This window comes from Pithys albifrons, chromosome 6, assembly GCF_047495875.1.
Source record: "Pithys albifrons albifrons isolate INPA30051 chromosome 6, PitAlb_v1, whole genome shotgun sequence".
Classification (NCBI taxonomy): domain Eukaryota; kingdom Metazoa; phylum Chordata; class Aves; order Passeriformes; family Thamnophilidae; genus Pithys; species Pithys albifrons.
In genome coordinates this window covers 61,020,491-61,163,542 of record NC_092463.1, presented here as the reverse complement: position 1 = coordinate 61,163,542, position 143,052 = coordinate 61,020,491, and the positions used below count along the sequence as shown (strand labels likewise).

Here is a 143,052-nt window from a genome sequence, read left to right as displayed (position 1 = left end):
TCTGTGCTGCAGGTTCTGTGCATGTTGAGTGCCCCTGAGCCCTCTGCTGTGTCTGTGCTGCAGGTTCTGTGCATGCTGAGTGCCCCTGAGCCCTCTGCTGTGTCTGTGCTGCAGGTTCTGTGCATGCTGAGTGTCCCTGAGCCCTCTGCTGTGTCTGCTGCAGGTTCTGGGCATGCTGAGTCCGGCGCTCCGTCGCCACTGCGCGGGCGCCGAGTCTGTGCCTCTGTCTTTCCTGCACGAGAGCGACATCCCATGGTCGTACATGGTGCTGTTTTCCCGCACCTGCTGCAGCCGGTGCTGCGGGAGCGCGCGGAATGTTTCCCGCTGGTGCGGCTGCTGCAGAGGCGTTCCTGGAGCGGCGCCGGCACCATCGCCCGCAGCGCCGCCGACAAGATCGTGAATGCCGGGGCCGCATCCACGGACACATACTCTGCATGCAGCTTGGTGGGTGCTTTCCCGTCCTGGGGTGAGATGAATCCTGGGCTTCTGTGCCTTTGTCAGCTGAGATGGAAAATTCCAGCACTTGATTTTTGCAAGTGGATAAGTTTCCCAGAATTTTCTTGCCTTGTTTGCTTCCTGTGGAACATGTGGACCAGCAGAACTCTCAGGGCTTCTGTTCAGAGCAGTCCTGAGGAGAGTGAGTGAATGAGAAGGAGCCACAATGTGTCTTCCTTGTCCTGCACTGCAGGATCAGAATCCTGGTTTAGGTTAGGGATGCTTTTGCGTTGGTGCGTGTCTTAGATGGTAAGGACCCACTTTCTGCTGGCCACTTAGGAAGAACAGTTGTCTAGAGCTTGATGTTTGCTTTCCTTGCAGCCTGGATTGTTGTGGGGATTCCAGAAGCTGATTGCCTCGAAAGCCAACGATCCCCAAGGCTTCGGCCTGCTAAACAGCATCATCGAGCATATGCCCCCGGGAGTATGAGCTCAAGTTGCATTCAAAACTGACTTCTGTGGGCTTTGGTTATGCAGTGTGCAGTCATGCCAAATGTTAATGCTTCACAACCAAAAATGTCACATTTATCAGTTAAAGAGATGTGAACAACTTTATAAGTGTTTTCTGTAAAGTGACAGCACCAATCAAATCCTACTGTGAACTGTTCTTTTAAATTTCCCGTGAATTGGTTGACCAGTACAGGAAACAGGTCTTCATTCTACTATTTCAAAGACTTCCAAGTTCCAAAACAACAAAATTTATCAAAAGTAAGTTTCTTGCTCTGAAAAGCTCCACTGTGACACAAGCAGTTCAGAGTGTGCAGTTGCACAGATTGGGCATCCTGTGGGTACATGGGTGGGACTCTGGTGGCTCCAGGGACTTGCTCCAAATGGTCTGCAGTGAAGGGGGCATAAAGGGCAGTTGCCACAACATGTGACACTCTATTGAAAACTGAGGGAATGGAACTAAACTAAAGGACGAGACTTGTGTAGTTCTCTTCCTTTCCTGGTGTGTGTGATGTTGTTAACTATCTGAAAGTGTCTCCATTTAATCTCCAGCCCTTGCCCTGTCACACAGCACAGCCATTCTGACCACTGTTACCTGCAGTTTGTGTTAATGCTGGGAAACATTCCATGCTTTTGTGTCATTTTGGCCTTCGTGGGAATAAAGTTACCGAGGAAGGTTTTACGTTCCGCTGTCAAAGCTGTGACAAATTGTTGAAATTCATCCCCAGGAAGATGGCCATGCTGATGAAATTCATGATGTTATCTCTACACAGATTACACAATGTCTCTTACTTAATCCTATAAAATCTGTTTGATGCCTCCTGGTAGAAGGGCAAGAATTACAGGGTTCTTCCAATGGTGTTCCACAAACCAAATGGAAGTGGTACTTCCAGCATTCCATGTTTCAGTGTTGTGGTGCCTGAGAAGAGCAGCAGTTTTTAGGTAAACTTCAAAGCAGCAAGTTAATGTCCTTCACTAAAAGGGAACATTTATGAAGGCTGCCCTTTCTGTCTCCTTGTTAGAATGCATACCCTTCTCTGCCCTATATGTGGCTCTCCCCTATAGCCTTCTCTCCCCCATAGTCTTGTCTCTCCTATATCCCTTCTCTCTCTCATAGCCTTCTCTCTCCTACACCCTTCTCTCCCCTATACCATTCTCTGCCCTATATATCGCTCTCTTCCATAGCCTTCTCTCCCCTGTAGCTTTGTCTCCCCTCTGGCCTTCTCTACCCAGTTCTGCACACGCTGTGCCTCACCTAAAAAAAAAATCCACTGCGCAGGTTCGAAGGGCACATCCCCACCTGGGGAGAGCCCTTCCCAAATCTTCGGTCGCGAAGTTTGGCCATACATACCACTCTCTCTGTCCCACAGCCTTCTCTCTTTTATAGCCTTCTCTTCCTTACAGCGTTCTCTCCCCTATACCCTTCTCTCCCCCATACCATTCTCTTCGCTATTATACATCGCTTTCCCCTACACCCTTCTCTCCCCATCCCGTGTCCCCTGTCCCCCTCTCTGTGTCCCCGCAGCCACGGGTTGGGGGCGCCGGTTTAATAAAGCCCCGAGGGCCGGACCCGGCGCCCCCCCGGAGCCCCCCACGAGGTCGATCCCACTCGGCGGGTCCCCCCTTGCAGTTGCCAAGCACCGCCCGACACCGCCGGGGCCCCGGCCCGTTCCGACATCACAGGGGGGGCTCCGCGGGAGGGAGCGGGCCGGGGGTACAGCCTGCGTGTTTGGGCTCCCAAATGGACTGCTGGGTCTGTCTGGGATCCCAAACCCAGGGGCCGTTTGGGCTGCGTCGGGGTTTGGGGGAAGGCGGGTGGGCACAGGATGAGGGTCCCCTCCAGAGGAGGGGGCCCAGGAGGCTGGGAAGGAGGGAGGGCGGGTCCCCTTCGGAGGGGGGGAGTGGGGTCCTGGGGAGGGTTGGGGGCGGATGCGGTGGAGGGGGAACTTCCCCCTTCATCCCCGCCTGTCCCCGAGGTCCTCCTCCGAACGGAACCTGCCCTGGCCCCCTCCCCGGGACGCCCTCCTCCGAACGGGGGCCCAGGGGCGGGAGGGGATGTGGGTAAGGGGCAAGAAAGTAGGGGGCGTCACGTCACTCTGCAGCATGAAAAATGTCTAGCAATTAAACGCAGTGTCGACTCTCCTCCCCATTGCCCCCCGCCATTAACCTCTGCTTACCTCCCCTTTTCACCCCTTACCTTCACCCCTCTTTCCTCCCCCCAACCCCCCCTTTCCCCCACCTTTTTCCCACCATTCCCCTCCTCTTCCCCCCCATACCCCCCCCTCCCCCCACCGAGTAAAGTTTCGAATCTTACTCCCCTCCGATTCCTCGCCCTTCCCCCCCCCATAAACTCCCCCTTTCCCCACCCCAAACCCCCCTCCCCTTTCCCCTCCCCGAATAAAGTTTGGAACCTTACACCCTCCCTCCCCCTCCCCCCCATCCCCCTCCCTTTCCCCCCCCATACCCCCCCTTTCCTCCCCAAATTTAGTTTGGAACCTCCCCCTCCCCCCCCTTCCCAATTTAGTTTGGAACCCTCTCCGCCCCCCCCCTTCCCCCCCCTTCCCCCCTCCCACTTCCCCTCCCCCCTTCCCCCCCCACTTTCCCTCCCCCCTTCCCCCCCTTCCCCCCCCTTCCCCCCCCACTTTCCCTCCCCCCTTCCCCCCTCTTCCCCCCCCCTTCCCCCCCTCTTCCCCCCCCTTCCCCCCCTCTTCCCCCCCCCTTCCCCCCCCCTCTTCCCCCCCCCTTCCCCCCCCCTCTTCCCCCCCCTTCCCCCCCTCTTCCCCCCCCCTTCCCCCCCCTTCCCCCCCCTTCCCCCCCTCTTCCCCCCCCCTTCCCCCCCCCTCTTCCCCCCCCCTTCCCCCCCTCTTCCCCCCCCCCCTTCCCCCCCCTTCCCCCCCTCTTCCCCCCCCCTTCCCCCCCTCTTCCCCCCCCCTCTTCCCCCCCCTTCCCCCCCCCTTCCCCCCCCATATTTGGAACCTTTACCCCCCCCTTCCCCCCCCCCTTCCCCCCCCATATTTAGTTTGGAACCTTTACCCCCCCCTTCCCCCCCTCCCCCGGGCCGTGCCCCACTCCCACCACCGTGGGCTCCCCCTGGGCTGTGTCCCCCCTGCCCCGTGAGCTCTCCCAGGATTGCTGCATTCCCATTCTAAGGGGCTGCCTCGCTCTTCGGGGTAAGTGTATATTTGGAAAGAATGAACCCTGAACAGTCAAAAGCTGGGACAGCCCCCAGTACACAGGATGGTACCCCAGGAATGCCACCCAGGCCTGTCAGTCACATCCCGCACAAGGCCTCCCTGTCAGGGGGTTTATTCTGAGGCACAGGTGGCTTTGCCAGGAGGAATAGGAAGATCTGAGTGCCCAAGGGGGGCCTGGCACTGGCTGTTCAGCAGCACCACAGGGGTGGCTGGAGGCAGGGGAGAATTCACCCTGTGTTCCTGAGCACTATTGAGACACTGTCCGTAAACATTCAATACTCATTTTAGGTTTAAAAACCCCATACATTAACTGACACCAATAATCCCACACCAACTGACACCAATAATCCCACACCAACTGACACCAATAATCCCACACCAACTGACACCAATAATCCCACACCAACTGACACCAATATGCATGCTCCCAAATAGCCCCAATATCTGCAGGCTTCAAAGCAAGGATAAACGAGTTCTTTTCCTTGCTTTCTATGCAATTATATATAAGTAAGATAACAACGCCTGAGGACATTTTCTTCCTTAAATCTCTAGGTCACTGTTATGCTACTAACTAGATTTCAAAGCACAAAGAGGTGAAAGTGATAAATGAAACCCAGTGCCCCCTGTTTACATATTCAGCTTTCCATTCCAGAAATCCCTGTATTGATCCCCATGCTCTCCTGTTTCTGTTCTCTTCTATTCTGTCTCACTCTGATCTCATTCCAACACCCTCAGTCTAACCTGTTCTGCCCTTTGTACTGGAGACTTCTGTCCTCTCACCTGACACCAGCATGGGATACATTTTTACCAAATAGACAATGACAAACCAAACTGCATTTAGTTCTTTCTGCAATAAATAGGATAATCTGGGGAGCTGAGGCTGTGAAATGAGGTGACACAATTCATGAGTAGCTTTCAGTTTGCTGAACAAGAAATCAAAGGCAAGTTGTGGCTCCAAACTCCTGAGTTTGCAGAATTTATGGTCAGGAAATGGCTGTGTTCTCTAAGAAAATTTATCTTGCCAGTCCTTCTATTTTTGTGAGGCAAAACTATAGTTAGTGAGGGACAAAAAACCAGAGCACCTGTTTGGGTGCTCTCAGTGCTGCTCATTCTGTGTAGTCTGACTGCTCCGGCTAAGGGGAACGACTAACACAAAAACCATGTAAAAATCAATTGGTTATTGAAAATTTGTTCAATTTTTAGAGCTTCCTCCATGCATAAGTCTGACAACCATTGCATTAGATATCCTGAGTAACCCCAGCATGGCCACACTTAGCAATCAGATTGTCCCCACCTTTAGGCAGTTACTGCCATCCCAACCACTGCAGTTCTGGGGAATAAGGAACAGGAGAACAGGAACAGTTTCACCAGGCACTGCAATAGCCTGAGCTCACAAGAACAAACAGCTGGGGTTTAAGGAAGGGTTTCAGTGTGACAGAACAGGCTGTGAGTCACAGAGTGCTGTGGCCCCTCCACAGGGAGGGCTGTGACACTTCCCAACTTGAGCAGCTCATCTAACCCAGGATGCTGCTCCTGGTAGCTCAAACTGGGTTCTGATTAGGCCCCAAATTTTCCAAACATTGCAGGATGAGGACACATCAGCTCAGGGATAAACAAAGGTCTCTTGGAAGACAAAATATGTTGCATTACTACAGGGCAAATCAAATAATCTTTCTAACTTCCTGGTTTATGTTTTCCTTGCTTGAGTTTCTGCTCTTTGACTTTTGCCAGTCTTGGCACATGTAACTTCCACCATTTTCCCCCTCTGCCTTTTCCAGGCTGCCTCTGGTGCAGCTCACCTGACAGCAGTTAGTTTTATCCTGCTCTTTAACTTCAGACAGTGTCCCGTTCCACTGCCCCTCATTCCCAATCCTACAGGAAGGTGAATCCCACCTGTGACCAAGCAGGGGTTTCCTGCCCTGCCCTGGAGCAGCATCCCCTGTGCCTGCAGTGCAAGTGCCAGCTGGTGTTTTCTAACCCTTGGTGTTCCCAAAGCTCCCAGATCACTTGCAGGGCAGTTTTTGGGAGCTGGAAGCCTGTCCTGGTGATCTCTGCTCATGCACATGGTTAGTACAAAATCAGTCCTGAATTCTGAGCCCAGTGAGTGTGAACAGGAGCAACCAAGTGACCACAGTTCGTGCTCACCGAGATGTCACAAACACTAAATTGGAGAATGTTAATGCACAAATGTATCCTCTGCTACACAACAATAACTTCAGTTACATTCACAAGGCAAATAGAATGATCCTGAGTCTCAGTTTTGAGGTTGTGACCAAGATACATTTTCAGTAATTTTAAACAATTATTTCACCTCTTTGCTTGAGTGGGAATCCAGTAAGGGAGAAAGCACACACAGGTTATTGTAACTCCTTTCCTGCTAAAGCTGAGGCTGACTGAGGTGCCCTGAGAGAAAGCACAGACAGTGCTTTGCTGCCCCTGCCCTGCTGGGGTTGCACTTGGCATTCACCAGGGAAAGATGTCTTTAGGAAAACTGATCTAATTATTTTTATGCTTCACAGTTCCCACTGAAATTAGTTTGATCAGAAATACGACTGTTGAGCATCACTGAGGAGAAAAAGAAACACTCAGCAAACCTGATAACCCTGTAGAAATTGTTGTGGTTGCTGACCTGAGCCCTGGGGTGAAAGTTAAAATGGTAACAGCAGGAATAGCAACACTAATATTCTTCAGTAATATTAGAAAATGCCTCTTCCAGTTTTGGGGAAAGTGTCCATAGTGATTCTCCAAGTTACACCCTCAACACTCACTTGGTTTCTACAGACAGTTCCTTAAACATCACAAGGCATCCTCATCAGCTCCATCCCCTGCCTGCTGGGCTCTGTTCCCCCTCTTTCTTTCCCAAGTGATAGACAGGAACTTTGCAATTGGCCTTCACTGAGCTCCACTCACAGTATCTCTCATTTCTTTGCCAGGAAGGAGAAAGATTAAAGCAAAAACCAAAGTGTGTTCTGATCTGTGCAAGGCCAGAAAGTGGCCAAAGAACTCCAACAATTCAGCAATTCCTGCACTGGTTCTGGTGCTCAGGGAATGTTGTACCCCCAAAGGACACAAGCACTGCCCTTTCCCTGCTGTTGCCACTGCCCCAGAGCTGTGCCCAGACCAGGCCATGGGGCAGGGAGTTCTCTGGGCAGGAACAGCCCCTCAGGCACAGGAGGGCTCTGCAGCCTCATGTCCCACAGTGAGGAGTGAAGGGGATGATGCAGCAGCCTGGCATTGGTTTAGAGACAGGTAACTGTGCCCACCCAAACCGCTGCAGACACAGCACCGCTTGGCTTGGCTCCAAACCTGGCACCAGAGTGCCCAGGAGATGGAGGGGAACCTGCCCATTCCCTATTGCCCTGCACTCCTCCCCTCTTCACAAAAAATATTAATTATTCACTAATTCTAACCAGTGCTTTGGTGTTTCTTTTTCACAAGCCAAAGCATAACCTGCTCTGCTAAAATACAAGACCCAAAGTCATCTCACTTCATTACTCAGCCAAAGACAAACATTTCTAATTGCACCTTTCAAAGGGAGTTTCCTTCCTTAAGTTATTTCTTCAGATTTCCCACAAATGCCCTCATCATAATAAACAATTCTAATTAGCTCACTAGCAAAGGATTTGGCCTCTTCCTAATAAATCCAAATACTGTCAGGAGAACAAGTTCACAGTCCTTTTTCTTTTCTATCCCTTGCTTCAAGACTTGCCACTTCACTTTTCTATACTCAATTTTGTATTCCAGCTTCCCTGGGTCCCCCTTTGTGCAGCTCTGTGTGTGCCCACCAATCCCTTGGGATCTGGGCAGTCTGAACACAAAGTTTGCTCTGAGGAGTGACTCTCAGATTATCTGTGCCCTTTGGGAATTCTCTCCCCCACAGGCAGACTGTTGGTGCAATGTGTGTTCCTGCCCCTTTCTGACATGTCCACACAGAGCTGTGAGGGGGTTCAGTCACTAAACCACACTCAGGGCAAGAGACACTTCAATGCACTGCAATAATTCTGTGCAGAGCACAAGAACAAATGACTGTGCCAACTCCTCCCAGTCTCTGCAAGACCCAGGAGCACTGTCAGCTCTGCCCAACTCCTCCCAGTCCCTGCAGGCCCCAGGAGCACTGCCAGCTCGGCCCCATTGCCACAGGAAGGCTGTCCGACCCCACAGAGGGGTTGGCATCTCTGCAGGGGGCACTGCCTGAGGGCCCCAGGCTGCAAGGGAGCTGCCAACAGCAGGGTCCCTGCTCTGCCTCTCTCAGTGTCTCTGGTGGCCTTAAATCAGGGACACAGTGGCAAAAGCCCCCTGAGGTTGGCAAACACATGGGGGTGATGTGGGGCTGTTATTGTTGTCAGAGTGAGCTCACCAGCACCCACAAAGCACACCCTGGTTTCTCTCCAGAAGCCAAGCAGTTCTTCCTCATGGACAAAACAAACCAAAAACCAAATTGAAACATTCCACAATCTTTATCCCTCTCATAAGTCCCTTGATTTCTCACTTCTCCCCACAGTTTCTCCCTCTCATTTTCCAGCTCATACAGCCTGGATCCAAACCCTCTCCAGCAAACATGGCCAAACAAGTGACAGCTCTTTCAGAGCAAGCACTACCTGCCAGGTCTGTCCAGAGCCTGCTCTGCATTCCTGCCCCATCCTGCAGGCAGTGCCATCACTCCTGCCAGGTCTCTCCAGAGCCTTCAGGACAGAACTGTCAGCTTCTTTTTTCTGTTAAATATCAGGAGCTGTTTTAGTTCACTACATTTCCCATGCAGGTGGAAGTTGTTTTCTCAGCCACAAAAGGCAAACCCACAGATTTCCCTGAATTTCACAGTAAAATCTGTTTAAAATTCCTCAGCACCAAATATCACAAAGTGTACAACATGGGCAGGTAAGTTAGAGTGTGAGACTTGTTGAAGAGCTGCTCTGACCTTCCAGAGAAACTGCAAGCACATGGGCAATACCTTCCCCCTAACTTTGTTGGGCTTCCCCAAATGCTACACAAACACATCTTTAAAGACAAAAACCAGCAGCAGCACCTACCCCAGTGCCAGGAGCTGCTCCTTCCTCTGTTCTTCCTCCTTCCTGCTGCTGTTCCTCCTTCCTGGTGCTGTTTCTCCTTCCTCTGCAAACCTCAGGCTGTGCCACTGCTCCAGCTGGGGAAATGCCAAAGTGAAGGCAGCTGGGTCCTGGGGCTATCAGAGCTCACTTTCAGCTGCCCTGGGCAACCAGAGGGAAAAGCTGAGAGGAAAGAGAAATCCACTGCTATCAGAGCATGCAACAATAACCAAGGCCTTCCTTGTGCCTGGCTGTTTTACTGCAGTGAAATGTTTATAGCAAAAATAAATCCTTCAGTACAACCATCCACAACATATTTCAGAGCACGGTTGGCTTTATTTAAGCTTGCATAGTCCCAATTCTAACAAAAAAGGGGTTCATAGCAGGTACCCTGTGTGGAAACACATCTGCTGCAAATATTCCAACACTTGTAGGAGTGAAGGTTCAGACCAAGCAAAAGCACATCCTCACAGCATCATAATAGCAACAATAACAAGCAGTTCTCTGTGGATTACCTGTGCCAGTTCACATTTCCAAAGCTGTAAATGAGGTTTTTTTAATACAAAAGAGCTCAGTGGCTCCTCTGTGTGCTCGGTAGGAAGATTCCACTGGAACTTCCCACCAATTGCTGCAGGTGGATGGATGTGCAAAGATCTGCACCAGAGCTGCACACGTGGGGTGAAAGGGGAAATAACCAAATGTGCCTCAGGGACACGGAGTTTGCCTTGGGACCGTGAAGACTCTGACATTCCTGAGAGCAAAAATAATTTTTAAAAAGTAAGTTTTTAGTCACTCAAACTGCAGTTCCAGAGCTGTTTCTAGTCACTCAAGCTGCAGTTCCTGATTTTACTCGCCAGATGGCGCTGGTTTTAGTCACTCAAGCTGCAGTTCCTGGGTTTACTGGCCAGACGGCGCTGTTTTGGGGTGCTGTGTCTTCATTACTTTCGCCAGGCGGAGGTATTTGGAGCACTGTGCCTGTAATTCCAGGCTTAATTTGCCCTTGAGAATGTCTGGCGGCGCTGTGCCTGCAGTTCCTGTGGGATTTGGCAGGGATTTGCCCTCGGCACTCTCAGCCTGCAGTGCTGTGTGGCATCTTGGAGGGCGAGCCATCGGTCCTTGCACATCCTGCAGCACCACAGGGGCACCCTGAGTCCATCTGCTGCCGAATTCCATGCAGTCCTCCAGCCTGCAGGTGTCTGGAGAACTGATTTCCCTGGATCCCAGCCCCATTTGTACACTGCCCAGGAACTCAGCTGTGTGCCTGTGTCCCAGTGTCTGGCAGGTGGCAGTGGTGATGTGCGTTGGAAAATTCCTACTCCACAGCTTTTGGTCCTCTGCTGAGCCATGTCCTTGTATTCCCGGGCTCTCCTTGGGCTGTGCCTTTCCACAGCTGGCATTTTTTGCCATCTGGGTTAGTTTCTAATTGACTCCCTTCCCTTTTCCCTGCAGAGGCAGAGTTGAGAAGGAAATGTCAGAGCACACCTGCAGCTGGATCCAAACCTGCACCTGGACAGAGTGTTCTTGAACCACTTCAGAGCTGCCTAAAGAGGCGGGATAAGTGCCCTGGCTGCCTGGCCCTTGTGGCAGTGCCCCCCTGCCCTGGCTGCCTGGCCCTTGTGTCAGTGCCAGGCACAGCCAGTGCCCCCCTGCCCTGGCTGGCTGGCCCTTGTGTCAGTGCCAGGCACAGCCAGTGCCCCCCTGCCCTGGCTGCCTGGCCCTTGTGTCAGTGCCAGGCACAGCCAGTGCCCCCCCTGCCCTGGCTGCCTGGCCCTTGTGTCAGTACCAGGCACAGGCAGTGCCTCCCTCCATCTTCAATTCTGGGCTGAAAAGTGGCAATTTCCCAGACTCGCACGTGCCAAGGAACGCTTGAGCTTTGCGCCCAGATAAAAGGTGGCAGCCCTGGGCTCTCAGGCACCAATGATGCGGACCCATTAACACTATAAAAGCAGCAATCCCTTTGTGTCTGGCACTTTTTCGGTAATAGGAGTAATTACGGTAATGAGTAATTATGGTAATAGGGGCAATTACAGCAATAGTGAAATTACAGTAAGGAGATTAATTATGTAATAGAGTAATTATGGTAATTACAGTAGTAGGGGTATTTACCGTAATGTTGGTCATTACGGTAATAAGTAATTATGGTTAAAGTTATAATCTGGTAATATGGTAATTACGGTAATACCGGCAATTACAGTAATGGGGCAATTTCTGCAATTTTTGAGTGCTCCTACCCAAAATTTGAGTATCACTTTCCCTAATTTTTGAATGCGCCTTTCCCCAATTTTTGCCCCCAAATTTTGACTGCTCCTCTCCCCAATTTTTCGGTGCCTTTTTCCCCAATTTTCGAGTGCCCCTCCCCTCAAAAATTGGAGTACCCCTCCCCAAAATTTGAGTGCAGGCTGCCCTCTGGTGGACACGGCCGGTACTGCAGCCCCCGCACTTCACATGGGGCTTTTGGAGCCCCCAGCTCGGTCACCCCCGAGGCCACCACACCACCCCTCAAGGTGAGAACATCGCCTGCCTCTTCCCCTTCCCCGTGGTGCTCCTGCCTGGCAAGGTCCTTGGAAAGGAGGAGAGCTGGAGGAGGCAGCGCAGGAAAAGACACACTGGTCACACCAGGTGAGGTTTATGTTCCAGCTTTCTTCTCTGGCAGACAGGCCCTGCTGTTCCCCTGGGCTGGCACAGAGCCCATGCCAGATGTGGATGGTGTCCCCACCCTGCCTGCCCCAGGGTCCCCTCCCAGGGACGCAGTGGGAGGTGCTGGTGGCCCTTGGGCACCTTAAGGGCAGTGCAGAGCTGGAGCTGGAGCTGAAGCACCATGGATGGAGAAGGTCAGTGGTGCCATGTGGCGAGGCCATGGCCCAGGGAGCAGAGGGGAGTGACAGCCACTCCTCCTCCTCCTCCCCACAATACAAAAATGCCAGTGTGACTTTATTTGGCTTTTCAGTTTTGGGTTATGTTCATTTTACAGTTTATAAAAAGCTTATCCCAAAGCGTGTGCTCTGTTACACTTCCGTGCCGTTGTGCAAATTGCTGTGGACTTTGACCTCCAAGTTCACCTCCTTCCCCTTCCTGCCCTTGCCCTGGCACACGCTGCCGCTTTCCTGCCGTGGATGAACGTTCCTCACGGTGCAGCACTGGCTTCCCGTGGCCCATGGGATGCCCCTGGGCAGCTCCACCTTGGTGTTCAGGGGGTGCTCCTTGGGGGCAGCCCTGGCCGCCTGGCGCTTCCTGCGGAGCCTCCAGTACCTTCTGGCGAGGAGGCAAAGCCCGGCCAGCACCAGCAGCAGCAGCGTGAGGGCGACGCAGGCGCTGCCCAGTGAGGCGCCCGTCTGGGACAGGGAGGCTGCAACGGTGGCTTCCTCTCTCTCCAGGAGCAGCAACTTCATGTTGGTGCTGTTCTTGACCTGGTCGCCCTTGTTGTCGTAGACCAAGGAGTCGTCCAGTGCTGGCCTCGCGGTGCCCTCGGCCACGTCTTTGTGCCCCTGCGGGCAGCCACAAGCGAGGGAGTGCTGCACACGCGGCCCCGCCGCGCTCTCGGGGCCAATCATGTAGATTACTTGGAGGTATCACTGGTGTCCAGCTTCCACCTTGCCAAAGGGGGGGAGAAACACACAGGGTGTGTTAACAACGGCTTTTATATCACGTGATCAAGAACTGGTGCAATTTGTGTCCTGCTTCTGACAAAGCAGCTTGGTGGGTTTTTCTGAGCACCTGCAGTAATGCTGAGCACCAGGGAAGGTGTTCAGCAATAATTCATTTAGGGATGTAAATAATATGGTTTTAAAGAGCTTTTTCCTCAGTGCTTTAGGGAAAAAAAAAAGACCAGAATAATAACTTCATCTTCATTGTCTGTGTCAGAGTTGGCTTCTGAAGGCCCAGAGCCTATACTTCACAAAGCATTTGGGAGATCCTGGACAAAGAAGTTACTTTTGGGCTACCAGAAGTCCATACCTTGTAGAGAGCATCCACCTTGAGAGTAAATCCATCGACTCCAGGCATGCTTACCAAGTGGAACTCGGACAGTTTGGAAGCAAAGTGGGCATCAAAAGGCACATCATGGAAATACTTATTGTCACTTCTGGTTGGTTTCAGTCCTGCAAATCAGAGAGGTGTTCTGAAGAGGATGGCAAGCTCTCTGCTTTCCAGGCTCTACACACTCCTCATCCCTTCACATTCAGGATCTGGCTGTTGTCAGAGAAATTCCCGAAGAGGGAGCAGAAGCAGAGGACTCACCAAGAGGAGGAATTGGTGTTTCAGGTATTGTTGGGTGGGATGCAGCCACACTGGGGCCCCTCGTTGTACACAGTACCCATGGAGTCAAAGTAAGGCACGTAGCCATCCTTGCCCGTGCACAGGTAGACCTTTTTCAGCTGCAGCTTGGAAGCAGCATTGAGGTTTTGTTCTGGGTGCCAGAGCACGTGGCCGTACAGGACTTGCCCTGGGGAGGTGGGCAGAAAGATGGACAGGTGAGACAAACTGCTAGAGACAGACACACATCTTTGTGTTACAGGGCTGTAACACACTCAAAATGCCACTTGTTGCTGTAAAAGAGGTAAAGCCAACGCTGGGTTTTACACTTTTCTCTCTGAAAAATGGCAACTGTGAAGGCAGAAACGTTGAGTAAGAGCAGAACAAGTAAGAAGAAAATAAATCTTACCCTTGGAAAAAGCCCCTTTGTAAACCGTTTCTGCCAGGGACATTTCAGATTTGGTGGGGTCCATCAGAAACACCTTCTCATTGTTACAGAGCTGGAACTCTGAGTTTAGGGAGTAGACAACGGGAACTGGGCGGTTTGTCTGCTGGAAGGTGATGGGGATCAAAAATCTGCAGTTGGGACAAGCAAGGGAACAAAGGACAGCTGAGGTCTGGACACACGTGCACCCCAAGCCCAGCAATGTTCCAATGCCCTGACCACAGACACTTCTGGTTGCAGGGAGGCTCCTGAGCCAAAGAGGAGGTTCCAGCCCCCTCCTCTCCATTCCTGCTGCTGTTGTGTTTCCCACACACCTGCTGGGACCCCACAAACACCCCAAAAGGGCTGACACTGTCCTGCTGCCGTGGGGATGAGGCCTCCTTACCGCTCTGGAGTGTGAGCCTTGCAGGGCAGGGGCTTGTCTCCAGGCTCTGCCCATGGCTGTGTGGGCTGGACAGTGCAGGGGATCAAGAAGATGGTGTACTCTCCAGACTAGTCCTTCCTGGGAGCAGACAGGAGACCCTGCAGTCACCAAACAGAGCTCAGAGCGATTCATCCACAGCAGCACCTCTCCCTCATGCCAGAAATGACCACCCAGCAGATGCCCAAGGGACAAATGGGACCTGGGGTGTTCAGTGTGGCCTCTGGGACCTACCTACCCATGGCTTCGCTGCTGGAAAAATGCCTTTATAAGGAGATGAACTGATTTTTCCCTCAGCAGGATTTCCGGCTCTGAGCCCTGGACCAAGACTGGCTCCTGAGCATTCCACACTCTTCCTGTGGCTGCTGGAAGGGCACGTGGGAGAACTGTGGGAAGCTGCTGAAGGGGACTGACCCCATAGCCCTCACCTGTTGTAGGAGCTGGTTGGGCCAGTCAAAAGTCTGAGCACTCCACAGCAGCTGCAGGTCAAACTCGATCCCTCCCAGGTGCTCTGGATTCACTAAAGAAGACCTGACATCTGGCAGGCTGTGGTGCTCCATGACAAAAAGCCCTGGAGGGGAGGACAGGGAGGTGACAGGTAAGGCAGAACACGGAGAGACCCCATGCTGTGCACCTCAGCACAGAGGGGCTCCTGGTGGGAAGAGGGACTCATCATGTTGCCTGTGTTTCCATTGACTTCACTGCTTTCTGCCTCTGCCAGGGTCACTGCTCTCACCTCTGAACTTGGCCTGTGTCTTGAACTCGATGACCAGGAGGCCACTGTCACGGAGGTAGATCCGGATGATCTGCAGCCGGGCCGAGAGCACGCAGTCCGTCTGGATCCCTGCAGGGCACAGGCACTGGGGAGCACACACGGCACACCCCCTCCCTGGGTGGGCCCTGCCATCCCCAGGAGCACTGGGGAGAGCTCCAGAAGGCATGGTTAGATTGAGGTCATCCTCCAGTGAGCCAGAGAGACACTTCCTCCATTATCCATGTGCCTCCTAAGCCTCCCCCAAGCACAAAGCAAGTCAGTGTTCCGAGTTTCCCCCATCTGTGACAGCCGGGGGAACATGGCACAGCTGCCACACGGGAACCCTGAAAAGTGTCCAAGAAATCACTCCAAATATCCCACAGAATGCCAAGGAAGAGAGAGCTCTTTTCCTGCAGTGCCAACTGTGCCCATGAACAGAGGGGCTGGCTAAGCTGGCACATGCCTGGACTCCGCCTGGACCCTTCTCCTCACGGATCAGGGCTCTGGTGTCAGTGCAAAAACTAAGGACAAAACAAGGAGCTAATCCTCCTGCAGCCTTTGGAATGCCTCAGGCTTACCTGTCCTCCACAGAACAGTGTCATAGAAGAAGGAGAACTCCATCTCTGTGTGATGCTCCAGGGAAGGCCAGCCCCTCGGCGCCGTCACGTAGGACACGTAGAGAGGGATGTGGACCGTCAGGAAGGACTGAGCAGAGTCCTGCACCTGGTAACAAAACCCAAGAAAGGGGGTTATGCACCTTCCAAATGAAGTCAGAGGTGACTGAATGTTCTTTACTGTGGGTGCTTCAGACAAACCTGTGTTTAAATCAGGGTCAGGGCTAAGGCTTACTGGTGCCATGGGCCAAAGGAGCTGTGGGTACAATTTCACCTCTAAACCCCCAAGTTTCCAAGGCTGTGAATTAAAATTCAGCAATTCTGCTTGCTCAGGCCTCCCCCAGCTCTCCATTTAGTATCTGCAGAGTGTAGCTGTACTCTGAGAGCCCCAGAGAGTTCAGGGAGACATGCCAGCCTGGCTCCACAGGCTCCACTGGACAGTTGTTCAGGCCAAGTAGCTCCTCTGGATTTGTGCAAATAATTGGAGCTATAAAAGAAAAGTTAACAAAGTATTCCAGGCTGGCAGGAATTAAAAGGGATTATGTTGGCCATAACATTCTGACTGGGAATTTAATGCAAGAACCTAAGTATGATGAGGTACTCACTGGGGTGGGATGTACATGGCTAATTCAGCCATGAGAGAGCAGTGAGACACACTGAATACTGAAAGCTACTAATTTATAGAGCATTTCTGGCTTTTACTCTGCCAGTCTGTTAATTAAGAAATGAGTTAAAAAAATCCCATGACCCCGCTATGTTGTGGATCACACACTGATCTGCCTCTGCTCTGTCTTTTGCTTATTCCTTTAGGGTGAGAACATGGTCAGAATTGTAAAAGAATAGAGCCCAGCTGAGAAAGTTTTCTATTTTCAGCGTGGCTTGATATTTAAAAAACTACTTTGCTGATGCTTTGAAGATTAAGAGAATAAAATCTAAGTTTGTTAAGCAAAACAAATTAATTAAGTGCACACAGCACTTTTCTAGGTGGAAGGAGGGGGGAAATCCAGGATCCAGTTGCAGCACAGAGCAGCAACTACAGGTAAGTGAGAAAGATCTGGGTGATGTGGAATGGCTTTGGATGGGCCTCTCACCTGGAAGTCAGCAGTGACAGAGCCCCCACAGACATCAATCAGCTCAGTCATGTCCTAGTAGGCATCGAAGGGCCAAATGCTGCTCTTGAGGTTGAGGTGCTGGTAGAGCTGGATGGTCCTGGGCTCCCTCACCATGGGGTCCAGCTGGTAAGGGTGGTCATAGCCTGCGCCCAGCACGAGGCTGTCGGGGGTCACTCCGTCCAGGAACCCTTCCTCTGGATGGAGACACAGCAGCACACTGAGCCTCTGCATTTAAACAGCCTGAGGTCTACTCTTCACTCCTGAACCATGGGAGCTCCTCTCCCTTGGCTGTGCTGGAGGTCAAACTGAATATACACAGGTCTTCAAAGGGGAAAAATGTTGTAGGAGTGGGGTAAGAAGCCTAAAAATCCAACTTATGGACATATTCATCCAAGGCGGAAATAAACATTTAAGAAACAAGGAACAGCTACAGTATGGAATTATCAGAATGAAGCACAACCCACTGCCCACCATGGAACAAGCATGGATCTCGTTCCCTGGGGTGCCAGACACACAAACTGCCTGTTTTATTTCGGCAGTGAATGTATTTTGCTGCTTCTTGTTGCCTCATGTCCCATTCCCTCAGTGACCCAGACACAGCAATCCAACCCTGCAGCTCCCTCTTTAACCACATGGATATCACAAGAGATTTGAAAAGCAGAAAATCACAATCTCCTCAAACGGAGCAATGTTTAAACATTCCCATGCATGGAATTGTCTCTGGTTGCTGCTGTTAGTACAACAAGGTTAATTATCATTTACATCATGTCAAGAGAGCCCAGAGGAAGACAAAGCCACCTTCTCTGCATTTCTTTTCTGGTTTCCACATTCAGAAAGCAAAGTTCAAGGTTACCTGAGATGCCTCTGAGGTCTCTGACAGTGACCAGGTTGGAGCAGATGTGCTGGTGCCTGTAGATGGACTCAGAGAGGAGGAAATGCAGGTTGTGCAGCGGCAGGGTGGAGATGAGGGGCAGCATCCCATCCTGGTGGGGAATCTGCACCAAGATGTGGATCCTGCAACAAGCAGCACATGAGACAGCAGAAGACAGCAGCCCTGGCAGGGATGGGAGTCTCATGCATCCCCCCCCAGGCCCTAGAGCAGCAATGCCCAGCCCAGCCCAGCCCAGCCCAGCCAAGTTCGCCTGAGGTTTGAGTTTCACCTGGAATTCCCCAGCTACAGATCTGCTCCCTAAGCTGTCCCACCAACTCCCAGTTCCTGAGAGGAAGGGAGAGTGGGAGCTCTACCCTGAGGACCCCACAGCGCATGGAGGGATGTGGTTTCACACACATGTTGTCTTCATAATCCCAGGGGGCTGGTGAAGAGCTGCACTCCCCACTTCTCCAGGCTAATACCTGGTGGGATGCTACTTGTGCTTGACATCCAGGTACTTGAGCATGGCAATGGAAGACTGTACCTGGAACCCTCTGGCTGTCCCTGCAACCACAGGAGTGTGACAAATGGCACTGTCTGTGCCTATGGTCACCACGCTGCTCCTCAGGGGAGTCCCCACATGGCCAGCCTTGGCCACAGCCTTGGCCACACAGTGCACATGGAACCGCCGGTTGAAGTAAATGCTGTCCAGTACCTGGGGGAGCGAGGAGGGAGAAACAAGTGCTGCTTTCAGCAGGCTCGGGGAAGAAGAGTGCTAAAAAAAACCCCCCAAAAGTCCCCAAGGAAGCACCAGGCCAAGTCCCTCGTTCAAGGAAAGTTTAGCCTTTGATGCCTGTGCTCCTGCGGCTCCACTGTGCTGGTACCTGGTGGCTGACGCTCCTGAAAGGGGTGTTGTCGGTGATGGTCTCAAAGGCAACCTGGCTCCGTTCCCATCCATGGGAGCTGCCGCTTCCCGGCTGAACTGTATGGAGGACTGGGTGAGGTGATCCCAGCCTCGCTGCAGCATTCCCTCATGACAGTGTGCTTGGGGAAGCATGGGTCACAGGGGGTGACACAGATCAGGGGGTAGCCTGGGGAAGGGGATCTCTTAGCACCGTCTCCGGTCACTTCTTCCACCCGGTTGTAGTCAGCCAGGGTGACAACCTGCAGGGATGGCAGCATTCACCTGGGGCTGAGGGAAGGGGTGGAAAAAGCCATCCTTCCCTCCCTCCCAGTCATTGCAGCTCTTCACTCTATTTCATTTCAGTCTGTACTCGAAGGGCACTAAATCACATCGGCTGCAATGAGCGACTCACCACAGGAGGTGCTGGGAGAATCAGGCTCCCTGCTGCCTCCTGATCTGAAATAGTCACTGTTGCAGAGCTGGTGTCTCCAAGAACTGCTTCCCCTGGATCATCTGGGCCCAGCACCAGAGAAAAGGACTCGTGCCATTCCCAGTCTTCACTGGACATGATCTCCACCTTAATCACGATCTGGGTTACACCTGGGCGAGGCAATGCCAGATAAACAGAGAGAGCTCGATTCATCATCAGAGACTTGCCTTGAAGTTCTTGTGAAAACCCTGCAAGCTGCTGCTCCAGACTGTGACCACGGAGACATTCATGATAAAATACACATTATAAATTTTATTGCCACTCATCGCTGCTAATAATTTAGCCCTGTCCCCACAGGAGTCTGCTCTAGACATAAAACTCCAGCTATGACAACTGATCCAATTGTTCCAGTGACAGATTTACCAGCAGATGCCACCTGAGGATTAATAATGGCTGTCTTGTAACTGTCTGCACTAAAAATTTAGGAAGCAAAGCACATTCTCACCCCTGCTCTCTCTCACACTGGTGTGCAGAGCTGTTTGGTGAAGGCCTCTTGGTCCAGCAAGACGGTCTGAGCTGTTCCACTGGATCCAGACCACTCTGTTGAGGCTCACATCCTCTGAGGATGACTCCGCTCCTGCCTGCCAGGTGCCAGTGCTTCCTCCTCTGGTCTGATCACCCTTTGCTTAACACATCAGCTTTTTGGTATAACAAAATTACAGCAGTCAGAAGAGGAGGGGGAAAAGAACACGTTTAATGTGAAGAACAGGGAAAAGTCTTGCAACCCACCTGTAACACACTAAAGAGCTGGACAGGTCATACTTCCCACAAAGACTGTGCTAAGTCCAAGAGCAAACCCCAAATCAAAGCGAACCCCCGAGATCTAAGGGTATGTTCTGCCTTCTTACAGTCACTGGGAGCAGTTAGACCAGTGTTGTGTTGTAAACCTCATGCAACAAGTGGCTTTTTCCAAACCTCCTGAATGCTCAGACAGGCTATCTTGGGTTGAGCTGGCAAAACGCCAACTGCTTAACACAGAGTGTCAGTCTCCCTCCCACTCTCGCTGAGAAAAGGGAGAGAGGAAAAAAACCTGGAAACTCAAAACAAGTCGAAACTTAAACTAATTATATATATTCCTACAGAAAAAATTTAAAGAAAACTACAATATAACACACACAGACACAAGTTAGATATAACAATAATTTTCTACTTCCCATTGAAGACAGATCTCATCACTCTGCATCTATAAAGCACCCCAAAAGACATTTAGCAAGCAACCAAAAGAAAGAGCAAAAACAGAATTAAAACAAAATGGGATGTAGTGGCAGCAGCAGCAAGGCCCAGCACAGCAGGACAGTAGCAGTGTGTCCTGTCTCTACTGCAGACATGATGCTGAGAAACTCCTCTTACTCTACAGTATTTATATCTCAGTTTGGTATCATCTGGTATGAAATATCTCTTTGGTTGCTCCAGTCAGGCGATGCTTGTCCCCTCTAATCTATGTCAGATTATCAGGGTTTACCAAAACCGAGGCCTGGCTAAACCCACCACACCTGCACAGAGTGCCCCTGGTCACGGCCCCACTCCAGCCCTCCCTCCCAGGCCCCCTCACCCTGGGCTGAACTGGAGCACGTGGCTCTTGGGGTGCTAATCGAGCCCAGCCCGTGCAGAGCCGTCGCGGGTGTGCAGCGCACTCGGGACAGCCTGTCCTGCTCCCCTGCCACCACCCTGATGGGCAGCACCGCAACCCCCTCGGGGCCAGGCGGCTCCTGCAGCTGGGACGGCTTCCTCCAACTCCATGGTGGGGGTTGAAGGGAGAGCAGGGAACAAAGGACCCTGAGATCAGCTCAGTTGGTTAAAACTTGGGTGTAATAATGCAAAGGTCATGGGTTCAATCCCCTATGTGGGCCACTGACTTAAGAGTTGGACTCAATGATCCTTGTGAGTCCCTTCCAACTCAGAACAGTCTGTGATTCTGCGTAATGAAAGAATCCCAGGTTTGCACCCCTGGCTGATTTGGAACCGTGATATTTGGAGCTCCGCAAAGTAAGAAATGATACAGTTAATATGCTCTTCCCTTGGCTTGGCAGCAGCTTAACTGATGAGGGTAACTTCCCATTTTTCCAAAGAATGCCAGAAAGACAGGTAGCTCCATTCCTTTTAGGTCTCTTGGGTTGGATGTACTTAACTGCTTCCCTTAATTTCTTTGAAAACTTGTCTCATTTTAGTTGAGTCCATTTGTTGAGGTGTTTCTGGCGTCACTGAGGTGAGTGTGAGAGGCTTTGGAATGCAGCAAATGGATGCCTAGGATCCCTGGTGGTACATGTGGGATGTGTGAACAGAAGGATCACCTCATTCCCCACAGCTCAGTTTTGGTTGCTGATTTGGCACCTGAGAAATCCACATCTTAACTTTTAACCTGAATGCCTTACACAGGAAAAGAAAAGGTACCTAGAAAGTGGGAATATCCCCAATATCTGTTGGTGCTAAAAGGGAAAGCCTGGGCTAGACTCAATCCTTCTGTGAGATCCTAAGCTTGGTTTTTGTAGTAGGTACCGTTGGGCCTGGCTGGGATTCTGTGTGCTTGTGGTGACCATCCTAAGAGCTGACAGTTGTGACTTGGTGAACTGTCTTCTCTTCAGACATTTACAGATAATCCTGGCCAGATCTGCTACACTGGAAGGGATCAATTTTAAAAAGGAACACCTGTGGCATAGGGACAAAGTTATCTTAACTTAAAACATACAGCTCTGTTTTGGTAACATGGCTTATTTTTTGAGTGTTGCAGTGCCATAACCTCTAAGTCATTGAGAATAGTTCTGTAGAAAGTAGTGTCTAAAATGCACAATGGAAATTGGTAACACTGATTGCAAAGTTGGTGTGAATTTCCCCTGTCTTTGTTTAACAAAGTGGACGATAAACCTGTAACTGATGCTTTCAGGATCCTTCCTGAGGTGTCCTTGCAAAGCAGGAGTGACATACTGGTTTCCTTATTATTTAGTTATGCACACAGACATTGTCTAAAGCATTAAAGCACAAGCACAGTTTGAGGGTCCTCCTGAAAGTGTCCCTGCTGGAATGAGGCTGCTGCCTGCTGGGAGCCAACCCAAGCCTTGTGCCTTCTTCTGTTTGGGTTGTATTTTATAGGCAGTGGGGATCAGTAGCATGGCCTCTGAATGCAACCCAATAAAGCAGCTGTTCCATCAGACTGTGAAAACCTACAGCATCCTTAAAATACTGAGAGTTCAGAATCCATCCCTAGGGAAGGTGTTTCAGTGAGCAGTGTTTGTTTCCTCAGCCTTACGGGGAGGGAGTTTCCAAGAACAGGGTGTGCTCTATCTACTTTCCAATGTGTTTAAGCATGACAGGGGCTTTATTTTTTAGGAGCAGTTTCAGGAGTTAACTCAGTGTTTGAGGCCTCCCAGAGAATGCCCTGCTCCTGTGGGGAGGTTCTTTTTCCACAGGTCTTTTTGTTCCAGTCAGATCTATTTACTGTACTTTTGCTGAATAAAGTCAGTATTCACTGAGAAAGAATCTCTGTAGTTTAACCTCATGATCTCTGAGTTCTAGAGCTCCTTTCTGGTTTTCAACACCTGCACCAGTGATACTGAACTCCAGGTACTGAGGCCAAGCTGGATCCCAAGAGATTGCAACTGGGGCTCAACCATGGTCAAGTTAATTTGATAGATTAAGCTGTTGCACAGCACAGTTATCTAGTTTAAAACTAGAGTAAAAGAGAGTAACTATTAAAGAAGAGTAACTACTTAAACAAGAATAACTATGCAAGGGTTGTATGGAATGGGAACGGAGTATAAAAGTACTGCTCCACTAAGTGCGTTCACCTGCCAAGTGACCGACCCCAGGAAGTTCTCAGCTAATGATTGCATCAATCCTTTTCATCCAGCAAAACACAGGCGGCTTCAAAACATGGACCAGTGCCTCCTTTTTATCCTCCTCCAGTGAGATAATGAGGCTAAGCAGGCAAAATTTAACATTGCCAAGCCCACAGGATCATAGAGCAGTTTGGGTGGGAGGGCACCTCAAAGCCCCTTCAGTGCCACCCCCTGCCACAGGCAGAGACACCTTCCAGCAGCCCAGGGCCATCCAACACTCCCAGGGATGGGGCAGCCACAGCTTCTCTCAGCACCCTGTGCCTGGGCTGGCCCACCCTCACAGTAAGTTCTCAATGAAAAAGTTTCAGTCCATTGCTTTTAACTTTTCCCTTAATTTCCAAGTTGGAAGGATTGTTCCCTCCCCCTAGCCCTGCTTACTTTGGAGCTGATCACTTTCTGAAGAATATTCCTATCTTGGCCATTTCAAAGTTCCCAGTGCAGATGCTTCCAGGAAGGAGATGTTGTTTCCATGGAACAAGAGCTTTTCCTGCAGTTCCTCTCCTCCATTTTCCCTCTTCATCTTCTCCTTCTGCCTGATAAAAATGCAGGGGAGAGGAATGTGAGCCATGGAAGAAAAGAGATAAAGAGGTTGTTTAGAAAATCAAGCTACTGTATAATATCCTCGTAAATGTCAGCTGGCTGAGATTTCCAACCTGCCTTCTCCTCTCAGCTTGGAAGGTGGGACAGACCCTTGGCATGAGGAACAAGGACAAGGCAAGCACTGCACGGATACCACTGCTCAGCAATTTCAGAGAATTCTGACTTTACTCAGTGGATTGAAGCAAATACTGACACAGTTCCCACTGCCCCAGCCCTTTGCTCCTCTCTGGGGTCCTACTGATTCTGCTTTAAGGTCTCTTGGCCCTTTCCACCCCAGCTCTCAGTGGAGCAGAGGCAGCCATTCAGCAAAATGATATGGAGGATCAAGAGCAGATGACTTCTCTGAAAAGAATCTGACTCCTAAAAACCCGAAAGCTTCCCTAAAAACTACTATACTGTTAATTTGCCCTGTGTGAATCCTGACCTACTGACACTTTGCCATTTCTGTAATCTCAGCACTAGTGGGGACTCACAAAGGGCCACAGTGTGTGTTCCTTATGCCAGGCTATTTTGTCCTGCCTCTTTTTTTCAAAAGCTGCATGAATAATAACAACCCCTGAAATGAGGATTTCTTGTAATGTGCAAACCATGCATGGCTGGTAACATGTCTGCAGAAGGCACTGCATGCAGAGGACTTAAGAACCTGGTTGCAGAAGTTAAAGAAAACCTGGGAGGAGCTTTTTCAGAGATGCCACAAGAATGTTTACCTTCCCCTGGTTTCTGGTTCCTTCACCAAGCCTTTCTTCACATCTGCTTTCATTTCATTTCCCTGAGCTCTGCTATGGACAGACCCTGCACTGTCCGATTTACAGCCAGAGCCTGTAACTGAAAAACAGGAAAACATGATGAGCCTTCCAAACACCAACATTTCTCACTGCTTATCTACAAACAACAGACTCCTTTTCGCTTGCTGCCTGTCAAGTGCACCCCTCTACCGCTTCAACCAACCACAGCCTGCAAGTCTGAGTGTTCAGCCAACTCCTCTGCCTCGCTCCAACAACTCCCATCAGGCTCCAGGCATTTCACAGGGTTAGGCAGGAACCTGGTAAATGGGAAGTGTCACTCTCTGGTGACACTTTGGGCAATTTGATCTGACAGAAATTTGTCCAAAACATCCATTGGAGATTGTGCCTCAGACTCCCAGAGGACAGAGATAATCCTGGGAACTGGAGAAAGTCAAGGACAATTCCTCTCTTCATAAAAAGGACACAGCTGGCTAACCCTGATCCCCAGGAACATTGTACGATGAGTTGTTCAATAATCCAGGAAGAAGCATATGGGGAAAAAAAGGGAGGGGGAGCCCAAACAGGAGGGATTGTCAAGAGCAGATACATTGAGGCAAACCCTTTTTAACAGGAGCAAACAGCCCATCCCACCTGGGGGAAATGGCAGCTGGGCTGATCTGTGGATGCCAGAGGGGTGTTCTGCCCCCACCTGCCAAGGCAGGCTCAGAAGCAATTGAGGGAAATACAGGCCAGGCCAAACTGCCCTGGGGTGGCAGAGATGCCAGAGCAGTGATCAACAAGCCTCGGGAAGCTCTGGGAGCATTTCCGTGGTGAGCTTAATCTCCTTGCTGCTTGGACTGACTGGGATGGCAGAGCCAGTCAGCTTCTGGCATTGGCACAAACCACCCCCAGAGAGGGGCAGAGAACTCTCAAACCTTTGAGCACCCAGGACAGACAGTTCACTCACAGGCAACTCCTCAGCACGGGCACAAAAGTTTGTTTGCATGAGTCCAAAGGAGGAGTTGCCTTTCCCGTAGCTGACAAAAGGGGGAAAACCAGCCCGTCATCCAGTGATAACCAGATTGAATCCAGGCCCAAAAAAACATCCTGGAAAGAGCATTTAACTCTGGCCAGTCCTTACAGTGCAAGTGCCAACGAGGGCTCAAGTTTGCAGGACACAGAACTCAGCGAGTTCTCAGGGGAAATGAGTGGCCCAGAGACACCAGCACGAGAAACAGGAACAAGATGGACATCAGAATGGCCATTTCCATCTCTGGAGGAACCGGAATCAAGAGCTGCCCAAAACAAGCTGTTGATCTCCACAACAGCTGCAAGATGCAGAATCAGAAGCTGGAAGGGAGACAGGACGTCCCCAAAGTCAGCTGAGCAGCTCAAAGGCACCTGCTGCACTTTGGCCACTGCCCACAGAACTGTAAATAAAACAGATATACAAGTACAGAAGAGCACTTTGAGGTGAAGAGACCCTTTCAAAGCGTCAGTAAATCATCCCCACAGAGCCATAAAGGTACAATGCAAAGGAAAGTCAGGGATGTTGGATGCTCTTACACACATGCCTGACACAGCTGGGTTTAAGAAATACCCAATTGCTGCTCTATGTGCGGATTTCTGGATTGCAAAACACCAGAAGATGTTTTTGCTTCTCGAAATACCTGGTGGGGTTTTGGTTTAAAACACCTAAAGCAAAGGGACCACTAAAAAGTGTGGGGGATGTTGCACCTGATTTATTTCACGGATCAAGAGGAATACTGATTTTTTTTGTCAATGTATCGATCCCCCTGTAATTTGCTCTCCATGCCTGTCAGTTTGAGGATAAGCTGCACTTTTCAGGTTATTTTACTTCAGAAACGCCTGGCATAGGGGTGTTCTCTGGTGTTTTACAATGAAGTGGACAACAGCCTAAATTTTTGTAGCACTGTGCCTAGGAAAGTTTATGAAAATGCTGTCGAAAGTGCTAAGTTGTCTTCCTTCCCCGACAATGAAACCAGTACACTGTAGGTAAAAAGAACTGAGGTTTACATTTCTCTGAGTTGAGGGAACACAGCTGGGAAAATGAGACTCCTGCCACTCCCTCCTTGTGCCCCGAGGGCCCCTCAGATGCTTCCCTGCCATGTCAGCATCCAGTCTGTGCTCTCTGCACTGTTCCTGGAAGGAATTAAGGAGCCCAGACCGTGCTGGCTATGGAGGGAAAGCACACACTGCATAAAACATTCAGGAAGAACGTGGGTCACCTATTCATCTGTCTCTAAATGTTAAATGTATGTCTTAACTTACAATGGAACAGGAACATTTATAGAACATTAGAGTTTTTCAAATCATAAAACAGGTCTTAAAGATTATTTAAAAAAATATGCCAAGGTAGCTTTTATTAACTCTTCCCCTCTGGGCCTGGCAGAGGCCTGAGGCTCCCCAGGCCAGGCTCGGGGCTTCCTTTGCTTTCTTCCACTGCAACCGCCTTGCCGTGGCAAGGGTTAAATCACAGACCGCAGGGGGATACATGTTTACTGAAACAAATAAATTCCAGGTACACAACACCTCACTGCCCCATCCTGAAACCGCGCAGCAAAGACCCTGGCAAAGCCAAGGGGAGACCCTGCAGTCCCGGGGAGCCGGAGGGGACGGCGGGGAACAAGCACAGCCCGAGCAGCTTCAGCCGCTTCTCCCTCCAGTCAGCGCCGCCTGCCCGCAATGTCCCGGCCGCTGCGTCTCTGCCAGGCTCAACAGGCGATTCAGGATTTACTTCCTTGGGACCCGACTCTTCCCAGGAGCAGCAAAACTGTTTCTCGGGTCCCGCCCCTGCCGTCGCTGCCGGCCATGGCCGAAGCCGCAAAGCTGCCGGGACCTCCTCGAGGGCCCGCCCAGCCTCTGCCGCGATGTGCCGCTCTGGCGGGGGATCGGCTCTGTCGCGATGTGCCGCTCGCGGGGACATCGCGGCGATGCAGGGCCGACAGCGGGTGCACAGCGGGGCAGGCCGGACTGAACGGAAGCTGCGCAGGTGCCTGCCTGCCGCCCGCGATCCTCCTCCGCCGCCGAGCCCCCCCGGTCCCGGCCCAGGGCGGAAAGCCCTGCGGGGCGATGGCGCTGCGAGCGGGGGCAGGCTCGGGATCAGACAGGCGGGTAACCGCCTATCAGAGCCGAGGGGGCCTACGGATGCCAGCTTGAGTGCAGTGCGGGCGGCCCTCTTGAGTGCAGGCCGGAGGTGACGGCCCAGACCTCCAAGAGCATAGAGCGCAAAGCGGAACAACCGAGTTGCAGGCCCTGCCGCCATCTTGAGAGTGGCGTCTTCTAATTCCCGCGAGAGGCGGGGCACGCTGTTGGGGGTCGTGTCGCCATCCTGAGTGTAGCACAAACCGCGCCCCTCAGGACACGGAAATTACGGGAAATTTTAAGCCTCGCCCGAGTGCTGACAACACCCACACAGGCAGCGCGTCCCAGTCACAGTGACTCACCGCCAGATAAGCGCAGAAAAAGAAAACAATTGCGGGACATTGCTTTGCTTCCGAGCAAGACAGATAAGCCCTGCTAAGAAAAGGAAAAAAGAGGCAAGATTTGATCAAGCAAAGCACACCTTTCCAAGTTGCTCTCCGTGCTTCATTACCACGTGACACGGCGCTCTGGTCGAGGCGCTGCACATGCGTGAAGTTCCGGGTGCGGTACCGCCTCTCCGCCGGCAGGTGCCGCCCGCGAGCCACGACGCGCGCGCAGTACCGGCGGCCACCGCCAGGCGGCGGCAGCAGCGACTCCAGCGCAGCGCAGGGACCGGCCGGGCTGGACCCGGAGCGGGCACAGAGAGAGCTCCGGCCACACAAAGCTGGAGGTGCTGCTGGTGCCGGCACAGCGAGCGCATTGCATGGCACAGGGCACAGAGAGAACACCCGATACACAAAGCGGGAGCTGCTGGCACCGGCCCAGCGAGCGCAATTTATCGCATGGGCAAGCCCTAATTTGTTTCATTTGTAAATACAAAACTCCTGTTTTCAACGTCCTCCCTTTCTCTATCCTCAATTTCTCATATTCCCAAATCCTGTATGTAATACCTAGATACAGGGCTCTATTTTGAATTCCATTCCAGTGTAAATTGATATGGAAATTCAACATATAGGAAAATGAGAAACGTTATTTTTCTATTAGTTTTACACACACAACTCCCCCCTCTGTTTTCAGGCATTTGGGCTGTAGCCTGCCTTTTTTTGCTGGACCCCACAGGACCCCCCTTCATCCCCCATGCACCTGCACCCCACCCTCACATTCCAGAGACATTGGGACACTGCTCATGACACCCCCATAAAACTTTTTACTCAACCCCAAACATGGAAAAGAAGAGGGAGGGTGGGTACCAAGATGGAGTCATAAGACAGAGGGGAGAAGGGATAGATGAGGTGGACAAAGAAGGAGGGAAGCAAAGGGAATGGGGATTTTTTCTCAAGTGCCCAAGGTCCACAGCTCCATCCCAAATCCTCTCCCTTCTGCAATAGAATGTTACTCCCAAGACATGGTGTATCAGTTCCTTCTGGATACATGTCTTGAATCAAGGTTAGCACAGTTGGAGAAATACCAGAAATACCATTTATTGCAATACCAACAAACAAAAGAGAATAAACAGGATAAAATACCTAAACACTTAACACAACAGAGAACAAAAATAATAAAATAATTAAAACTTAATAAAAGCATACATAAGGATGCAAAACAGTTGATGGTTCAGGGCTTACTCACTATCCCTGATGCTCACTGGAGCAGACAGGCCAGGACTACCAGGATGGGAACCGGCTGGACAGCCCCCATGCTTAGCAGGCATCTCCACAGAACCAGCATGGGCTCAGTGGGAGGATGGGTGTTGCTCAGCTGTCCCTCTCCTGGTGTCCTTATTGATCAGCCATCCATTATACTACATAGGGCCAGGACACAGTATAAGGTGATGCCCGAGGGGCAGCCAAACACCACCTCTTAATTACATAAGTGGCAACAGTCTGCGCATGGTGCCTGTCAGGGAGTGGCCATATTACCCCTGCCTGCATTATCTTCCTCCCCTCATTACCTCTCTCACCCTCCTGTACAACCTTCACCCTTGTGTTTCCAGGGTATCTCTATCTATCTTGTGGCCTGCAGCCAAGTCAGAGAGGAACAGCCTCGATAATAGAGTACATCTAGTGCCAGACGGTTACTTTGTACTCTCTGTGGTTTCTCAGCATGCTATAACTACTTCCTCACCGTTCCCTGCTCTATTGATCATCTCAATTAAAAGTACTCTCTTTACTTTCATGTTTTTCCCATAATTTAGCATGCAGCAATGCCAGACAGACCAAAATCAGGTAGCTGGGGGCTGTGGCAGCTTGCTGCACTCTGCTGTACTTTCTGCATCTCCTTGGTTGACTCCACGTGTATTTGTGCATTCTATGAGGGTGGCAGTTCTCTACAAAGCAATTCAGAAAGTCCTTTCAGTTTGATTTGTTTCCAAACAGGAAATCAGAAAACCAGGGAAAAACCCCCAAAATTCCCAGCATGCCTCACATCCCCTCCGAACATGCTGCTCCCCACACATGGCCTTGGTTCTTCCTCAGCTGCCAATCTCACTTTAGGGTTACCCCCAGGGGAGCTGCAGCTCAGGGAGCACAGGCTGAAGGCACCCAGCTGGGGTACAACACCAGCTCTGCAGAGGAAACAGCATCTCCAGGGCTCCCAGGACACTCCAGGGTTGCTCCAACGCTGCTCCCACCACTCTGTGAGCTGAGGTTCCAGTGGCCCCCACCATGCTCTGTCTAAGCCACAGTTGAGACTGGATATCTCAAATCCTACATGAGGAGTCAGAAAGCAAATGGGAGAGAAAAAAAAAAAGATGACTTTGGGGTATTGGTCCACAGTGAGTAATTAGTGCCATTTTTAGCCTTGCTGACAACAAGCTCAGAGGCACCACACTGTAGTCCTGGGACAGAGAACTTGATACCCCTGTGTTATCCCCTCCTGCATCCTGGCAATCCACCCACCACCAGGCTCAGCCCAGTGCTGCTCTGCCTGCTCTAGGATTCCAAGTGCCAGAGAGGCCACTGGTTTGCACACAGGCCCCCCGATCCTGCTGATCCCACTCCCCCTCCCTGCTTGCTGCCAGCAGCCAGACCTCCCTGCATCCCCAAACACAGAGCCCCTTCCCCAGGACAGCCCACTGCCCTCAGCTCCCCAAAAGAGGGGCAGAAGAGCTCCCTTCTCTGTTCATTTTCCCAGCAGCTTTGTACCCTGTGTGCAACAAGACTAAAAGTCTCTAAACAGAATCAATTTTTAAATAAAATTCTTAGCACAGCTGGCTACATGATTAAAGAAATACTGTACTGTCAATCCAGATCAAATACTTTCAGAAGAGAAAATATCCCTTTCAGTAGCACAATTGGATACACCTTCAGAAAAAGCACAACTGCCACCAACTCCCAAGACCCCACGGGAGGAAGGAAGCCCTCCTTGTGACACCCAATACAGCAGACATGGAAAAAGGAGGGAAAAACCCCAAGGTTCTAGTGGAAAAAACCCCCAACAGGACAACAGAAATACATCATGACTTAATCTCTCTCCTTCCACTAGTAGCAAACAGTGCCACTTACTGTGCTGATCCACCCTCCTGATCTGCTGCTCCAGCTTCCTCTGAGTCTGCTGGATATCTTGGCCACCTGCCTCTGAGCAAAACCAGGATTAATATGGTCACCCAGATGCTCACTGGTGACTTCAACTTTGCAAAGTTCTCATGTCCCCTCAGGAACTCCAGAGTTCAACTACAGCCCACATTAGGACACCTAAGAACAACCACCCAAATTCAAGGCCCTGCTATGCAGCTCCCATCATCCTCACAAACCCTGCTCTCGGGACTGCACTCACACTGCCCACGGCTGCTCCAAGTGCATCTTAACCGCCTAAGGGTACCAAACATGTGTTAATGGGAGACTGTTCTGGCTACTCCACCTGCTCCCTCCAGCCTGCACAGCAGGGCAGAACAGCTCCAGGCCAAACAAACGCACACCAGAGAGTTTACACTACAAACATGCGGAGTGATGATGAGAGAAAGCTCTCAGGGAGAAGAGCAACTGCAAGAACCAAAACCTTGTTGAACAGTGTGACCTAGGTGTTAGTGAGCTGAGAATGCTCTGAGGAAACCTCCCAACAGGCTCAAAGGAAAGGACCTTGCACAAGAAGAGTCCATCAATGCCACTGTACCAGTTTGTTTTAGACAGATGTCCAGAATCAAGATAAGCACAGTCATAAAATACCACAAATAGCATTGTTTGCAAGACCAACTAGCAAAAGACAATAAACAGGATAAAATACCTAACACCTAATACAAAAGAGAATAAAAAGAATAAAATACTTAAAACTTAAGAAAGGAATACATAAGGATACAAAACAGTTGATGTTTCAGGGCTTACTTCCTATCCCTCATGCTCACTGGAACAGACAGGTCAGGACTACCAGGATGGGCAGCAGCTGGACAGCCCCCATGCTTAGCAGGCGTCCCCGCGGAGCCAACATGGGTTCAGTGAAAGGATGGGTGTCGCTCAGCTGTCCCACTCCTGGTGTCCTTATTGATCAGCCATCCATTATACTACGTGGGGCCAGGACGCAGTATAAGGTGATGCCCAGGGGGGCAGCCAAACACCGCCTGTTAATTACATAAGTGGCAACAGTCTGCACATGCTCACCTGTTGCAGAGTGGTCATACGACCCCTGCCCACATTTTCTTCCTCCCATCATTAGCTCTCTCACCCTCCTGTACAACCCTAACCATTGGGTTTCCAGGGTATTTGTATCTACCTTGAGACCTGCAGCCAACTTGGAGAGGAACACAGCCTTGATAATACAGAACATCTTGTGCTATACAGTCACCTTGTACCATACTTTACCTGGTTTCTCAGCATGTTTTAACTACTTTCTCACCCTTCTATGCTCTATTGATCATCTAAATGAAAAGTACTTGATTTATATTTATGATTTTCTGTAACTTAGCAGGCAGCAAGGCCAGACATCCACCAAAATAACAGTATTTTACTACACTCTAATACAAGCTGAAAAAGGACTGCACAAGAATGCTACATTAGGGATGCAGGAAGAGAAGGGTGCAAAGAACAAGTTCTCCTCCTTTCAGACACATGGCACAAGTGCACAGCTGACGGAGGACACAGCCTAAAATTGGACTGTTAAAGACACCTGACTGCAAAATTCCAAGATGGAATTCTGATACATGTGCAAGCTTGCAAGGCAAGGAAATGACAAAATCTGCAACTCTGCTGAGGAGACCTTTGAGACGCCAGGCAGGACAGCGGGCACTTCCCATAAGCCCCTCCAGAGCAGAACGCAAAGGCATCTGATCCCAGAGACTCACAAAATATGGAAGTTGGACTAGAGAAACCATACAACACAGACTGGAACTGCTCTACCCTGCTGTTGTGGCCAAAAGTGAGCCACTCCCTTTACATGCAGTAAGGGACCAGTATCGGACATCCCTTTCCCCTACGCTAACTTCTAAATCAGTCCTGTATTCCACTCCCACCCCACTGTCCTGCTCTCCTCCCCTCTCCAGGTCACAGCCCTCAACTTATCTTTAACAGAGATGGCGATGCAAATCCTTCTTCAACACAAAGGAAGGTTGCCTTGGAGCCCTCAGATGTTCCTGCAGTCACCAGCTTATTCTCTTAGTCAGCTACAAGAAAGAAAACCACAATCTATGCCCGAGTTTAGCAGCACCTCACCCGAAGCCCAACAATTCCACTACTCGCCATCCCCTAAGTGCACCGAGGTCCTCGGCTCACCAGCTCCAGGGGGCAGCTGTCATCAAACTGGATACCTGGCTGAGTGACAGCCAAAGTTTCTCCAAGTTCAGTGCACCCCTGGTCCTCCTGTGTCCTCCCTCAGGCACCTGGAATGCTCCTCTCTTTCCACAGGCTTCCCACATGGCACCTGCAAATAGAAAGGCAAATGCTTAAATCTCTGAGCCCTGTGAGACTTTGGCATTACACACAAGGCTGGCGAAAGACCACCCAACCTTGTCAGTCCGCTAATCAGTGGCTGGCTTTGGTCCCCTGAGCTTGTGTGCATCCCCTACAGAAAAACAAAGGCCAAGCCCTGTACTGGCACACTGCCTTAAAGGATGCCTAAAGACCTTCCCACAGTAGTCGCCATCTGATGATGCTCCACTGTCACCTCTCACCTGTTCATTCTCTGTTGCTTTGGGCTGGCAGCTGCAAGTTTGCAGACCCCCTGGAAAACATAAAAAATAAGGGATCTGTGTAGGTTCACATCCACTCACCCATGAATTTTCAAGCGTGTTTGGGCTGTAACCTCCCTTTCTTGGGAGACTGCTGCCTGAGCCCCCTCACTCACCTCACCTGTCTGAAGATGGGACCCCATCTCCCAGTACAGACTCCACTCCGCGATGTTCCCCCTCCTTTCCTGCACTCCAGCCACTGCTAGAGGATGTCTCGTCTCTTCCTTGTGACACTGCCACAGGGAGATCACCCTGTGAGGCTGCAGGACACAGCTGTAGCACAAACAAGATTTGTGCTCACACCATCACCAGAACAGCTCCTCATCCCCAGCCTCCAAGCCCCATTCCCAGCCCAGCTTCCCAGGTCCTGCCAACCTTGACAGGAGACACCTTCAACTGGGAACAGACTTGCTGCAGCACCTAACACCACCCCCTGAGGATGCGTCCCTGCCTGCCTGCCTGCCGACCCCCTTAGGCCTTGGACTTGTCCTGGAACCTCAGTACCTTCTTCCTGCCAGACCCACCCACCTTGAACACAATCCACAGCACCTGCACCCCCCTAGCCACTGAGTGCCTCTGTCTGGAAAGACAACCTCCACCAAGTGAGCTGGCAAACGAGCACTGACTACAGGCTGCAGCTCCTGAGTGCTGAAAACAGGCAGCACCTTAATAATGATCTGAATGCCACACAGCAAAGGAAAACATTTGTATTTCAAAAGTAATTTTATGTTTTCTACAGAGTTCGCAACAAAAGTTTCCTGTTACCAAAAGGGAACAACAGAGATAAAAAAAATACCAGAGGCAAAAGGCACATACTGACCTATCATCTCAGAGCACATTATTCCCACAGAAGTCCCTATCTCAGGCTCCTTTACAGCAACATCACACCAGATGGACCTTTGTCACCCTGGCCTGATGGCTCTATGGCTGCCTGTGAAAAAAAGAAATTAGAAGGCAGGTGTGCAGATGCATCGATAATACAACACCCAGAACTACCATCTAAATCAACTCGGCAAGCAGAACACTCACCTTGCTCATTTCCCCTCTGGTGCCAGTCAGCCTATGCCACCCATCGCTCACCCACTTCACATGAAGAAAGGAAAGAAGCCAGAAATAAAAATACTTACGGACCCAAAAGCAACATCTTCCCTACCACACTAAGTGCTGACCCACCCTCTTGCCCTGCTGCTCCGGCTTCCACTGAGTCTGCTGGATATCTTGTACACTTGCCTCTGAGCAAAACCAGGATTAATATGCTCACCCAGATGCTCACTGATAACTTAACCTTTTCAAGGTTCTCATTTCCCCTCAGGAAATCTAGAGGTCAACTACTGCCCACATTAAGACACCTAAGAACAACCACCCAAATTCAAGGCCCTGCTACGCAGCTCCCATCATCCCCACAAACCCCTGCTCTCGGGACAGCACTCACACTGCCCACAGCTGCTCCAAGTGCCCATCAAAGCCACTGTACCAGTTCGTTTTGGACATGTGCAGAATAAAGATAAGTGCAGACATAAAATGCCATAAAATAACATGGATTGCAAGACCAACTAGCAAAAGACAATAAAGAGGATAAAATACCTAACACAAAAGAGAATTAAAAGAATAAAATACTTAAAACTTAAGAAAGGAATACATAAGGATACAAAACAGTTGATGTTTCAGGGCTTACTTCCTATCCCTCATGCTCACTGGAACAGAGAGGCCAGGACTACCAGGATGGGCAGCAGCTGGACAGCCCCCATGCTTAGCGGGCGTCCCCGCAGAACCAACATGGGTTCGGTGAAAGGATGGGTGTCGCTCAGCTGTCCCACTCCTGGTGTCCTTATTGATCAGCCATCCATTATACTACGTGGGGCCAGGACGCAGTATAAGGTGATGCCTGGGGGGGCAGCCAAACACCGCCTGTTAATTACATAAGTGGCAACAGTCTGTGCATGGTGCCTGTCAGGCAGTGGTCATATGACCCCTGCCTGCATTATCTTTGTCCCATCATTAGCTCTCTCACCCTCCTGTACAACCCTAACCATTGTATTTCCATGGTATTTGTATCTACCTTGAGACCTGCAGCCAACTTGGAGAGGAACACAGCCTGGATAATACAGAACATCTTGTGCTATACAGTCACCTTGTACCATACTTTTCCTGGTTTCTCAGCATGTTTTAACTACTTTCTCACCCTTCTATGCTCTATTGATCATCTAAATGAAAAGTACTTCCTTTATATTCATGTTTTTCTGTAACTTAGCAGGCAGCAAGGCCAGACAACCACCAAAATAACAGTATTTTACCACACTCTAATACAACCACCAAAGAGGATGCACAAGAATGCTACATTAGGGATGCAGGAAGAGAAGGGTGCAAAGAACAAGTCCTCCTCCTTTCAGACACATGGCACAAGTGCACAGCTGATCACACAGCCTGAAATGAGGCTGTAAAAGACACCTGACTGCAAAATTCCAAGATGGAATTCTGACACACGTGCAAGCTTGCAAGGCAAGGAAAGGATGCCATCAGCAACTGTGCAGAGGAGACCTTTGAGATGCCAGGCAGGACAGGCGAGCACTTCCCATAAGCCCCTCTAGGGCAGAACACAACGGCATCTGATCCCAGAGACTCACAAGACATGGAAATTGGACCAGACAAACCATATAGCACAGACTGGAACTGCTATGCCCTGCACAGCCCTACTGTTGTGGCCAAAAGTGAGCCCCTCCCTTTACATGCAATAAGGGGCCTGGCATAAGACATCCCTTTCCCTTACACTAATTTCCATATCCATCCCATATTCCACTCCCACTCCAGTATCCTGCTCTCCTTCCCTCTCCGGGTCACAGCCCTCAACTTATCTTTCACAGAGACAGCGATGTGAATCCTTCTTCAACACAAAGGAAGGTTGCCTTGGTTCCCTCAGAGGTTCCTGCAGTCACCAGTTTATTCTCTTAGTCAGCTACAAAAAAGAAATCCACAGTTCATGCATGAGTTCAGCAGCATCTTGCCCCGAACCCAACAATTCCAGTACTCACCATCCCCTATGGGCACACTGGTCCCTACAGTTAACCTCAAATTTTAGACCCAAAATATTCATTCCACCTCTAGGTTACCTGGATTTTGCCACAAAAACCCAACCCTGATTACTGCTTTCTCATTTGCAAAACGTTTATCCAGAAGTCTCTAGTGAGGTTGTGAAATTTTCAGCCAGGGGGTAACTAAAAAGAATTTGCATCACTTTTGGTTCAGGTGTCAAGAGAGGCCAACAGAGCTTTTGCCTTTTTCAGACAAGTGTATGATTTTTTGGCTCACTGGCAGATCAATGTCACCACATCACCTTTCCTATGAAAGGGCAGATCTCACCCAGAGATTCCCAATTCAATGCCAACATTTTCTTAACCTCCCTAATTTCTTTCTGTACTACAGTAACTAGATAATTTGTTTGCCTGTCCTATAGACTTATAAAGCAAAGAGCAGGGTTTAAACAAGTCCCAGGATCTGAGGTGCCCTGTATGCCCAAAGAGCCTGACTTTACCCTCAGGAAAAGACAGCAGGTGGAAGGGTCCCCAGGAAACCCTCTCACAGCCACAGAAACCACACCAGTGACCAGGGCAGCACCAGAGGCACCTGTTCCAGGGGAGCAGGGCTGGAAATGGAAGAAACAAAAAGGAAAAGAATTATGAACTCCTTTAGAGATGGCCAAACCACAACAACAATAAATTAGTTACAATTTTCCTCTCTCAAAGACAATAAAACAGAAGCCTAGCCTTAAGTCTCTTCACTTCAGACCTCAAAGAAACACATGGACATTCCTTTCACAAGAAACAGATGGCACGTTGTGCTTCTGTCTGTCTCAGAGTCTGCAGCTCACTGGTTTTTATCATCTCATTTGATTGTTGTTCCCCCAAAGAAGCTTCAAACAAACTACCTGACGGTGGGTGCCTCCCAGTGTTTTGGCGGGGGAGCACTAAGTTTTTAAAATAAGTACTCTGGCTTGTATTTATTTTCCCCATCAACCTTGACTTCAGACAGGATGCTAAAACCATAAAAGTTTCAGCCTGCTTCCCCCGGAGTTCCAAGGGAGAAATAAAAGCAGTGCCTCCAGCCCTGCCAAAGGGAGGATGCAAAGGAACCCACACGACCAGGGGAGAGAAAATATCAGCCTTGGGGTCCAACCCAAATGAAACTGAGTCCTTGAGCAGACCCTGGTCCATTTAAGCCACAATCCCAAAACCAAAGAAGCATCCTAAGAACTACCCCCATCTTTGTACTCATCACTCGAACCCTGCCTTGCTGGTCGTCAGTTCCGGCCACAGCAACCCATTGGGATGGTTATCAGCGCCAGACAAGCATTGACAAGCCATTAAACACAAGTCTGTTTCCAAAGAGAACAAAAGACAGCACTTACCAGCTAAGTCATGTCCGTAGGAGCCAAGCCCTGCCCCGACGGTCCTCCTCGGAACAGGTAAGCAGAAATCCCGAGGGCACCTGCCCAAAGGAGTTTTCTCTCTGCTGCAGAAACCGCCCCGGCAGTGGCAGGGAAGCGGGACCCGCGCAGCCCAGTGCCAACCGGGAAGGCTTTTCGTGCCCACGGAAAGCGCCAAACCCTCTCTGGGCAAGCACCGCCCTCAGCAGAGTAACCACCAGCACAGCTCGAGATAACCGCGTCTAGCGAAAGGGCGCAGAAAGCCAAGGAGCTTTTAAGACTGCGAGCTGAGGGGCTCAATTGGGACCAGTTGGGGGGTTCAGGTGAAGCGAGTTAAACCCACGGGGCCGGGCCGGGGCGGAGTGAGAGGCGGAGAAAGGGGCGGAGCAAAGGCGAGGCAACAGGCGGGGTCGATAAATGGGCGGGGCCAGAAAATAGGGGCGGGGCTGAGGCGGAGCCATGAGCAGAGCCGAGCGAGGGGAACGGAGGGGACAGGGCAGGACCGGGCGGGCATGAGTTGGGCGGAGAGAGGGGCGGGGGCGAAGCAAATGGCGGCCTGTCAGTCTACGGCGGCTCCCGCCCGCTGCCAGCCACGATAGCTGCGCCGCCGCTCCCGGCCGTATCCGCCAGATGTGTGTTCTACTTGCTGAGCTGATTTAGACGGTAGTTCTGGGTGTTGTATCGTCAGTGCATCTGCACACCTGCCTTCTAATTTGTTTTTTTCACAGGCAACCGTAGAGCCATCAGGCCAGGGTGACAAAGGTCTGTCCAGTGAGATGTCTCAGTAAAGGAACCTGAGGTAGGGACTTCTGTGGGAATGATGTGCTCTGAGATGATAGGTCAGTATCTGCCCTTTGCCTCTGGATGTTTTTTTTTTTGTCTTATCTTTGTAATTTCCTTTTGGTAACAGGACACTTTTGCTGGGAACTCTGTAGAAAACATAAAATTACTTTGGAAATAGAAATGCTTTCCTTTGCTGAGTGGCATTCAGATCTTTCCAAGGTCATTATTAAGGTGCTGCCTGTTTTCAGCACTCAGGAGCTGCAGTCTGTAGTCAGTGCTCGCCAGCTCATGTGGTGGAGGTTGTCCCTCCGGACAGAGGCGTGCGGTGACTGGGGGGACGCAGTTGCTGTGGATTGGGTTCAAGGTGGGCAGGTATGGCAGGAAGAAGGTATTGAGGTGGCAGGAAGAAGGTACTGAGGATCCAGGACAAGTCCAAGGCCCAAGGCAGCCATCAGGCAGGGATGTATCCTTAGAGTGCTGTGTTACCCAGTGTGTCCGATCTCACTAAAACGTGTCTCCTGTGGAGGTGGGCAGGAGCTAGGGAACCGGGCTGGGAATGGGGCTTGGGGGCAAGGGATGAGGAGCTGCTGTGGTGATTCTGTGAGGACAAATCCTGATTGTGGAACAGCCCTGTCCTCAGCCTCACAGCGCAAATCTCGACGGTGCTTGCCACGTGCGGGTCCAGGAAAGTGCCGTTTTTCAGCCCAGAATTCCAGAGAGATGAAGATTTCTCCCAGGGAAAAGGTGATGGACAGAAAGCGATTGTTCCTTTTCTAGGGGTAGTGGGGCCCCATCATTGGCACCTGAGAGCCCAAGGCTGCCACCTTTTCCCTGGGCGCAAAGCTCGACGGTGCGTGCCACATGCGGGTCCGGGAAAGTGCCGATTTTCAGCCCAGCATTCAAGACCGAGGGAGATTCCTTCCAGGGAAAAGGTGCGAGGACAGAAAGCGATTGTTCCTTTTCTAGGGTTAATGGGGCCCCATCATTGGCACCTGAGAGCCAAAGGCTACCACCTTTTCCCTGGGCGCAAAGCTCGACGGCGCGTGCCATGTGCAGGTCCGGGAAAGTGCCATTTTTCAGCCCAGAATTCCAGATGGACGAAGATTCCTGCCAGGAATAAAGTGCCAGGACAGAAAGCGATTGCTCCTTTTCTAGGGTCAAGAGGGCCCTATCATTGGCACCTGAGAGCCAAAGGCTACCACCTTTTCCCTGGGCGGAAAGCTCGACGGCGCGTGCCACGTGCAGGTCTGGGAAAGTGCCGTTTTTCAGCCCAGAATTCCACATGGACGAAGATTCCTTCCAGGGAAAAGGTGCGAGGACAGAAAGCGATTGTTCCTTTTCTAGGGTTAATGGGGCCCCATCATTGGCACCTGAGAGCCAAAGGCTACCACCTTTTCCCTGGGCGCAAAGCTCGACGGCGCGTGCCATGTGCAGGTCCGGGAAAGTGCCATTTTTCAGCCCAGAATTCCAGATGGACGAAGATTCCTGCCAGGAATAAAGTGCCAGGACAGAAAGCGATTGCTCCTTTTCTAGGGTCAAGAGGGCCCTATCATTGGCACCTGAGAGCCAAAGGCTACCACCTTTTCCCTGGGCGGAAAGCTCGACGGCGCGTGCCACGTGCAGGTCTGGGAAAGTGCCGTTTTTCAGCCCAGAATTCCACATGGACGAAGATTCCTACCAGGAAAAAAGTGCCAGGACAGAAAGCGATTGTTCCTTTTCTAGGGTTAATGGGGCCCCATCATTGGCACCTGGGAGCCCAAGGCTACCACCTTTTCCCTGGGCGCAAAGCTCGACGGCGCGTGCCACGTGCAGGTCCGGGAAAGTGCCATTTTTCAGCCCAGAATTCCAGATGGACGAAGATTCCTGCCAGGAAAAAAGTGCCAGGACAGAAAGCGATTGCTCCTTTTCTAGGGTCAATAGGGCCCTATCATTGGCACCTGAGAGCCAAAGGCTACCACCTTTTCCCTGGGCGCAAAGCTCGACGGCGCGTGCCACGTGCAGGTCCGGGAAAGTGCCATTTTTCAGCCCAGAATTCCAGATGGACAAAGAGTCCTGCCAGGAAAAAAGTGCCAGGACAGAAAGCGATTGCTCCTTTTTTGGGGTCAATAGGGCCCTATCATTGGCACCTGAGAGCCCAAGGCTTCCGCCTTTTCCCTGGGCGCAAAGCTCGACGGCGCGTGCCATGTGCAGGTCCGGGAAAGTGCCATTTTTCAGCCCAGAATTCCAGATGGACGAAGATTCCTGCCAGGCAAAAGGTGCCAGGACAGAAAGCGATTGCTCCTTTTCTAGGGTCAATGGGGCCCTATCATTGGCACCTGAGAGCCAAAGGCTGCCGCCTTTTCCCTGGGCGCAAAGCTCGACGGCGCGTGCCACGTGCAGGTCCGGGAAAGTGCGATATTTTAGCCCAGAATTCCAGATGGACGAAGATTCCTGCCAGGGAAAAAGTGCCAGGACAGAAAGCGAATGTTCCTTTTCTAGGGTTAATGGGGCCCTATCATTGGCACCTGAGAGCCAAAGGCTGCCGCCTTTTCCCTGGGCGCAAAGCTCGACGGCGCGTGCTACGTGCAGGTCCGGGAAAGTGCCATTTTTCAGCCCAGAATTCCAGATGGACGAAGATTCCTGCCAGGGAAAAGGTGCCAGGACAGAAAGCGATTGTTCCTTTTCTAGGGTCAATAGGGCCCTATCATTGGCACCTGAGAGCCCAAGGGTGCTGCCTTTTCCCTGGGCGCAAAGCTCGATGGCGCGTGCCACGTGCAGGTCTGGGAAAGTGCCATTTTTCAGCCCAGAATTCCAGATGGACGAAGATTCCTGCCAGGGAAAAGGTGCCAGGACAGAAAGCGATTGTTCCTTTTCTAGGGTTAATGGGGCCCCATCATTGGCACCCGAGAGCCAAAGGCTACCACCTTTTCCTTGGGCGGAAAGCTCGACGGCGTGTGCCACATGCAGGTCCGGGAAAGTGCCATTTTTCAGCCCAGAATTCCAGATGGACGAAGATTCCTGCCAGGCAAAAGGTGCAAGGACAGAAAGCGATTGCTCCTTTTTTGGGGTCAATAGGGCCCTATCATTGGCACCTGAGAGCCAAAGGGTGCTGCCTTTTCCCTGGGCGCAAAGCTCGACGGCGCGGGCCACGTGCAGGTCCGGGAAAGTGCGATATTTTAGCCCAGAATTACAGATGGACGAAGAGTCCTGCCAGGAATAAAGTGCCAGGACAGAAAGCGATTGTTCCTTTTCTAGGGTTAATAGGGCCCCATCATTGGCACCTGAGAGCCCAAGGCTACCACCTTTTCCCTGGAAGCAAAGTTCGACGGCGCGTGCCACGTGCAGGTCCGGGAAAGTGCCATTTTTCAGCCCAGAATTCCAGATGGACGAGGATTCCCTTGTTTTTGTCCCTCCTTATTATCCATACGTGGTTGTGGATGTAAGAAAATATAATTTCTGTTTTAATTCAGTTCAGTTTCCTATGAGTTTCTTGCTTTCTTTTCAGTTTTTTTCCTTTGCTGGGAAGACTTTGGGAAGGAGGTAGGGGGTCAGTCTGGGCTTGGCAGAAGAAGCTGGGCTAAACCTAGACACCCCTCAAAAAAATTCCTGTCTTTTTGATCCCTAGGTCCAATCCTCCATCAAAGAAACAGCAAACTCAAAAACTTAAACTGCATGAGTGTATTCCTCCAGAACCAAGGCAGGGCCCAGATACATCATGGTCCTTCCCAATACAATTCCTTGACTGATTCCAGAGAATCACAGAATTGCAGAATATCCTGGGTTGGAAGGGACCCACAAAGATCATAATCTCCTGGCCCTAAGCAAGACAACCCCAAGAATCGAATCATGAATGACCATCAACATGAGATTCCATAAAGAAAAGACTTGCAACCTCCCAGGTCTGACACTTTCCTCCCTTTTTTGGCAGTGGCAGAATAAGCCTGAAGTGCAGCCTGTGCAGTCTCCAACATTAATGAACACTCACAGGCAGCCCTTTGGGAAATGTCTTTTTGCAGCCCTGATTTCATGAAGGAAGTTTCTCCCTGGTGCAAAGCTGGCTGGTTTCAGAGAATGCTGCAGAAACTCATCTGCCCTTTGACTGACTGTCAAAGGGGCTAAAACATTTAATTTGAAACCTGCCAATACTTCACAGCCTTTGGAAGAGACAAGCTGTCAGATTTCCTTTGGGAGGAAGAAAGGAGGGGTTGTATATCCACTGAATGAAAATAACTAATACGGAGCTGAGTCCAGCCTCAAATAAGCAAATCTTGCTGCAGGTCTTGCCTTACTGATTCTGGCTGAAAAACAATTCTAGGATTTAGCCTTTACATATAAGCAAAAGACAATTTTATAGGATCGACTTGCCTAAATCCAGTAAGAGACTGAATATTTGCATGAGCACAAGCTGCATACAGAACAGCCTGTAGACCAGAACAGGCACACAGCTGGTGCACAGCCCAGCAATGACTGCAAGCTCCCATTGTTCAATGCAACAGCAGCATTCAAAAAACTCACGTGCAGTGAAGCAAAACATCCCAGAGCTTTGTGGTTATTCTAGCCCTGACTTTTGATTGCAAAACCTATTTCTGTTACATGTAACTTTGTCAAGCTGAAGTTTGTCAGCATGAGGCAGCGCCCTGACATAGCTGGTTTAGGGTTTTTGACAGAATTAAATGAACTATTACACTGGATTCCCAGAAGAGGTGGGCTGTATCTACACCATACATAGGCATAGAAAAATAATTTCAGCAGGTGTTTGAGTGTAATGTTTTGAAAAGCAATGCTCCACACTGATTGCAAAGGTCACCTTCTTGTCCAGGAATTGTCTTGTGGGAAATATTTAAGTAGGAAAAAAAGTCCACAAAGATAACCAAGAAATGACCTGCTGAATGAAATAATCACACCAAGGCTTATCACAGTCTCTCAAAACCCATATGCTAATGCACAATTGCTCCACCATTATAAAACCACATCAGCACCAAACTTTTAAACTAACTATGCCCCAGCACAGCCTGGCAAGAGTCCAGCAGCTGCCAGGCAGAGTTTCACAGGAAAGAGACTATTCTAAGGCCTTCTGCTAGACGTAGGAAGAGAAACCATTTTTTTCTCATCACATAAAACTAAAGATGGTAATAGTGGAGGCTTAAATAAAGCAGTAACAGTGCCAGAAGAAACTGATGAATCAGGAGACAAACCTGCCACCAAGGCTGTAGATTTAGAAAATCTGCACGGGGCAAAAATTTGCTCCAGTGGAACATCAGTTGCACGTGGATACAACAAATGCAATCGGCCAGCCATGTGTGAGGGGCAGGGCTCATGTGCACCATCCAGAGAGCTCCCACAGACACCAGGAGGAAGGAGCCTTTTTATCTAGTCTGGGCAAAAGAAGATCAGAGGAGAAGGCCAAAATATTCTATCTGAAATACTAAATCCTATGCAAATATGTTGCCTTTGGTAGCCACAGGTGATTTTCATTAAAATGAAGAGGAATTATTCAGTTATAAAGCAATGTAGCCCACTTGGTTGACTGCCCCGACATAGATTGGAGTATGAAATGGTAAATACTCTGAAAAGGATTAATTCTTGGCCTAAGGAAGCCTGGAGTGCTTGGAATTATTCAAATTCCTGGTGAAATGACTCTCATCTCTGTAGATGTGTTCACCCAGTCTCAGAGCTGCATGGAACCTTCAGTGAACCACTCCAGAGCCTTCGCTCAAACCCTGGGGACTTGCACAAAGGACTCAGCCCTCCCTTCCATAGTGGCACAATTGCCAAAATCATCACAGGTCAGAGGTGAGTCCAAGAGCAGGAGAGCACCTTCCCCCTGTCTGCAGCCCCAGGGCTTGAAAGGATGCAGCTGCTACAGAGCCACGTAAGGAAGGTATTAAGCACTCCCACACTGTAGATACAGTGCTAAGAAAGAGAAAAGAGATAAATGTCATTCCATTTGTTCTAAATCAATGCAAAATTTCAAGAGGATTCACATTTGTGTCTGAGTACAATATTTGCCAGTAGGAGTATTTTCTCCACAGAGGGGTTATTGTAAGCCCTGATCTGATTCAGCCTACAGCCACTGGGGCTATTCACATTCTAAAACACTGCGAAGGAAGGTGCATCAGAAAGAGGAATTGAAATAAGACATAAAATACTTACTTTTGAGTCAGAAAGGCTACATTTCACTTTCAAGAAGTACTGGGACTGAAGAGGAAGTGTTATGGATGAAAAGATTCCATGTAGCTTTCCCTGACCTGTGCCTTACACCGAACCACTGCAGCTTTTCTGGGAGGGGGGAAACAGTATAGCATCCAGTCTGAGAAATACCTCTAATTGTAAATAATAAACATCTGAGAAATAAATCAGTATTAGATTAGCTACAAGGTCAGTGCAAATCTGTGAAGTATGTAAAACAACCCCACAGAGCTGGTTACAGAAGACAAAGTCAGAAGATCATATTACAGGCACATTGTTCAAAACAAAAAATGAAATCTTTTATTAAAGTTTAATACATATCTGGTTTGCAAAATGAACTCCAAAAATATTGTTCACAGGGTACAAAGTATTCTGCATTGAGAACACTCAAAACAACCAACAGAAATTAGATTGAGAAGAAAGGTAGTAGTGAAATCAATCTGAAAATTTCTAACTTTGGTTTATTTTAATTTTTTAGTCATTTGATGGGATTGGTAAGTCTTTTTAGTTAACTAGTCAAAATTAAATAACATACTGATCACTTCTCAGGTCTCCTTAAAAAGAATAATATCAAAGGACAACAGGATGCCCTTTTTTCCTAACTTGATCTTCAAAAACATCTGCTCACTATTCTGTGTGCTAAATCAGAGCACCTCAGGTAGAAAAGACACTTACAAATATCCTAAAACAAGACCAAATTTACTCAGGATAAAAGAAAACAACTTCTAACCTGAAAGTTTTCTCAGTTCCAGAGGCCACTTGCAGTGGTGATAAAGCAACCGGAGGATGTGTTAACGAAAGGCTACAAGAGTTTAATGTGCAGAATTCCCTGTGGGATGCCCTCTCATTCTCTCACCACACACCTCACTGGCTGACAATAAACACAGGCTTGTCTGGCTGGAATATATTATTGTGTAATTTCCCACACATGTCAACTCTCTAAGAAATTTTTCTCCAACAGCATTGATTGTTTGGGTCCATGCACTAAACTTCAATAACATACTAATAAACAGAACCTTCTTTCCACAGAAAAATCCTCTGTATTAACAGATAAGTCAAATTCCCCCTAAGACCACGTGCTTAATTTGGCTTCCAGCCCTCCCATTTTCATGGACATTCAGTTCAGCTTCTCCATAAGGCTCAGGGTGCTGCTGGAGTCCTGTCGCTTTATTGCGCAATAAACAAATGAGAGGGCGTAACATTAGATATTGATCCAGGACTGTGGGTATCGACAGGTACCTGTACAAGCGCTGCTCTCCCCAGCTGCTGCCACCACCTGCTTCCTCCCAGTGATCCTTCCCCCTTCCCCTGCACTCTGCGCTGATGAGGCCACACCTCAAGTGTTGTGTTCAGTTCTGGGCCCCTCAGTGCAGGAAAGACATTGAGGGGCTGGAGCGGGGCCAGAGAAGAGAAACGAGGCTGGAGAAGGGACTGGAGCACAAGTGCTGTGGGGAGAGGCTGAGGGAGCTGGGGGTGTTTAGCCTGGAGAAGAGGAGGCTCAGAGGTGACCTCAGCACTGTCTAGAACTACCTGAAGGGAAGTTCTAGCCAGGTGGGGGTTGGTCTCTTCTCCCAGGCACTCAGCAATAGGACAAGGGGGCACGATGGGCTCAAGCTCTGCCAGGGGAAATTTAAGTTGGAGATCAGAAAAAAATTCTTTCCAGAGAGAGTAATCAGGCATTGGAATGGGCTGCCCAGAGAGAGGGTGGATTCCCCATCCCTGGAGGTTTTTAAACTGAGCTTGGCCGTGGCACTGAGTGCCATGATCTGCTGAAGGGACTGGAGTTGGACCAAGGGTTGGATTTGATGATGTCGGAGGTCTTTTCCAACCCAATAGATTCTATAATTCTATAATTCTATGATTCTATACTTCTATAATTCCTGCACAAGGCCATTTTGATCAGTGACAAACTGAATGCCATAAACCCTTCCCTCCTCATTCCAAGACTGACACTCCCCAGGGTTCAAAACTACTTCATTTACCTTGGAATGTTCCCAAAGATGTTCCAGAGAACAGTGAGCTGTTACTCAAGGACTCCTTTTGTCTGTTGGATCTTTGCTCTCTGCCAAGGGAAGAGCAGCCTGGCAGCACCCAGGGCACATCCTGCCACTCTGACACAATTATGCTGCAGTTCCTCACAAGCTGAATATTCAACCCTTACTGCTACAGGCTTTTTAATAATAGGCAACTTTCAGAAAACCATTGTTATCTCCAGTTTAACACCTCATACTTGGTGACAAGAAAGAACTGGGAGGAATTTGTTTTGAAATGACTCATAGGAATAAAAATCATTCAATGGAAGCCCATAGCTGCTGTCATTCCATACTCATCATGACTCTGAACACTGTATTCAACTGTAATCAGTCTTTATACAGCATAAGGACTATAATTATAAAGTGATTTGTACATCAGAAATGGCATTGCAATACCTCACTTAAAAAGACCCACCCTGAAAATAGGATGCTAAGTCTTGTGTTTAGCAGAGGGACAGTAAGTTAGGCATTAAAACCATGGCAAGGAGAGAGCCAGTCACTTACCCGGCAATAGAATTAGCTGGTAAAAATAAGGATTAAATGTCTGTTGAATTCTGCTCTCTGGCATTTCGGCACCTTGCCCTTGGCTTTTCCTTGGACCAAAGACCTGGAACTCTTTCCTAAAAGTTTTGAATGATGCCTTTTCTCTTAAAGGGAGTAAAGGAAGACAGAGTGGAGGCACAGTGGATTGTGATCCAGAGTGATCAGACAAAGTAGTCCTTTTCTGTCCACAATTCAGCTGAGTTACTGTCAAAGCAGAGCCAAAGCTCTCCCCTTTCTTGTTACACACACCAGGCATCAGGTATTTTTATTAATCCCCACAAGTTACATATTTTCTCCTGAAGAGGCCAAAATGGTAGCTAATCTTAAACCTGTAAGTACATATGTAATGATCAAAAACATTTTAAGGCCGCTCAGCCTCACACAAACAGCTGTGACACCAACAGACAAGACAATAAACCTATTTTCACAAGGTGATGGTGCATGGTAAAGCACAATACAGTCGTGGACAGGAGTTCCTCTCTTAGGAATAAAAATATTAACTTATTTTGATTTCAGTATACATATGCATCTTGTGTAATCAAATAAAAACTCCAAAAGATCTGCCATTGTGCAAGGAGATATGTAACAAGACCCCACATTGAGGCAGACACAGTGGCCAGGCACCATTTTGTGGCTGTGGCGAGGCAGGGCTGCAATGGCGGGAACCGCCATTTTGTGGGGTCTCTGAGGGGGAACCTCCATTTTGTGGGGTCCCTGAGGGCGATCCGCCATTTTGTGGTGTCTCTGAAAGGGGTCCCTGAGGGGGAATAACCATTTTTTTGGGGTCCCTTATGGGCGTCCCTGAGGGGGAGCTGCCATTTTGTGGTGCACTTGAGAGGGATCTGCCATTTTGTGGGGTCCCTGAGGGGGAACAGACATTTGGGGGGGGTCTCTGAGGAGGAACCCCCATTTAGTGGGGTCCCTGAGAGGGATCCACCATTTTGTGGGTCTTGGGACGGGGGCAAGAAGGGGGGAGTCCTGGAGGTGGAACCACCATTTTGTGGGGTCCCTGAGGGGGAACTACAATTTTTTAGGGCCCCTGAGGCCAAACCACCATTTAGTGGGGTTCCTGAGAGGGATCCACCATTTTGTGGGGTCTCTGAGGGGGTCCCTGAGGTGGAACTGCCATTTTGTGGGGTCCCTGAGGGGGAACCGCCATTTTGTGGGGTCCCTGAGAGGAGTCCCTGAGGGGGAACCGCCATTTTGTGGGGTCTCTGAGAGGAGTCCCTGAGAGGGATCCGCCATTTTGTGGGGTCACTGAGAGGGATCCGCCATTTTGTGGGGTCTCTGAGAGGCGTCCCTGAGGGGGAACCGCCATTTTGTGGGGTCCCTGAGAGGGGTCCCTGAGGGGGAACTGCAATTTTGGATGGAATTAACATGGGCCTGAAAAACTTGATCTCTCCCTTCTACTTACCCCATCACCATTCACACACTTTGACCGCTTTCCTTTTCTTTCCCTGCCTCACTGCTGTCCCGCTCTTTGAGTTTTTGTGATGGCCCAAGAATGATTAGACTTAACCACCATGCTACTGTCACCTGTGATGCTGCAGGTCATTATTCTGGGCCCCTTGCCAAAGCCAAAGCCCTAATTTGTCCCAGTCTTTAAAATTAAGAGGTCGGGGCATGTCATGATGGCTCTTTCTAATCCATTTCACCAATGCTTTCAGGGACGATTGATTGACTGGGCGTACATTTGAATGAATAAAGGTCTTAAAGAGAGAGTATTCCTGACACTCAGCTTTAGTTAAATGAGATCCCATTGGTAGGGGCAGGGGAAACTAAAATCTGGGGAAAACAGGGCACAAGTTCACGGCTGCAGAGCTACCTCGTCCAGCGGGTAGGCCAAGAACGATGACACTCAGCCATGCGCAGCTGTCTGGTGGGGAGTCTTGCACTCCATCACCCAATCCCAACTGACAATGAAGAGTTCCCTACACAGCAGAGCCCGTCTATCCTTGCCCCACACTGAGTGCCAATTTGATGAGCTGCTGACTGAAACATGGCCTTTCAGCACACTCTGCACATGGTGGGGGAGAGGCACATAAAGCCTTCATTGGAGGAAAACAGGGACTCTTATAGGGTAATTTGACCAATAGGGTTGCAGGGAAGATTCTAGAACTGGGACACAATAGGGTTAGAGAGGCGGGTGGAGCCTGTAACATGGCAACAGAGCAACCAATCTGAATCAACTCATCAACAGACCAATAGGGACTCGGGATTCAGGGCTAAGACAGGAAACCGTGTGGGTAGGAGACAACATGGAGGATGAGTCTGCCTGAAACAACACAGGGAGCACCACAATGGGAAAACTGAGGGGGGAAAACTGGGAATAACAGCAACCTTAAGTTTAAAGCCCATACAATTGTGAACCACAGAACAGTAAAACATCAAATTGCCATAGAGAATGTCCTCTGCTCCTTGGTCTCCACATTGTCCTCCGCTCCATCGTCCTCATAAGTCCATTGGTAGAAGTTCCTCTTCCAGATGTTACACATTTCTTGTTCTCCCACAGTCAGCCAAGGCAATGCACTTTTTTAAACATCCAAAAGCTAAGAGTAACTTCTTCCCTTCCCATCTCTATTATGGTTCTACTAAAATAAACTACACATTTCACCTCATGTTTAAATTCATATAAGAACAACTGACTCACCTGAAAGATAACACCACAACTTATACTATACAGAATATCTTATGATGGAAACCCTTGTGAAAGGTTATATTAAAATATCACAAAGAAATAGTCAGCCTAAAGTATCTCCTGGCGTTGAAGAAAAAATTCTATATTCTGGGGAAGGGTTCAAAGACCTTCTTTAAAAAACACATCATTCCTTTAAAATATGTACATTTCTAATGTAATTTATGTAGAAAATCTTATTGGTTTCTTTCTTATTAAATGCCACAGGAATCTTCATAATGGAATTAATTTCAGAAAAAAAAAATTATTTAAACCCATGAATTAATAAAAGTTTTTTCTGACCTACATTTTAAAAGGACAGGACTAGCCTAAAATGAAAACACAGCTCCTCTGAGATGTTTTCACTCCTTCTTAAGTTTCACAGCCTGCTTAATTAGACCTACAACATCAGCCATGAAGTTCAACTCAGACCCACATCTTCTCATTCACACAAACACTGGAGTGTCCAATATACTGAAACAGTGCTAAATTCAATTTTTCATCTGGAAGAGTGAGTATGAAATAAAAGTATTCAAAAACTATGTGCATTTACAAGTAAATGAAAATGCAGCAGTGGTTCTGCTACCATTTTGCAGAAAGTCTCCAAAACAATGGTTTCTACATTGGAAAGAATTTAATCTATGCAGTGATCCTAAAAATCACTATTTATTCAAGTATGGGGAAAGAAGTAATACTTAATAGCTCTGAAAACAAGCTCTGTAAATCAGTTTAACAACTCCTATTAATCCAGAGACTAACAAATTCAGTAAATGAGGCCTGCAATACATTTACTTCTTCAGTGAAAAGAAATATAACAGGAGCTCCAAAAAGAAAAGCCCCAGATATCTTAAATGAATTATGTAAATCTGCAGGGTGAACAGCCCTAAGAAAGCAGTTACACTGCATTCTGGAAAAATCTCAAGACAATAAACAATATTTCTGAAGAACAATATCACTCATTTCTATTCCAATTAAAATTTCCAACTGCTTCATTATATTATTTTATAAATACAGGACATCTAAAACCACATATTTTATAAATATAGGATATATATTTTTTACACAAACCATTAATATGCAAGTCCTATGAAAGGGATACATATCATACCATCACACCTGCCAAGAGATGTGGGAGATTTTTGTCTATGCAGGAATTTGTAGCTGTGTTAAGGAGTCAGTCCTGAGGTGACAGCATAACTTAAATCCCACTAAAAGTTTTATCCTTAAGGTCTAGTCTGATACTCTACACAAAAAAAAGAAAGAAAAAATGGTAGACAGGACAAATATGTTGTCAGACATTACAACTTCTGCTGACTGCAAACATCAACTTGTGATGCTTTGCTTTGGTACAGAAAACCTGTATTACTTTTGTCTTAAGGTAAAGGTTTAATTTTTAAGTCACATTTCCAGGATGAAAGACAAAGAGATGCATGTCTGTGTCTTTCATCTTTTGGGTTTTCCTCCATCCCTGCAATATTGATTTAAAATGTGAGTGAGTCCCACTGAGCAAATCACAGAATCAGTTGGGTTGGAAGAGACCTCTGAGATCATCAAGTCCAAACCTTGATCCAACACCACAGTGGGTACGAGACCATGGCACTGAGTGAATCCACCACCTCTCTGGGCTGCCCATTCCAATGCCTGATTACTCTCTCTGGAAAGAACTTCTTCCTGATATCCATTCTAAACCTCCCCTGGCAGAGCTTGAGCCCGTGCCCTCTTGTCCTATTGCTGAGTGCCTGGGAGAAAAGAACAACACCCACCTGGCTAGAACTTCCCTTCAGGTAGTTCTAGACAGTGCTGAGGTCACCTCTGAGCCTCCTCTTCTCCAGGCTAAACACCCCCAGCTCCCTCAGCCTCTCCCCACAGCACTTGTGCTCCAGTCCCTTCTCCAGCCTTGTTGGTCTCCTCTGGACTCGCTCCAGCCCCTCAATATGCTTTCTGAACTGAGGGGCCCAGAACTGAACACAACACTCAAGGTGTGGCCTCAGCAATGCAGAGTACAGGGGAAGGGTCACTGCCCTGGGCCTGTTGGCCATGCTATTTTTGATCCAGGCCAGGATCCCATTGGCCTTCTTGGCCACCTGGGCACACTGTTGGCTCATGTTGAGCTTCCTGTCACTCAGTCCCCCCAGGTCCCTTTCTGCCTGGCTGCTCTCCAGCCACTCTGTGCCCAGCCTGGAGCGCTGCATGGGGTTGTTGTGGCCAAAGTGCAGGACCTGCACTTGGCCTTATTGAACTTCATCCCATTGGAATTAGCCCATCTCTCAAGTCTATCCAGATCCCTCTGCAGAGCTCTCCTGCCTTCCAACAGGTTGACACTCCCTCCCAACTTGGTGTCATCACCAAATTTGCTAATGTATCAGGTTTAAAAACAAACAACTTTAAAAAACCTCACAAAAAACCAAATCCCAACACAAACACTCACAAACAGTACAAATACACTTATGTATGAAAATACCAGAGCCTTGTAGAAGGCTCTGTAGAATGTCCCTACTCTCACAGCCCTCCTCACAAGCCACTCTCTTCGGCAAGTGCCCAAGCATTTCTCAAGTCTGAAGATGCAACTCTACAGTATGATTAACATTAGTGAGTGGTCGACCAGTGAAAAAAGAATCAGAAGGAAAGTGTTAGGGCAGCTGCATCAAGCCAATTTTGGGCAGGACAAAATATCAGCCAGAATACATGGGTGTTTTATAGCTGTACCAGTCTCTTGGAAGCCAGACGCTATAGCAGGGAACAGACCGCAAACCTCTGTGCCAAACTGGGGAGGGTGATTTGACACACAGCAAGATGTGCCAGAGCTTAATTCTTTTCCATACACAAGACATGTAACTGGTGCCCCAGGTAGGGCTGGAGAGTACCAGGTGCCTGCAGAAACCAAGCAGGATGTACAAAGGCCAAGAAGCATCTGCTCCCATTCTCATCCAGTTGTGGGAAAACTCTCTGCAATTTACTTGTTTTAGAAGGCATTTTATGCCAAATAATCCAAGTCTATCTCTGCTAACATGCCAGAGGGAGGAAGCACATACATTGCTGTCTGGCTTGGAAAGGAGTCTGTTGCAGGGTTATATTTCAGACTATGGAGCTGCACAAAGGCAAGCAGAGTGCAAACTGACCTTAAAAAGCAGTGAACTCTTCCTTTTCGGTTTGAATTGTCCCTGTACTCAGAAGCTATTTCATGAAGTGAATTTATCCCTAGAAGGGGTGACTAAACAGATGCTCTTTTGGCACTCTCTAATTACTGTCTAACTAAGGTATTCTGGACTGACAAATGCTCACCACATTAACTAAAGCCTTCTTTGCTGGAGCCAGAAATTGGAAGGAGCCTCACCAGGATTCAGAGTTGATCATTACAAGCTGGACAGTCACCCTGAGCAGGACTTCCACAGGCTATTACAGATTTTAGTCAAGGAGATGATGCTACTGAGTTGTACTCTCAATTATCCCAGAAATTTCAGTGCTTCATAGATATGGGGTTTTCCACATGAGAAGGCTTGTATGTAATGTGCACACTTTTAGTCACCAGCTAGCAACATCCTTACACCTCTATAGCTGTCTTGATTCTGGAGGAGATCATGGCAATCCATGAAGAAAGATGTGAAACTTATGGAAAGAGATGCAATGCTAATGAAGAAAAATCATGAAAATTATCTGAAAAACCACGAAGCAAGTAAAGGGACAGCTTAAAAACCCCACAGTTTTCATGGACCTCAATACAAGCTGTACTCTCAGAGATCTTATAGAGCTTGGATTGCAGTCTGAAATTCACAGTAATCCCCAAGCTAAAATCTAAAATTAAATTTGAGGAAACTCATCAAGTGAATGCTGAATATCTGCATCTGTATTCTAGAATTAAGCACTTCACCATATTTGCTCACCTCTGATTGGAAAGAGTTAGAATAATAAATAAATAATAAACCCCTAAGCCTTGCTACCCTATTTTTAAAAAAATCTCAAATACTTTCAATGATGTTGAGGATTAATACATTTAATCTGTCATGCCATTAACTGCACATTTTCATCTCACTGTTCCTTACAGATTCCATGTCCTTCTCTATATTTTCTGCAGAATCCCATCTAAGTAAAGGGAAAAACTAATGTGCTGGTTTAAAGGTGAACTCAACGCGAGAGAGATTATAAGTCAGAGCTAAAATTTAATAATAATATTACAATAACAACACTGACACACAAGGGAAGTTGCTTTCAACTCACAAAACCCCAGCAGTATAACCCAGTGTCCTGGGGCACAAACCCAAGGGGGTTTGTTTGCCCTTGTGCTGAGACCCCTGTGGTTCCCCCAAGTCCAGAGCAAAAGGAAAAGAAAAACCTGTTGGTGCAGGCGAGGGCTGTGGTCTGGGCGAGAGCGGTGATCTCCTCCTGTCGAGGTCCTGCTGCTGCTCTGGATCCAACGAGAAGTTTCCGAGGTCTTCTTACCCACCACTTATGTACCCTCAGGGAGCACTCAGTCCCTCCCCCTGGGCGGGGACTCACACAATGGGTGATTAACTCTGGGAGCCAAGGGGTGTTGAACTGTTGATGGCCCATTAGCAGCTCCGCCCCCTCAGGCTGGGTGTGAAGTGATAATGGCTCCCTGGGCAGCTGCTGCTAATGGCCCATTGACCTTGGGGAATGAATAGAGGGGGTAGAATACGCAGCTTTGATCATCCCCACACAGGGTTAGCTGGTCCCTCCTGCTGAACTAGGACAACTAAAGTTCATTATTTCACTGCTAATATTCTACTATGGACATACATAGTATCTTCTGTCTAAAGTCAGTGATTTAAGAGTTAGTTTTCCAAATCATCCAAAACCAGTCACTGCCTAAAAGTCTTTCTCATGTGTTTCAGGTAGGAAAATCTAAGGGTCTTGTCAGAAGGAACTCCTGAGAGTTCCTCTAGGAGAGCACAAAACACTAAGTCACTAAAATTGTGCTTATCCTCTGCAACTATCACTTTTCTCTGGGCCCACAATCCATTATAATAATAAAGACCCTGATTTGGAACCAATAAGAAAAGATCCTTGTATGATTCTACCACAAATGCTGGTGGAAGTTTGTGGTTTCCTTAACTAACTGTATATTTGGTGATCTATTCCTGCACTTACCATTATATATAACCATTATATAGTTATCATCACACATATCTTTTAAGGACTATACATGACTATTCTTTCATCATTACTATTTGTTATGTGCCAAAGTTCTTCTCTTGAGTTCATAACTTACCCTGTCAGTGTGGGCAGGTCCTTAAGCAGTTCAAGGTCCTTTCTGGATCTCAAATCTTCCCCTGTCAGCAGGGCAGGTCCCTATTTTGCCAGCCTTTCCATTTTGCAGTCATACTTATGCTAAATGCAGTTATGGTGGGCCCTAAGCCTCAGTCCTCGTTTCAATACAAACCCTTTTACAGCCAGAAATGGATTGTTCCCTTTAATTTACTACTGCCACAAGGATGGTGGCATGCAAGGAGGAATAGCCTAAGTGGGACTGACTGACTGGAACTGCTGGGGAGTGTCAGCCCTGGAGCTTTGCTGCCCCACCCTGCCACACAGCAGGGCTGCCTCTGCTCCCAGGGAGAGCAAGCACAGCATTGAGTGCCTTGAGTCGCTTCTATTGGTATTTAAACTGGTGGCTGATGACTGTGGGGAACATCAGGGCCACAAAGAAGTACATAAACACTTAAAGGTGCTGCAGCTGTGTTTCCTGCAAGCAGCTGTTCCATGCTTTTTCTGGTCTGTGTCTTCTTTGCTTTAAGACCTGCCTATAGCAAAAGCAAGAACTTTTGATTCCCAAACCGCAGTTAAAACTGAGTCACAGCCACTCTTACAGACACTTGTCTTCTCTTAAAGAAATATTCTTAAAGTTTAAAATTAAAATGACTGCAAGAGAGGTATAAGTAACTGAACAGTCCCGAGTTAAAATCCAACTATAATTTCATCACAAATGAGTTTTACTTTTTAAATAATTAAATGAGCATGATAACTTTGAAGACTTCAGATATATGTCATATAAGTTATATAAACATATAAGCACGATAACTTCATAAACTATCAGCCAGAAATGGTTTTCCTCACTAGGTTTACATGCAATAGAAATAATACAACTGCCTGTAATATCAAACCAAACCAGTAAACTGAAGGTGAGGTGATGGATTTGGGAAATTTTTGTGTCAATAGTACCACCTGCTGGACATCAAAAAGATAAGAGTTAGAGACTAATCAACATTCATAAAAGTCAGCTTATGGCATAATTCAATGCTTGCAAAAATGTCACCATAACTAAACTGTTACAAAGAGAAAACAAATTGCCAGATGTTCTAATGCGTTGCCAAAACCCTATGGAAAGGTCACTGGTATTTTCAGCATGTATTTCTTGCTAAATCAGATATTCAAAACTCACTGCTTAAAATTCACATGAATAAAACAAACAAACCAACTAACCCCAAACAAGAACCCTAGCCTCCCCATTTAAAAGCAACGTGCTACTACTGTTAATTGCAGTGTTAAGTATGGGGTTTGCTGGGGTTTTGCAAGTTAATTACATAATTAATGTGTTACTCCACTACAATTTTTTGACAGCGTGGGAGAAGTGGACAAACATGCCCTCAAATCACTGAAAAAAACACCATCACCACCCCCATCATCTGTTACTATGGAGCTACCAGGCATTGATATTCCAGGAATATCCCAAAAGAAGCAGCTCTTAAAGGACCTCAATCTAAGTAACTTCTCTGAAAGTTTAATCCTTAAAGCTTCAGAAACAACATTATCAGCCTTGAAAAGCATCAGTGACAACCTAAAAGCCCTTTGATACGGAACACAAAGTTTTTACTATGTCTCCTGCCAGGTCGCAATGAACAACTTTCAGACTATGTTATGTTGGCACATTGTAATGGTTTGACCCATGGCTTCCTCAGTAACCATTGCATCTAAGGAAGTTACAAGTATTCCACACGTGTCTTCCACGTAGCAGCGGGGGAGTGGTTTTGTTGCTTCTTCCCTTCCTTGGCTGAGGAGTTGGAGGGAGGTGGTTGAAGTCTGGTCCCTCTGGTCCCTGGTGTTTCTCCTGTCCTGGGTGAGATTGTTTCATTCTTGTTCCCTTTCCTTGAGGTTTTTGATTGTGTTTGTTTTGATTCATTTGGTTTCTTTAGGTTGGGTTGGTGTCTTCCCTATTTTCTGGCTAATCAATCCCCTTTTCTCCCTTCCCCTCTCCCCTGGGGGGTGGGATCCTATGTATTGTGTATACAGTGTGGTTTGTAAATGTTAGTAAATATAATTTATTGTTTTTATTCAGTTCAGTTTCTTTAGAGTGCGTGGGGGTCTTTTTTGTTTGTTTTTTTTCCTTTTCCCTTTCCTTTGCTGGGAAGGTTCCGGGAGGGGGAAGGGGGGCCAGTCCAGGGTTGGCAACAGCTAGGCCAAACCTGTGACACACATTAAAAGGACTGAAGCTTTTCCTGAACCACTCCAGTTTTCAGTTATGTATCTTAGCAAGTCACCCATCCTTCAGAAAGCTGTGCTCTCTTTCTCCATGCAGAGTTGTGTCCAAGGAACACTTCAATTTTCTTCTAAATCTTAACAGATCCAGCATCCAACTGAGAACAGTTCTGATCTGAAGCTTGACAAATACTGAGCACTTAATCCACAAAATAATTGAACCCTGATACTCTAAAAATAAATAAACAAAAATGCTTTCATTACAAAGTAGGAAATTAATTCCTAACACACTACACTGTGCAGCAGGAAAGTTGCAGTGCCTCCAGTACAGCTGCCAGGACAACACAACACAGCCCAGCTGCTCTCCTGGCAACAATCTCAGCCTCACTAGCAAGGCACAGGCAGCAGGTGAACCTCCTTCTACTGCCCCTCCAACACACCCCATCAGCCTCCTGCCCTGACAGTGAGACTTTGGCTGGCCAGGTCAGAAAGCCCAGGACTATACTGTGATTTGTGTGAAGTTCAGCAAAGCAGTAACCCCCTCTGCTGACCTGACAGGCTTGAGAGGTGGGCCTGTGTGAACCCCAGGAAGTTTGAGGCCAGGTGTGAGAGCTGCACGTGGATAGAGGCAACCCCAAGCACGATATACGAGCTTGGCAAGGAATGGATTGAGAGCAGTCCTCAAGAGAGGGACTCGGCAGTGAGATGGCCAACATGGCCTGGCAATGTGCACCTACAACCCAGAAAGCCAACTGGGCTGCCAGAAAAGCAGCGTGACCAGCAGGTCAAGGGTGGTGATTCTGTTCCTCTCCTCTGCTCTCGCCAGTCCCCACCTGCAGTGCTGCATCCAGCTCTGGGACCCCAAGATATGAAGCACCTCTTGGAATGAGTCCAGAGCAGGCCAGGAAGACCTTCAGAGTGCTGGAGAGAGTTAGTGTTGTTCAGGCTGGAGAAGAGAAGCTTCAGGGAGACCTCAGAGCCCCTTCCAGTACCTAAAGAGGGAATTACAAGGGAGTTGGAGAGGTTTACAAGGACATGCAATGATAAGACTGACTTTAAAGAGGCAATGGCTTTAAACTGAAAGAGGGTAGATCTAGATCAGATATTAAGAGGAATTTCTTCCCTCTGAGAGTGGTGAGGCAATGACAGAGGTTGCCCAGAGAAGCTGTGGGTGCTTCATCCTTAGAAATGTCCAAGCCCAGATTGGATGGGGCTTTGAACCACCTGGTCTCGAGGAAGGTGTCCCTGTCCGTGGCAGGTGATTTGGAAACTAGATGGTCTTTAAGATCCCTTCCAATCCAAACCACCCTATGATTCTACACAAACTATGATTCCATGACTAATTACAGCTGCAGAGAACAAACACAAAAACTTAAATTCATACTTTAGACTATTGTATGACATCATAAGCTCATAGAATAAATGGCAGGACAAGGACATAGGTACAAAAAGATACACCTTGTTCAAATTCATAGAATAAATAGCGGGACAAGAACACAAGTACAAAAAGATACACCTTGTTCAAATTCACTGAGGCAGACAAGAAGCTGGGTAGATATGCACGATAGTTCATGAAGAATACATGTTATACACTTCACACAATCCTTGGGGACAGATGCATGCTCCAGCACCCAAATTCAGGAAATCTTGTCGAACAAGGTAATGCTGGAGCCTACTGTAAATAACGGGAAGAGAAGGTTTGTTCCTTTGCTTGAACAAAAAGAGGGAGAAATAGCAGAAGAGCCAGAAAGAGACACCAGTAAGCATCCGAGTTGGGTTACAGCTGCTCTGCCTCTGCCCCGCCCTTCCCCTGCCCTGCCTACCCTGCCCTGCCCTGTGCTACCCCTGCCCTGCGCTTCCCCTGTCCTGTCCTGTCCCCTGCCCCTGCCCTTGCCCTGTCCTGTCCTGTCCTGTTCCGTCCCCTGTCCCTGCCCTCCGTTCCCTCCCCGCGGCCCTGCCCCGCTGCAGGCCCACGCCGGGGCGGGCGCTGCCGCAGCTGCCGCCGCACTCGGGCCGGGGGTGTGGCCGGCGCTGCCGCCGCGGGGCCTGCGGGCGGGCGGGCGGTCCGTCCCGCCATGGGGCAGTGTCTGCCCTGCCTGGGGGACCCCGCCAAGGACGTGGTGGAGACGCCAGACCCCGTGAGTGTGGGCGGCGGGTCGGGGTGTGCTGGGGTTCCCTTAGCGCTGCGGAGCAGGAGGGCCGTGCGGGGGCAGGAGGGCCGTGCGGGGGCAGGAGGGCCGTGCGGGGGCAGGAGGGCCGAGCGGGCCGTACGGGGGCAGGAGAGCCGGGCGGACCCTGCGGCTCGGCCTGCCCCGGCCAGCGCTGCTGGGGGGACGGGGCTGTGCGGCACCCGTGCTTGTGCCCAGTCCTGGCCGGTGTGACACACATTTTGATAAGAAATTAAAAAACATTGTGGCTTTTCAGCGCACAGCGGCGCTCGGTTCTACCTGCGCTGCGCCGCACGGCGCTTCTCGCGGGTGGGTGGGTGGGTGGGTGGGGACACATCTCTGAGCTTTGCGGGAGGAAAAGGCCGTGGCAAAGCGAGCTTTGCCATCCCGGTCTCCGTGGAGTGCCCTGCTCGCCCTTCTTGCCCAGGTGGGGCTGGAAGGCAGGACAAACACACCTGAGCACCATTTCTGGAGGGGTTTGGCTGGGCCTCCGGCCTGTTGGTCACTCCAAACACCTGGTTCCTGCACTGGCAGCGGAGGAAAGGACGATGCTCGTGGACTCAGGGCTGGCATTTAGTGGCAGCTCGCATTACAGATTTGAATCATACTTAAAAATGAAGGCTTTAAAGAGGATGCTCAGACTTTGTTGGGACACAATTTCACTGTCTCTAATGTTTTATTTAGGAAATAAAAAGAAGACAGCTAGCAGAAGCTGCTGAAAAGAGGCAGATGGAGGTAACATTTGATAAAATGCCATTTATTCCAATTATTTTCAGATTATGTTTTATGGAGAAAATGTCTGGGGCTTCTGTGGGGAACACTGAGTATCATGTTTGAATTGTGGGAATTGGTATTAAATACTTTCCTAGTATTATTGTTTTATTTTTATTGTGTTTGGATTGTGGGAATTGTCATTAAATACTTTCTTAGTATTATTAATGTTTTACTTTTATCCCTTTTTGTATATTAAGAGTTTCACAGCTACATAGGTGCTCAAAGACCATTGCAAGTTTCTTTAGATGGAGGAAGTTTATAGTAGTTAAAAAAATAACCTAAGAATTAGAAGTTCAAGTTCAACATTATTTTTCCTTTGTTCTAAGATTTGAAAACAAGAGATTGAGAAATACTTCAAACCAGAGCAGTCGAACAGTTGTCACAGTGACAATTTTAAGTGGTGCTGCAGTTGTACTTTGTAAAAGAGTGCAGTTTATAAGCACTGGCAAGTTCAGTTTATCAACATGGCAACAGTTTAAGCACATTTATCATCCCAAATTCCAGCAAAGATGTAGTAGTAACTTAGCCCTCTATCCCTTTAAGGTTGCTAAGCTTTAACTACTTCAGTAACTTTAAAGTTAGAAGAGGTAGGATGCAAATGTTCCAGCAGACTGTAAAACTCGCCAGTCTGGGTTTTTTCCTTCCATACCTCTTTAAAAGGCTCAAAAATGCATTATTTACTTACTGTAAATGAAGCAGCCTGGGTTATGGATGGCCTTGAAGTTTTGTGGGACCTGTTAGCCTGCTAAACAAAACTGGCAGCATCACTCTCTTGCTTTTTGTTTTCCTGAAAGACAAAGAGATAAAACATCTACCAGGATTTTTATGTCTGTCTTTGAGAGCATTTTAACCTCTGACTGTTGGGTAATGCAGGTGTCTTGCAAGCAGCATATTCAGTTTCCCTCCTGTGAGATGAGCTCTGCTCAGTGTTTTCCTGTCCATGCTCCTGAACTGTTTGCTGTCCACTCTGAAGCTGTGTGAGCTGTTCTTCCTTTGGGGTGCTGTGAAGGGTCTGGGTCCCTCTGACTCTCCTGGAGGACCAGTTTCCTGAAAGGCCACCACAGGATGTGAAGCAGGCAATTAACAGGTTTTGTTGAAGGGTAGACTATCACACAGGTTATTTGTCACAGATCACAATTTAAAACTTCTTAACAGTCTAGGCCAGCACTACTGACACAGCCTTTTTTCTGCCCTGTTTGTGAGGGCAAGAGTAGATGCTGACACTGGAAAAACCACAGACTGAAAATCTGTGAACCTTTGGGAACAGAGGTTCTGGTTCTCCATCTGAGAATGCCAAGCAGGTACATGCATTAAATTTGTTCACCTGAAGGTAATGACAATATGAACCAAAAACACCCTCACTTACCTGTGGGACCAAGAGCTCACAGGAGGAGGAAGTATCCTGAAAGGGCTGCCTTGATATAAGAGTATCATTACTAAATGTTTCAGTCTTTTCACACAAACCACAGTTCACAAAATGGTGTTGCCAAGACAGAATTTCTCCAGAAAAATTGCAGACTCGGTCTGACCCAAATGTGTTTTCTCCCAGGCCTCCTCTCGAGGTGTTAAGAATGCTTACTCTGTGGAGCAGAAGAAAAAGAAACAGGAAGAAATGGAAAAAAGAATGGCAGCTTCACGTCATGGAGGAGAAGGTGGACTGAGGGTAAGTTTAAAGAAGAAACAATGTGATTCAAATGTGATATATTCACAGAGAAAATCCTGTTTTGTCACATACAAGACTGAATAACTTGAGGAAAAACCAAGAGGAAGGGACATGAAATAGAAATGGAAGCATTTCTCATGTCATTATCATGCAGTGTTGGCAAAAATATGGATGAACTTCACTATTACTGCTGTTTTAATGTAAACTTTGCCTCAGAAGGCAGAATTATAATTTCTCCAAAGCAATAGATGTATCTGATAAATGAAAGTCAGGGTTCCTAAGCCTTCATCTTTTACCCTCATTGCTGTTTGTGACTCAGGAGGCAGGAGTCTGTGTAAGATGTTCCTCACCTCCTGGGTATAAAAGGTGTTAGAATGGAGAATTTATTGTATTTAGACAACCTTGTGTTGGTCAGTTGGTTGTTTTTGTTTTCTTTTCCCTATCTTCATGCAAACCTCTGGTGTTTTGTTGTTTGTGTCTTTAGTGGCAGGTCGGATAACATGGGACTCCTGAAGAGGTGATTGACTTTATTGCCGATAACTCGCCAGTCTCTGCAGCCAATGGCACTCACTCATAATGTGGCTTTTGCTGTTTACATAGGAAGATTCTGCAGGGTTTTGCCAGTGTGGGACAACACGTGGAAATATTCACTAAGAATCTTAAGAACTAACTCTGAACACTAAGGTTTTGCAAATTTTGTTTGTTTGCACGTTTTATTGCGTCCCTGTCAAAGGAGTCAGAGGGGTTTTCTCACCTGAAGTGGCCTCCTTACTTGCAGTCAGTCAGTCTGTGTGTGCTGTCTGGTCAGCTGATGTCTGTCTGTCTGTGTGTCTGTGTATGACTGGCCTAGGCACAGCTCAGGTTCCCATGTGTTGGTTTTGATGCTTGTTTCAAGCTCTACAATAAACTTTTAAGTCCTCATGTAGAAAGTTTTTCATATATATATATAAATATATCTGTATTTGAATATGGGGGTGACAGCATCTCTCTTCTGTTTCCTAATGGCTTCTAAACTGCTTAGGAATGTAGTGCCTTTTTAAAAAAAAAAAGAAAAGCAGATTCATGGTGAGTCCTTGCAAATTGATTCATTTTGTGACTAGTTAAAAAAAGAGAAACCTTTATCCTGTATACTTAGACAAGATCTCTGTTTTATTACTAGTCTAATAATTGTTCTCCTCATTTTCTGATGTGAATTTCTTTGGAGTCTGTAAGTATTTATAAAGAATTCTGGAAGTTAAACATTAAATTGAAAATCCTGTTATTAATTGTTCTCCTTTATTACAAGAGGGCAGTGCTGCCCTTCTCAGAAGTTTGAAAAACAAACAGGAAAACAGCGTGTAACCTCTTGGAGGATTTATTTCCTAAAGTTTCTGTGCTGTGTGGGTGGACTTGTCACAGTGCAGGAAGTTTTCTAAATAGCCTGCATTTAGCAGTGTCTGTAATCCTTTCCCAAACATGAAGCTTCCATTGATTATTTAGAGCTGCCTGAGCAACTATTACAGCTACACTTTCACTTGCTGTGATAGAGGAGGGAAGTTTGTTGCAGCATGATAAGATACTAAGGATCTGGCTCTTCTTTTCCCAGAGAGCTTTAGGCATGGGCTCAATACAGCACTGGCCCTATTTCTGAACTAGTTCAGACTGTAGAGGCTTTTTTCACCCTTCCTTAAACTATGTATTTTGTCTTTTTATCTCTCTCAGTAGTGCCTAATGCTGTCCTAGGAGCGCAGTCCTGACACAATAAGTTTCCAGGCTTAGCCTTCAGAATTGAGTTGAGAAGGGAGACTTTTCAATATTAATATAATGATGTTTGGGCTGAAAAAAACTGTGTCCTTGGCAGAAGAATACCTTCAGTTTCCTATGCTGGCATTTGCTCTCTTTGGTATATTAACTGGTCATAGTCATTTATTTTTTTTAAGTCTAGTGAAAATGCATTGAATTAGAATAAAATATACTAAACATGAATTTGAAAGTGAATTTCAGTCTTAACAGTAGGTGTCCTGTGAAGACACCTAAGCAGCACTTGTGTTGAGTTGGTCACTTGGTGTATTTCAAACAATACATTTTTCTCCTCATTCTCTGTCAGTTCATTCTCCCTCAGAACTGCAAGGGGAGCAAATGACCATCCTGACATCCAAGCCCCTGCTGTGTGAAACAGCCGAGCACTGACTGAGCACAGGTCTCTGCTTGCATTAGTGCCACAAACACTTTCATGGACAGCCATTGAAATAACCTAGTGCAGCAATCACAGTTCCTGCTCTTCTTGCTCTCCATCATGTAAGTAAAAGCCAGAGATGTTTGTGCTTCTTGAGAGTCCTTGTTGTGAATGTCAGATTCATTCCTGGAGCTGAGAAACACATCAGAGCATTTGGGAGTGTGTAGTCTAGATTACAAATGGCCTATAAAGCTATTTTAAAGGAGGTTCCTATACCATATACACCTAACTTCTTGTTGGTTTCAGTTATTGGGTAACATGAATTTCAGCTGAGAATGAAAGCAGGAAATGCTGCAGTTCAGAAGTGTATGTTGGACAGTGAGGCTGAGAGCTGTGTGGATGAGAGCTGCTCTCTCCATTTATATTTCCTCTTTCTTCTTGCTTAGTGCTGCACTAATATGAAACACGAGTCCTCCAGTCCAAGATGTTTACTTCACCTCAGAGACTGTTAAAATACACCTTTTCATGTAGGTAATCTAGACTGTTGACAGTACAACTATGCCTTTTTTCCTTCTTCTGAAAGCATCATCTTACAGATCACTTCCAAATCTCCTGACAGGCAAAGCCCAGTGCTGGGAGGCTGGAATAAAGACTGATTGACTGTGATAGCTTTGTCTTTTTACAGTAACAGAAAGGGAAACCATCTGCCACTGCGTGTTGTTAAAATACACTGATTGCGTCAGAGACGGAGTGTTGGGAGCAGAACACGCTGAAGTTTGGGAAGACAGAAGTGATGTCTCCACGAGGGTGGGCAGCATCAGAGTGGGCCCTGAGGAGCACTGGTGGCTTCAGCGTGTGCGTTTGGCACAGTGACAGACTCAGTTCTTGGGACACAGCTCATCAGGCAGAAGTGGTGCCAGCAGTTTTCCCAGAGTCTGGGGAAACCTGTCCAGCCTGTTTGTTCCACCTTGTTTTAGATAACATAGCACTGGCTAAGAAAGCAGGAGTCAGAGCAAAGCAGCAGCACTGGGCCTTGTGCCCTGTCAGGTACTGCAGGGCAGCAGCTGACAAAGCAGTATGAGGTGTCAGCCCAAAAAGAACCAACCCCTTGTCAGCATTTCCAGCAGATGCTTCTGTAACACTGTAGTGTGGCAAACAGCTCATCTTCCAGACCTCAAATGAACATGTGTAATGAATTCAGTGTTGAAACTTAAGTTGCAAGAAGCTTGACATAGCTTCCCACATCCATCCTGCTTCTGCATTTATCATCCCTGCCAACAGCCCTTGGACCAGCTGCCATGGATTTTACATATCTTCTCTAATTTACTGTAGAAATAAAGGTGGTAAAGCAAAGGAAGGAGCAATTATTACTGTAATAAAGATGTAAAAAAAGCCTGTCCTCAATCAGGGATGTAAATAATCCTGCTTGGAAGAAAAACTCCAGGTAATACACGAGAACAGCAAGGTGACAAAGGTACTCCCTACAACGAGCAATAACAGATGTTACATTTCCAAACCAATACTGAATGGCTTCCAGCATGGTGAGGCACATTTGACATTATACAATAATAATGTTTTTTGTAAGTTATCTTACATAATTTACCCCTCTGGAGGTTTAGCACAGTTTATTCACAGCCAGCTGGAGTTCCCATGAGGTTTGGTCTTTGAGGACTTTGAAAACAGGCTTTGTTGCAGCTCTTATCAGTTAAACTTTTTAGGCCTTCCACCCCCGGAACACTCCCATTCAGCCATGTGACACAGCAACAGGGAGCTACAATCAGTGCACAGCACTCACCAGGGAAAGTGATCTCAGGGGCTCTACCTCCATCACTGCAACAACAGTCATGGGTAGGATCTCAGCAAGATGTTGCTGCTCAGCTGCAGCTTCATAAACAGCCTGAGGCTCCGAACAAACTTCCCTATTCCTACATTGCTGCAGGACCCAAGAAAATACCATTTATCAGATCAGCAACACTTAACTCTAACTCCTTCTCCCAGTGCTAACCAGCTCACTGCATTTTTTTTGTTTGCTTTATTGATGCTCCTGTTTTAATTTCCTCCTGTTATCCACGCCCACACCAATGCAGTCAAATGCAGGAAGTCCTACCTGCAATTTTTTACACAGCTTTGGTGGTAGTGGCACTTCTTTAAAAATACCCTTTACAAGTCCATATAAAGTTCCATTCTGGAACTGGCAAAGTTGAAGTTTTAAGTAAATGAATTGTCTTAATGTGATTTTTTTTTTAAATGTTTGAGTACCCTGAATCAAAAAAGGCTATTTTCATAGCTACAGTCCAAGTACGTAAGGCAGTTCATGTTCAATTTAAACTTTGGTTTGTATTTACCAGGAATGTTGGAAGTTTATTATTAAAATAAACCTAAGAGTAGCACTCAATTTATTAATATGTAAACCCCTTCAAAGATTTAAAAAACCTCAATGTAATAGCAACAGAAACATAGTCTTGGACACATGAAAATAAAGGTTAGACTTAATCCTGGAGGTCTTTTTAACCTTAATGATTCTATGAAATCCAACTAATTATGTTTAAAAAACTAACCATTATTTCAAAATAAGCATCTCACCCTTTCCCAAGTGATTTTTGTTTTCTTCTCTGTTCATTTGGAAACACCTCTCAGTGCTTAAATGAAGATCCTGATGTTTTTCAGCTCTGCTGCATTCCTTAAAAGGTAACATTGCTTGTGGTCCGTTTTCTGCTGCCATAAGGGAGGGGAACAAGGGTCATGCTTTGGTTCCATGACAACTGAGTCTTCCTATGGCTTTTCAAAGGATTCAGTGCTTCAATATATGTTTAATCTTCATAGAAAACATTTCCAAATAAGAATAAAAGGCTGTGCCGTTTCTTTCTGAGAACCTTTTTGGAATGATGTCCTGCTGCTTTGGCAGGTGCACCGAGCCACTGTGTGTTTGTATTTAGCAGGTGTTTCTAGATAGTGAGCTGGGCCTGTTCCACACAAATGGGATACAACATGCTTATTTAGTAAGGCACGGAACATGAAAGATAGTCTTGATCCTGTCTAGCCCACAGACATTTTGCTGTTGAAGACCACAGGAGCAGATCATGAGACCATCTTTTAAAATTAAACATCAGAAAAGAGAGAAAAATACTAGTCAGTAGTAAAAATATTTCAAGGATGGTTTTTAATTTTTCCTTTTCCCTGCAAAAGAAAATTAATTTTCAGTAAAATTTGGGTATTTCTGTGCTATCTGCTTGCCCCTTTCTTTGTGTAGCTCAGTATTAGGGCAGCAAGCAGTGCTGTGTATTGTAGGCAATAGCACCAAAGTGGGGATGGTAGATAGACTTCCAAACCGTATGAGTATTTAAAAAAAATTTATTTCATTTGTAAATTTATACAGTCAGTGAAATACTCCTACAAAATTACTTTTTAGGACATTAAAAGGCACATAAATTACCAAATATAAACATAAAAAAGTAGCCAAAATAACAAACTAAGCCCACATATGCCTTTAGCTATTTCAGAGGTGTGTGAATGATATATGAGAATGTGAATCACTCTACTGACAAATATTTCACATTTGGCATGACTAAAAAAATGAAAAAGAAAGGGAAGGCAAAGCTCATCTCCAGGAACAGTGTGGGTTTTGTGGCTCTGGAGGGACTCCCATCTTCTGAAGCTCCTCCTTGGTCCAAGGGCTGTCCATGTGTCCCCACTCCCTCCAGGGGCTGCAGAACATCCCCCTGAGCAGCTCCATTGTCAACCTCTCCCCTTCCCCAGGCTTTACATTGGCCCCCTTTGTGAAGAACAGGAAGGCTCTGCACACACATCTCACACTCAGTGTTGTCTTCAGCTTTGAAGCATGGAGGGTTTCTTGGGCTTTTTTTTTTTTTAAGTAATGGCTTTGGCATGCAATAACCCATTTATATTTTACTGATTAAGAAAAGGTTGCAAACCATAAAAATAGTCAATTTTTATTTCTTTAGAGGCATTACCAAATACTTCCCACAAATAATCATTTTCCACTTGCATATATATTTTTCAACTAGCCTAACAGTCAAAGATTCAAACTAATAAGATGTTCGTACAAGTGTATTGTGTATTTTCTTCCATTAACAGGATCCACTCCTTTATGTAGCTCTAAGTATACATTCCCGTATTAAAGAGTAATAATTTGGCTAAAAATATATGTCTATTTGTTATCTGATTGCAGTAATTAACCTATCAAGGGTAATTTGCTATAAAAGATACAGTACTAGAAATAAATAGTTCTACAATTCAAAGATCTTCAAAATGGGTTGCCATTTCCAGTCTGTCTGAAATTTTCTGCAGTCCTTTTACAGCATAAACTAAAATCCACTACACTTGAGAAAATAATTCGGACCTACATACAGAGTCCCACTCAGGTGAGAAGTTTATTTCACTTAATCTCCTTCTTGGCTTTGTAGTGGGCCGAAACCACCAGGTAGTTGTCTGGGTTCATGTCCCTGAGCATGGGCGACTTGCTGTGGACCGGGGAGGTTTTGCCGTCGGCGCGGGAGATCTGCAGCATCCGGCACGGGTCGTGCTTCAGCAGGTACCCCGCGAAGGTCTCCCAGCCGCCCCCCACACGCACCATCACGTGCTTGTTGTGCAGCATCTGCAACCAGGGAACAAACACCCGTGAGAGGCAGCCACTGAAATCAGGGAACAAACACCCGTGAGAGGCACCACGCACGGGGAAACCACACCGCTGCTGGAAAAAGCTGGGCTGGCTGCAACTGGAAGGCAAAGACAGAGGTTAGGAGTCTGCTGTACAAGAAAAGAAATAGTCGTGGGTTTTATTTGCATTCTGAAAGTAAATAAAAAAAAACTGTAAGAAAGTGAGCTGGTATTTTAAGCAACAAGGCTGGAGAAGGGCCTGGAGCACAAGTCCCATGGGGAGAGGCTGAGGGAGCTGGGGGTGTTTAGCCTGGAGAAGAGGAGGCTCAGAGGTGACCTCAGCACTGTCTAGAACTACCTGAAGGGAAGTTCTAGCCAGGTGGGGGTTGGTCTCTTCTGCCAGGCACTCAGCAATAGGACAAGGGGGCTCAACCTCTGCCAGGGGAAATTTAAGTTGGAGATCAGAAAAAAATTCTTTCCAGAGAGAGTAGTCAGGCATTGGAATGGCCTGCCCAGAGAGGGAGTGGATTCACCATCCCTGGAGGTTTTGAACCTGAGATTGGCTGCGGCACTGAGTGCCATGATCTGGTAAAGGGACTGGAGTTGGACCAAGGGTTGGATTTGATGATCTCGGAGGTCTTTTCCAACCCAATTGATTCTATGATTCTAAGAATTAGTTTTTCCCACTTTGAATTATCCAAAAGGATATCAAGCATGGCAGTGCAAACAGTGCAACTGAGAATGCATTTCTTTGAGCAGTGTGACATTTGTACCCCCAGCACAACTCTTTGTTTTAAGAGAGCTGTGCATCACATATGTGTAGCAACAAATAAATCTGCTGTGGACTCACACATACTGCCCCTACATATGCAGGTTCCTGTAGACTGATGCATATTAAAGCCATGAAAATATGTGTTTCTAGTCCTGTAACATGGTATGATCCTGTTCTTCATGGGTTTAGTAGAAAGATGTCAGACAACATGAATATTTTCAGATTAATTTTGTTTTAAATACATTAGTAAAGACACCATTTTATATGTCTTTGAACTTCTTTATATGATTGGGATCAATCTAAAAGGTCCAGTGAAGGGCAAGCAACCAAAATAATCTCCTCTATCTATAAAAATAAAAAAAAACCCAAGAGAATGAAGTACCATTAATTTTAACAATTTAGTTTGGGTGACAATACTTTCTAATAAAATAGTTTAATTTAGTAATTAAAATAATCTAACAAGAGACATCAGAAGGAATTTATCTGGAACTGTTTGAAGACACCTGAATTTCTGCCTAAGCTCCAATAAAATTTTTCACCACATGCCAATGGAACTTCTCCCACATCTACCCGTGAGTTCTACTAGTGATTTTACCCTTTTCTCTCCTCTGTTTGTCCATGCAGAACATTCAATATCAGTGAGGTGTCATAAAGCAGCACATTCTATAGAAGCCACATCATAAATCCCACAATGAAAAATGCTTTGATTAGGGTGTTTCATTTAGTCATAGCACCAAAGGTCTGCCAGTATTTGAAGCTGGGACTTACCTGGCACATGTAACAGGAAAACTCAGATTAGTACACATGGCATGGACAACAAAACAAGAAACATTCTCAATCAAACAAAACCATAGATAACAAAAGGCAAAAATGTAATTCTTAAAAAAACCCCAAAACCAACAACAATCATAGGATCTCAGCCTAAAGATACATTCTTTGAATTCTGTGACATAAGGAGACAGAATCACCTGGAGTGAAGAAGGCATGGCCAGCTGGACAGTAACATTTGAAAATCAGAATAAGTTTATAAGGAATAGAGCTCTTGATTTTAATAAGCAGCTGCAGGTGAAATCTCATTTGACAGTTTTCTTTTGAAACACTTGTATGCAAGGCAATCCTTGCCTCTGCATTTTTGTTTTGATGTGAAGCACAGTTTTATAAGTCACTGCTGATCCATCCCAAGGAGTTTTGAACTGAGCAAGGATATGAGATTTGAATCCTGCTTTAGTCTGGACAGTGAAAGAAGCAAATGGTTTTTACACCAAGTTTGAAAAATGCAGTTCAAATGGTGACAGAGCCTTGAGAAAATAGTCTACAAATTTAATTTAGTGACTTCATTCACTCTGAATGCCTAAAAAGACATTTGAGAACTGTCCCAAAATACTTTGCACATTAAAACAATTTAAGCCCAATCAGGGCACTACAACATGGGATGCTGCTGGTGGGAAGGGGTTGAAGGTGCCTGAATTTCACCTCCCATATATTGTCACAGGGGGGTCACCTTCCAAGCACAGTTAATCCCTGGACTTTTGATTAAGATGGAAAGTTAGCAAAAAGTATATTTGGTTCAATTTCCCTTAGGGACTACTGTGCAGAAAAAATATGCTGTTTCCTGGTGCTCATGTTAAATGTACTTCTTTTATCTTCCCCCTCTTTGGTCCTTCTCCTTTGTATTGTTATACTGTTATAGAATTCATTGAGTGCTTTCTCTCTGCAGAGCAGGTTTTCCTACATCCTAAATATAGCAATTGTTCCTGCTGTGCTGTGCCACAAATGCACCATTTTACTCCTACAGTCATATTTTGATGTTAGTAGCATCAGCATGAATCAAAAATAACTCTGCTGGCTTCATAACTGTTCCAGGTTCACAGAGTGTAAAGGATTTCTTATCAAGAAAACAAAACCAAAACCCAGAATGTCCCCACCCCCAAAAATCTTGCTCTACTTTCTAACTGGAAAAGCAGTTTCCTCCCCAACATACTTCAGCTGAAGATTTTATGATCCACCCAGTTCACCTTTTCAATTGCATGAGATCTCTGAGAAAGAATTGGATTCTACAATAATAAAGTTTATTAGCGAGTACCAATGTAAATACATTCATGACACACATGTTTTTTCACACCATTATCCAGGCAGCTGAAACCACGAAAATCCTTTCTGAAAATAAAATCCAGCATATGCTTCTGATTGCCTTAAATGTCATTACTTCCATTGTGTCTGAAGCTCTTCTTTCTAGAATCTTCCTTTAAGCTGAGCAAACACAGGGGAAACCAGATGAGCAGACAGGAGCATTGCAGAGGGAGGGAATTGTTTTGGAAGGCATCAAGGCTGTATCCAGAGATAACAGGGAAAACAGCTGACAAAAGCTAAGTGACACTAAGATGTCATTGCATAGGACTTTGGCATCAAAGTAAAATTTGGTCTAACCAGTTATGGTTTTCATATAAATAAGTTTAGAGAGCTTGATGGCTTCTTGAACTGCTATTAAGCTGTATGTAAGATATTAAGCTCACCCAAACGAGTGGAGTTTTACTGACTTTAAAAAACCCCTATTTTGTTTTATAGGAACTGAAAATGTGGCCCAATGTTGTTATTCTTTGGATTCTAACTTTCTTACAGAGTATTTCAGGAGGGAGGGGAACCAAGAGGAGCAATTACACACCGAATCTCATCTAAGTACTGCAAAAGCCAACACAAAAAATCCTTCTGACTCCACAGGAACTTGGGCTGGGCTCTGGAGGCCAAACGCAGCAATCTGAGGCAAGTGTAGTTTTCAGGCCAGCTTCAGAAACAGAGTAGGATACTTATTGAGAGAATATCCACTATAAAATCCAAAGGTGTTTGGCAAAAACAAATTTCACAGTCCAAAAGTGAAATATTAATGAGACTGGGAAATAGAAGGACTGAACACATTGAAATTAAATTTTACTGAATATAAGCCACTTAGACTCTTTGTTATCAGTAGATACAGCCCTCATTTCTCATATCTTAGCCTCCAGGGGTCCTTCTTTGAGAGGTGTTCAGAACAACATCACAAAATGGGCTTTTAGAGCAGTGTATATTACACTGACACCAAAATCATTGTGCACCAAACACTAAGGAAATGCCAGTGTTGTTAGAACTTACCCACATTGCTGTCTCAGACCACCACCCCAGCAAGCTGGAAGGCTTTGCTGCTGTCACTGAGCCCTGTGCTGTCCCTCACACACACACAAGGGGTAACTCTGACTGATGCTGCTGTCACTGAGCCCTGTGCTGTCACACACAAACACACAAGGGGTAACTCTGACTGATGCTGCTGTCACTGAGCCCTGTGCTGTCACACACAAACACACATGGGGTACCTCTGACTGATGCTGCTGTCACTGCAGAAGTTCATGAAAACGTTCTTACCAGCCTTAAAGTGCCATCTGCTCTCTAGCTACTTTCTCAAGAGTTGTTCTGCCTCTCCTAATTTCCTGAATAACAGCCCCAAAAGAGCTAAATAAAAGAAAATCTCTTCTGCAACCAAATAAAGAAGTCCCCATCTTCATCTCCAGAACTCTCCTCACTGCCCGTCTCTGGAAGGGATGTACATGATGTTTTAAGCTCAGCACAGATTAATTTTGCTTACCACATACTGCACAAACTGTGTGGTTCCCTAACTCTTCCCGCATTACTTTTCTTTTACTCTTCCAAAGGCCTTCAAACAGCTGCTTTCAAGTGAATGCAAGATTAATGCAGCAGCTGGAGCTAAAATGCTTGATTGTTTCCTTTATTGTGCCTCCCCTGCTCAGGGAAACCAGCACAGCAGAGCCAGCAACACCTTCTCTGCAGTTGAGATCTTTCTAATGTTTGTCACAAACTGACTGTGGGCCATTTCCCCCAAATCATCATCTTTTACCCCCACTGAAATAAAGGTGCTGCCAGCTCTCTTCGTGCTGAAAATCATGAGCCAGAAGTTTTAAAATTATGCTTAACATAGTTTGATTTACCCAGCACTCAAAATTAATTTCAGTTGAGACAGGCATGGTCACACCCTCAAGATGACTGTTAGCATTTCAGTTTAATGTGCTGAGGCCAAATAAATAATAAATAGATAAACAAATAAATAAAGCATGCCTGGAGTCATCACGATTCAATTCAATTGCTTAGCACAGCCTATACAAAAAAAAAAAAAAACAAACCAAAAAACAAAACACCGAAAAACCAACACCAAAAAACCCCAACCAACAAAGCACCACCAGAAAAAACCCCACTAAAACCCATCGAACACAACAGGATTGCAGTTATAAAGACAATCACAAGGAGGCAGAAAAGCACCACAATCAATTAAAGGCACGTGAAAAAGGAATTAAGAAAGTATGTCCAGGACAAGTGAAGATCTCATAAATGATTGTACTTTGTTGTGCAAGGAAAAAAATAATAAAAACTAAAAGACTCCAGACACCTTAACAAGGAACTGAATGTCACGTGCTTTGTGTTTGCAGATTTATCTTTGAGAAGAACTAAAAAATATTTGTACACTGGACGTTCTCAGAATAGTCTTTACAGTTTCAGATGCAGAAAGCGCCTACTTTTTTTTTTTTTTTTTATGAAAAGTTCAATAATGTCTTTTTTACCCAGATTTTTATCTCTTCATGCCATTACTTCCAGGACTGGCAAGTGCTGAGGTGTCTGATCCAACCCATATCAGAAAGTAATATGACCATTTTCACTTCCTCAAATTTATGAGAGAGATGTAAGTTTAATTATAAGCTCTAAGACATATTATTGCATGACCTTCAGCAAGTAAATACGCTGTAATTCTATACTTCAAACCTCCAGGCTGGGCATTAACAAGACTTATTTTTTCCATTTCTTTTGTGTATGGCTATTCAAAGGTAGGAACTGTGAATATGCAGAGGTAAAACATCAACAGTAAGAAGTGCAGTTTGCAATAACTGAGATAAACCAGTGAGAGGGTTCTATGGCTGCAATTCAGAGCAGATTTTAAGATTAACATGTGCACTCTCAGAACTGCTCACTGAATGGCTGCAGCCGAGATTGGCCTGTGCCCAACATAACCCAGAGGGCACCATTCCAATGGGCACCAGCCCCTACCTCAGTGTGGCTGCAGCTTATTAAATAAATCAATATATAGAAATAAACAAACCAACACAAACTAACACCACCATCATGATGCACTGCAGTGATGGCAGTCAGGAAGTTGAATTAAAGTGAGATGTGTGTCCCAGCCATACACGCACCAGCCTGTGGAGATCATGCACTAAAGCCCAGAAATTACCCAAGAGGAGCTGTAATATGCTCACAATCAATTTATTCCTGTGCCAAAGAACTTATGTTCTTTTAAAAAGCTTTTAAAAGCAATACAATATACTTGCCAGACATAAAGCCATTTGTCCTTGGTTGCTTAGCAATCCTAGAATAGAGATGTAAATAAATTCTTCGGGCCTTTATCCTGACTAATTCAAAAGATTACATGGCTATTGTCTGGTCATCCTTAAATATATTTAACAATATGGTCTTTTAGAAGGAAACTATTGTTTTATACTATCCTATAAAAGTATATAAAAAGACTCATTAAAATGTGGCTACATTGAGGATATTGCTTACAAAAATCTGTTCTAATAGCATCAGGAATTGGTGATTAACATTGAGGTGCACTTATTGTGTTTAAGGATGGGTTATATTTCAGTGATTTGCTCCTTCTATTTTTCCTCCATCTTTCCTCTACAGGATATCTTCTCCTTCCCTTTCCACAACCCACATGCTTTATGCAAGTCTACAACCTGCATTGCAGGTGAGAGAAAACTCAAACCTGCCAGAGAACGGAAGCACAAAGGACTAAGCACAGAAATGGAGAGGAGTGGAACTTTCTGCAAATGCCTCATGGCACCCACAGCAGCAAGGAGGAGACAGAGGGAACTGTTCTGCATCCCATCCTCCCTCCTGGCTGCTTCTCTGAGGCCAGGACATTGCTCCAGGAGGTGCAGCACGGTTTTATTGCCAGCCCAGCAGGGGCTGTTGCTGAGCATTTGCCTGAAGGTGAAGGACTGCATTTCAACTTTTCCTGGGGAGTAGCTGACATGCTGCTAACTCACATCCTAAAAGCAATTAGGTTAATTTGCTCAGAAACCTAACTTGCACAATCTGCCTCTATGGAGATGTAAATTCCTATCCAATATCCTGAAACAGATCTTTGAGTCTGACTCTCTTCCAGGAGGTTCTGGGCCAGGGAGTGAAGACTTGGCCTCTGATGGTTTCCCCTCATGGTTTACTGCAGCAGGAGCTGTGTCCCACCTCCTCCCCTCAGGCTGTGGTCCCAGTTCCTCCACTCAGGCTGAGGTTCCACCTCCTGCCCTCAGGCTGGGGTCCCAGTTCCTGCATTCCCAGGATCCCACACTCCAACCCCTTCCCTGGATGAGTTGCACCTACACCCTCACCACTTATCTCAAGCAGTGGAGCTCTGGACTCCACACCAATGTCAGTCCTGCCTTATCCTGGGCTACATCATGGATATAAAGAAGGGTACATGGACAAAAGAACAGAGTAGTTAAAGACTTCTTTCCTCTCATATTTATACAGTTGCACTTCTACAGCTTCATTCAACCAGATGTCCTTTTCCTGTTCTAAAAAAGGCCCTCCCAGGTTCATCACCTTGTAGGTTCATGAGCCCTGTAGGCAGAGGTGAAAGGTGAAAAGCTTGAGCTGACCAGCATTTAACATTAAAAGTAATTCTGTGCACGTGTCTATATTTGCTCTATTATTTGTTGTATATCTGGTGAACAGAGAGTAATTAATAACTGATACTTAACATGACAACTATATTGAATATCAGTGTGCTATACACTCATGCTACCAGCTATTTTTCATTAATTCCAGGTTTTCCCTGCCCATAGCGGGAAGGTTGGAATTAGATCATCTTTAAAGTTCCTTCCAACCCAAGCCCATCTATGATTCTATCTGGGCTTTTCTACTTGTATGGCAGTTGTCATAGATTTTATTTCACTCTTTTTCACAATATCTCCTCATCATAGTCTGAAGTGCTGGCAAGCCTCTGGACTCTAATTATCCTATGGCCAAGTCACAAAAAAAATCTGACCCTTTGTCTTTTAGCAACACTGTGTTGCCAAATTGCATTATAAACACAAGCAATCTTCACGTAAATTGAAATTAAAGAGCACAATAAGGAAATAAACATTCTCTAAGAAGCCCAAGGTGCCAAGAAGTGAGGGCTCTGCCAGCTCCTGAAGGATCTCTGCTTACACTGACCTCTCCCTGGAAAAAGGGGCAGCTGTAGCTTTCATGGGAAACTACTGCAGACAAGAATATTTTTGCTATTAGCACCTCTACCAGAGATAAGGGGGTTACAATAGAAGATAAGTGGGCTGGCAATATTCAGGTAATATTCCTGCAGCCAATACTGACATTTTATTCACAAGAACTGTCAGGATTCTCCTAAGATACTTCAGAAAAGCTGTGCAGAGCACAGATAACCCATGGTACCTGTTGGCTGCCTGAGAGTGCTCCAGGTGCCTTCTGTTTTGAGATTCCTAGTTATGCTGGAAACCTTAGCCCATGTTCTCTTAGTTAAGATCTAATAGACAAAGCAAACAAAACTCTCCAGATTTGTTTTCCACAGTCTCATATATGAACAGTTCAGGGCAACACCAAAATGATGAAAACAGTCACAGATTTCCCAAGTAAGAGGCAGAGATTTGGAAGCTGCCTCCTACCTCTATCCCCTGGTTTTTAAATCAGCAGAATTACATGCATAACCAAGAAAATTACATTTGAAAAGTATCTAGAGACAGATTGTTTTATCAGATCTTGCTTGAATTAAGACTAGAGGTTAGTTTTTAAATGAACAGGCCTGATATAAATTTATTTAACGCCATGGGTTTCATTAAAATGACTTCTAATTTACACTGGGAACAAGAGTGCCATAATTTCAATAATGTTTATACTTAGGTTTAATTTCCTTTAAATAGTACAAAGCATCCTCTCAAAGTTTTCAAACTGATGTCAGTGTGAGCCTATGGGGCATGATGTTACAAAGCTGGAATGAAATGATGTCACTGCAAATCTATGAAAGCAGCATTGTCAGTAACCAACCAAAGCTATACCTGTGTGTTAAAAAAAAGCAAAAACAATCTGAATGGAATAAATAATTTTGAATGAAGCTGAGGTATTCCAGATCAGAAATTATTTATCCCAAACTGCAATCATCAGTCTTGACTATAGATCCAAATACACACAGATATTTGGCTACAGAGCCATATCTAGTCAAGTGCCATCTGTAGTACATTAGATATTTCAAATCTACTGTAGCTCAAGTGACTGCAGCTTGTATGGAAGTCTTTGGGCCAAATTTGGTCAGAGTATAAATAATACTGGAAATTACATACCAGGTACAACAACTGGACAGGAGTGCAAATGGCTGGAGAATTTAAACTAGCACTTTTATGGGCAAAATGTACTTCTGATGCAATGTGAAAGCAGGAAATCCACATCTGGCCCCTCTTCCAGCTTCTGGAAATAGTCATGCAAATGCAGGTCAGAGGTGAATTAATTGCAGCAGAAACACAAGTTGCCATCTGATGACAGGGCTCCAGGATATTTCACTGCAGCAACTTCTCTTGCTTGACCTGTTTCCTGTCTTTGTGTGATCCCACTGGCACTCACCATCATCCTAATTCGGAGTTCCAAGGTATTGGAACCTAAAATGGGGGTGCTCTGAAATTATAGAAATCAAGGATCTGCATTTCAGCCTACAAAAGGTATGAATTTTACATATCAAAGTGGAGTATTTAATTTCATACACGTCACTACTTTGTCCCAGTGATTGTCCCAATTTTGAACCTCATTACCAGCCTTACACTATTATTGCATCAAATTGAAGATGCAAATCTGAAGTATTTCATTTCTCAGCTACGTTAAAAGTTCTTTCTTATGTTCTAAACTGTACACATATGAACTATTTCAGATTTCTTTTTACTCAGGCTTTTCTTTTAAAACAGCTTAGCACAAAGTGACATTCAGCTGAAATCAGTGTCATCTACTATGATGTGTTAATTTGATTCTTTTATTGTTTTGATATATGAAAATATATTTTGCACAGACATGAAACTGCCAAGGTTTACCAGTTTGGTAAATCTGGGCACTAGAACAGAAAATACTGATGTTCTTGTTCTCCTCAGCCCTGCTTTGACTGCATATCTGATGTTAACTTTGTCCCTAATCCTCACTTTTCCATGAGACAGATCCAGGAAAAATCATGGTAAGACTATCACTTTTGTTATGTGGAATTCCAAGTTTATCTCTGGAATGCTTTCCAGGACAGTTTACTGTACTTTCAAGACACTTGTGAGAAGCTGACCAGGTGCCAAGCCCTGAAATCCATTTAAAGTGCCCTGAGTGCTACCAACCCCCCCACCACTTCCTTGGTATGGAAATTCAGATAAAGAAGGGATGGGGTTAAAAGGAGACACGGACTTAAAGACAGTGCAGATTTTTTCATATAGTGCTGCTTTTCTGAGGGATATTTAATAATTTCAGGACTCTGATAACTCTCTTGACACAGGAATGAATTATTTAAAGCGAGTATTAGTAATTCAGTTGAGTTTTGATGGCTGCCAGCTGTAACCTGACAGCACTTCCATTCAGTCACATGGAAATCCCCTGTTGTATATATTCCAGTGTGCTGGATCTCCTTGCAGCCATCAGTTTTATATCTTTCTGCAAATACCAGAAGAAAGATCTTTTTAGGTTCTGGCAAAGATGTTGGAACAGGAAAATGTGCTGGTTGCCAAAAAGGCACTGATTACTCTAACAGAGTAGCTGGAGTTTCTATCCTTTCCCTTTTAATATGTAAACTTGTTTCTGATTTAGAACTGCCTTCTGGAAAAGGTGTTTTCCTCAGTGCTCATTTGTGTCTAGCAAGGCTAGGTATTGACTCTGTTGTCTTAGAGAACACAAACCAGTTTTCAGTTACTCAGAGCATGAATGAATTTTCTACCACTTAGTCCTGCACTGCAGGAGACAGAGAGTGCACTCGGTAGGAACAGAAACAGCACTAGTGCATGTGGGCTCTTTAGTCGTGATTGCAACAGCGAGAATTAGGCAAAACTCCTTAACAAAGGAGTCTAACAAAAGGAAGAAGCAGCTTTAGACAAATCCAGTATGTAAGGATCAAGAATATCCTTGTATCCCTCAATGCTTCATCCCTAGATTTCCCTCCCATCAGAGAAGGACTTCTTGCTTGCTGTCAGCAGAGTAGAGTTTCCTTTGATAATGCTCCAGTAGAGCAACAGAGAACTTAACAAATGCTTACAAGATGACTCTGCACAATGATGATATCATTTTGAGGTGGTTTGGGGGATTAGGTTTGGGGGTTTTGTGGGGGTTTGTCTTTTGGGGGGTTGGATTTGTTGGTTGGTTGGTTGGTTTGTCATTTTGGGGTTTGGGGGGAGACTTAGGGGAGAGGTTTGGGGGTTTTTGTTTTTTTCTGCCAAGGTGGTCAGTAAAGACTGAAAAAGCTGTGGAAACATTGTTGGCTGAAATACTTTCATGCTGCTACCTCTGAATGTGGGGCAGACAGAGCTTCCTATATTCCACATCTGTGTGGTGTGCCCTGGGCACGCCTCCTTCAGACTGCAGAATTATTTAGTTTAAGCTTCCATTCAAAAAAGACTTTGCTTTTTAAACAGTTTTTGTTATTATGTTAATCCTGAACGTGAAAACTAAGTGCTAGGATAAGACTCTTAATTTTTTCCATGGCCATGGATAACCCCAAGCAGCAGCTCTGGACAGAGACAAAGCCACAGAGATCTTTCCCTTAGACAAGCCTTGCTAATGCTGAGCACCAGCTCTGAGAAATTCTTTCCATGTTATTTTCTTCTCAAAATATCTCCTAAGCAGGTATTACAAATTTTGAATGGGAATGAATGTGAAGATGACAGCGTAAAATGTAATTATTTCTCTTTTCATATCAAAGGAATCTTTCCCCATTAACACACTAATTTTTATGTATCGGACTCTTTACTTCAGTATTAGCAAAATGAGGTTATTACATACCAGTTCTTGAAGGATTTAATGTCAATGTGTTAATATTCACTAGAATCTGAAATAAGTTACAAACATGAATACTTCAATGATAATATATAATTTTAAAAAATCTGAAATAAATACACCCTCTCTTTGGTATTACTTTTCCTCAGTTGGGAAGTGTTCTAAAATTAGGCCAGTAAGACTAACCCTGAGTCAATTAGTCACATTATACCTGAATGTGTCACACAATGAAACACAGTTATCAATACCTGCAGACCAGGCTTTCATGGATTCCTTCAAAATTGGGGTTTATGCCCAGAGCTGACTTATGTAGGACTTTATACAACATCTTTTGCAAATACTACATTATATTTGAACAAAAACAAATCAGGAAAAAACAATCCCACCACTGTAGCAAAAAATACTAAAGAGAAGCAGAGAGACCTGAGAACAAAGGACACTTTCAGGACAAAGCTGCCATGGTATCACTCTTCAGCTTCCCAATTTGTGTATTTGGAGAGACTGGGTGGGGAGGAGAGGAGGAAAGAGAAACAGGGCTCTTTGTGCCCTCAGGGAATGCAAATGACTCCTCCCTCTCACCCCTCAGCAAATCAGGAGGAAATTATTAAGTAAAATGAACCAAAAAATTTGCATGAACACCATACATGAAGACCTGGGTTTGTTTTTTTCAGCCCATAATTTTGCTTGATTTCTGCCAGTTGGGTTTCAGACTTTTTGAATGCCTCTGTGGTTCTATACCTTAAACTGAATATTTAGAATAAATTTTTAAAAAACATTCTACCAAATATGTAAAATGCATACTTTCTGCAAAGAAGGATTTTTAGTCCATCCAGGATTATCCTCTTGTTCTTTGTAACAGATGCCTGTGTTTTACATGCATACAAAGAAGAAACCATAATAAAACCATAACAGAGAAAATGGACACTATTCTAATCATGCCAAAAGAGAGAAATCAACCTTATTTACAAGTGGAAATTATAACCTGTTGGCAGGTACCAGCCAGAAACACAGGAAGCCCAAAGTCAATGCATTACCCTTTTAATAATTTCTGTGATTTCTCACGTTCAGTAAAATGGGATCAGACAACTAAAGATGGTCCAGTCAATGCTTTGTTTGAAAAAATCCATTTACATGGAAGACAGTCCCAAAACCAAACCCAGGAAAGAGACTATGAAAATAAAGTTCAGTAGTTGGGTAAGTCTGTCTAAAAGGATAATGCTTTTGGAATCAGGCCCTTAGCAAATTGATCAGATTCCATAGAAATATGGCTGCTTTAGTTTGGTGTTTCAAAAAACCAAATGCTGTCCAATACAGAGAAGACAGATGAAGAAACAATACAGATCAGTGCCTTGATGACCAGATAATAAAAGTAAAGAGAAATGGGAGCAAGATAAACTTAGGAAATTTTTGACTGGGAGACTTTTTATGTTAGACATTTTTAACCCTATCATATAGTTGAAAGAATTCAATTTATTGTTCAAAGGAACACAAAAGTATTATCATCAACTCCAGTGTCTGAAACTAAGTGAGCTGGATTAGTTTAACTAATGGCAACATATTTCTCAGGTCCAATATTGAAAGAGAAACCTGAGCTGGATGAAGAATAACTACTATAATTTTTTTAATGTGTTCCCTTGATGGAAACCAGGAGATATTTTGGAATCTGAAGAGATACCAGTTTAGTTGAGCTCAAATGCCTTCCATAGAAAGCAACGTGTCAGAGCCAAATGGTATCAAGATATTAAATATTCCTGACAGTTGAAGAAAAATGAAACTAACAGACACTGATTTTGTGAGCAGTAGAAAGGGACAGGAAGCTCCCAGTTGGGTGCCAGGCCAAAAGCCCTGGGCACACCTCATGTCTCTGAGCATCCCTGCCACAGCAGAACCACCTGCAGCAGGCACAGGGTTTATATCCATTGCTGTCCCAATGGGAAGAGGCAAAAGTGTGGCTGGGCCAAGACTGTAAAGATCAAGTATTACACCTCCATCTCATTAAAAGGAAAAACTGAAAATTCAGGGAAGGGAAGGGGTTCAGTGTGGGGGTTGCTGGGGCAGAACACAGGGGGGGAGAAACCAGTTCCTTTACAAATACTCCAACATGTGCAAAACTTGGAGACAGAGGCACAAACCCACTTCCTTCATATTTGAAAGGTCTTGGAGATTATTTAATCATCCTTCAAATGAGACAGAAAATTATTATGGCTTTGAGATCATTAAATCTTCCTTCAAATTAGACAGGAAATTATTATGGCTATGTATTTGCCAAATATTTATAAAACATGTCTCCTTGTGAATAAATAATGACTCTTCTATATAATAAAGTTTCAGTGACATTAACAAGCAGTTTGAATCAACTGATCCTGATTTATGGCTTGATGCACAATCTATAGCTGGTCTTCAGTTTAACAGTTACTGTTTTCTGGAAAATACTTTTAAGATAAATAGTTGACTCTGGGATCTCCAGAGTTTATTGGTCTTTGCCAAAGAAATGTTTCCTGTATTTAAAACTTCCTTATAGCAACAGCTTCTTCTTTTTTTGCTCTGAGTTCCAAAAAATCAATGACAAAAAAAAAAAAAAAAAGAGAAGGGATGCTCCTAAAATAAACAATAGAAACTGCATATCCAGTTTTAACTCCAAAGTCCACACTGGGATAAGATACAAGATTTATCCCTGCCCTTTGTGGGCTGCCACTGGCTTCAGTGTTTGTCCAACAACTTCCATCTGTCCCTAAGGTGGTACTTACTCTGTAACATTCATGTGATAATTAATAAAACTTTTCATCAGGGCAAAAATGCAGAAATTAGGGGTTTTAATGTTATATTCCCATTAGAATAACATATGTAATCAAATTTGAGTGCGTTTAACCTTAAAATCTATTTCCTTAATTCTATTTTACTGTAGAGTAGAATTACTGGCAAGAGTATTTGCCAGTCATTTTTCTTTAACTATTTACATTAACAAATGGAATTTAAAATATGAAGTAAAATTAACTATTATTAATACTTTCCTAAATTATTTCAAGCAAATTACAAAAAATCATTACATTTTAGTTACATAAAAACGAAACATCTTCACTTAAAAAACATTGTTCAATATATCCTAAAAGTATTATTTCTGTTATTGCAATGTAAGACAGATTCACTGAGTTTACCATGACTATTTCATAGTCTTTGGCTCCTAGACAGATTATTAAATAATTAAAGGTACATAACTGTTGAGAGTCTCATTGTTTTAGTCATTATATACCATCAGAGTTTAATTAATTAATTCTCTTTAATTAATTCTCTTTAATTAATTCTCTTTGGGTTTTTTGAGAGATAAATCCATTCCTACTGACTTCCACAGGTGCAGCTGAACTCCTGCTTTGTTGTTTTTTTCCTTTAAAGTTGGAACCCAACACCTTGAGATAGAATCCTAAGAAATCAATGCAAAAATTCTCCATAATTTCTAACAAAGAATATCTCAAATTGATAGTTTACTTTGTAGATTTTTAATATAAAAGAGAAACAATACCAACCACAGTAATTCTGTAATTTGATTCACAATTCCATTTATCAACATCACAGAAATAGAAAGGAGTTGCTTGACCCTCTCCACTGAAAGAACCCTGTAGGTGAGATGAATGCAGCCTTTGGAGTCTAAAAAAACCCAAACAAACAAACAAAAACCAATCAAACCAAACCAAACAAACCCAAAACCCAAAGGTTTTTGGAAAGGAACAAAACCCAAAAATAAAAGCTCAACTTTTCCCCTGTCTCTCTGGGAAGAGTGAGCAACCCACAGCTTCAGTTAGCAAAAATCCCCCTTGTGCAACAGGGGGATAAATTCTCTGCCATGCAAATCATGAATATTCTTATTAAAATACAATGTTCTATATTTCAACATGATAAAGAGGATTTGGAAACGGAGCATTTGCTTCTTTTCTCCTGATCAGAACTAGATGGCAGCACAGAGGACAAAGCTATCAATAAACACATGGGATGAACTTCTGCTGTGTTTATTTATTGTTCAAAGTACTTTATACCTTTGCACACACCTTGCATGTTCCCTCAGAGGTGCAGTGGAGTTGGAAACAAAACTCAGCAGATAGAAATAGTTTTTAGTAAACAACATGAATGCTTACAAAGTGTGACTGGAAAAAGCCTTCACAGTGGTAAGAGAATGACAAAAAATAAAACACTTTTTAAAATGCACTTCAACTTTTTCCTGTTGTTTGAGGAATTGAAAGGTCAAACTACATCATATTAAATGTATTACATACCATTTCTGTTAAATCATGGCCAACTCAGTTCTATGTAGAACCACCATTCCTGATCCAAGACATAAAGCCCAGTTGGAAATTGCCATCTGAGATAAGAGTTCTTTAAGAATCACAGAACCATAGAATCAGTTGGGTTGGAAGAGACCTCTGAGATCATAAAGTCCAACCCTTCATCCAACCCCACTTTGATTACCAGATCATGGCACTCAGTGCCACGTCTTGTCTCATCTTAAAAACCTCCAGGGATGGAGAATCCACTCCCTCTCTGGGCAGCCCATTCCAATGCCTGATTACTCTCTCTGGAAAGAACTTCTTCCTGATATCCACCCTAAACCTCCCCTGTCAGAGTTTAAGCCCCCTTGTCGTATTTCTGAGTGCCTGGGAGAAGAGACCAACTCCCACCTGGCCACAACTTCCCTTCAGGTAGTTCTAGACAGTGATGAGGTCACCTCTGAGCCTCCTCTTCTCCAGGCTAAACACCCCCAGCTCCCTCAGCCTCTCCCCACAGCACTTGTGCTCCAGTCCCTTCACCAGCCTTGTTGCTCTTCTCTGGACCTGCTCCAGCCCCTCAATCTCTTTCCTGAACTGAGGGGCCCAGAACCAAACACAACATTCAAGGTGTGGCCTCACCAGCGCAGAGTACAGGGGGAAGGATCACTGCCCTGTTCCTGCTGGCCACACTGTGTTTGATCCAGGCCAGGATCCCATTGGCCTTCTTGGCCACCTGGGCACACTGTTGGCTCCTGTTGAGCTTCCTGTCCCTCAGTCCCCCCAGGTCCCTTTCTGCCTGGCTGCTCTCCAGCCACTCTGTGCCCAGCCTGGAGCACTGCAGGGGGTTGTTGTGGCCAAAGGGCAGGACCTGCACTTGGCCTTGTTAAACCTCATCCCATTGGAATCAGCCCATCTCTCAAGTCTATCCAGATCCCTCTGCAGAGCCCTCCTGCCTTCCAGCAGGTCGACACTCCCTCCCAACTTGGTGCCATCAGCAAATTTGCTGATGATGGACTCAATCCCCTCATCTAAATCATCAATAAAGATGTTAAACAGGACTGGACCCAACACAGACCCCTGGGGAACACCACTGGTGACCGGCCACCAGCTGGATGCAGCTCCATTCACCAGCACTCTATCACCAGCACAGTATCACCCTGAAGCTGAAGAACACTGCAAGAGATAATCAATGCACTTTTATGCCTGATCCTACATGTCCAGTGAGAATCCCTCATGAACAGTGCAGAGCTTTGGTTTACTCCTGTCACCAGATCCAGGTGAGCTGCATTTATGGTCTTTTCTCTGCATAGGACCAAGAGTTATGGTTACAGAACAAAAGTATATTATAGACAAAGTATATCACAACAAAGAATCAGGATGGTTTTTTCCTTTCTAATTAGCATTGTATAGTAATTATCTAAAACCACAGTGAAGAATATTAACTTAAATTCATCCCATAAATTGTTGTGCTGTTCCTCTGTAAATTATAGATGTGCTTACCTGAACTGTGTTAAATGATATTCACATTAGTGTCATCCAAGAGCTTTTCAGCTCATCAAAGAGGTTTAAATAAGGAATGTGAAGCACAGTGCTGTCCTTGTTAAAGAGCACCACCACAAACATTCTCCATTTCTAGTTTACTAGTTCTAAACTGTAAGCACAAATTGCTGTCTCATCATTAATGCAGAATGTATTATGGTCTAGTAAATGTTAAATGGATTCTTACAAAATTATTTATCTATTAAACAGAAACACAAGAAAGTAACAAAAAGGAAATAGTTTCCCCTATGAAGATTTTCATTCTGAACCTCCTTGTCTGTGGCCTCCTGGTGGATGGATTAGCAGTGTCTGTGCTCTTAGAAATGCAGGTGCTGGTCCAGCACCTTCCACATACAAGATGCTACAGAAGCAGAAAAAGGAGATGAGATGAGTGGAGTTACATAATTCAGTCTATTTTTGTGCTCTCAATATTTTAGGGAACAAAAAGTCTGAAATAACATGATCTATAATACATATTTATCTAGCTTTGTTACTCATCCCTACTTACCTTTAAAGCACTGACAATTTTTTTTTGCATAATTAATTACCTGAGAGAACAACCCCTCTGCTGACACTGGAGTGTGTTCTACAGGGTGATTTTTACTCCTGCAGAGCTCCTCCACAGCCTGTCAGTGCCACTGAATCTGACATTGCATCTGTGCACTCACACACACACATCTTGTCAAAAAATGTGCTGCCAAGTCTAACAAGAACTCCATTGGGGTGAAAGGAAAAAGGAATAACTCCAACACTTTTCCATTAAATTAGCAGCTAAGAATTTAACTTATGAAGGGTGTTTTGTAAAGAAGGTTACAATGAATCCTTTCAAAGTTCTAGACACTGAATTAATGTGAATGGCCACACAAATGCAGGATATTGATGAAAAAAACATAGAAAATTAAATTAAGGAGGCAAAATGCTATTTATTTAATTTCTGGCTATTTATTGTTTAGCTAACCCTCAGTGAAAGTCTGTCATCCATTTAACTAGAAATGCCAAGTGTTCATAGACTGCTCTTATGTTGAGGGCAAACACAGCATTTCCAGGTACAAATTGAACAGAGAGGTGTCCATGGGCTTCTGGCTCCACAGAAGCTTCTACACCTGAGTAAGAAAAGCTCAAGGCAGAAAGGGGAAAAAATAATTTATAAAAGGGGCAAGAACAAGCAAGCTGTACCTTCAACTGAGGGAGGGCAAGGTCTGGCCAATGTCAGCAATGTCAGAGTATAAAATAAAGAGATTTCATGAGTCTTCTACAGGAAGCACCAAACTCTGGTCACCCACTGACATGTTCAGTATCATTGATTGTCCAAGAGCTTTGGAGTCTGGTGGAGGGAATTTTGGAATTTTACTGGCCCTGTAAGGGCTCAGGGTTTGTGCGGTTTTGATTTTTTTTTTTTTTTGTTTTTTTAAACAATAAACAAAACTGAGAAGGCTGAAGAGAATTGCACTTCACATTTAAGACTAAAATGTGCCATTTACCCTGTTATTGCAAAGCTGTTGGTGAGGAACTGGCACACAGTAAAGACACATTTTCAGAACTCACAAGATCCCAGGCATCCCACCACATCTGCTTGGGAGTTGGGTTCATTAAAACTCCTGATCTGCCTGTGATTTTGACTTTTTAGACATCCTTGAAAGGTATTTGCTGTGGATAAAGCTTAAGGAAGGAATTTCACTGCTAAAAAGGTAAACTGTTTTGCAGACTGGAGGTGAATGGGTCTGGGAAAAGCAGAACAGCTGTTAAAATCTTTGGAATCAGGAAGAGAAAAAAATTCAGGAAAATGATGCTGAATAAAAACCAAAAGACAGAAGCACACCAAGCAAAAGCTTTGAGTACAACTTATGCATTTAGATGGGAAAGGCAGAACAAGATATCTGAGTCTTGAGAACTGTATAATCAAATCTGCTTTCCATTTCTCCTTATTTCCAGTTCTGCCTGGATTGTTTGGAGCAAAATGTGCTCCTCTGCTTATACACAAGTACATTCTTCTCACCAGAAAGAGGCAATAGCACACACCAGACTGTCTGCAGAGTGGGCTTATATGTATAAACATATATATTGCACACATATGTGTTAGTAAATCCCAACATAAAGTTTCTACACAGGTGCTGTAGCAGGTAAATAACACCTTTCATTTCCCGGGATTTAGAAGAAAAAAGTAGGAAATAAACATTTTATTATTACCATAGCAAAATGATGCTGGAGTGATATCAATTATCAGAAGCACATGCAAAAAAGAGCAATCACATACTTATTAACTGGTCTTATCAGACTCCATGACTCTCTTTCCCCAGTTACAAAACATATTTGTGCAAGTTTTCAGACCTTGTTATTCCTTATTTTTAAAAATAAGAATTAGACTGACACATGTTTTCTGTGATTTTTTTGCATGAAACCTAAGTTCTGTCAGACTTTCTTTTTCTTTGCTGTTCCTTTTTCATTTGTTTCATATACAGATATAAATTAATAAAAAGAGGTACTTGGGGGGCACTTTTTCTTCTGTTTTTGTTTGAGTGAGTGGTTGGGGTTTTTTTCACAGAACTTGTAGAGCCAGAGTAAATTTTTTACAGATAAAATATTACTAAATAATTTCTGAAGAGAATAACCTTAATAATCAATTAAGAGGTGTTAACTACTACCACATGGCACACTTGTGGAATCCCTGAGAAAATACAGGTTTGAAGTCCTACAGAGGTTCTTGGAGAGAGTTAATACAGTACTGGGTTTACTAAACCAGCTTAAACCAATGAAACTGCTGATTCCAATTCAACTGCGACACATTGGATTGCAAAGAAATGGCATATTTTGGCTGGGTAAAGAACATACAATGTGGGAGGAAATACCTCACTGGCATGAAATTGGGTGCCAAACAGAGACACAATTAAAAACCAGCTGCACATCTCAAGTGTGCTCTGTCACAAGTGCCCAAAGGAGCCCAAAGAAAGGCAATAAATTGACTTTTGTACATGATAAGAACATGTAAAATGAATAGCCAAAACTTCCTGTGATCCAGTGAACTATCCCAAAACGAGGTTCAAACCAACAAAAACCAAATGACAAATGACTTTTAAAACCAAGGAATAGAGACTTGCCTCCACCAAAATTCATGGCAGGTTTCCATTGATACCAGTATTGCAGCAATGAGCCCTAATACTTTAGTTTAATACCTAATCTATATCACTGTTATGGGGGTTTTGCACAATTCAGCTTGGAATGTGGCAGAATGATATGAAAAAGGTGTTTTGTTTGCAAACTTGGAAGGCAATCTGGCTGGGACTAGACTGCACAATAAAGAATCCAGCAAAATGGAATTCGACACTCAACATTCTGGCAGAACTCGAGTTTCTCAAAACTAGAAGATTGAAAATGCTTTTATACTGTTTTTTGAAATTAAAATTAAAAGGAAGAAAATGTAAGTGTTAAACTGTGCCAGATTGCTGAGGTCGTTGTTTAATGATCATTATCTTCTTCAGTCATTTGAAGGTAGTAATAAACCTAGTACCTAAATATACTGCAGAATTAAAAAAGTCTCACTGGCTATGAACCAGAAAATTTATTAGTCCTTTATATTAGCATGTTAAATCTCAAACTATCTATGAGATTTAGTAAATCCTTTATTTCTTCTTCTTTCTGACCTATTAGTGAATTAATGCGGAGTTCTTGATTCTTTTTCAGCACAGCACTTACACACGTTCCCAATTTCACACTCCTGAGAAAACCCAAAGCCGTATCTAGATTTGACTTCATTGTAAGTTATGTTAAGCATAAGTTTATGACTGAGCAAGCACTCTGGTGTTTTGTGGAACCAGGAACTTGACTTCTACAGATGGGAAGGAGTCCCTCTAACTTCTTTTGTTCTCACAAGTGCTAAATCCTCAGTTTTATTAGGTCATAGTTAGTGCATTCAGCAAAAGAAGGATAACAGTTTTTGGAGAGCAATAAATCATGACTCAAGAATAGTGCATGTGGAGAGGAAAATGAAAAGAGTATAGCATGAATCAGACTCTTAACATATTCCTACAGAACAGGAAGATTCGCATATTTTCAATTCCAATTACCATTGACATATAGAGAGAATATTAAGAGGATCAAAGTGAAGTTTGGAAAGTATAGCTGTGATATAGCTGTGATATAGCCAGATATTCAGCTAGCAAATATTTATAGTGATGATTAACTCTGTGCTATGGGAGTTAGTACTGTACATACAAAGTCTGGGTTTGGAAATATCTGTTAATCAAATGAAGTACTATGAACATTAATGTTTTGCTCCTCCTACCTGAGCAATGTATCTTAGCCATGACTTGGCAATTCAGTGATCAGGAAGTCTTTGATCTGTTTCCTGATGTGTCAAACAGTATCAGTCAAGTGGGAGAAAGACTGTTTTAATACAGATAAACTGAGAGAAAGCCATGACATCCATTTCTGAAGACTTTTCTTTTGGTTCCATTTATCAAAGAGAGAGCAAATGCAAAGGCCTAAAGTTAGAAGGATCTACACATACTAATAATTCCCTGGTCAGTAAACACGCTGTAGTTTATTTACTGCCCAACAGTGCCATGAAAATGAGTCAGTGCTGGTTAACAATAAAATATTTTCTCCTTCTAATCAGTGATGCAATTTTCCAAGTGGAAGGCAGCAGACGCCAGCAATTCAAGACAAAATAAAAATAAAAGCTTTACCCTAATGAAGAGGATCTTCTCTCCAACTCTGTACCTTCCCTGTGAGAGACGCTCCACGCAGAACTTAGTAGGGCATTTACAAGGTGGATCTTCAGAAATGTGTTTAACCTAGAAAGCATGGAAGTTATTAATACAAACTGATTAAAATGGCACATGTGGTATAACATTCATTGAAACATTTGTCATAATGTAACTCCAGCATAAGTCTTAATTGATGACATTTTTCTTAGCTTTTCTTAATATTTCTGTAATCCCAGAAACACCCTATGGTGCCTCCAATGTCAGCAATGGTGTAGGAGCAGTGATGAGTTAACAATAGAGATGAGTGTCACACAGTGCCACATTAAATCTGTGCTCTTTAACTGAAGTCAAACAGTTTGTTATGTTGAGTTCAGGATCCAACTTTTATAGTGTGTTCTCACTATTTTGTGGTGAATCAGCACCAAGGGCTGCTATAGCTGACAGGCAAAAAGATGTCATGAAGATGCATTCTGTCTTCTAAAGATATATAAGAAATACAGAAGCATCTTCCTTACCATTAAGAGGCCCTGCATCTTTCAAATTGTGCACTAACACCTTAAAAGAAATCATACAGAAAATAATGTAACATAATCATAAAACCATGCCAAGATGCTCCCCAGTATTTCCAACTACCCTTTAACATCTCCCCATTAGGGACTAGTGCATCCCAAGGTAATTTAAAAGGACCTTGAGCCCATTGCCAGACCCAACCCTGTAGCCCCAGACAGAAGGGCTGTGAAAAGACAGGCAAAACCACTTCCCTGCTCTTTATTACCTGCATCAGCCTGGCTTTGGCCTCCTGGGTCTGCATGTGCTACCAAAGGCACTAAAAAGTGTATCTTGTACTCTCCAGTGATGGGAAAGTAGCCAAGGCATCAATGCCAAAAGAACAGATCTGGTGGAGAAAATCTCACTTGACATTCAAACTGCACAGAACAGCAGGAACCAGGGCAGCGCTTCCGTACTCTGAGTGTGGCAGAACCAACCAATGCAAAGCACCAGAAGAACCTGCAGATGTTTTGTGCACTTCAAAAAATATCCCAGAGACATTTTCAAATCTAATTTGTAAACCAAGGCCTATAAAAACAGCCTGAGGTCCAGGAAAGACTATTGTCAGAACAGCTAAAACATGAAAGCCTTAAATTGTGTCAGTGAGAAAAAATATCTGGACAAAGCTGTGGCTCTCTGATAGGGGTTTTGATTTTGTGAATAGATGAACATGAAAGGCTTCTGAAGTACAAATGTTTTTCAGATATGCTTTAAGAATTAAGTTATATTATATTAAATAAGCCCGAAAGAACTTAAAAGGTAGATAACTACTGTTTCTATGCTTTTGAAACCAGTGCTGTTGAGTGATTTAAAGGCTTTCCAGTTATTTCTGCAATTGTTCAGTGCTGTTATGAAAACAATTTTATTTCTTTGTGGAGGTAATTTTTAATAAGTATTCTTAAGATTTTTTTTTAACACAGGGTTTAGTATATTTGTGGGGGAAAAAATAACAGCAGAGGAACTCTACATGTATTTTACACACAAAAAGTGTTTCTCAAGAACCACATGAGTTGTCCTCAGTTTGAATGAATCACAATTTGGATTTTAAGAATAGCTATTCAAGTGATTTGATCAACAGGAGTGAGAGTTAACCATTTCTGGTGAATCAAACTATTTAGATAGTCAATGTACAATAGGAATAACGTGCCTGAAGTCAGTGGGGGATGACTCAGATACAAGTGTAGTTTGCTGAGGATGAAAAAGGTGATTTCTGTCTTTCTTGGAATGTGGTACTAGGTGTGGGATTGTGCTTAGGGACCTATTTGGCAATGGCCCTCTGAACACTGTTTGATTATCAGGGATTTCTACATCTCATGGCATTTATCACCTCTGGAGACCCCGGAAATTCAAAGTTGAAAATCGATAGCCTCAATTCTGCATCTATCAGGGTTCATCTAAGCAAGGAAAAGCCCAGAGTAGCAGGGCCTAACAGGCTCACGGTTGTTTTGAACTGTGCAAGCAAAATAGAGCCATCCTTGACCTCTGGGGAATGACAGCCAACAGGTTTATACTGGTGTAAACCAGGGAATAATAAGATCTTCGCTGCTGATCCTGCTGTTGAGGCTTCCATTGCCTTACTGTCCCCGAGGACACAGAGGTATTACTGAGTGGAATTTGGAAATCAAGTAAGGAAGCAGAGGAAAGAATTCTATTCTATTTTATTTTGTGTCTGGACTACAGGAGCACTGCTGCTATTTTATAGTGTGAGCGTCTGGGGCAGTGTGGGTCAGGAATCTGGCTGGATGGATTCCATCCTGTCTATCCCCACTGCTTTCTAAATTAAAGGAGGTGCTTAGAGACAACCTTCATACTCTGCTCTGTTTCTGCAGGATATCCAGTCACCATGCTCCTTCTGCCCAGAAATCTCTCAGTTCTGCTGAAACATGAGTGCTTTTGCAGAGTTAAGGAAGAAACACAAACCCAAGAATTTTAACTGTAATTATATGCATCAAATACAAACGAGTGTTTCAATAAAACGAACGAACATTATATCCCATCTGCTCTTTGTAACAGAGAAGTGGCACATGGATTTTTCAAGAAGTGCTTTGTAACTCCCAGGTGGCACATCTACCTCGCAGTGGAGCAGTTGCCATGGAAACTGCTGCTTTTTACAGGCTGGAGTTGTACTTTTCAAGTTTAACCTCTTCGTGGTCTCAAAATGTGTCCTTTTCATCTGATTCCAGCTGTTTTAAATGAACCCCTGTGGGATTGCAGCCGAGGAATGAACACTCAGTGTGCTGCAAGGAGTTTAATGAAATTCAAACCAAGATACTTTCGTTCCAAAAAGGAGGAAAACAATGCTTGTTGTTTTGATGTTGTTTTGGTTTTGTTTTTTTTTACTATGTGAGAAACACGCAGAACAGCAGCATAAAAATCAGGCTGAAATATCACAGAAGTGTTTGTTCTAAGTACAAGCCATTGAGGTCAAGTCAGTAGGAGCCAGATCTCCTCATCCTGCCTCAGTCTGTCCTCAGACAAAGCACCCAGTGGGAGTTGGTGAGTGAGAAGCAAAGGAGCAGTAAGAAGGGAGCGTGGCCCTAAGCACAAAGCTAAGCTGTAGAGCTCCTACACAGTGTGAATTTTTGTGGGTTTTTTTTCAGGCTTCAGACATAAATAATTGTGGTCAAAAATTAATTAACTCCATCAGCCTGCAAATGTTTCAAATACAGTGAGATGTTAAAGTCAGGTTTGTGTGTGCTTTGCAGGAAAGTGCACATCAGAACAGAGCAGACAGAACTCACAGCATCATCCAAGAGCTTCCCTGTGCTCTTCTTCGCAGGAGACTTTGTTGGGGACGGTGAAGGAGATGGAAGGGGAGCTGAAAGTGTTTCCTCTTGTTCAATCTCTTTTTCCAGCTTTATTAATCCAGGAGGCTCCACCCCAAACCTTTTGCAAACATGCAAATAATATGTTATTAGTCCATATAAAGTACTACCTATTTTAAGACAGAATGGTGGAAAGAATTTCTGCTTTCTGAATTGCACTAGTGTGCATTCATTAATAAACATGTATAAAATATATCAATCACTGCTGCCATCCTTTCAAATTAACAGAAGAATTGAATTTAGGTGGAGTGTCAGTTAATCAACTTTACAGGAAATACAGGGTATTTTTCAGCTTCTCTGGTAACAAGTATGTTGGGGAATAATTAATTTATGAACAACATGAGGCCTCAAAAATAATATACCATACAGGACACAGTCAAACTCCACACATTTACTTTGATTTTATTTTTTATTTTCTTTCCGATCAACATCCTTTCAAATTACTTGACAACTTGTATTTTGTGTTAGTATTTTTCAAAGAAATCCAGATGAAAAGGGTTATCCTGGTCCCAGATATTGCACTAAATTTAGACATAAATAAACTGAGATATGGCCACTATTTTTCAGAATTGGCTATAGCTTTTTCTAACTGATTTTTGACAGCCAACCTTCAGATCTCTGTTTACAGCAGCAAGAGACTTGTAGATTCAGCTAAAACAAAATACAACTTCATGCAACTTCAGCACAGAGGAACTCAGAGCACTTGGAAAGAAGGCTCTATTTGAAAGAGCTTTTGGAAGCTTTATGGCAGGTGACTGAGTCAGTATCTCACAGCAAGCAGCAGAGCTTGTGCACATGTCAGAGGTCTGAAAGCCCATCCCATTTTCCTAATCACTGATAATTCCCTTATGTGTTTGGGGTTTTGGTTGTTGGGGTTTTTTTCTTTTATTTTGTTGAGGTTTTTTGCCAATAATGAACAAAACCCAGAAAAACAGAGATGGTTCCTTTTTTCAAAGTGGGACTTTAGCTTGGAAAAGTTACCATGCAAAGTAGACTTCTCATAGCAAACTACTTCAATAAATGAAACCATATTTTCTTCTGCAGTAGAAAAGCCCTTAGCTCAGATGCAGAACTGTAATGACTTATCTAGGTAAAGATCTGGACACTAAAATACTGAGCAGTAAGGAATACAGAGCAACAAAATGTAAGCTAAATACCATCATCATGTTAGAAATGTGCAGAGAAAGGCGTGAGCACATATATTGGCTTTTGTGTTCTTCTGATAACATTTCCTTCAGTCACACTGCCTAGTAGTGAACGTAAAGAAAACCAAGAACCAGCTCTGTGCCTGTCTGGGCCTCTGACTGGTGCAGTTCCCTAATGACCAGCCAGCCAACACTGAGGCAAGCACTTACACACAATCCATTGGCTTCCTGTCTGTCTGCAGATGCTGACAGGCTGTAAATCATTACATTCCTCCTGGGCTCTGAGCCTACTCCTGCAAACAGCCTTACACATCAAATAAAACTCTCACTCCAAGCAATGCTACTCCTTTGCTTCTACTGTTTTTCATGATTTCCACTTTTTGTCTTTGTGACAGAATTTTAAAGCTCCCTGTACTTCCAGTATTCTGAATTCCTCTGGTGAAAAGATGGAAAATCAAATCAAAGAATAAACACACACATGTTTTTTTCCACAGTGTATCAACCTGAAGTGCAGTTACTGGAAAGCTGAAATGGTAAAACCCACATCTTTTTTGTCAGGGTAGAGGTGCAAATTCTGCTCAGGAAGGTATGCAGAGAATTTCCTCTTCTGCTTCTTTCTAGCCTGGCCTCTCACAACCACAACTGAAGCAGCACTGGACTGTAACTTGATCTCCACTAGACTTCTTAGAGCATCATTTTCCATTTTTAGTACAGTAAAATTGAATACAATAGCAGAAAGATCTTGAAATTGCTCAACAGTAATTCCAAGAGACCTGTGGGGGTTTTTTAACTCCCCAGAGTTTAACAGTTACCCAAGAACTTAATTTTTTTTTGTGTGCAGAAAAGATAATTTAGCTGTTTTCCATTGTATAATCTCTGACTTCCAAACACTTTGGGAGAATGTTGGACCTGTGCAACCCACTGTAAGAGTCCTGTGTATTGTCAATGCCATCCTGCAGGACACTTCCCTCTTAAATCTTCCCCCTGTATCCACATGACAATGCCAGGGCATACAAGGGCCCATTTTAGCTATTGAAATTCTGGCAGATGACCTCAGAATTTTGTTTTCATAAACAACTGAAAACCATGATAATTTCTCAGGTAATTCTATTTTTATTAGGATCTGGGCTTTGAACTACCATTCTGTGAGCCAAGTGGTCCCACCAGTTTCCCTCTCTCTGTGCAGTCCATCCCTCAGGCCCATCTGTCTCTAGTTAGGCTGAAAGGACATTGGGAGATAACCTGCTAAAAGCACTGCTGAGGCAAAGATAAACCATCACCTGCCTGCCCTTCCACAGGGTGACTGCTGAACGGGTCCAAGTGCAGGAGAACAGAGCTCAGTGCTATCTCCTGCTCAAACAACCTTCATTCTGGCTCATTTCTGCCTCAAGCATCAGCCTGTTTGCATTAAATACAAAGGCTTAGGTCGCCTTATGGGAGTTACAGAGCCTGAAGAATAAGAGGAATCTGGCTGGGCAAAGTGTGCCAAAAGCTGCCTCCTTGCCATGGGTAACCCACTTTGAACACACCTTTCTGTTTCTGATACATCAAAGGAAGAGAAAAGTAAGGAATTATTCAGTCTCTTCCTCTCCATTCTTTAAGAACAGACTAAGGCACCTTTCCAAAGATCTCTGCCAGTGCTTCCCTGCACTCCAGTGGAGGCAGTGATAAATTCTCCCTTCCCACGGAGTTCTAGTTTACCACAGCTCAGGCAAAACTGGGATCCCACATTTGGTTTTCAATTACATTAACCTGATGTTCCACTTCCATAGTTTTTGTGCACCTTTGAAATGAACAGGATTTAAACAGTTTGTTTCTGAAGAGATACCAGAGCAGAAACAAGTAGACAGATGTTATTTGACCCCTAATCTGCAAACAAAATTAAAATGCAGAAACATAAATACGATATATAAAATACATTGATGATATGTGGCATTGATGACATGTAGCATAAATAAAACTAAAATATAAATATTTTAAAGGCAAAGGGATAGATATGCATAATAAACAAAAGCATGGTTTATTTATTTGTTCAGTATTTCTTTTCATGTCTGGAACAGAAAACATCTGAAACATAGAAGCTTAAGACAAATATAAAGGGTAAGATTCTATTTTAATTCCCTTGTAGATCTGTTGAGAAATCAAATCTCACTGCAAAATGAGATTAATTTAACTGAACCCAGTTGAGCAAAATCCACCACTGCCACTGACATGCATTCCCTGAGGAATTCCCTATCAAGTAATCAACCTGGAGCAGGCATTCCTGAGAGTTGGGTCTGTCCCCCGGATGGGGATCTGGAAAGCACAGTTAGTTTGCTCAAGTAAATTAAGATTCATTAAACTCCATTTCATTATGCACCTACTTTCTTATTTATGGGAAGGTCAAATAATTTTGTTTTTCTATGTTGGACTGAATCAAAGTTTTAGAGATAACAAAATTTCAGAAAACTGGAAATCCACTATTTTTCTGGTCACTGCTCTTCCTATGCAGCTTCCACTGACAGCAAGGGCTTTTCTGACACCTGACCAAGGAACAAATGTCCAACTAAGCAGCTTCCCAGGTGAGTTCATTCACAAATATGAATACACATTAGGCAATTATAACATGACCAATACTAGTCCTTAAGGCAGGAATAAACAGGGGTCTCCTCACGCTGATTGTCACCACAAGGGATTCTTCTGAAACTAGCGGAACTCTGAAGAGTGAGGCACTGCAGTTTGACACACATGGATGAACACAACTGCTATTGAAATGCATGGCTGGGCAGCAGCACTGCTGCTCATGTATTTTTTAGCAACTATGTGGGTTAAATTTGCATCTGCAAAAAGGGAAAATCATGTTCTAGTTACAGTCATTTTGATTGTCCATCAAACGTCACTGTTGCCTTGACATCAAAGATAACATGACAATGTAACGAAGGTCCAGCATGGCTGGAATTATCTAGGTCAGATTCAGGCCATGTGAAGATCAATTTAGTACCAGTAAAGTTAATTAAATCACAGTTGTTTATAGAGAGATCTGACTATGAAATGGAGAAACAGCTCAAAGCTTTCTTTAGAAAAAACCACAAAAAATCCAACTCTTTCCTGTCCTAATACAAAGACAGCCAACAAATATCTTCCCTGAAGTGATGGTACAGAGGTTTCCTATATTTGTTAACAACTGCCCTCAGGATACTCTTGAGTGACATCAAGGCAAACATTTTCCTTGAACATAATGAGCACAAAAGTTACCTTGAGATGTGCTGATTTATCAAGTCTCTCAATAGCCACTGCTGTCAAGCATGCAAATATTTCATCATTCTTTAAATATTTTCACCTACCTTGCAGCAATCCTCCCAAGTTCCAGCAAACAAAGACACACCTCTCTTGGCTGCTTGTGGAGTACTGGAAAAGCAAAATGAAGATGGAAAACATTGATAAATAAAAGCTATTTTAAAGATCTTACTGATGGAATGGGACCTAAGCATCAACATCTGTAACTCATGACTGATAAAACTTAAGTTTTCTTTGGCTTGCAGTGGAGTTTTACTGGTATAAAAGGGATGAAATTGAGTGGCTCTCAGGGTGCAGACAGTTAGGAAGTTCCATTTAGTTATCCAAATCACTGAGTAATTACTTGGGCTAATTGGTAATCTACAAGCAATTAATAATTTGAAAATAATCAAGAATTCTGGCAGGACACTTAAGTCAAATGTTAAAAATAACATTAGAATGATACTTTCTAGAAACTAAAAAAATTCTTGTCCTTTAGATCACTATTTTTCTTAGCCAATTTAAATCACAAAAATAACAAAATTGCATTAGCAAAGGTATATCTTACTATAAACTTGGTCCTGAATTTTTCATAATCTACTCTTAAAGCAAATATGAAACTAGAATGCTTTAGAAATTCAGTTTATTATAGTAAAGTATCCCAAACCAACAAATAATAGTTTCTTCTTTCTATATACATAGACATATGCAAGTTTTCATGCCTGGATTCCACACAGAACAGGTAGTTTTTAAGCTTAAGAAGGAGCTGTGACAGAGCATGAACTTCTCATGGTCAGAGACTGAATGTTGAGGGTTAATGACTCAAACAAGGGCCACCTGTAAGGGCAGCAGGTGTTTTGCATCCCTCAGGGAAGGGAGGAGGAGACTTCCTGGGTGTGTGGTGACCACAAGCACAGCCCAGGTGCAGAAGGGATCCCACCCACCAGAGGATGCCCAGGGCAAACCAACCTTTGTTTAGCAAAGGGCTGGGTTTGAGCCAGATAAGGAGAAGGCTGATAAGAAACAGAGGTGGGATTGTGTCTTGTATCATGCCAATGTTCTCCCTTACACAACTGGCTCAGGTGTAGAACTTCCCTCCAGGGGAGGCACTGGGACATTCTCAAACAGGCCTGAAGGTGTCCATCCCTTCTGATGGCCCCAGCTGACTCAGCTCTGCTGATGTGAGGGGCAGCCACCGTGTCTCAGGGGGGTCCCAAACCATCGCAGCCCCCCAAGGTGTCCCCAGCCTCATTTCTGGGCCTCCCACCAGAGACTGCACATGATGCACAGTGTCACATCAGGCTGTAACATCCCCTCCAGCCCAGGGGTACCTGGGCATTGCCACCTGAGCCTGGAGGGGTGTTAACCCACTGAGCTCTGTGTTTGGTGGCTTCCCCCACGCCTGATGGACAGAGATGACCATCACTGTGATCAAGGGACATCTGAACTGCAACAATCATGTCTCTGGACCCACAGAGGTGGTGATACCTTTCCTCTCCACGATCTACTTTTATCCTCTTTTCCTCTTCCTTTCTTTTCCTTACATATTTTCTCAAGTGACAGCTTGATAATTCATACTGTTGCATTTCTATAGATAATAACCAAAACAGCTGCATCCCTCCTTTCCACTGCAACCAAATTGTTCTCAGATAAACCTGCCATATACAAAGTAATCTATTACCAAGAACCTCTGTTAACCTCATCTTCAGGGGTGGGTCATAACAATTATGAAATACCACCATAAACCAATATAATTTTCCCCCCTGCCAATGATTCCAACAGCTAAAGGAGTAAAGGAGTTTAGGAGTAAAAAAATTCCTTCCTTCTGTAAAGGAGTTCAGCTAAACATATAAGCAAAATCCAAAATCAACAAAAGAAGAAAGATCTGTGGCTGTTTGGACAAGCAACTGTCCAAAACTCCAAAAGAGGAAAGTAAAAGTATAAAACAAAAAAGTAATTTATGTGTACAAGAACATCTATTCTCCAGATACACCTACTGCAGCAAAGCCATCTGTGGTGGATAAAAATAAGGTTTTAAAAATCTCTGCAATAATCAAAAGATTTGCACCTTACACTTCATATTAATTGACACCAAAAAGTGAGTATGTGTATAAATCAGAAAAAAAAGAAACAGCATCCAAATTCGTTTGTTTTTACTGAGTAAAGATCAAGACATCAGCTGTATAAACATTTGGTAATCTAAAGACTCACCTAACTCAAATGCATGAAGCAAAAATACCATACCTGAAAAAGATATTTCAATGTCTAGTTAAAGCTCTGAAAGTAATCACTTTGTTCTATTTATGTATGAGACCCAAAAGGGGAATCCACAGACTCAAACACCTCTAGATAAGCAGTGCCCTGGGGGCAGACCTTCAACTCCTGCAACTTCAACCTCTACTGATGTGAATAAATGTAGGTAAGTGGTGGGAGCTGAATGCTCCTCCCAACTCCTTCCTGGTGTCTCTGCAGCCCTTCAGGTGTGTGCATTCTTCCTCTTTAAGCTCATCCAAACACATTTCAGGAGTGAAAGTTCAGAGCATGAAAACAAATTGCATTGCACTAGGAAAAGTATTTTTCTCCTTCAGCCACCTGTTGCTAAGGATGCAAACATTGCAAACTTGAACATTCAGCTATTCTCAATATTCTTCCTTGCCACAACACAGTAATTTCATTAAATATTTACCTTTCATTTCAGTATTTTGAAGTGTTACATTCATTGCCCTAGAAGTGTATTCTTCTGGTTTTATACCAGTTGGGACTGTCCCAAAATAAAATTTGATTTTAAGACATGAGGGATCCCCCAAAATATGAATGGAATAAACTGGGTTTGGAATAGTCAAAGGGAGTCAGCTGTAATTCATACATATGTATATCTGATTAACTTGGGAATGGAGGAGAAAAAGAGACATTCAACTACTATTATTTGCAAAAGTATAACTAGAAAAGAATTTGATTAAAAAAGGTAGAGCATTTTTTTGTCAATGCTCTACCTAAACAAAATTCCAGTCCTTTAGCAAATCTGACTCAACACAATCCAGACACATTTCATGCATTTCACACTGAACAATGTGACACAGTGAAACCATTGTTAGAGGATGAAGAGCTGTGCAGGCCATAACCAACCACAGAAACAAACATCTGGTCATCTGATAAGAAGATGGTGACAGTGCCTCTAACCAGAAAATGTTAGCACTCCTGAGGACTATACAGCATATCTATTTGGAGACTTCAGAAGCAAATAAACGTTATTTTGGATTCTGCTATACCCACTGGATGGCATGAAAAGTTGAGAGATGTATCATAGCAAGTAAACTAACACAGCCAGCCCTAATTGTAGCCCAAGTACTTCACTTTGCATCACAAATACAATTTCTGTATGCATTTTCCCATAATTTTTCAAGAGAGAAAACAAAATTCCTGGAGAATCATTGTCCAGCCCTCCCCTACCAAATACTGGCAAGGTGAATTGTCCCAGTAGGTGGTCATAAGCAAGGAGCAATTTGTAAGCACAAAAGTCCCATGCACTAGGCATGCATAAGATGAATGGAAATATCCATCTTGCTTGAGAGTCTCATTGATGACATTTACTTGACAAGAACACAATGGGAAGGTTTAAAATTAGTGCATACCATTCCAGCCCATTTTAGGTGTCCTGACAGTTACAGCTCCTTTTGCTTTCCATCTCATCTCTTCAATGCTTTCCTGCTGTCCTCACTGCCTGCACCTTTTCAAGCTGCCTCCAGTGACTCCTTTTTCACAGTAATTCCTTTTCAGCTCCTAGCAAGCTTTTCCCTCTGCTCTTCTCTGCCAATAACTTTCCTCCACACTGCTTCCACCTTGGTGCTGCCCTGCTCTCCTTTTGCAGCTCTTCATTTTCTGTTCACTCACCCCTTGTGTTCCTCCCATGTACTTCCATGTCTATTATCTGCTGTTCCCACACTCTGCATCCTTCATCCCCTTCCCCAGGGGTCCCTTCCCAAGTGCTCGATGCTCCCAGAGGAGCAGAGAGAGCAAAGGAGAAGCAGCCTCTGCCTTCAGCACTGTCAGGCCCTGGGACTGTGAGGAGACAGAAAAATCACCGCACATGCAGTTCATGGATTTTCTGAGCATGTTTAAACTGAGAGTTCACAATAACAAATGTTCAGGTCTTCTGTTTTGTGGGTTTGTGCTTGGTTGTTTTAAATCAGTACAATGCCCAGCCACACCACAGGAACAAACTTCTCACACTTTCCTGCTGAGGTTCAAATCTTGGCTCCCACCACTTTTATAGATCAGTTTTAGTGAAGTCAGCCTCCCTTCATAAACTATGTTGGGGGTTTTTTTTGTTGTTTTTTATTTTTTTAAGGTATCAGGCATAGCTGAATCAAAAAAAGTGAACATGATTTCTGTTTCTAAAGCATTCTTTAGCTCACTAGAAGCAGCAAAAGAGTTTCTGAAGTGGCTTAGTATTTATTATTATGGGTGTGCAACTGCCATCAGAATTCACACAAGTTTAGGGAAAGTTTTCCAAAACGTTGGTCTTTGGATCCTTCTTTCTATTGTCTCTCACCTTCTCCTTTAATACTTTTTATTCTGATCCTATAGGAGTCTTTTTTTTCTTTGAACGTTACGTTGTCAACTCTGTCCAACTTATCCCAAATACATCCTTGCCTCTGAATCAGTTATGCTGGGACAAACCTGTGTTTCCCTCTCATCCCCTGCTCTTTCCAGTGCAATCACTTATGGAAGCCTAAAAACAATCAAGGTGTCAAACACAGTAGATCTAAGGATAGTAAGGAATTCATCTGGAAGGAATATAGAGATTATCTAAACACTAATAATTTACTGGAATTCGTTAATTAAAGATATAAATCCAGTGGTAATAACACAGTGTCCAGGATGCTTCTATAGTCCTCAAACAAGACATATTTGATAATATTATGAGTAGTTTAGTAAAGTGTTGTGAATGATGGGACAAAACCTTATTCTGATGCAACTTCATGTAAAATTCTACATACTGTTACAATATCTAAATATATCAGTGTAAAAGAACAGACAAAACAATTCCATCTTGTATGAAATCAGATAAACTAGAGTAGTATTTAAAAAATCATTTGCCCCATGTATAAAATATTTTGAAGCAATATTTTTTTAAAATAAAATTTAAACCCGCAGTGTTAGAAGAGAGATCAGAGGTGTTTAAATCTATTATTTCCACTAAAGCATGAGATGCTTGTGTTTAGGGAAGCTGTCCATTAAATTCAACCAATCAGTTGCATCAAAAGAAGTGCATGTCACATACTGTGTGTACACACAGGTAGTTACAGAATATACAAGCACAAAACATCAACACATCCACGGCATCCAGCAACTCCAAACCCAAAGGACACACATCAGCATGCTGGCACACTTGGTGGCAAACCCTTTTCTTGCTGAGTAGACTTTATCATGGAAGAGATGCAGAATATTCATTGGTTCCAAATCCTATAATCATCCAACAAGACTCTATTACCACACAGAGTTCAGAGCTCAGGCTTTAAGTTCACTTCACTAAAGCAAGCACAGAAAATCTTACCATTCTTACTAATTGTCCCAGCAGAGTTTCTTCAAGTATTACACTCTTCAGGCTTGAACACACAATTACAAACAGCTCCACCTGGAATGCTTTCATAAATAACATTACCAGAGCTGTGTGGATCTGCTGCCCTAAAGCTTGTACAGGGAACCTGCAAAGCCTACTGAGAGTGGGAACAGAGGAGTTACAGACAGGATTACTGTTCTCACACTGCAGAGAGTTGGTGCATTATGTTCACAGTCCTGATATGGCACAAATTTTGACCTCTGATACACCTAAGAACTCTACTAAATGACACCGTAACTCAAGAGCTGCCCAGATGACCAAAGTTTGGATTTTGAATCATATTTTTGTATTTGTATTAAAAAAGCTAATTCTTTCTTCTTTAAAAACATTAACTATAAAAATTAAAAAATACAATAAGCATGCTAAATTGGTCAGGGATACAGAGAGCATGCAGTCTCCCTCTATTCTGCAGCATTCAGGAGCATCACTTTGTCCTTTTTCTGTGATTTCACAGATCCTTTTGTCTTCTCTGAAGCTCATACAACAGCTACAACACTCTCCTTTCCTTTGCAAAGGCATTAACTCTGAGACTTTTCTGCCGTGTCTTAACAAAAAGCTGTATTTCTGATTTGTTTGCATTTTAACCCATGTCAAAGTGTGATAACATTCAGCAAAACAAAATACATCATTATAGACTACCAACAAGTTAGTAGTACAAGTGCATTGTCTTCAAAGTTTTGAGCTCAATAATGTTCTCTTTCAATGATCTTTAAAGTAACTCCTGATTAAAGACATAACCATATATACCAGCACCTATTTTTCATTCTATTTATTTTCCCTTCTATTTATTTTGAAGAAAGACTTCAATCCTGTTTCTATGTTTAGCTCAGCTGAATAGCCCAAATCCAACAAACCATTTGAAACCCATGCTTAATTTTAAATAATGACATAAATGACTAAATTAGCCTGCAAGTGAAGGCCGAGCAGAGTGCCATGAGCAGGTCTACTCTCCTGCTGGTTGGATCAGTCCCAGAAGGAGCAAAGCCTCTGGGAATGCTCCAGGTTCCCACCAGCATCACTCCTGTGCATCTCCTGAGGCATGGACTGTCCCTGTCCCTGCAGGGTCTGGGGGACACAGTTTCCTCCCCGGGAGGAACACCTTACTCCCTTCTCAGTGCTAAAATACAGGAGTGTGGGATCCATTTGTGGGCAGTTACACTTGCATGACTTCAAAGACTTCAGAACTCATTTTGATGAGAATGGATTTCTAAGTAATGAGAAATAATAGCAATTAATATTTTCTTAGCTAATAGAGATCTCATTTTACTGGTCTCTAATAGATTTGGGTTTTTTTTAAAAATCAGTAGTGTCACAAATCCATCATTCAAGTACTTCAGTGCACCAAATCTTCAAAATTGCTCTTATACTGTTAGAACACCTATTTGCCAGAAAAAGACCTCAGGAATGTTTAATATTATACAGTGGCATGAAGAAAAACCTCACTATGTGCATCTAATTAAATAATACAGTATTTACATACCTCAAGGCAGACAGAATAGAGTAAAAATGAGGATAAAAATCCACTCAATTGAGAACATTGACAGTAAGAAAGGTTTTTCAATACAGACAGAAAACAGTTGCTTTATCACTAGCAATTTACACATCAGATTACACTTTATAGCCACAGGGAAAAACAGAAGAGAACACAAAAACCAGTTACCTCTGTAACCACAATTTCACCATAATTATTTATTACCAAAAATGCAGAATCCAATGAGGCAGTGCAAGCACTCAGATGTCATACACACGTTTCTCACTGCTTTGAAAAGAACCTTGGATATTACTTACCTTTGCTGGATTTTTATTTCCTATGAAGAGGCGAAGTGATTTGCGGGAGAGAGAGGAACACAGAAGCTTTAGATTGGCAACTGTTAGGATTTATCATTATTTCTGAGGCATTAGAAAAACCTCCAATGAAATTCAAACTTTGAGTTGTAGCTCTAACCAAAGGAGAATAGTAGCTACTGGTTTTATCAAATTTTTTTAATTTATTTTTTTTAATGGCACAGTCACCATCTCCTTTTCAAGTTCACAAAAGCAGGACAAAATATTACCAAGCCCTGATCTTATTTCCAGAACCATAAATCTTTTCCACTAGTACATTCTATAATAAGAGAGGGAAAAGAGATGTTAGTTTTCAATCAGTGAAGAAAGTCAGTCACTGAGCAAACAAATCTAACAGAGCACAGGTTTGAGCACTGTGTGTTCAGGAATACTTCAGTTCAGTTTTCTGAGAGATCTCTTGAACACATTTGCACTCAATGTTGCCCTGTGCACATACACTGTGTATGTGTGAAAATTAACTCAGCAGGAAAAGTCAGTATTCAGCTACACCAATTCCAGCTCTAAGCAAGGTCTGGTTTCTTTCTTCACAATGCACAACAAAATCCCTTTAAACATGCTCTCAGTTAACTTATTATTAGAACAATGGTATACCACTGGGCTTCCCATAGCAGTACAAACTAAATACATTTAAGTATTCCATTAAGCACAGGTTCTTCTGCCTGTCTCAGGCACTGGAGGTCTGTGTCTCCTTCTGGTGTTTACAGTTTCTTCATCCTACACAATGTCCAACTTCTCCTGCATTTCAAATCATTGAAACTACAATTATTGTTCATCTTCCAAATTATTTACCATATCAAATAAAAATTTCATTATCAGGAATTAATTTAAAAACCCAAGTCTATTACACATATCGCCCTTATTATTTGTCACCTTTGTGACAATAATCTCTTCTCTGCCAAGCAGTTTCTCACAGACATATAAAATAATGTAATTAAAAAACCTCACAGGATAAAAGAACAGACAAATGAAAAAAAATCCTCAGAAATATTTACGCTAGACTACAGAGGCAGAGCAAGACTGTAAAAAATGGCAATAGATCAGTCACAACACATATAAGAACTTCAACAGGGCTGAGTTTTTGAGCACCAGAACAAAGAAGCTTCTTGATTCAGTACAGTGTGTTCATTTGTCCTGCACAGGAACCTGTCTGTGTGTCACCACACTTTTATCTGAGTGCAGACAACAAACATTTGACTCTCTTCATTTCATGAGGTTTGGCTGAAAAATTCGAGGCAAGATTTCTGAGTTTTCCTCTGAAGAGAGAAGAGTTAAAACAATGAAGAATATGTGGTACTAGAACAGTGGTTTCCTAAGCAATCCAGTTCCTCTCATGGAACACCCTGAAGCACTAGCAGTGTTGGATCAGTTTTTTCTGGAGCTGCACGAAGGAATCAGCTGGAAAAAGTGGTCAGCTGAAACAATTTGCATCTCCTTGTCTCCTGTGCAACCCATGAAATCTGCACAAACAGCCCAATTTCTGCAGCCAGAACCAAGCATGCATTGTATTCTGCTGTCCCAAAACATGAAAGCACCACCCTAAACACTGAACTACAAAACAGGATTCCATGCTCAAAAGAAAGGATGTGGAGAATGAAAAATTATCTGCATGCAAGAAATCATAGTAAGATTTTTCTCTCATTTAAGTTGCTATTACAATAGACTTAAATGTATTTTAAGTGATGTGTACTTTATTTGTTCATTCCACAGAAAAGGGGCAGAATTAACACAGTCAGACACAGGTCAGATTTGGAGTTGAGATCTATTCAGAGCCATTCTGTTTTTCAAGGGAAAACACACAAAAGTTATTTTCAATTACCAACTACCTAAAGAAATACATACCCAAACCTTCTGATTCAAACAGGCAGGTGTCATCCACGCCTACATCTCTGCACCAGGCTAAGAAATTTGCTGTGTTGTCCCGTGCAAAAAACGACCCTGAAGGAGCATTTGCTTTGCAGGGAATCTTCCGAACTGGTAAGGTCTGAAACCCAGAAAATTCTCTATTTAGATAAATGACATATGCTAGAATAATATTCAAGTACTATGAAATCAACATGCAGTTTTTGCATAGATGTATTGCCTTTACCATTAAAGGATTCCAAGCCATGAGAAGTGAATTTAACAGCATGAAGTTCTCAACCTTAAGGTCTTTCCAAAAGCATCATTGCAGTCCATGTAATGTAATGTCAAGAGCTGAACCAACATTAGTTACTTCTTAGGAATGTTAGCAACTACAGTTCTGGGATTTTCTGTTTGGTCCAGTTCAAGGGATTTAAAAAATAAAATTAAATTCATGAAGACAGACTTTAAGCAAGGAACTGAATTTTCCCACAATTAAGGGTGAATTACTTTCACTTCTAAGTTAGGAGGGAATCACAGTGTAAACAAATAGTCTTGAGGCCTAAAGACGACAAATACATCAGAAAGACCAGAGTTTCCAATTTAACAGCACACACAAGCCCCCTGTGCACAACACAGAAATGTAAATTTAGTAGCTCCAAGGTCCTGGACTGGCCAACACAGACAGGCTCTCGCTGCACCAGAGTAGTTCCATTTACATGGTTTCTGTGTCAGAGAGAATGCAACTGATACAGCATCAATATCTGAACCAAACAGCAATCATTTTGAGGCATATACAAAGAAAACTTCAGCATTTAGCTCTCACTTAAGATTTCTTTTCATCAAATAAAAAATAGCTCTCATTGATGGCAAAACGTTCATTCCTGGATCTACTTCCAAATTTCTGTTCCTAACAGACCAGAAACCATTATCAGAAATGGGAAGAGGGGCAGAAAAAAGACACAGCAGTAAGCTTCTCTTTACAACAGTTTTTAGCAGCATAGTAATGTCAGTATTTAAAGCCAGCTTAGAAAGAATTTAAACATTATATTAGACATGATAGCAGCGATGCAATGGCAGAACAACTTTATGCTACTGCCCACTGTATACCCGACCATCCCCATAGACTGCAGATAGAGAAAGTGCAGGGATAAACACCATTCTGCCTATTTTATTAACAGGTCAGTGGGAACTCAGAAATTGTCTTAGATATAGAAACATGTCTTACAGGTCTATGTATTTAGAGCTATTCCTCAAATCACCATCCAGCTCTCATTTGCCCGTGATTCTTACTCCAATCACATAATTTACATTTCCTTGTTTGTCAAAAACTGGGCTTGTGGTTCAAAGTATTTGTAAGGAGGTATTAATACTTTTCTGTAATGTATTATAAAACACTGACCAGTTTTACATGATATTTTAAATTAAAATCCAAGTAAACTTCATGTCAGAGACAACATATCACCTCCTAGACCATCCTGAACAAGTGAGGGGAAGGAGGAAGAAAGTAGAGAAGTAAAAATTGTCTAATCCAGAAAAAATAAAGAACTATGAAACCTGAATTCTTTCAAAAGGCTCTAGATATGGAACAACCTTACAGATCAGACTACAACAACGTTTTTAAATAGTATTTTAACCTTCTTTCCATTCTTTTGGGTGAATAAAAGGAAAAAAAAGGGTGAAAAAATGCTCAGTTCTTAGAGAACAGAGATTTAATTTAAAAAACAAAACAAGTAATAAAAAGCTGTTAGCACTAGACATATTTCTAGACTAGCACCCTTTTCACGTCACACTAATTTCTTCCAAGAAACAATGAGTATCTGTATCCTGAGGCAAATTCTTATTATACCCTACCAAGTGCTTCACACGTTCTATTTCCTCTCTTTGACTCAGTCTTAGGAAGAAGAAATGCAGCATTTCTCCATCTCTATCTACCCCTATATCCTTTCAAATGGACAAGTCTAATGATCTTTAAAGAGCACCTTCTTCCAAAAGGGGTCAGACACAAGTCTCTGGCAGCCTGTTGGAGGAAGGTCAGCTAGTCCAGACTGCATACAGAGGAAAGCTGTCAAAACAAGTCTTCTGCTTCATGATTTTCTACTAAATCTTACACAAAATATTTCAGAAACCTTATAAAAGTTCCTTCTTCAAAAGCATTTTCCAAGAGGTCTGAGCTGACCTGACCTCCTTTAGTGCAGAAGAGGAACAAGAGATGAGACTGGTCATGACTTTAAGGTAGTTTAGTTCCTCAGGTCCTGACAGCATCTGTTCTGTGGGTTTTAGTGTTTCAGTGGAATCAATCCCTTCAGAAATACACAGCTAGTTTATAATTAACCCCAATTTGTCAGTAAATTCAAAGAGGGGCCATTTCATACCATTGTATCTTAGTCTAGTTACATAAAACATCCACTGTACATACAGTATACTCATACAATCAAATTACCAGCAGCTCTAAATTGGTTTAACAACATGAAAACCAAACAGAATGAACTTCTTTTCCAACATCATCTCTGCTTGGACCAGATTATCTGAAGTGGATGTTGACCCAACTGAGTGAATAGGTCAACAAATTGTATCTCACACATACTCTTTGGAATTTTTGATTATGTTCAGTTTGAAGCACAAATCCTGGAATAGCAGCACTGTGACAGGAACAAGATGACAAGAAGCCAGCTCCAGTATTCCTGGCACTTGCAGACTTGTGCATAAGGTGCTCCAGAAAGCAGGGAAAGGAAATAAGGCTACAGTCCCTGTATGTGTGAGAGCAGCCCTGCAGTGTCAAATCATGTCACCTCTCACTTCCCTCTTCACTTCTCATCTCTGGATTTTTCAGTGTCCATGTGTTACTCCACTCTCAGGCTTGCCTTTGCAGAAAGCCAGCCAGTCTTCTCCAGGACAAAACTTGGTTCTAATGCCAAAAACTGCTCAGAAGGGGGTCACAGGTGAAATCCCACTGGGTTTGTTTGCTGCCACTCAGTTCCCCAACTCCAGACAATTCTGTGCCATTGAAGTGCTTTGCCCTTCCACAACCCCTGCCAAACAGCCCATATTCCTTCATGTCCTGCTAAGGGCATTAAACACTGTTCTGGAAGTCTGTGATAGAACACTCATATTATTTCAGAACATTTGAACAACAACAAAACCCCAACCCAAGCCAAGCAACAACAACAACAACCCATAACTGTGCTCCATGACTGGTGGCTGCCATCTGGACATCGGAGGAGACTTGGACTCACTGTAGGCACTGCCCATCTGCTCTCCTTGGCCCTGAGCCCACTGGGCATACAGAAGCCCCCAGCACTGGTCCTGGAGACCAGGAGCTGCTCCTTGGCACAGATGCCCTTGGCCACCCTTGGCTCCTGGTTTATTTGCCCTTTTACCCAAACAGCTAGAAGGGAAGAGGCAACAGGAGAACCTGCACTGCCTTTCTCTCAAGGAGCCTTTGGGAAGGCATTGCAGTGCCTGGCAGGAATCCATAAACCCCCAGTATTCCCCTGGGTTACTGCTGCTCCCCAATAATAATACATTCATAAATCTGATTCTAAATATTTATTATCTTCTGATTTCGGTGTATCACAATGACTGAATATAGAATTTCTTTCAAGAAGATCAATCCCAGAACAGATGGTTTATGTGCCAGAAATCACCTGAAACTTCATGCATGTCACAGACTGCCCACAAATGACACTTCTATACTTTGACAACTAAGACAGAGCTTTAACCACATCAGTTAACCCAGCTTCACTCTGAAGCCTGGGCATTCATGGAACTTGCGACATTTCTTTTACAAATATAAGGATTATGGGGTCTTTCAGAGGTCCATTTTTGGTAGTAAGAGTGTGGTACTGAACATCACACTTTATTAAGCAGATTTATGATGTTCTCTAGTTTTGCACCAACAGAAAAGATGTTTAACAAATGTCCCAAACAACTCAGAAGTGACAAACACCCAAGACATACCCTGGGACACAGAAGGGAAAAAAACCTACATTACTGAAGAACAAAAAATAATTTAAAAAAAAAGCTTTAAGTCATTTTCTGGGGCAAACACTACACACATAAATATCCCTGGCATCACATGAGCTCACTATAATTCAGCATTCTAAATTTCATCCCACTTCCCACAATATTAGGGTGTTTCTGAAGAGAACAGCAAAAAACCCTACCCTCTTTTCTGTTCAATAACAGCACCACCAGGTATATCATACAAATCATAGGTAAATACTCATATTTTATTATCACCTAATAAATTTCTCTACCACCTTCCAAATAGCAGTCTACTTTTTAAATATTTCCCAAACTGTCACTGTAATGTTGAAATGAAAGCTCTTATTTAAGAAAGGTTTTGTGCACAAGTAGTTTTTACTGATTTGTATAAATGGCCTGACTATTTCAGAAGTGCTTTCTAACAGATCATTCTGAAGTAATTAGGTTTCCATATGGCAGAAATGACTTTTGTTGACATAGTATGGTATAACCAGAGTTGCTTTGAAACAGCAGTGGCTGCAATTACTGCTCTCCAGTATCATGACAACAATTCCCCAGTGACACTCCCTTTACAGTCTTGTCCTGTTGAAGTCCATGCATGTGGTTTCATGCAGGATGTGAAAGTGTGAGTGAAACACATGATGCAAGCCTGCAAAAATGCTGTCACGTTCACTTCCAAACCCAAAAGGGACTCTCTTGCACTGATGCTGTGAAATCACATGGAAAATTGTATTTTTGTGCTGCTTTTTCAAAACAAGGGTTCGCAAATGCATGCTAAAATCCTAATTTATTTATAGAAGACTTAAGATTTGAGGCAAATTTTGAGGATTCCTAATCGTATTTCCCTATGTGAATATTCACAACTTTTTGAACTGTCACTTATGCTTGAATAGAAAGAAAAAGCTGAGCAATTTTGTGTGCTATGAAGAAGGATTACAGTGAGCATGGTACCCATGGGAAAGATTTGCCTGTATCTCCTGGTGACCTACATTTACCAAAATAGCAGTAAAATGATGCTGTGCAGTAGCTGACTGCAGGAGTGTCTCTAGTTTGGCCACTGAGTGTTACATGGGCATAAATTCATACTGAAATGTGATTGTATCAGCTGGATAGAACAGTTATCTGTTTGGAAATTTCCTACAGTTTTGCCTTTAACTCAGCTCTGTGGCCAGTGGCATTTGTTTGTCTTCTGAAACTCCTCCCTCATTTTGCTCAGGTATTCTTAGAAAAGCCCTCCTTCCTTATAAAATCTAAATTAGCTGTTGAGGATGGGAATTGTAAAGGAGAAGTTCTGCCACAATCTTCTTTGTAAAAACCATTTTGCTCTGTCTTTTATTAATTTGTTAAACATAAGTGACCTGGGGCTCATGGCTACAGGAGCTCACTCCTTCTTATGGAGCTGTTCCAACTCCCCTCCCCACAGAGTGACAACACCACCAGACCATCCTTCAGTCACTTGCTGATCTTAATTCTTCAGGAACTCAAACACAAAATACTTCAGACCCCATTTATAAATTACCAAAGGGGGGTTCAGACACTGATCCCAGCAAAGGAAAATTGAGTTTACCCAAGACTGCTTTGCAGTGCCAAAATTCAGGTTTCAGAAAGCGTCATGAGGCATGAACTAAACCTTAAATTAATGAAACTTTAATATCTACAAGGTAAAATAACTACTCCTTGGCAAGGTGAGCCCAGCTTTGTTTTCTCCCTACCCCAGGCAGGATGGAAGAGAACACTTTTCAAATGTAACAACTGGACAAACAGTCAAAAGCACATGCTAAATGCATATGCAAAATGGATAGAAGGAATTCTGAATATGGAAATACATACAAGAATTTAAAAGCAATTCCCACTGAAAACCAAAACAAAACAAAAAACTAAGATAAGAAATATAAACCCCTCAGGTCTCCTAACGCTGCAAAACAAGAGTTAAAACCCAGGAAAATCTGAAATAGGAAAACTCAATATGGAAGTTTTGAAGACTTAGGAGACAGTAATAAATTGCCAAACTTCAGCAGACATGGAACAACTTCTAGATCAGTAAAAAACAACATTGCACTTACTACACAGCACCCTTAAGCATTAACTTAACAAGTGGCTAAACATTGTCCTTCAGTGAAATACAGTCTTTACATTGACATATTAAGTCCTCTAGAAATATGTCATTTTAATGGAATAGGAGATTGGATTTCAAGTTTAAAGATCATGTGTTGACCAGATTTTTACCCTGTGTAAACACTGAAGAGATCATCAAAAGCCAAAAATCACTCATTATCAGCTTCCTAGATTCTAAGAAAGCACTTGTGAATACTTTGGAATCCCTGGCAGATTTGGGATATGCCAATAAAAATAATTAACATGATCAAGGCTTTATATAAACACACAGACTACAATGTTCAAATAAATACAGTGAATGCTTTAGCCATGGAATTATGTGTCAAAGTAGAACACATTCTCCCACATAGAGTGTTGTAACTTCTTAAGAGTAAGCACAGATGGAGAATAAGCTTAGTTTAAAAACAAGACAGTTTTAAAAGTTAAGAACTTTTTCCTGGCTTTGTTCTTCTTAGCCCTCTGTCCAAGACACACCTTACTCAGCACACAGCAAAAGGCTGGTTATTCAAAAAGGTTTGTGCCAAGAGTTATGAAAAACTAATTTAACAGAAATGCCACAATTTCCAGCAGCGTGTCAGAAAGCCAAGGCCCAGCAGAGCTGGTTCCACCCCCACAGAGTGCACTGCACAGCTGGGATGCCCAGCAAAGAGTGGCACAAAGAGCAGTGCAGGAGCTCCACTCACCAGCCTGAGCACATTTGACTATTTGACTGATCAGGAATTTCAGTGTGGTCTGGGGCAATGGGCAAAGGCCACCACTCAGAGCGCAGCTAGAACAGCATTAGAAAGAGCTACTACAATTAAATTGCACTAAAGAGAGAGACTGCAATTAAAAAAAAATTAAACTTCACTAAGATTTTATAAACAGAAACGAAGAGAGACACTAAGTCCTGACAAAGACCTCCCTGTGGTGTTCCTGAAAACAAGGATTCCATAGTTCATTCCCATTCGATAAATGCTCTGTACCTTTTCTTTAGATCTCTGGGTTTCAGAATTAATGTTTAGACAGGGATTTTTAAAGTTGGTATTTCATAATAGGCTGCTTAAATAATATTTGATTAGCACGGAATAGGGCAATTCTCACAGTTGGTCTTTCAGAGAGAAATCACACTAAGTTTGATAGGTGAACTAAAACTACCACAGTGATGAAACATCACATTCTCAAAGGGGACATGATTCCCTCAAAATATAGTATATCCAATTTTGGCAAAACCAACTAATTTCAGTCACAGAAATTCCAAAATCATGTTTAGCCCTTAATCATTCCAGAATAACCCAAGCTAAGAACAATGCTTCAAAAAATTTCAGTCTGAATAGTTGAAGTCCATCAAAACACTTCACAGGTTCTAAACTTTAATATTAAAAGACGTTTCCATAATTTCACCAACAGTGTGGTCAAATAACCAACATATTTGATCTACAGGATTATAGTGGATAACCTTTCACTCCCAGTCTGAACAACAATGTAAGGAGCCACTCCAATTCCATACTGTGATATCTAATGGTGGGTGTGGGGCTGTATTGCCATCCTGCTGCTCCTTCCTCTGCCACCTGGTTTCCTCCCAGGGATCAATGACCTTTCTGCAGGGTTCATTCCACATGGGATGAGTGTCAAAGAATGCAGTGATAAAGATCTAGGCAGTCCAAACTAGGACAGAATGACAGATTTTTTTTTTGAGATTTATTTTCTGCTTGCAGTTTGGATTTCCAGATGTTTAACAAAGATATAATTTTTTATGCTGATGCTGAAAAGATTCAGAAAGGATTTAACATGTACCTCACTGCAGGTAAGGCTGGTGCTCCAAAGCCCTGGGTGCTCATTTTTAAGAAAAACTGCATCTTTGTCTTTATGATAAAGAATCTGAATTTCTGTGAGTTTTCCAATGAGAAACCACAAGGAAACTGCCAGAGCTGTGGGAATTAGAGCAGATGTAGAATTTAAAAACATCTGTGATTTGAAAAACAAGTTGGAATCCATAATCAATATAGCTAAATTTGTAAACCCCTTAAAGCAACCCCTAAAATTATGAACAAGGCTTTACTGTATAGTTGAAGCATTTGGGGCCAGTTTACATATACAGAGACAAATGGGGATATACATGGATTTAAATAAACAAATTAGACATAAATCTATCCTCTATCTATAAACTGATATCTATTTTCCTCTTCTGCATTGCAGTCATCACTTATGTTCACTGTTTCCATTGTTTCAGAAATTTTGGCTCACTAAGTTCAAGACTCACTATCAGCAAATGTACCAAATTCTGTAATTCCTGTTTATTCATTATTCCCTAAAAAGTACTAACACTAATTTTGACTTAGGAATTGCACAATTACACTGAGGAAAGTTGGTCTAAATTAAATTTTGTCAAATTTTTAAATATATATAGTAATTTCCACACAATTCCCTAATCTTACAATTCTGTTGCAAATTATTCCTAACAGTCTGAAAAAAGAGCAACATAAAAAGATTTGTTACAAAGATTTTTACAGTTTGCTTTAAAGGCTTAACAAAAGAAATAATAGGAATGTTACAATGCTTTTCACATTAGAGGCAAAATCCAGCAAATCTAAAAATGGCTGTTTATATATTTCTCTCAAAATTGAAGTAATGGTAAAAATGCTATGAAAACTTGTGGATTTAATACAAATTTTATGAAGTGTTTATTAGCATTACATACAAAACCAATCTTAATTAACCATCTCTGTAAAAAACTTCAAGATGTTTTCCAGTTAAATACTATTGGAAATCAAAGTTTGATTCTCTTGGCCTGATTTGCAGTCTGAACCATTATGGTATTTTCCAAAGCAGTATTTGCTTAAATCTGCTCTTGCTTCTCCCCTGAAAATTACCTTGTGATGCAACTTCTGGTTATTTCTGTGATGTTCAATAGGAGCAGAGAGAGGGAGAGTCCCTGTCTGAGGGTCACTGGCACAAGCCAGTCTAGTGCACACCCTGACTCTGCTCCAGCCAAACAAGGAACAAACGTGTTTCCCAAGGCCAAGAAGTACCAGGGGGAAGAACATTCTGGAGAGATATTATGTCTCAGGGCTCCTTCCCAGACTGTGCAGCTCTGCCTCCAACTCAGTGCATGGCCTGAAGGGCACTGCAAACCTGTAAGGAGTTCTTCAATGTGTTCACCTGGAGGGTGCCAAGCACAGGAACACACGATATCCTGGAACAGTTCAGGAATCTCCTTTCATGATCTGATGGGAAACAGCACCCTGTCCTACCATGCAATGCTCCTGTAAGCAGAAACTTTGGTTGTAGGAGTTATTTGGTGAGGCATAGAAGGTTTGTGCACGTGACCCAGTGCAGGTAAATCTGGGCATCTGCAAGAACCCTGGCAGCAATCTGGTTGAATGAACTCAGCAAGCCACTGACATGCCTAAGGAAGGTACAAGGAACTCTCCAACAAACAGTTTTACAGCACTCTGGAAATGATTCCTTCCAGATGCATCAGCACTTGTGAGTCATTTTGCAAGATTATTCTTTTCCTCTCATATCCACATCAGTCTGCCACTATGAAGATTAATACACAAGAAGACAATGCTGTAATTTTTTTATTCCTCTCAAGTAACTGAAAGCCGTATCTGTAGTGTATATGATTAAAAATTGGCTCCTCAAGCTTCTCTTGCAAAATAAAAGTCTCCAGCAAAGTGCAAGTGTGCAGACAAGCAAATGGCTGCCCCAGGCCACAAATCTGTTCATATCCTAACAGTTCATGCAATCCTGTCCATGCAATTCTGGGCTGGAGGGTCAGAGTTATACCTTCCAGAGGGCACCTGAACATGGCTTTGCTGCAGTTGAGGACTCTGCACTGTGCACACAGGTTCAAGGCACTGAGTTTACAGAATACTGTATATCCACCCCACCTGTAAGACACAGATAATCTTGAGAAACTGAGCCTACTGCATAAATAAAAACACCATGTTGCTTAGCTCAGACTTTCAGCTTGGCATTCTGGGGTCTAAGAGCAGGATTCAGATTCCAGGTCCAATTCTGAACCCCAGATTCTCTACTTTAGGAGGATTAGGTTCTCTACTTTTTCCTGTGATCCCTCTGCAGGGCAGACACCAAGCTGTTTGAAGCAATAGATCCACAAGCAAAGATCTTCCTCTAATTTACATTTAAAGAACCATAAGTGTCCATATTTCTTGTAAATGAGCAGAATGCAATTTTAGTTTTTCCTAGTGGGAACTACCTAATAGTAATCAGAGCTCATCAGATGAGGCAGCAGAAGTCAAAGTGCTCCAAGTACTTCACAATGTTCACAAATCAAGCCACTATTGCACAGTGAACAGTATTCCCAGGTTACAGATGTAGAAAGGGAAAGCACAGATATGAATTCTCCCAAAAGCAAACAGTAAGTTTATAGCTGAGATGGGAAATTACTGAGCCTCCAGTTTATAATCTTGGTCTTTTGCCACAGGCCTCTTCTTTCAATATTGACAGAATTCAGGTCAAATCCCTGGCTTTTCAGGTGCTGGGGTTTACAGGATTCTGCCTCTACTTCCACAGATATACATAACTTTCTCTAGAAACAAAAACATCTCGAAATTTAAATCCCAGTTTTCAGTGGTGGAACAGCTGAATTGTGAAAAATTCCCCTTCAACATTAAAACTTAATTAAAGGCAAAAAAAGTCATCCCAAATAGTTGTTTATCTCTCTTCATTGCTACTCCAGCTAACACGGCTCTCAAAGTTACCAGGCCCAAACTCTCCTCTGGTGCAAACCTGCATGACCCTGAGAAGCCAGTGGTGCCACAGCAACCTGCACTCCCCAGGGACCAGATTGGCAAAGGGAAAGCTTTGGATACAGAAAAACTGCAAAATACACTTCTGATGCTTTGACTGTGGGTAAGATGTGGACAGAATCTCTTGATGTTGGGATCCCCATGAATGTGTGTGTGTGCAGAAATCACTGGACAGCCTCAATGCAAGCACATCCAAGGACACAATTCACTCACTGTTTTCTACACAACAGCTCAGTTAACACTCACTTTAATCTTACCAACTCAGTTCCCACTGAAAGAATAAAATTAAATGCATATTTGAATTACACATTCTAGGAGTTCAGAAATATTTGTACCTGGATTGATCTTTTTGTACTTACTTCTATTTCTTTTATTAGCCAAATCCATAGATCCAATGTCCTGAAAATGAGGCTAAATTTTACATTCCAATTCATTACTCAGAAGTATTTATAAGAGGGATTTGAATTGAAATGCACCTGATCAACCTCTGAGAACTTGGAGAAAAAAGGGAAACTCAGTTTCAACCTGTTTTCATTCTTTTGTCATGAAGACACTGTTTTACATGGAATGTTCATAATTATATAGGCAGTTCAGGGATGGTGGACAGACTACTATGACCTGTCTATAAAAACAGTCACAACTATTAACACAATTTCTTTATGTTTATTTTAAAATTGTAATTAATGGTCTTACTAAACTGAGCTAAACCAAATCAAATGTGGGCTCTGCACATCCTGCACATGCCTTGATGCTCTGAATTTGTTTGCACAGCTGCAAAATTCTCCAATTAACTATCTGTCAGGAAAAGTAAAATACTGCCAGGACAGCATGGAGATTAAATCCAAGCCAATGGTTGAAAATTACAAAATGGCATCCTGTGACATCAATTATTTTTATGCAGTAACTGTTGCTGTAGTAAGTCTGTAATTTCTAGACAGTAGATCAGCAGCAGCAGCACAGGTAGTTCCAACAACTTACTACCATACAAATCTTGAGCATTTATTAAGATTGATATCTGTCATCTCCTTGTCATTTTATAAATGTGCATGGTTAGATTTGTTTAAGACTCTAAATATCTCCAAAAAGAGCAAAAAATTACTTCTTAAAAATATATTACATACTCACTCCAGCCTAATAACCTTTTTAAATGAATCCATTTTCATTTAAATCTCAAAAGTTTTGTCTGTCTGTAGCAAAGGATCAGCTACCAGCAGGGTATTCATCCCCAAGAAACAGTAACACACAGAACACAAGAGTGGCTCTTACACTTTCTGAAGCCCCAACAATTTTCAGCTATAGGGAATTCCTCATCTGGGTGAGGTTTCTGCCTATTGGGCCTTCCAAAAGATCTCTCTTCCATCACCTTATTCAGTGTTTACCAGAACCCAGGGAAATTTTAACACTCCTTGACAAGATTTCTTCCAATTGGTTTGTAAAAACAGCCCCCCTTTGGCTTGTTTGGCTTCTACCAACTTCATTCAATGTCTCATAATCTTTGTATAGAAACTCAACTCCTACCATGCATTCCAGATTTTGCAGGTTCCATCCCCTTTCTGCACTCAAGAGTCCTACTCAATGACTCAGAAAAGACAACTCCATTACCTCTTTCATGCATAAAGTTACACCTCCATTCCCTTTCCCTGACTCCTAAGGAAAGACTCCTTTTCACTGAACACCCTTTAACCTCCTCTTCACTCCCCCAGAGCTGTTCCCAAGTTACACCACCAGCAGCTTCCTGTGTGCTTTGACAATGTCCCCAGTACCCACAAATGTCTCCACAGGACAGGAGAAGGAAGTGTTGATATCAACATGACAATCTTCCTTCCAGATTTGGAAAACAAAATATGTTGGGAGCCACAACTTTTTTTGCTCTGTCCTTTCTCAATATATTCCACACTCCATGAGGCTGTTGCTGGCCGAGGGGTTTCCTGAAATCTGAAGGAAGTTCACTGCTCCCTAATAAGAGAGGGAATGATACAGTTTGGATAACAAACTGCCAAACTTGCAGTGACTAGAAATACACTGCACAAGCAGTTAACCCAGAAGCAACAGGATTCAGCCTCTGCTGTTTTGCAGAGCACTGCAATGTGAATTTAGGGAATTACAGCAAACAACTGAGGAGTCAGTGCATGCAGCAGGATCTTTTAGTGTCTTTTTACATCTGTTGCTACAGCTGCTCAACTATAGCCCCACAGAGCTGCACAATGAATTCATGACCAGTAGTACCTATAAATCAGAACAGGATAAATCATCTTCCTATCTTCCTTTAAGACAAAACCAACCCCAAAATATTTTATGGAGCTTTTCCATCCAGGAGGAAGTTCACATATAAGGAAAAACTTCACTTATGAAAACAAACCTAACCTTCAAGATTGTGAGGTTACACACACTCCCTCCATTAACTATGGCCTTATCCTGTGTCCTCACTCAGCTGCAACCTGGTGCTGCCTGCAAGCTGATCCTTCTGGCAGTCACTCATTTTCTATCAGTCTGCTTTTATCTAAAAAAAATTAAGTTACAGATATGGGTAGAAAAGTATGTTATCTATTTTGATAGTGGCTGAACTCAATAGAAATCAGCAACTTCTTTCAGCTGCCAGTGAAGTCATCAGAGCAACACAGGCAAAAGACCATGTTCCTGTTTTCCTGGGCAGAAAAATGGTCAAATGGCTTCAAAATTCCACATACATTATTAATAGAGTGCAAAATAATGATTCAGAGGACAACTGTGAAATTCTTACTATGCTAAATTTTGTACAGTATAATCTTCTTATAAATTTCCTTGGCACCCCAAGTGAGATTTTGAAACCTTATTAGAGGACTCTTCTAAGGCAACTATACCTGTTACAGACTCACAGACTATTCTGAGTTGGAAGGGACCCACAAGGATCATCGAGTCCAACTCAAGTCAATGGCCCACACAGGGGACTGAACCCATGACCTTGGCAGTATTACAACCAAGTTTCAACCAGCTGACTAGTCCTATTGCCTAAGACTGCTACACAGGTAAGTAAAATCTGAAGGAAGGAAGATCTTCCTAATAGTCTACAATGACACAAATCTATTACTCTGTCATTTCTTTGAGTTTTTACTATAATAAGTATGAAGCAACAAACACTGAGAAAACAGCAGCATAACAGATTTTTTCCCTTTAGTTGCATTGTCACTTATACCAGTTTGACAAATAAAAGACCAACAAATTAAGTAATGACAACACAGAGGACTGCAAATGTGTAATTAGCTTCTAATGTAATTTAGGTTGAAAAAACAATACAGGTAACCCATCTTTCTGCCTAGCTAGTTCCTAGGCTTAATCAAACACACTGCAGTGAGGGTGTTCCCTCTTGGAAGTTACCGTGACACTCAGGTGAAGACAAGCTGGACCATATTATAAAGAGGAGCTCAGAAGTCAACCAGTACTTCAATTAAACACATCCTGATTATAATTTGAAATAGGAAATATGACAAGGCAATTTCTTCTGCAACAACAGTTATGGACTTGGAACCAAGAAAAGCAACTTATGCAGGTACAGCTGACACGAGGCTGTCACTCCTCAGAACAGCTGCTAAAATTTATGCTGTGCCCTAATTTCTGCTACAGACTAGTAATGAAAACATCAAGAATAGAAGATGCATTGTGTGATCTCTATTCTTGGGCTCTTTTTTTACCTGCTTTTTATTTGCCTGTTTTAGCTTTCAAGGAAGATGGACCTGAATGCACAAGATAAATAAAAAGTTTCACAGTAAATGTTCTAATAAATGCATCAACTCTTTAACTTCTCCCAGAAATAGAATTGTTGCACTCTTTAACTTCTCCCAGTAAAACTGTCCTATGAAAAGAATTAAATAAAAAGGAAGTTGCATTCAAGCAAGATCTTTCCAAAACTCTTCAGTATCTTCTAAGTTTCGTATTCTCTGCATCATTCCTGTCACTCTTTACTGACAGCCCTTCCAGTAGACCAACAGGACCTTTAAACTCCAGGCACCAAAACCAACTACGGAGTTTTATTATTGGCCTCCCTAGAGCTGTTTTCAGAAGAAAAGACACCTCTCACAGCTACTTAATATTCCCTCTGCAAATAAACACAAGGATCAGATTTTCTCTATTAGCTACCACATCCAGCTGCTAGATCTTGTTCTGTCTTATCCTCCACATATCATAAGTAATTTTGTGAGTAACTGCTTTGCATAATTATTTTAATAATTACCAAATAAATATTATTTCCCTCACTTTTACACTGTAATTCTTCTACACAGAGCAATTAGCTCCCTGCTTTTTTTGCAGAATCTCCACCTATGAAAATCTCTTAATTGGGCAAAAAGAAGAGTTCAGATCCCCCAGACATGGCACGTTAGCACATTGAGCAACACTTACTTTGCCAGGTTTGTTTGCATCCAAGCTGTTCTCTTTGAATTTCTCCTGCAGGGTCTCAGCTAACCGGCAAAGCAAAGCTCCATTATCCAGTTTCTCCATGAAGGTTTCTGCTGTTATTTCTCTACCTGAACAGCAAACAGAAAGTTAACATGGCACAAAGCATGAAATAGTACAGACTGCAATTGTGTAAAAAGAGAAATCAGTAGAAACCTTGACAATTTGAAATACATTGTAACTAAAAACTTGTATTACTTTGAATATTTAGCCAATGACCTCGCTGCTGCTTCACCATGAAAAAAATAACTTGCTTTTTTGGGGAAGGCACGTGGTATTGGAAAAATAATTCTAGCACATCAGACTCCACATATTTCATTTTACTTACAAAAGTCCAGTGCTTTTAACATAATGTTTTAAAAGGCAGACTACAGCAGGCAAGTACTTTATACCAGTGTGCATGTGTAGCTGTAGTGTAAGAGCTGCTACCAGTTTGTTATGTAACAGAAGTAAAACAACCATGTCAAGAAGGACTGAATTTTTTTAGAAGACTCAAGTCTTGATCCTGTAAGAAGTAGACAAGATTCTCCAGTTACTACAATGCTCCTATGAAATTTCTTTTTCAGAAGTAAAGTTAGGCACATTAGAAAAAGAACAATGTGAAATTTCGTGTTATGTATCCAGTTGCCACACAGATTAAAATTTGCACTCCAGGAACAAAGCTAAAATACTATGGATTTCAAAATATATTGATTATTATATCATGCTTTACAACACTGCTGCCACAAAGTGCCCTCCCTGCTGCAGCAGACCAGACAACTTTACAATCAAATCTAATTTCATCCTGGAAGGTGAGAGCTCAAGTCCCACAATGAGACATGCACAGTGGTCAGACTGCACAGGCCAGATCAGAAGGAAACCATTTCCCATCCCAGGCTAAACTTCCTGGATCTTTACATCACTTCCAGGTAAAGATATTCCTATTTCTTATTGAAGGTTTTTCCTTTTCACATTTCTACTGAAAAATCTGCCTTCTCTGTGGACACCTTTTTGACCATCAGTTGTATTTTTTCTGCCCTCTTAACTTCCAATAATATCAAGAGACCCTCAAGGACTAATTCCTTCTCCTCCTATTAAGACAGGATTTTTGATACATGATATTTACACATAGTTGCATATTCACCCATATTTACATATCTATTTAGGTACAGGAATAACACTGTCTCACTTTGCATAGGTTTTTACACATCATGTGTTAGTAACAATAGTCTACTGTACCAAATAAAGAGAAAAACATTAAAAAACTGAAGTGAGAGCAGTTCCTCATCTCATCCAGACCCACTCCTGCTTCCACGAGATGCCTGGAAACTGAAAAGAGGTGGACTGCATTTTCAGTCAAAAAAACATAGGAAAAGAAGAAAAGTGAAGAAAAGATTTTCTGTATCTTTTGCTCAGAAGAGAGGGGAAAACTAACAGAAGTAACAAAAATGAAGTAGGTAAAAAATTAATACTGAACTTGTTGCTGGTACATTGTAATCTGATGGTCAATGTCACGATACTGAACATGGAAGCATTATTATGCATTATGATTTTAAAATGCTACAGGAAAGCTGATTTCTCTGGGCCCTTGCCTGAAAACTTTGAGATACTCTACCATCTTTTGGGCAAAATCAAATGTGACTCTTTCCAGTTGGGTCAGTTAAAATAAAACACCAAGATAAAGATCCAATGCAGCAAACCATCTTCAGATACAGCAGACTTCTATTTTTCACTGAAGTTAAACTTGGTTTTTCTGATACATTTTTATTTCAGAAATATTTGTTCACCATGAAGATTTTCCCATTTGCCCCATTAGCACTTTATAAAATAGCATGAAACCACTAGAAAGATAAATTTGAAGAATTACGATGCTACAGGAACTGCTTTCTATTTAAGAGTATTACATTTTACAATACAAACCTTTTCTTCTTAAAAAATTATTTCAAATATTTTTAGCATACTCAAAATTTTCATTTTAATTTACATAATGTAAATTTGCACACAGGTAAAACAGAAAATTCACATTCTTAATATGTATTCAGTCCTATAATTTATAGATTTATTGGTTCATAATAATAAAATGTTATAAAAACCATAAAACCTATTTAGAAATATTTTTCTCTTTACACAGATATGGAAAAATTCTTTTATCTGCTTCTGCTGTTCAACAATACATGTATATTAAGTGCTTTAGCAGTTTGGTGACTATATATTGTACACCAAAGATTATTTGAGTTCTATTCCCCTTTATGAAATCTGAAAGAATGAATTTTGCACTGAACATCTGTATCCAATGAAAAGTATATTAGGCGTCAGCTTTCAATTCACTGGATTTTATGGCTCCAAAAGGTGGCATTTCTTTGCTAAAACAGACACTCTGACATATTTAATAGTTGAAATGTATTGATTCAAAGGAGAGTAATGCTCATAACCTGGGGGGAAAAAATGGCTTTGTGTATTTGTATGGAAAAAAACATTAAACTCCATTAAAAATGTATAACTCCCCCTTTGATTACAAGAAAGCAGTTGCAATGTTTTTATAGAATGGTAATAACATTGTGTATAATAAAAAAACCCCACTGGAAGTATGAGGGAAAACCCGAGGAATATGAAGGTTTTCTGAAACCTCACTAGCAATGCTCACCCTCTCTTTTACCACAACCACCAGATGCCCCTTAAAAACTCAAACTATTACAACCTGAACAACTAGAGGACGGACTATTTCGCTCCCACATTTCAGTTGCAACACAAAACTGGAAGTTTATGACTAGAAATATTTCACTCAGGTGAGTCTGAAGCACATCCACAGTGCAGAGGCAGCAGTGAAACCACTCCTGACCCATTCAATTCACGTGGGACTTACACCCAAAATAACAAAATGTGACAAAAATAAGGAAAACAAAGGCCAGTGATTTTATGCACATACAAAACTGGTCCTTTCCTGGCAAGGCTACTCTGTTCCCCACAAACTGAGAGCAGGATAAGTAGTTTTGAAAGCACTGAAATATTATCACTTACTTGAAATGGGACATATGAACAACTCCAAAGGCACGTTGATACTGAACAAAAGGATAAAGCTACGCAAGTAAGAAAGTGTATCATTACCAGCAGAATCACTCAAAGTATCAGTATTGGGAATGTCTTGATATTCAGACATTTAAGACCTGCATTTCTCACTGGCTTGATCTGAAAAAACTGATGTTGAAAATAAAAGTATTGTTACAGAACCCTCTTGGACAGCAACAAGAACAGTAATCACAGAATCATAGAATCATAGAATGGATTGGGTTGGAAAAGACCTCCAAGATCATCAAGTCCAACCCTTGGTCCAACTCCAGTCCCTTTACCAGATCATGGTACTCAGTGCCACGGCCAATCTCAGTTTAAAAATCTCCAGGGATGGGGAATCCACCCCCTCTCTGGGCAGCCCATTCCAGTCCCTGAGCACTCTCTGTGGAAAGAATTTTTTTCTAATCTCCAACTTAAATTTCCCCCGGCAGAGCTTGAGCCTGTGCCCCTTTGTCCTGTTGCTGAGTGCCTGGGAGAAGAGACCAACTCCCATCTGGCTAGAACTTCCCTTCAGGTAGTTCTAGACAGTGCTGAGGTCACCTCTGAGCCTCCTCTTCTCCAGGCTAAACACCCCCAGCTCCCTCAGCCTCTCCCCACAGGACTTGTGCCCCAGTCCCTTCACCAGCCTCGTTGCTCTTCTCTGGACTCGCTCCAGCCCCTCAATATCCTTTCTGAACTGAGGGGCCCAGAACTGAACACAACACTCAAGGTGTGGCCTCACCAACACAGAGTACAGGGGAAGGGTCACTGCCCTGGGCCTGCTGGCCACGCTGTTATTGATTCAGGCCAGGATCCCATTGGCCTTCTTGGCCACCTGGGCACACTGTTGGCTCACATTGAGCTTCCTGTCACTCAGTCCTCCCAGGTCCCTTTCTGCCTGGCTGCTCTCTAAGCTGAAAGAGATTTAATTCAGAATCAAAGACACACAGTTTGCTTGCAGGAGAATTTCCACTCTTCCATCCCAAACTTTACACCTCCTTCAACACAGCTTTAAATGCCCAGCCTGGTCTTTAACTCAATGCCTCTCCTGACATCCTCCTCTCTCTGCTCCTTTTCTCCAAGCCTCTCTCTCTCTTGCATCCAAGAAACTTATACATGCATCAAACATTTACACATCCAATTCCTCAACACCTTGCATTCTCCAGATGCTCAGCTTTGAGCTTCTGAAGCCCAGAAAGCTGTGAGAAGAGGCCTCAGCACTGAAACCTTGGAGCCCAGACACGTGTCCAAGCCGTGGTCCCATGTGCTGTCTGCAGCTTGTCAATGAGCTCTGGGAATGGGTAAAACACCAGAACTCCACAAAACAGCCAAAGAGGACACAGTGAAACTATCTCTGCATGTCCTGAGCTACAGGCTGGTGGTGGGGCTGGCTCCTTCTCACACCAGCCACTGTGCTTGTGCAGACACACAGGAGGGAACAGGAAAGCACTGGACAGTGAAGGAGACAAGCAAACCTTTCAAGGTGCCATTTTCCTTCTGCTGGAAGAGTCCTGTGGCCCAGGTGTCTAATTCCCACATGTAGCTTGCTCAAGGTGGGACAGAACTTTTCTGAGCCCACAAGAGCATTCTACTAAGATAACTATATATGTAATCTACAAAATTTGGAGTTTGTAAGCCTTGAAAGCATTCCCAATGCTTCATTGTCTCTGTACACAACAAAAACAAGGCTAGGACATAACCATGATTTGCAAGACAGCAGAGTTAACAGATCCCCTTAGTTTTGTCACTGCCACTTTGGACTGAGCCACCAAAGCTCAGCAGAGAAGCAAAGGTAGGAGACATGACATCCATGCTCCAGTCCTTTCCAGCATACAAACTCCCACAATGTTGATGTCCCACTTGGAGCATGCTATAATGTACAATATTCTATGAATTAATCCTATCTGACACATGGATTTCATTTGCAATGTCCTTTTTCCATTCCCCAGAGTACAGACAGCTAAAATCTATTCAGCAATAGAACTGTAATGACAAACTGTCCTCTCAGAAGCTCTGAGTTTCTCTGACATGGTTCCAAAAATAATTAGCATAATGCATACAAAAGTAGCAATGACTAGGAAAAAACCCACAACACAAGCAAAAACATCCCAAGTCTCAGGGTTAAAAATTCCCACAGCATTACTTTCCATGTATTGTAATTCAGCTTTCTAATTTACCAACTGAGTAAGGTCAAATTCGTGCTATGCCACCTTTCTATCTGATATCAAAGTCCTTCATTCATATTATAAAGTACAATATCCTGGTAATGTTTTCCAGTTTGTAATTTTGAACTCACATCAGGCTTTGCAAGACCACAGCCTTTTCAACTTCCAGTAGCACTGTGTAAGATGTAATTGTCTCTCTAGAAAAGCTTCCTAAAACATCATCAGTTCATCAAACTACCTCAAAGAGGTTCAGCCCTGTTCTTGCCTAAAATACTACTTAAAAAAAAAGAAAAATAAATCTACATTTCTTTGAAAAGATTACATGTCCTTGTTGAGTCCTAGTACATATGATTAAAATATAGGTGGAAGAAAACATGAGCCAAAATGCCAAAAATTAACTGAAATGCATATTAGTCTTCCTAAAAATTGAGAAACTTCATTGCATTAGAACTGCCCTAAAGACACTTACAAGGAGGATACACAAGATACAGAACAGAGCAAGCCAAGGTGGATACACACAATGTTATTTGCTCTGTGTCACTACTTGCACATGCATTCATGTTAAAATCCACTGACCATTACTGCAAAATACATTATTTTTCCAATGTAGAGAAAAAAAGCAAAACCAAAACAACACAAACAAAAAAGGCTTCCCTGTTCTATCCTTTTGGATGCTGGGAAATTAGGGAGTACCAACAGTTTTTTCCAGGGTAACAGCATTCTCTAAATTCACATCTAGACTGTCATACAGCAACATGCTCATACATCCCTACTCTATTTAAAGTTAATCCAAATTATGCAGTAATTAAACCAAATTTGAACTCTGAGTTAATACCCTTTTATGAATAATAATTATTTTAATTCACTTACACTTAATTTATTCTGAATGTGAATTTTAACTTAATTGAATTATTAATTTGAATAACAATGTCTATGCAGGAACTCAAAGCAGTTTAACAAATCAGTGTAATTTCAATTCTTCAGCACAAACTGAGAAAGAAAAGCTTGGTGTGAGAAGGTGTGGGGGGATGTATTAAGCAAATGAACTGTATATGCTGCTTAATTAAAAGAAGGTTGTACCCATTTAGTTCTACAGTGCAGAATTTGGTGTCCAGATGAAAAATCAGATTTTTAATTATAGTTGGCATTTCAGAACCTCCTGCTGGTTGCTACTTTCTTGCTCAAAAAGTGACCTCATTCCTAAACTTATCACTGGGAGAACTCTGTTACCCAACTGCAAACAAGCATCTATTTGTTTTCAAGTGGATCACGAAAACTTCATTGTTTAAAACACTTAAACAATATATTGGATCCTTGGTGCTTCTGACTCAAACCCAGCCATTTAGATTGCTGTCTTGTGGTTATTGAAATGAAAACTCAGTATTTCTGGATTTTGTTCCGGAAATGCCTAGACAATTTTATGTTCAAAACTCTTTAATTTAAATAGAAGTACCACACAAATATATCATTTAAAACACATGCCACTTTTGCAGTTGTGGATTTATAACTGATACAACCCTGAAATGGGTATCGTCTGCCTGAAAAATATTGTGTTCCTGCATTCTACTGACCTTGTACTTACTGACTACATCTCTCATGACCTAAGTGCTACTTCCTTTTCCTTAAAAAAAAGGAGGAAATACAGCAATGTACAACATGCAGGTGAAAGACACTGGATATACTCCTTTATTCTATTATATCCCTGAGCTGGTTTAACTACAGCATTTGCCATGACGAGACACTGCCCATGTCTCAGCAGAACAGACTTTCAGGAAATAAAAATTAAATAAATCCTCCTAAATCACATACACCAATTTAAAAGTGCTCATCCAAATTTTCCTCCGAAATAACATGAACAAAAGTTTCATGCAACCATCACCTCCTCTGAAATATTTTCTTCTCTTATTTTAATGAGAGGAATTGCTGGCATGTTCTTCTTAGCATGAGGTGTCAGTGATATATGTGTTTGGTAGTATCCTTTGGACTTGCAGAGACGATGCAAAGGCCATTTTATCTTGGGTGATCCCAGCAAACAGCATACTATTTCCTGGCTCATAGTGTCTAATTCCACCTGCTTGAATGAGCTGGGTATCTCAAAGCATTATCTCTCTCCTTCCTGGCAGAGCAACCTTATTGCCTCCTCTTCAGGGGTACCTGATTTTTATCTCAGCGTTTGGTTTGCATCCTCTTTTGACAACAACAAGCCTTGGCTTCACACACCAAGGTGCAGTTGGAACCAGTACATCTCCAGGTCCCAGCTATACTGGGTCAAACCCCTCCACGAATGAGCTTCCACAAGTCTCATCATGCATTGCCTTGGGCAACACTTATCAACTACTAAACTGTTTAGTCGACAAAGAACTATTTAATGGTTCCTTCCATTCAAGAGAGTCAGTACACTCAAAGTCTTTAGGAGGTCTATCAATAAAAATGCAAAACACAGGTGATGGCAGTAATTAGCACCAGACAGCTTAATGGTATTAATACAGTCAACACAGGCACACAAAAAATAAACAGGAAATGTACACTAAGGTTCAATTGTGCTACTCACAGAAACACGTGGAGGCAAATTACTCATTGGCTTTCCTGACCTTGCCAGCAGTTGCACTATGTTGCACTACCTAACCCAAACTCCCTTTGTTGCTGAAATACCAAAAAGTCTGAATTCCCAGCTAACAGTGCAAAGACTTCTCTCGCTGCACAGTTCCTGAATTCCATCCTATTGCACCTTACCCAGCAGGTTGGTGAGCCACAGGGCCAAGTCCTCTTTCATGGGCAGCAGGTTGGCCTCGTGTCTGCTGGCGAGCCACTGGCTGTACTGGTGCATGTCAGAGAGGCCGGGCCCACGCGCCTTCGGGCTCAGGGCACTGCACATCGCTCAGCCACACCTGGGACCTGCTGTGTTATAGAAAAAGAAAAGGAAAAAAAAAAGAAACAACTACTATATTATAGCAAATAAAGTTTCAAAATTCCATTTTTAGAATTGTAATGTCATCCAGAAAACAGTCCCCATCTCTGAAGGTGCCGAGGCCAGGTTGGTTGGGGCTCTGAGCAGCCTGGGCCAGTGGAAGGTGTTCCTGGCCATGGTGGTAGGGGCTGAAGTGAGATGATCTTTAAGATCCCTCCCAAACAAAACCATTCTGTGACTCTTTGCCACCAACAGTAACAACAGTTCTAAGAGATCAGATGCCAGCCAACCAGATGTGGGTCTAACACATGGTTGCAAACATCAATGGCTGATGCTTTGTTTTGTTAAGAGATATTTTTCAGCAAGAGATTAAATCATACAGATAAATGTCAGCTTCATTTGTACTCACCAAGCTACACGTGTTGCCAACACGTAACCATATACTCTGCAAGGCATGATTAAAATCAAATAAAAATAAACACCTTACACAAAGCTAGCAACTCACTATGGTGCCTGATCCAATACCCATTCAAATTAAACAGAGCTTCAGAGATTTTTGGATCAGGCCCAAGAAAAACACAGGAACAACCAAATTACACTGCTACAGCAAACTTATTAACAACTTATAAATTCTGTAACCAAATGGAAACAGTCTTTCTACAGCTTCAGAATAACTAAAGAAAAGGCCTACACCAAATATATTGACTGAACAGTTTATTCCTTCAGAAAACAGCACAACAGCTGGCACTGGCCACTCAGACTTCCCACTTCCCAAATCTTCCACTGCTCCAGTGACAACACACTGCAGCCTCAGTCTCAGGGAAGACAAGTAATATTTAATAAATAATGAATTAGGTGCTGTGGGTTGCAGCAGCCAGGTATGGTAGAACCCCCAGGCCTGTATCCCTGCTCCTGGGGGACCAATTCCCCATCTGTGGCATGAGTGTGCCAGAGAAAGGATTTCTTTACAAGAAGGTTATTTTTCCTCACTGAAAGAAACTCAGACCCAGACCCTAATACTTGTAGCAATGAGCTGAGACACATCCATGCCTGGCAGGCTGTAGCCTGTTGAAAGCCCAGGGCCACCAACCAGCAGCCACAAGGTCCTGTACAGGTGGCACCAGACAGACACTGAGTGGCTGTGACATCCATAAGGAATATTCTTTTCCTCTGCCAGCTGGCTGATCCACACCAACCATGATTACACATGTCAGCTGGCTCCAGCTCATGATACTCTGCAAACACTGTCTCTTTATGTCCTCTTACATACCCTTCAAACCAGGTAAGAGGCACTTGTGACTTTAAAAATCACAGCAGAATAAAAAGAACCGTTTGTTATATTATCCATTATGGCCTGGAATAACAAGAATACTGAAAACAATTCCTTTGTCAAAAAAGGAAAATACTAAATGTAAAAAAACCCCAAACAACTGCCTTTCCATAAAATTGTGCTGTAACTGACTTTTTCAAATATATGTATTGCTATAATATGTAATGTTATTTGGGATATACTTGTAGTAAAATATGCCAGAATTTTTAACTGTACTCTGGATAACTAAACTCCATGCTTGCAAAAAGATCTGCTTAAACTCCTGTTGACAGTATCTCACCCCACATTCTGAAGTTTAGCTTGCTCTTGAGATAGACACAGTTTCACTACAAATATACTTCTAATTGAAATGAGACTTTTTTTTTCAGTTGGGGAGAAAGGAAAATAGACATTTAAAAAAAAAAAGATTTACTCTCTTATATAAACACACATTTCTGCATTATGAGTAGATTTTACATTTTTTTAACCAAAAAATCCCCCAACCTTATATATCAAAGTTGCTTTCAAAACACAGAAGTTTAGGGCAGACTGAAGTATGCAATTTAAGCAACCCCCTTTCTTGAAAACTGACTGTAAAAATGTCAGCTTGGATTTATGGTTTCCTGGTTAATTAAATTCAAATCATACCTGTTCATTTAGGGTGGAGTGTGAGGGAGGGGAGGAGAAGAATTGGGCTGTTAGCTCTGAAAACATCAGTCTGGAATGTCACTCTCAAAACAGATTGATGCAGACTAGAAGCTCCCAACAGCTAAAGAATTTCAATGACAGGATATTTAAAGTTGCTCTACATCACTCAGGACCACACAAATTAGTCCTTTGAATCCCTGCTTCATTTTGGATAGAAACAGTAGCAAGAGAGCTGACACCATCTCATCTTCAGAAACTGCTGGGAAAATCAAGTATAAATACCACTGTCATTCACTTTCTTTCCAGAAAGAGCCTTCAAATATTTTTGATTGATTTCTGGAGTCTATAAACTCCATTGATACAGTGAGAACCAGAACTGAAGTTAGTCCTCTTGAATGACCTCTGAAATTATCTTGGTAAAATGCAACTTTAAAATATTCTTATTCCTGAATGTTCAATTCATAGACAGCCCACAAATAAAGCCAAGTATTTTTTGCATCAGTTTTTCAGTTTATTAACAACAACGTACCTAAGTGGTTAGGAACCCAAATCCTGCAATCTGTTTCTCTTTACATACAGATTGGAAAACTGTACCTGGAAAAGCAGAACCGTTGTACTAAGAAACCAGTTGGACACTGCTCCTTCTCACTGGGAATAACTTCCCAGTTCATACATGCTCTGTGGAGGGGTTAGACTGCCTGACCCTTGAGGTCCTTCCAACCTCAGTTAATTCTGCTACATTTCAATGCTGCATCCAGCAATATTAATCACAGAACCTTAAGGAGGGTCTGCCCTGCTGGAAGGGCAGAACTGGCACACTCCCTGAGCTGGGCTGTGTCAGGCGAAAACAACACAGGCAACACCCTTTTCTTTCACCCAGGAAAGGTCCTTCAGCACTTTCAAGACCATGTGTATGAAGTGCCCTATGGGACTTGGGGCTAATTAATCACCAGCATTATGATATGTCTGACAGCCGGGCAGATACAACACACACTGCTATGGCTGGAGTAGTTCTAAGGTCTGAAAGTTGCATTTCTTAAGGCAAGAGAAAACAGGGGGAAGGCTCCTGGAGAGGCTACATGGGAGCAGTTTGGGTTTCCCCATCAGCCTGTGAGACAAGCACTGCAGCCTGTTTGTGCTTCAGGCTGGTGTCTGTGGAGACACAGAGCAGAGAACTTGGGGAAATAAGATGTTACTTCAGTTCATCTCTAAAACACAAGGTTGTATTTAAATATATTTCATGCTGACCTAACACAGCAATTTGGCTGTGTGAAGGTCTCAAGAAACTTGAGACTCATTGAAGGAAGAAAAGTGGCAGAACAATTATTTTGAAGGATGCAAGAGTGCTTCAGTTTCTAAGTAGTAGTAAGAAGAGAGAAGATACAGAGACAAGAAGGGGATGCTGAATTTAAGGTAGTTTAAATGGGACACAAGTTCTCAAAATGGGAAACTGAAAAGATCATGAAAGGCACATAGACAAGTGACAAAAATTTCTAGAAGGTGAAAATGATTCAGGTATCTTTATAGTGGGGCTAGGTCTGCTTGAAATGGTAGACCTGAACTCACAATAATGCATGGGTTTATTTATGAAGCAGGCATGCAAAGTGAAGACTGGGAAAACAAAAAGGTTATACTGATGAAGAGCCTGAAGAATCACAGACGAATCACATACAGTCCAACTTCACCTCTAAGTTTTCTTTATTTTTATTTTTGAAAATAGGAATTTTCCCCTTCCCTACTACTTCTCTGAAAACCTGCCTGACACTTCAGGAAAATACTTACTTGTTAGAATCAAAGTCACAAAATTTCTACCTTGGATTTTTAAACTGAAATTAAAAAAATTAAAGGAGTCAGCTTTCAAGGAGCAGAGCATAACTAGTTCCTTGTATCTCCTGTCACAAACTCTACAAGTAACACTGGAGGTCACTTACCAAACTGCACCAGAAACCACCCAACCCTGAATTGCTCTTCATGCAAACACTGACCACTCTTGCACGTGTGAGTTTAGCTTAAGTCTCCACAATACTTCAGTACTGAAATACCCAAGTTTCATTAAAATGTTCATCTACTTCATCAGTTGTGGTAGCCCATACATTAACTATTAGAACTTCATCACATACCAGCTTGGATCTGTGAAGAAGACAGAATGAGTCAGTTATATGAGGGTATTATGACAGCAGTTGAGCCCTGAGCTCTTTCAAGACCCCTTTAAAGATTCTACCTGTGGACAAGGCCAGGCCATTTATTCATTGCTCAGATACCTTCAACTCTTCCCTAAAAAGTCTTAACATATTTATTTTCTAGTGAGCTGGAGGAAAGCTTATTGACAATTTATCAGTGAGGAATTTGGTCAGACAAATGGACTAACTTGCCCCAGAGGCAGACAGCAGCTCCCAGGGATACCTCACCCCAACTGAGGCGAGCCTCTGGCTCCAACAACTATTTCATCCTTTCCCTTTTGGCAGACATAAACTATGAACAAAGTAGCCAAAAAATATTGGGTTTCCTAATGTCACAATTTTTTTTTTAACAGCAACATCAAATAATCATATATACAGCTGTTTAAAACTAGCCAACACAAACATGACAAATACTTTACAGAATGTTACACTTCTCTATAAAATGCTGAGGTTGATGTGATATGCAGAAGCATTTTCAAAACTCACCTCTAAATGCTTTAAAGCAACTGCTTCCACTTACTCTTCAGAATGCAGACAAGGAACAGTCTTTATTTTTCATTCTGATTTGTTACAAGCCATATTTATGCAGCACAGCTTTTTTTTCCACCTCTCTCAATAAGAGGATGACATCTCGAATTCTTAAGACTTATTGTCTGGATGAAGAATTCAGTGTGGGATAGTTCACAGTACACCAGTGACTTGTATCAGATTCAACACACTAAAAAGTCCTATTTCTCTCTGCTTGCTCCTACCAAACAGTAAAGTTCTTATTTGGCTTTACAGTAGTGCATTTAGTTGTCTGTGTATTGTAGTGCACTGCTTGTATTTTGCCAGCAGAGTAACTTACACTGGCTGTTGATTGTTATCACTGATCATCAGGTGAAAGCAGTGAGAATCAAACAAGTGATCTTCTGTAACTCTAGTGGCTTTTGTTGAGCTTAACTGGGAGAACAAAAGGAATCAAGAATCTCTGTACTCAAAACATACAGGAGGCAAAAACTGTTTAATCTAGAAAGTAAAACTGGATGCACAATGAAGCCCCTACAGTTGCAGACCCCTGGATTCAATTCCTTTTCCTATTTCAACCATCTCCCTTACCTGTAAAATTGTGATAATAATTTTCTTCAAACAAGTATAATAAGGAGGAAAAAAGTATTCTAAGAAAAATTTATATAGAAAAGCATGCATGCATGCACAGATAAACTTACACAGAAAATACACATGCTAGCTAATCATATAATCATCCAAACCAGCAAGCTTTTACTCCAAATTACCCATCCAGTCCCAGCATATACACGTAACAGCTTCTACTGAGTAGCTGCTGGCTCTGCAGTGCCCTCTGAACACGAGTTTCATTGTTGCTTCAGCCTGGTTCCTAATTATAGCATGTGCATTAATTCTCAAATAGAAGGGGGCTTGAACCATTTCTTTTAACTTGCTCCTACATACAATCCTTTCAGGTTAGGGATGAAGAAGTCTTGCTGAGTCACTTGCTCTTTATGACTTGGCTTAAGAACGAACATAGAAATTAAATATCCAATGAAACACGTATTTTTCTTTGTATTCAGTTAGAAAGGAGTAAAACTATGTTAAAAGAGTCTGTGGAGGGGAAAAATACATCACAAAGGAAATGCAGAACTCTGTGTAGTGATCAATCAAATCATCTCTGATGCAAGGTCAAACAGTGTCCCCTTTGCACCACAGCAGCTTGACTTGGACATCTGGTTTGGCCCATCCAGGTCCCACTGCCTCAGCTGATTGGCTGGCTCTGGGCAGCCAAACCAGAGTTATCCAGCACTGAAGATTTGCACATAGGCCAATTCAGTGGCCTAGCTGCTCTAAAAAGCTGGAAAACTGGAACAGAAGATGGCATAACTCTGCCTCGGACCCAGGGTTCAAAGATCCTTCATCAGAAAATCTTCACAGAACTAAATATGGAAACTTTAAGCTTGTGCAATGAGATCTGTTATGGCTGAGGAGGCATATTAGCCATTAGTGGTGGAAGAAATTAAACATCATGCACACAACTGTGCAACAGCTTTCCTACCAATGGCAGAGGGAGCAGGCAGCAACTCAGACAGCAGAGCACAAGTTTTTCTCTGAAGGAACTGGAACTTGAGCACTAGATTGCACATTGGCTTTGACAGAGGGGTATCAGCTACAACTGCAGACAATCTCCTGCTGTCTTAGAGAGAAGGTAATGTTATTGGAAAGCAGCCATCCTGGAAAGAGAGGAGACAGGGGATCAAAAGCCAGAACAGAACCCATGAGTATCTGGCAAGGGCCTCTGCTGGATCTCCCTGCTAGTTCTAATCACCTCAAGCAGATGGAAAAGAACAGAACTTCTGAGATGTTCCTGGAGTTTCAATGAACTGCACGAAGCATTCACTCACTGTAACAGCAAGTTGGGTGCAAAAGAGGCTTATGTAAAAGATTCAGTGATCATAAACAGATTAAGCTGCAGAACAAAATACGTATTTGTGCAAGCAGAAGTGATGCTGCTCACAATTCGGTGCCCACTTTCACATCATCGACAGTTTTACAGACGTCGCACAAGTAAACATAAATACATTCACATTTTTAAACTGATTTCCCATCCCAGTGTTGGTGTATTTTTCAGATTTGGAGAGTATAACATTAGTCCACAGACTAAAGACTGCCCTTGTTTTTCCACCCTCTCACTCATATACATACATGTGTATACAGACACATATATGCAGAAAGAGGAGGAAAAAAGGTATAGGAATGCCTTCCTTAGAGAGCCATAGAAGTAACTAACAACTTCTGCAATTCGTATTTTTCACGTCAGGAAACTGTTCCCTATGATGAGAACTGCTAGACAGTGGACTGATTTCCCCAAGAGAACTGTGAAAACTCCCTTACTTGAAATCCTTAAAATGGACTCAAAGAAGCAGAAGGAAAAAACCCAGAGACTTGCCACTCACTGGTAGATGTTACTCAGTCAATCTTTACCTGCAAATTTCAGTTTACTACAGAACAGTAATCACACATTTTGCCCTTACACATTCATACAAACAAACACAACCACTCCTAAGGTGATTCAGCTACTACCTTGCACAGCTCCTCCTCTAGAGCTATTGCTGAGCTTTCCTGTCTGTAAGAAACAACAGGTCACTCTTGGGTGCATCCTCCTTACTACACGTACCTGCAATCTTAGTTTGCTCACTACCATAAACAAGCAGATGAAACATAAGTTGACAAACGCAGCAAGCACATCTTTATAAGGAAATTAAATTTTTCTCGTTATTTTATTATCCTTATAAACTATACCACAACCAATTTAGCCCAAGGTTTCTGGAGTTTTCCCAGATTAACTTGGAGCATACTGTACATTAGGAGCAGGGGGAGGGGCACTGAAGGGGAACCACCATCTGAAACTCATTAATCAATTAGAATTTTTCATGGCTTACATCAAAATGTGATCTGCACTGATAAAGCAAGCTTTAATCACAAGAAGCCTTTGTCCTTTACGTTATGAATACACGTTAGAAACGTGTGCAGTACTTCCAGGGGAGGACAGAGAACCTGGCAAGACAGCTCACCCACACTTTAGACCTGCAAGGCCTCTGGGCTGAGGCCAGACCAAAACAAAGTTAACTGTACTTAAAAATCTGATCTAATCATTGGAAGCCTAGACATTTTCAGGACTATGCCTAGTAGAAACAATTTTATTGCCTTGATAATGTCTCATCTACCCAAATGAAGGCAGAAAGTCCTTCTCACATAGCCCCCCCAAAAAACTTTAGAAATGTTCAATATATAATTTGTTCATAAAATTACAACTTCTGGAAACTGAGCCTGATTTTCAACACAGTCCAAAAACTTTCAAGGTGATTTCTCTTTGCCTGCTCTTATTGTATGTTTTCCTGCTTATTTAAGCAAGAGAGCCATTAAATATTAGTACAAAAGAAGTTTCAACCTTCATCAATTAGAAAAAGAAATATGTCTTTATATCTTACAAGGAGCAGGAGCATGTCTTTTGCTGCAATACTGTCTGCATAGTGTGCTCACAAGCTGACTGCCAATCATCAGCTTTGCTTTCAATTATGATGTTCCATTTCTAAATCCTGTCCTGAAATTAGTGTTAAGTTTAACTGAGAGGTGTAAAGTGGATTTGAGGGGGTACTTTGGATAGCAAGTGTGCCAATGGAAATAAGACTGTGGGTAAAACAAATAAAGTAACCAAATAAGTTAGTAGGCTAAAGTCAGTGAGAGCTAGAACTTGAGGACAGTAGTGACTCTTCAGCACCTCATCACCTCCACAGAGGTTTGGCCACGGTTCCAAACAGGGTACTATGGTATAATGCTGATCCCATTGCCTGTGGCAACATAGAATACGCATTTAGGAATGTACTATTTAGACATTTCCTATTAAATCACAACCCACGTCACAAAACCCTTCATAAAACCAGTACACTTGGCACAACATCTATCCCACAATGAAAAAGAATACATAATTTAAAGTACATGGAAAACAAATAACACTTTTTTAATTTTTCATGTCAAAGTAACGTCAGAATCATGCCAGAACGGCAGAGGGGAGCCTGCCGTGCCCCCGCCCTGGTGTGCCCTTCTCCCCTCGCAGCGCGCAGACAGCGGGCTCAGGTGCCACACACCATTGCAGCAGGATGCTGACGGCAGTTCTAGACATGAAAGACAGCAACCTTCATTCCTTACACGTAAGGCACTAGTAAAGAAACAGAGCCTTCTTGAAGTGAAACTCTGCCGTCGCAGCTTTGAATCCAGAGCCTGAAGAGCAAAGCAAAAACCTGGAAGAGCGGCTTTTGGCAGGAGAGGGGTCTGGTCCTGCTGCCCCGCGGGCGGCGGAGGGGCGAGCCGGGAGCGGCCGGCGCAGCTGCCGCAGACTCCCCGCTGGGGCTGCAGACCCGCCCTCCTTCTCTCGCACCACGAGCACCTACCCGGGGCTGCCTGGAACAGCCTCAAAGATAAGCCGGAGTCTAGGGCCGGGGGGTAGCGCGCAGTGAGGAGCAGCCACCCCCCCGTTCCCTCCCTGCTCTCACCCGCCGCGGAGCGCGCTGCGTTTGTCCTCCTCGGGGCCCCTCCACAGGCAGGCTGAGCTAATGGCTTTGCCATGAGGGCTGCGAGCGCTGCTCCAGCTCTGCCCCTCGGGGGCAGGACCACGCAGCCCCTCCGCGGCATGCCCGGGGCCAGCACCCCCGGCTGAGCCGCTCGTCGACCTCCGTCCGCACCCGCGCAACGCCCTCAGTCAGCCCCCGCGGTGCTTCCAAACTCCCGCAGGCAGAGAGCAGCGAGAAAACAAAAATCCCACTGAAACCCCACGCACCGCCACAACCAGACAGCAGCCGCGGCACCTTCGCCGCGCAGCGCGGTGCAGAACCTGCCGAGCCCGCGGGAAGGAAAGGCAAGCACCTACTCGGCAGCGAGGAGCTGCCGGGCAAAGCTCACCTTCCCGCTTCACTCCGACCCCTTTCTCTTTAAACTCGAAGGCAGCCGGCGAGAAACACGAAACGCCCCCCAGTTTAAAGGAGCCGGCGCGGCGGGCTCCGCTGTGGGGCGGGCAGGCAGGCAGGCAGGCAGGCAGGCAGGCAGGCAGGCAGGCAGGCAGGCAGGCAGGCAGGCAGGCAGGCAGGCAGGCAGGCAGGCAGGCTCGCTCGCTCGCTCGCTCCCACCTTGGCCAGGGGAACAGCCAAGGTGGGCAGGGCTCCCACCTTGGCCGGGGGAGCAGGCAGGGCAGGGCAGGGCAGGGCAGGGCAGGGCAGGGCAGGGCAGGGCGGGCGGACGAGCTCCCACCTTGGCCAGGGGAACAGGCAGGGTGGGCAGGGCTCCCACCTTGGCCGGGGCAGCAGGCGGTGCAGGGCGGGCAGGGCTCCCACCTTGGCCGGTGCAGTAGGCAGGGCAGGGCGGGCAGGGCTCCCACCTTGGCCGGGGCAGCAGGCAGGGCAGGCCAGGCCAGGCCAGGCAAGGCTGCCACCTTGGCCGGGGCAGCAGGCAGGGCAGGCCAGGCAAGGCTCCCACCTTGGCCGGGGCAGCAGGCAGGGCTCCCGCCGCCCCTCCGGGGCCGCACTCCCTGGCCCTGCCCCCGAGCGCAGCTGAGCAGAGCGGTGGCAGTGGCGCCGCCGCTCCTCATACTTCTGTCCGCTCCGCTCGGTGCTCTCTTTGGGAAACCCTCCTTTTTTTTTTTTTTTACCTCCTTTCTCCCCCCCGCCCCCCCGCCCCCGACACCGATTTCCTATCCCTCCGCAGTCTGCGCTAACCGAACGGAAGTTAAAGACTTACTTTTTTCAGAGGGACGGCAAACGCGCTTCACACTGATTTACCCTTGAAATGCTGAGATATTGTATTACAGCCCTTGGCAGCGAGTTGGTTCTTGGTTCCATTTCTCTTTTATTATTATTACTCCCTTTCCAAGACTCTGATTATGGAAAAGAAAAGCAGAATGGAAAATTTCAGATCCAAGACGAAACTGTTTTTTCTTTAATTTGACTATTATCTCTGGAATTTTTTAACACTTATAGGCACATCTTTTGTTACTTTTTTTTTTTTTGATAAAAAAATACCTTGAGGAACTCTTCTGTATTGCATATTTCTCCGAAACCATTTCATGCCACCTTGTAGTCTACCTTGAACAAAGAAGGATGCTGTTGATAAACTGATCATTCTTACAGCACACTTTTAAAAGAGTGATGGGAAGTGATTTGGCTTTTTCTGGTCTATCTGTACGTTAGTTGCCAAACTCACTTTTATCACACCTTTGTTTCAGTTGTTTCGTTCTCATCTTAGGTCACTTTTGTGACATTCAGCATTTTGTTAAATGTCAGAGATAATCTTCTCCAACTGTTGTTTATTCACTTATTCCCTGCACAGCGAAGCCCCTTTTGTGAATTCAATAGTGGGAAACAGATGTTCAGACTTCTGCTTCTCTAAATGCTTGAATGTAGATTGTTTAGTTGAGTTTCCTAATGGTATCATGCTATCACTTTCCATAAGAGTGCCCCAGTCAAATAGCCCACTTATTTTTCTCTTTCACAGTGTCTAGTCACTACATTAAATTGTTGTAGCCAAAACACATTATGTATAATTACACTGAAAGAATTGGTTTAACCCAATTGCTGAAACACACATCAAGTTGACCCTTATTTTTCATTTACATTAATTTCTTTGTACGCTGATCCCCTGGGGAAACTTGATTTGCGTAATTAATGCTGGGCTCTTTCTCAAAAATTGCACTATAAGCAAA

The 143,052-nt window shown here is 43.8% G+C and overlaps 4 protein-coding genes and 2 long non-coding RNA genes across 33 annotated transcripts in view; 1 reads left to right on the top strand and 5 right to left on the bottom strand.

The window, feature by feature from the left end:
* The window catches only part of LOC139673449 (uncharacterized), a 16,450-nt gene extending 7,253 nt beyond the window's left edge, over nt 1-9,197 (bottom strand). The window contains exon 1 of the long non-coding RNA XR_011698118.1: nt 9,163-9,197. This is a non-coding gene — a long non-coding RNA (uncharacterized lncRNA). The remainder of the gene's footprint in view (nt 1-9,162) is intronic.
* Nucleotides 9,198-13,187: 3,990 nt separating this feature from the next.
* On the bottom strand, nt 13,188-27,854 carry LOC139673446 (extracellular matrix organizing protein FRAS1-like). Of its 9 annotated transcripts, none has more exons than XM_071559129.1 (15): nt 27,784-27,854; nt 24,180-24,297; nt 23,251-23,405; nt 18,962-19,677; nt 18,530-18,809; nt 18,190-18,360; nt 17,628-17,788; nt 16,754-16,968; nt 15,627-15,771; nt 15,031-15,138; nt 14,723-14,865; nt 14,259-14,375; nt 13,838-13,979; nt 13,414-13,618; nt 13,188-13,274 (listed from the first exon to the last, which is right to left on the bottom strand). In XM_071559129.1, exons 8-14 carry the CDS (start codon nt 16,802-16,804, stop codon nt 13,434-13,436), a joined length of 891 nt encoding a protein of 296 aa, XP_071415230.1. In that variant the 5' UTR covers nt 16,805-16,968; nt 17,628-17,788; nt 18,190-18,360; nt 18,530-18,809; nt 18,962-19,677; nt 23,251-23,405; nt 24,180-24,297; nt 27,784-27,854; the 3' UTR covers nt 13,188-13,274; nt 13,414-13,433. The 9 variants fall into 9 exon arrangements, with proteins under 9 accessions (XP_071415230.1, XP_071415229.1, XP_071415231.1 ...); XM_071559128.1 differs by having other exon boundaries at nt 18,530-19,149; nt 19,485-19,677; XM_071559130.1 differs by having other exon boundaries at nt 19,485-19,677.
* On the bottom strand, nt 26,550-27,837 carry LOC139673447 (uncharacterized). The gene is made up of 2 exons (XM_071559138.1): nt 27,665-27,837; nt 26,550-27,549 (listed from the first exon to the last, which is right to left on the bottom strand). Exon 2 carries the CDS (start codon nt 27,481-27,483, stop codon nt 26,752-26,754), a length of 732 nt encoding a protein of 243 aa, XP_071415239.1. The 5' UTR covers nt 27,484-27,549; nt 27,665-27,837; the 3' UTR covers nt 26,550-26,751.
* Nucleotides 27,855-28,767: 913 nt separating the features above from the next.
* LOC139673444 (uncharacterized) lies at nt 28,768-38,258 on the bottom strand. Of its 6 annotated transcripts, none has more exons than XR_011698113.1 (9): nt 37,859-38,258; nt 36,986-37,096; nt 34,486-36,409; nt 34,277-34,387; nt 33,573-33,729; nt 33,400-33,449; nt 33,002-33,149; nt 30,806-32,892; nt 28,768-30,007 (listed from the first exon to the last, which is right to left on the bottom strand). It is a non-coding gene; the product is annotated as an uncharacterized lncRNA (long non-coding RNA). The 6 variants fall into 6 exon arrangements; XR_011698112.1 differs by having other exon boundaries at nt 33,578-33,729; XR_011698115.1 differs by having other exon boundaries at nt 33,037-33,149; nt 33,578-33,729.
* Nucleotides 38,259-57,162: 18,904 nt separating this feature from the next.
* On the top strand, nt 57,163-68,556 carry SVIP (small VCP interacting protein). Of its 5 annotated transcripts, XR_011698111.1 has the most exons (6): nt 57,163-59,646; nt 60,361-60,411; nt 62,000-62,113; nt 62,598-62,630; nt 64,200-64,795; nt 64,954-68,556. XR_011698111.1 is itself a non-coding variant. In XM_071559127.1 (5 exons), exons 1-4 carry the CDS (start codon nt 59,584-59,586, stop codon nt 62,610-62,612), a joined length of 243 nt encoding a protein of 80 aa, XP_071415228.1. In that variant the 5' UTR covers nt 57,163-59,583; the 3' UTR covers nt 62,613-62,630; nt 64,954-68,555. The 5 variants fall into 5 exon arrangements, 4 of the variants coding, with proteins under 4 accessions (XP_071415228.1, XP_071415227.1, XP_071415226.1 ...); XM_071559127.1 differs by lacking the exon at nt 64,200-64,795 and having other exon boundaries at nt 64,954-68,555; XM_071559126.1 differs by lacking the exon at nt 64,954-68,556 and having other exon boundaries at nt 64,200-64,947.
* On the bottom strand, nt 67,604-141,957 carry GAS2 (growth arrest specific 2). Of its 11 annotated transcripts, none has more exons than XM_071559115.1 (8): nt 141,831-141,957; nt 131,501-131,665; nt 123,522-123,646; nt 108,289-108,430; nt 99,050-99,113; nt 94,498-94,642; nt 91,187-91,294; nt 67,604-68,883 (listed from the first exon to the last, which is right to left on the bottom strand). In XM_071559115.1, exons 2-8 carry the CDS (start codon nt 131,640-131,642, stop codon nt 68,665-68,667), a joined length of 945 nt encoding a protein of 314 aa, XP_071415216.1. In that variant the 5' UTR covers nt 131,643-131,665; nt 141,831-141,957; the 3' UTR covers nt 67,604-68,664. The 11 variants fall into 11 exon arrangements, with proteins under 11 accessions (XP_071415216.1, XP_071415222.1, XP_071415220.1 ...); XM_071559121.1 differs by lacking the exon at nt 141,831-141,957 and adding an exon at nt 141,733-141,779 and having other exon boundaries at nt 131,501-131,662; XM_071559119.1 differs by lacking the exon at nt 141,831-141,957 and adding an exon at nt 141,733-141,770.
* Nucleotides 141,958-143,052: the final 1,095 nt, after the last annotated feature.

Bases quoted from the DNA above. Each gene is read 5' to 3' on its own strand.
- LOC139673446 (XM_071559135.1), bottom strand. From the start codon at position 16,804: ATGACTGAGCTGATTGATGTCTGTGGGGGCTCTGTCACTGCTGACTTC. The intron at 15,772-16,753 runs GTGAGAGGCCCA...TTTTGTTACCAG, and splicing joins CTGTCACTGCTGACTTCCAG to GTGCAGGACTCTGCTCAGTC. The intron at 14,376-14,722 runs GTGAGGGCTATG...GTCTGCTCCCAG, and splicing joins CCAACCAGCTCCTACAACAG to GAAGGACTAGTCTGGAGAGT.
- LOC139673447 (XM_071559138.1), bottom strand. From the start codon at position 27,483: ATGGCGGCAGGGCCTGCAACTCGGTTGTTCCGCTTTGCGCTCTATGCT.
- SVIP (XM_071559127.1), top strand. From the start codon at position 59,584: ATGGGGCAGTGTCTGCCCTGCCTGGGGGACCCCGCCAAGGACGTGGTG. The intron at 59,647-60,360 runs GTGAGTGTGGGC...TGTTTTATTTAG, and splicing joins TGGTGGAGACGCCAGACCCC to GAAATAAAAAGAAGACAGCT. The intron at 60,412-61,999 runs GTAACATTTGAT...GTTTTCTCCCAG, and splicing joins CTGAAAAGAGGCAGATGGAG to GCCTCCTCTCGAGGTGTTAA.
- GAS2 (XM_071559115.1), bottom strand. From the start codon at position 131,642: ATGTGCAGTGCCCTGAGCCCGAAGGCGCGTGGGCCCGGCCTCTCTGAC. The intron at 123,647-131,500 runs GTAAGGTGCAAT...TTTGCTGTTCAG, and splicing joins GTGGCTCACCAACCTGCTGG to GTAGAGAAATAACAGCAGAA. The intron at 68,884-91,186 runs GTAAAGCTTTTA...CCCTGGTTGCAG, and splicing joins AGAAGATCCTCTTCATTAGG to ATGCTGCACAACAAGCACGT.